The sequence below is a fragment of the Stigmatopora argus genome, chromosome 9, assembly GCF_051989625.1.
Source record: "Stigmatopora argus isolate UIUO_Sarg chromosome 9, RoL_Sarg_1.0, whole genome shotgun sequence".
Lineage (NCBI taxonomy): Eukaryota > Metazoa > Chordata > Actinopteri > Syngnathiformes > Syngnathidae > Stigmatopora > Stigmatopora argus.
This window is the reverse complement of record NC_135395.1, coordinates 14,908,190-15,052,368: the sequence shown is the minus strand read 5'-3', so window position 1 is coordinate 15,052,368 and position 144,179 is coordinate 14,908,190. Positions and strand designations below refer to the sequence as shown.

The 144,179-nt window shown below is 37.4% G+C and overlaps 6 protein-coding genes across 10 annotated transcripts; 3 read left to right on the top strand and 3 right to left on the bottom strand.

The window, feature by feature from the left end:
- Window positions 1–96,534: 96,534 nt before the first annotated feature.
- LOC144082298 (insulin-like) lies at window positions 96,535–99,872 on the top strand. The gene is made up of 3 exons (XM_077609345.1): window positions 96,535–96,846; window positions 98,777–98,977; window positions 99,628–99,872. The coding sequence occupies exons 2-3, from the start codon at window positions 98,788–98,790 to the stop codon at window positions 99,771–99,773; spliced, it is 336 nt and encodes a 111-aa protein (XP_077465471.1). The 5' UTR covers window positions 96,535–96,846; window positions 98,777–98,787; the 3' UTR covers window positions 99,774–99,872.
- A 181-nt stretch (window positions 99,873–100,053) lies between these two features.
- LOC144082297 (uncharacterized) lies at window positions 100,054–108,517 on the bottom strand. The gene is made up of 20 exons (XM_077609344.1): window positions 108,454–108,517; window positions 107,843–107,941; window positions 107,670–107,752; window positions 107,243–107,320; window positions 106,892–107,080; window positions 106,702–106,788; window positions 106,254–106,365; window positions 106,098–106,163; window positions 105,595–105,668; window positions 105,450–105,520; window positions 104,997–105,364; window positions 104,769–104,917; window positions 104,417–104,631; window positions 103,079–103,195; window positions 102,866–103,009; window positions 102,072–102,785; window positions 101,917–101,989; window positions 101,510–101,686; window positions 100,806–100,968; window positions 100,054–100,711 (listed from the first exon to the last, which is right to left on the bottom strand). Exons 1-20 carry the CDS (start codon window positions 108,497–108,499, stop codon window positions 100,683–100,685), a joined length of 3,054 nt encoding a protein of 1,017 aa, XP_077465470.1. The 5' UTR covers window positions 108,500–108,517; the 3' UTR covers window positions 100,054–100,682.
- Window positions 108,518–109,246: 729 nt separating this feature from the next.
- Window positions 109,247–123,179, bottom strand: LOC144082627 (cytoplasmic FMR1-interacting protein 2). Its single transcript, XM_077609900.1, has 30 exons — window positions 123,035–123,179; window positions 120,231–120,380; window positions 120,053–120,142; window positions 119,329–119,406; window positions 119,157–119,258; window positions 118,824–119,005; window positions 118,147–118,243; window positions 117,902–118,030; window positions 117,709–117,813; window positions 117,541–117,629; window positions 117,208–117,445; window positions 116,864–117,016; window positions 116,552–116,691; window positions 116,343–116,490; window positions 115,771–115,924; window positions 115,365–115,521; window positions 115,191–115,287; window positions 115,025–115,101; window positions 114,838–114,946; window positions 114,642–114,761; window positions 114,356–114,555; window positions 114,192–114,279; window positions 113,937–114,080; window positions 113,744–113,834; window positions 112,621–112,751; window positions 111,611–111,683; window positions 111,447–111,541; window positions 111,118–111,356; window positions 110,635–110,782; window positions 109,247–110,535 (listed from the first exon to the last, which is right to left on the bottom strand). Exons 2-30 carry the CDS (start codon window positions 120,345–120,347, stop codon window positions 110,368–110,370), a joined length of 3,759 nt encoding a protein of 1,252 aa, XP_077466026.1. The 5' UTR covers window positions 120,348–120,380; window positions 123,035–123,179; the 3' UTR covers window positions 109,247–110,367.
- Window positions 123,180–124,040: 861 nt separating this feature from the next.
- LOC144082362 (tyrosine-protein kinase ITK/TSK-like) lies at window positions 124,041–128,964 on the bottom strand. Its single transcript, XM_077609484.1, has 17 exons — window positions 128,826–128,964; window positions 128,623–128,727; window positions 128,447–128,528; window positions 128,253–128,378; window positions 127,941–127,978; window positions 127,356–127,510; window positions 127,213–127,278; window positions 126,976–127,030; window positions 126,434–126,513; window positions 126,183–126,328; window positions 125,934–126,008; window positions 125,281–125,449; window positions 124,992–125,208; window positions 124,840–124,904; window positions 124,644–124,762; window positions 124,233–124,390; window positions 124,041–124,153 (listed from the first exon to the last, which is right to left on the bottom strand). The coding sequence occupies exons 1-17, from the start codon at window positions 128,961–128,963 to the stop codon at window positions 124,088–124,090; spliced, it is 1,860 nt and encodes a 619-aa protein (XP_077465610.1). The 5' UTR covers window position 128,964; the 3' UTR covers window positions 124,041–124,087.
- A 945-nt stretch (window positions 128,965–129,909) lies between these two features.
- LOC144082431 (mediator of RNA polymerase II transcription subunit 7-like) lies at window positions 129,910–132,241 on the top strand. Of its 5 annotated transcripts, none has more exons than XM_077609596.1 (3): window positions 129,910–129,927; window positions 130,202–130,297; window positions 130,783–132,241. In XM_077609596.1, the coding sequence occupies exon 3, from the start codon at window positions 130,792–130,794 to the stop codon at window positions 131,551–131,553; it is 762 nt and encodes a 253-aa protein (XP_077465722.1). In that variant the 5' UTR covers window positions 129,910–129,927; window positions 130,202–130,297; window positions 130,783–130,791; the 3' UTR covers window positions 131,554–132,241. The 5 variants fall into 5 exon arrangements, with proteins under 5 accessions (XP_077465722.1, XP_077465721.1, XP_077465724.1 ...); XM_077609595.1 differs by having other exon boundaries at window positions 129,912–129,999; window positions 130,202–130,686; XM_077609598.1 differs by lacking the exon at window positions 130,202–130,297 and having other exon boundaries at window positions 129,915–129,927.
- A 458-nt stretch (window positions 132,242–132,699) lies between these two features.
- Window positions 132,700–139,682, top strand: LOC144082971 (LON peptidase N-terminal domain and RING finger protein 1-like). Its single transcript, XM_077610484.1, has 12 exons — window positions 132,700–133,483; window positions 134,720–134,838; window positions 135,496–135,618; window positions 136,815–137,015; window positions 137,082–137,196; window positions 137,752–137,815; window positions 137,910–138,024; window positions 138,148–138,269; window positions 138,373–138,531; window positions 138,625–138,787; window positions 138,858–139,007; window positions 139,296–139,682. The coding sequence occupies exons 1-12, from the start codon at window positions 133,123–133,125 to the stop codon at window positions 139,443–139,445; spliced, it is 1,842 nt and encodes a 613-aa protein (XP_077466610.1). The 5' UTR covers window positions 132,700–133,122; the 3' UTR covers window positions 139,446–139,682.
- The last annotated feature ends 4,497 nt before the right edge of the window (window positions 139,683–144,179 follow it).

Sequence of the window (144,179 nt, the reverse complement as noted above, 5' to 3'; positions counted from 1 at the left end):
GGGATAGGCTCCAAAACCCCCGCGACTCTAGTGAGGATAATGCGGTTCAGAAAATGAATGAATGCATGAATGTTACATAAATTTGGAAAACAAAGGTAAAGAAGTAGAAAGAACTTGAGAACAAACAAAAAACTGCAGTTTGTGCTTTTATAAACTGCTACTAGCGTAGATTAAAATCAGTTTGTAACTGTGTGTGAGGGTGTGTGTGTACACAGTTTCTAGTCTGTTTTGTCGTCCCCAAATCGGGCCAGTGTGAAGTAATGTGTAACTACAACAAAAGAAAGGTAAGCTTTTCATCTTCAGAATACTTGTGCTGGCAATCCTTCACACAATGTAGGGCAGGGATCTTCAAACAAAATTTGGAGGGGTCTTTTTGCCAAGGATTTCTGGGGATGTGTTAAACATAAACCTACCTTAAAGTTGAGTGCCATGGTAACCTCTTCATATGTATTTTATCATCTATTTGAACAGCGCAGCATTCACTTTTCCCTAGCAAGTAAGAAATCTGACTTTTACCCCACAGAACAACATAAACATATCAATCCAGCACATTTCACTATCCACTGTTATATGCAATACTGACTTTTAAAATTAACAAGAACAAAAATCGGTGTGGTGTTCAGATTGTGTGCCGGGGAATCACAATCGTCTCTGCATCTGTAAAGTTCAGAAACATGATTGTGTTGATTATATATTCGATTTCAATTTGGTCCACCTTAAAACATGGAGCTTAAAGTAGACACGGGAATTGATGTTAAGGTAGTGAAGGGGGGTGTTTTCGTACAATGTGTACATGAAACCTACTTTAAGGTGGAATTCAAATTGACGCCCCTCTCAAACGAGTGAGTCACATCTGCCCCATATTCTGTCTCCATCAGTGTGTCCAATGAATTAGTGACAACCAAGAGTTCAAGAGCCTGCCAGATGGGTCTTAATTGAGATTACCTCAGGATCAACATGTCACCTAACTCTTTTGTGATTCTTTTTTCTCATCTCTTCTTGTATCTTGGCTAATCAGGTCAAAGAGATTGTAACATCTTAAACCAATCTATACTAGGTTAAGAATTACCATATTTTATTGCATTTACGCCGTATTTGTAGCTAAAAAAATTATAACTGAATCAAGGATACGTCTTGCATGCGCACAAATTAGACTTGACATGCATGAAACTGCAAGGTGACAAAGATGAAACGCCATAATGTAAGACAATGCGGCTGATACGGTCATTTATATTAAAATAGGGAAAAGATAAACAGATACAACGGTAAACAAATATTATTTTGATGTCTATGAATGAAATTCAAGAAAGAAAGAAAAACATATCTTGCATTAAACCTGAAAAAAACTCACTTACTTGTGCCTGCCATTGCTAAATTAATGGAGGCTTTAGGATTTTTAGATAGAGTACTTAGTACTTAATGTCATAGTGACAGCCCATAGCCTCCTCTAAACCAGATCTGGAACGAAATTAATGTCACAAATCTCACTTTACCCTTCCAAAGATAGATATGCTGCAGCCTCAGCGAGTGAGATGCACCTCAATGACTCCGCCAACCTTTTACACCAAACCAACCATGTATTCGCATTGACACAGTGCTTATCTGATCAAATATTGAAGAGCTGATCACAAGGTCTCGCATAACCTATTTGTATGCCACAGAGGATGCCAAATCTGTCGAGGATATATTTGGAGCACAACCCATGCAAGGAATATAATTTACATTGTGCGTGATGTGACAGTGATGACAAATACTGCAAGCCCAAGTTGAAATTTAACATCAATTTGGAACCTGTTATTTACTGTGTACATAAGCAAGGCTGAGTTACTCTTCTGGGAAATTCAACATAACCAATAGCCAGCAAAATAACCAAGGCTGCAATCAGCACTGTTCAGTTGGTTAATCCTTGTTCAGAGTTTGTTTGTCTTTTTTATATTACACACATACACACACATACACACACACACCACACATACACAAGACATACACAACACACAAACTAAAAACATCCAGATGTCAGGCCAGAGACCTTTACAAGAAATTTCTGAATTATTCGCTAAGATTTTAATATCTCAAATTATATGCTGTTCATAAAAATCTTTTATTTTCCTGCCAAATCATAATTTTAATATAAACTCACTCTCTCTTTTTGTGACATTTCCAAACCATCTTTGTCCTCAAAACATCTTAACCTTGACTGTCTATTTAAAGAGCTAATTTCTTATCACATCCAATCTGCTCAGTGCTAAAGATCACCTCAACCTTTTCATTGGTGCCAAATCTAGCTCTGCTTCTTGTTGTTTCTTCAATCCCAGTGTCTCTAATTCTTATATATGGAGTCATATCCTGCCTCATAAATTTTATATATATAAAGTTTCCACTTAATTCTAACCTAATCTAACACGTTCAATCATACTTGACATTTTTTCGCACTCACCTCAAATTCTAACATCTCTACTGTATATTTTGAATGATCCCACATTGTAAAATAGATATGCAGTACTGTCATAGATGTTTAGCTCATGATAGTGGTGAGAGACATTACAGCGGGTCCAGGGAATAGAACTGATAGACTCTAGGCTCAAAATCCAATCTCTGAGAAAAACACCTAAGTCTATCCTTTTGAGAATTTCTACTGGGGATAGACCCTGCAGGGCCAAACACATTTTAAATGGAAAACTCTTATTTGATGACAAACTCCCTCCCTTACAGCTTACTAATATGTTGCATATGTGTACCACCGTCGACATATGATTTCATGTTTAATGCCATACAACATGCATGGATGGGAAAAAAAGTAGTTGGAAAATGTGATTCAGACAAAAAAAATGGTGCTGATTTTTTGATTATGCCTTTCACTCAGACTGTACACAAATGAGTCTTTCGGGCAGGTAATTGGTTGGGGACTGCTATAGCAAGTTCCCACTGAGGAAAGAATGCACAACGGAACCCAAAGGAGACTGTCAGTGAAGGACATTTAGCCTTCAAGTTGCCCCCTGTGGTAACTCTATCTCAGGGTTAGTGGGGGGCCCACAGCTGGGGCTAAGTGAAGGTGTGTAACTGATAGTTACACCCCTCTGGCTATACTGTACCTCCCCCCAAAGCTTGAAATGGAATAGGTGACTGATGGTTTTAGTTTTGCTCTAGGATTCAATACTTATTGTTATATTAAAAAATATATATTCAGCAAAAATTACACATTGATCACTATCCTTTTCTCAATGTTGTGTATTTGAGTGCAAAAACAAAGCAGTCATAAATGTGTTAAGTGTTAAAGCCAAAGCACTATTATTGGATAAATGAATAGTCGGCGACCAAAAAGACCGGCGACCGATCGACCGTGTACAATGAATAGTAGAATCTTTCAAAAATGGAACTAATTTCTACCCATACAGGAGAGTAAGACGACATGTCACAGTAACACAGTGAATCATCAATACTGCACTTTGTTAACCAGAAGGTGGATTTGGTGAATTTCTATTAATGCTATTGTATAATATAGGCTAGAAATAGGAAATCAAGGACAGCTTGTTGAAGAGTTGATCATTTGATTCAGGTGTGGAAGAGGAGTTAGATATGGAAAACAGACCGGATAGGGGGCTTCGAGGACAGGAGTTTTTCACCCCTGCACTAAATTGTCCCTAGATAAGAATGTGAGCATGAATGGTTGTTTGTCTCAGTGTGCCCTGCCATTAGCTGGCAATCAATTTGGGGTGCTGATGATCCTGTAAAATGATGATTAATAGTATGTGTTTTAAAAGCCGTCTCACTAAAGATAATAGTATTGGGAAATGGATGAAAAAAATATTGCAAAGTATATTAAAATGGAGCTCACCATCTTATTGTATTACTGTGTGTTAATCACATACATGCCTTGACCTCTACTGCTGCTTGTGAGCAAGCTCGCCAATTCAGCAATTGTTCTCAGTCTATGCATATAGTTAGCCCTTGTCATCAAACATATTTCATGTTTATAAAAAAATAATGAACATGGTGTGAAAATGGAAACAATTTCTTTGCCATTGACGGTGATAGGTGTTCATTTGTGTGGCTTTTTTCTTGCTTTACGTGGCCAATTTCTATATCGCTAAATCGTAAGCTGCCAGCTATTCATAATGTTGAATGTTGATTCACATTTAATCAATATTGAGCATTAGTGTGTTCTTGTAGATTGCATTGTAAGCTTTGATTTAGCTTTTTCTGGCTATGACCTTTTTGTTACCTTATTTGTCTGAAATCTATCACTTTGAAATAGCAATTTTGAAGCCTGCATATTACATAAATGAGGGGTTTGAGGGAAAAAAAGCAATTGTAATGAGAACTAAAAGATGTCAAATGTAAACGTTCTGCCTTTTAGTCACCACGTAATTACTAGCTGCCATTTTGGTAAAATTTTATTCAATAAAAGCTTGGAATGTGAAATCCCTCGGAATCCTCCATGATAGTACATTAAAAAATATAGAAAATGAACCATACTTCTCCCCTCATTGCCCTTCTCAATAACACAGTTCAAATTGGTCTTGTTGCATGTGTGTAAATCAAGATTTTAGGCTAAGTGGCGCAATTTAAAATGAAACGGAAATTTTAAGTAAGGACTTTTTGTTTCATATGTTAAAACTGGTGCACAGCAATTGCCTGTAAACCACCTCAGAGTGTACCCTGTTTGCTGCCAATAGTCAGCTGGGATAGACTCCAGCAACCCTGTCAGCTTTGTGAGGAACAACAGTGCAGTTAATGAATGGATGTTAAAACTGTCTGTATGACCTGACCTTGTCTTTTGTTCATCCTCTCTGGCTTCTTTCATGCATCTAATTTTATTTCATTTTATTATTTATAATATTCAAATGGAGTGCCGAAATTGCCTATTTAGAGAATATATAGACAGTGTTTAGCATTTGCTGCGAATGCACAGACTCTCAATCAAGCAGTAGCAATGTATGGGAAAAATAGTGAAGTAAGAGGATGTCCGAAATACTCAACCTCTTTTGCCAGCTAATCAAAGAAAGAAGAAAGGTTGAAGGAGTTGTTGTGATTTAAGGGACTTTATATGGACAAAGCACAATTCCTAAGTGGCATTTAAGTGTACAGTAATATGAATCTAAAGTATGTAACACTATATACAACTGATAATTTGCAGTCCATAATTTCAAGTATTTACATGTATTATTTCCTTAAAAACCAAGTGCCAGCTGGCACCAAAAGTCATACCTTTACTTCAAAGGAAAGTAGCAATTGGTGCCAAATAAGTTTATCAAAGTTCTGCATCTCAACTGAGAGAAAAAATATTTTTCTATATTAGGGTAGTTAGAAGACGTTATGCAGAGTCTGAAAGTAGAGTCTGAAAGTTGAAAGAATATTTGGTGTTAAAATGTTCATCTACAAAATTCAAGGTATACCAGACTACTGTAAGTTCCAAACATACTAAATTTTTTGGGCATGTAGTAAAAAAGATCCCATATCCTCCCACTGATCTTCACCTTGTATTCTGATGAAACCCTCATGATGAGTTTTTTTTGTGCATACTTTTGAATTCATCCTTTTATAACCTGCACAAGGGACTATGCTTAAAATAAAGTTCCTTTTATAAAATACTAAAACATGCTGTAGTCTTGATCTGTGCATGCTGGGCTGTATTAAACATGGGGCTTAGGAGAGGTCACCACTGTGTAAAAGCATCAGCAGTGATGACTATTGAAACCAACATAGGATATTCTCCCTTTTATATCTCGCTGTGCCCTACTCACTATCACAAGTACACACCTACACACAAGGAAACCACCCCCAACCTCAAAGGAGACTGGAGATTGGAAATAAAGTCCATTCTCTGTCTGAGAAATGTGAATGGGAGCAGTAATGTTTTCAATTTGAGCCCAGAGAGTAATAATGGGCCTCATTCTACACCACCTAGACACTGTTGCACTGTTCGCCTTAAAGCTTTAGGATTCTATCATCTTTCACCCTCTCAATTCCTTTCGCTTCTGCCCTCTGTGGGCTTTTCATGAAGAGATTAATTTGCTGGATAATATGACAGGCTCTTGCAAAGAAATATAAATAAATAAAAAGATGTGGAAAGGAAGAGATGAATGAAAAAATGTGAAAAGCGGTTGACTTAACATTTTCTGGATTGCAAGTGTTAATTCGAATTCCGTTCTTAGCTTGAACTTTGTTTCTTTTATTAAAAACATTTGAAAAACTTAAAACCATAGTAGGTCATTTGTGTCGTGTCAAGAGCAAGAGTGACAATTTTCATGCCCATGTCTATATACTGTTAATAATTATCTAAAAAAACCACCTAGTAGACCACATTACACTGTTGGTGATGAAAGTGTGACAAACAATGCATGCACTACAATATTGGGGCAGATCAACAATTGTTAATAATATACTAAATCTTTCGAAATGAAAAGACTACACATTTTATGGGTAGCTCATTGTGGCTTTTTTGTGTTGCATTGTTTGATAAATATGACCTGTAAAAGGTTCCTTTTTATTGTTGGATTTGCTTTAGCATCAACAACAAGCACCAGACAATACGGCGGAAATTGATTTATTTCTAATGGAAAAGTTGTATACAAACTGTAAATGAATATGTTTTTCTTTCTGTTGTATCAGTACAACAGCTTTTGCATGGTAAGGTTAAATGGTCTTGTTTAACAGCAGATCAATCTCATGCATTATGTCACCCCTAATTCCGCCTCATATAGTACCATGGGGCTATTAAAATGAAAAACAGTGGGTGCATCTTGCTGACACATTCCTGACACCTTCACCATTTCGTCTTCTGCTTCAACACAGTCCTGCTTGATTCTACAAACAGAAGCTGAGCAGAGAGTATGGAAAACAAGCAAGGGCCCTTAGAACAGTAAAATACTTTTGACATGCATTTGCAAAAAATAGGCAGACTGACTTGGTTGATTAATTTCCCACTTGATCGGTGGGCAGACACTCCACAGACGAATCTTTGCCGCAGTCTCTTAAATAATGGCTGTGTACACAGTCCGTGCCTGACAAATTTATGAGAAAAAACAATAGGCTTGAGACAATGTGGGGCCTGCCATAGGTATCTATAATATAGGATTTGTGGCTGTTGAAAAAACAAATTCTGGACTAGGTCAGCCTGATGAAACCCATTGGATCAATTTTCTCAATTTATATCCCCACCCTGTTTTTAATGTTCTTTTGTAAATGCTAGGTTTGTGGCATACACAATTTTATGTCTTTTGGTGCAAACATAGTAAAAAAATCATGGTGGAGATCAACAGTTTATAGACCAAAGAGGCTTAGGTATGAACAAATGCCATTTTCTTTTTGATAATTGCAGTTTATAGTCAGGTATGACACATAACTAAAAAAACACTGCATTTTGTAAACCAACTGGTAATTTTTTAATAAAAACCATCAAGAAATTGAATAATACAGTTGCTGTCCTTGTGTGGGTCCTTGCACATTTATTGCACTCCATCTTCACATTGAACCATGTGCCAATATTTGAAAAATATTTGGGCATTCATTTTCAAAAGATGGCTGCTCTTAAGCAGCAATCTTTCACTAGACTGACTGACACATAAGGTGCAGTTTGATTGGACCACAAGGACATAGGAAAAAAGGAAACCACATTCTCTGAACAGTTACGTTTTTGTGTGATGACAGTGGCAGTACAATAACTTTACTGTGTTAATTTAAAGCATTTAGTGCCCATGTTAAATTTCATGTAATCTTTTGCCATTCAAATAACAATACATCAAACTTAATAATAGGCTGGAATAGTACGCCCCTCTTCACCCCACGCGCGACCCTAATGAGGATAAATCGGTTCAGAAAATGAATGAATGAATGCTACAATTGGATGAGTGATATTTTTTATTTTTCGCATTTCCTAACTTGGAATTTCTTCCGTATCGAGAGAAAAAAATGTCCTTTTGAGGCTTTTTGTAACCTGAATATTATTCTATGTAGAGATGTTCGTAAGTAGAGGCACCACTGTATTTGTTTAATTGATGTTACTGTTAAAATGTTTCTACATTGCAATTATAAACTGTTCTATGCTTCGATTACATTTATATACATCACTTTGTTGTAGCTGCAGTTGCCATATTTGAAAATAACACGTTTTAATGACACAATGTCATCTACATTGCAATACATACAATATACAAAGGATGGAAGCTTCACAGACAAATTTTGTCACTTTGTTTAATTGCACAAATCAACTGATGTTTTTTTTCAGATTCCAGTCCTTTCCCAAAGAACAAAAAGAGTGGATGGCTTCATCAGACAGAAAATGTGTGCCAAAGCTATGATGGCCAGCAGGTTTATCTGAGCTGACAAAGACGAATCTCCCAGCAGAGAGTTGGCTCTGTTCAGCTCTCCTGCTGAGAGGATCCCATACTAGGGCTGACATTAAATTATTTCAGGAGGTAATTAGTCTTCTGTTTTTCACCCCTGCCCAACCATTGCCATCGCATGCTTGTATGCACACATCAGTGTCACCAGTGAGACAGGGCTGGAGCTTGAGAGGGAGGTAAAGAAAGCCACACAGTGGCCACTTGCAAATACTTAACATGTTGGTAGTGAGCTCAGAGGGGTAGTGGATTGCATTAGCTGGGGCAGTCTTATTAGTGCTTAAATTATCCTACTACACCTCTGGAGGTTAAATCCTAGTATTTGCAATATCAGAATTTGGCATTGGCATTGTCGGTTTGAAATATTTTTCAAACATTCAAATACTCATACACAATTGTTTTTGTTTTATGCATATAATGAGTCACAGAACAAAAGTTCATTTCACCCTCTTGTGAATCTTTTTGCTGCTGCTTCAATGGTATTACATTTAAATAATAATACATGCTGACTTGATGGAATCTAAAAAGATTGTTGATAAAGAAAAATATCTCTATTTTTATATTTATTATTATTCTCTCTTTTGAAAAGTGTGATTTTTTTACCTGGCTTCTGAGTTAAAATTAATGTTGATGCCCTATCAAGGCAATATGATTTCGCAGTGACATTATGAATACTGCATTTATGAACTCTATTATGCAAATTAGATACAAAACTATCAAAGAAAACAACCCTTAAATTTGTCCTTTTGCTTTTCTTCCATTTAGCGTGTAATCTGGTTATGTGTGCTTCCAGCAAATGAGAAGTCACTTTCATGGCAAATTATTTTCTCACCTTGCTTATCAAGTGTGACATCTTTTTACCACCAACTCACTACACCCAGACAAACTTTATGGTGTATTGAACAATGTGCAAAAAATATTAATCATTACATACAAAAACTATATGAATAACAATAATATTCAATCAGTGTCTTTCACTTCTTTGATTTACAATAAAACAAAACAACATGGGTTATGCATCATTTCTTGAATGGATCTACATTGGTCTCAGTTCATTTAACAAAAACAAAATCATATTATGTTTGTCCAATTTCCTTCTTTATACAATTGACAATAGACTTATGGTCTTAAAATGCTTATAATGAGGCTGTTCTATCTATAGTAGTAAAATACATTAATAAACAGAAATCCTATGTAATTTATTAGACAAAACTCACTTGTTGCATTACAGGAATCATCAGATTGTGGTTTAAAATTAAGGTTTTAAAAGTTCACACATCCTTCAGATATGGAAATATTAAACCAATATCATTTAATGGCCAAATGAAATAGTGAACAATTAAAATTCGCAAAGTCTTTGAGAAAATGTTTTTAAAAAAAACATTAGAGGAATTTTCAGATTAATTTCCTTTTGTTGTGTCAATCTCATTTCAAATAAGTGCCAAATAAAATTGCCTGTCATAGTCCACCTAGCAATATGTCATTCAAATACTTTATTTAATTCTTTTTCAATGACATGGGGTAATTTATTGGACTTCAGTCTGTCAAGTTAGAAAATGTTCAACACGATAAGGCTAAAAATACGCTCTTATCTATTGTGTAGTGATACTCAGATTTAAAAAAAATGTTATTTTATCTCAAATGTGTAATAAAGCCCATCTGTGACATTCAGGGTTTCATTGTTTTTCTCAACAAAACCACAGCTGTGGGTCTGGACGATTCTTTGCTACATCCCCCCAAGCTTTGTCAAGATGACATTTTCTGTTTGTCCACAGTGACTTGTGCGTGCCTACAACAATATCATGGGGAATGATCTTAACCAATTATCCATGGCTGAAACATGCTGTGTTTTTATTTTTTTTCTTACCGTTATTAATTTCTGGACTAAAGAAAAGCTTCTCCACAACCATTAATCCAGTAGATTTTGTAACCTGATGGTGGAGCAAGCTTTAAGTGTTTGTTTCTAGAATATCATTAAAAATAGGGAAGAGTCAAATGGGTTGAATTGACCCACAGTAAGAGACATTCTGGCGCCACGTGCCTAACATGCTGACTCTATGTTGCCCCACGCTCCCGGAGGAGAATGTCAGGCTAGAAGTTGTTCCCTGTTACTCCAGGCCTGACCATTTGACACGTGATGTCAAGAAGTCACATGGCAGCCTGACTTTTCATCGGATGTGAAAGGAACTGCAGGAAAGGTGAGAAAACGGCAAGCTGTGTCACCCTCTCCTTTTGCATGACCAAATCACACTTGCTGTACCACTAATTTGGATAATTATGGTCCAAGGGACAATTTAATTATTTAGCTAACAATCATTTAGTTCTCATTCATTTTTTCACAGGTCCCTAAAGGGAATGAGTATAGATAAACAAGGCACTTTAAAATATTACTGTGGCATCATTTTCCAGATCAAGTTCTCCCTAAGGGATTATATTGACTTAAATTAGAAAACATGAATGAATATATAGGGTGTATTCAGGGTGTATACATTTGCCAAACACAATACAACAGTCAAATTGTGACCCATTATACTATCTTTCTGTTCAAATAACTTGATTTACCACACCAAATGGATTGCTGCAGATTTTTTTCATCTAAAAATCATTTTTAGAGCTAATTCAACAGGTGGCGCTTAATTAAAATGATTAACTTCACTATGCTCCCTCTTCTCTAGCTTTCATGTTTCTTCTTAATCACCACTGGGAACAATAGCATTTTTCTGTGGTAGAAACATCTCTTATACAGGAAAAAAAAATAAAAGGAATAAATAAATGGAAAATTGAATTCTCTAAGCCTTTGCAAAGGTTCCCACCAATCAATCCTCAGAATAAATTCTCTCCAGAGATAAACAAACATGTTATTTCAGATGGACACAAATTCTCGTGAAGTTTATATATATATATATATATATATATATATATATATATATATATATATATATATATATATATATATATATATATATATAAGAAGAGAAGAAAGAAAAATTATATTAAAGAATGAAGAGGGTTACAGCAAGACATCTGTGGCTTGTTGTGCTTCAGAGATGATAACAAGGCCATGCTGACAGGCAGAGTCAACATTTATATTGTTGAATCTAAAGGTCAAAGTCTAGTGGATGTTCCCTCACCTTTTTCACGCTTTCAAGTAGAAGCACAGCTCAAAGCAGAAGCAAGTAAATCATGTGTAGAAAGAATTTAAAAGGGAATATGAAAGGAAGTTGCATTCACCGCTCCTTTTAGTACAGTGTTCGTGGTAAGGTCCTCACCCAAATTTATAAAATGTACACCAAACATGTTTCAGTGGCGATAAATGTCTATTTACATTTATTTTATTTACTATTTACTTTTACTTCAACACCTGTAACAGCACACACCCAAAAAAGGAGAAATTCGGTAGATGAATGACAACATCTGAAAACAATACAAGAAATACTTTAATATAATTTAAAAAGAAGAAGAAAATAAATGAAGAATAAAGATATTTTGGTAGGAAAAGCTGAGCCTCCACCTATCTAGTCCAATTTTACATGAACATCTTCACAATTGTTGCCAGTTTGGATTGGGTTGTCTTGATAGCTGAATAAATAGATGATCAAAAATTGGCTAGTTTGAGATATTCCAAACAATATTCCATTGTTATATTTGACAAATAATATAGTTTGTGCACCACACCACTACTATGACCACCCTTAGTATTCACATTCCTTTGCATATGGGCCAAAAGATTAAAACCACATTCCACACGAGCATCTCGCTCAAAATCAATGAGAACAACCAATACTGTGAATGACTGAGCTATCATCCTTCACTATTTATACCGTCTGATGGGCTATGAACCATGAAATTAATAAATAGCATGCTCAGTAATTGCCTGGAAAGCAAGCGTGTGGCAAAGTGAGGTATAAAATCAGCTGCATCAGATGGGGTTTCTAATAAGTTGTCACATTATTGTCAGTGACCTTCAAGCAATTAAGAGCAGATGAGTGTAAGTGAGATTGAGATAAGTAGTGTAATGAAAGAAGAGGAGCACCGATTACGACGAGTTAGATTTATGGCAGAACAGGACATTACAATAGAGTGGTCTTCACTAAAAGGTACTGACACAAAGAGGGTGTTAACTTAAAATATTTTTGTTTCGTCAGATGGAAGTGACACTGAGGAACGCCTTTAAAAAGATATGGATTTATAACGTGGATGTACACGTCTTGTATACTGAACAGTCAGAGTCATTGTTTGGCTGTTTTATTTAAAGGGTTGTTGGGGGAAAATATGGAAATTCTTATAGAATGTTTAAGATTTCTGAATGAATATATAAATATGATATCAAATGTAGTCGTATCGAAAACACACAAAATGAAAATGTTGTTTAAAGTAACACAATGCAAAGCAATTACTACATATTTTTTTATTTAAAAAAAACAAAAAAACTCGTGTCAGGGAACAAAGAGGGGTTTCACCCTTGAATTTAACTACTAGGGAGGGTCAACCTTATTAAAAAGCAACATCATGAAACAAGTCTTTGCTGTCGTTTTGGATTAGACATCAGCAATCAAGAATGCTGGGCCATTCCTTTAACAAATATGTTACAGCAAAATTCCTGCACTATTTTTTCTTAATTGAATCAGTGAGGTCATGCCTTGAGATCACAGCTGAATAGAAAACATATTAAAAGATTAAACGTTTACAAAAGTATTAGTAATCATAGAGTTTAATCAGTTCATGATAAGACAAATAGTCTAAATTATGCACAGTTGTTTCTCTTCCAAATAGTGGTCGTCCGGTCACAACGACAGTCCAGAATGCTCAATGAGACTGAAATAGAAAAAAAAATCCAAAACAAAAAACGTAATGAGTTCCATTTACAGTTGTGTGGGATGGTAGCATACTTAGGTAAAGCCCTTCATGCTAAAGTACATGCCGGTATCGTCCATACTTTATGATACAATTGATGATGGTGACAACAAGGACCAGGTCAACTGAACAATGGTACGCTGGTGAAAAATTGGTAGGCCAGAAAACATTTTATGGATGGAGTGCTGAAAGTGGATAATGCAGAGAATGTGAGAAGAATGGATTATTCGAAACATTGGGAAAGAAATGACCACTGTGTCCGTGAGCAAATACAATAGTGCCCATACTGTACTGTGTCTTGCCATTTAAGTAGACTATCCTTGACTGGTCAAGGATGTAAGAAATGCAGTACCTGGAATTTATTTCTGCTATTTGGAGCTGTTCGAGTACAACATAAAAAATAAATAAAATAAAAAACACTATGAAATATTTTGTTTCGGCCGCTCAGGATTCGTTCAAAAAGAATTAATCTTTTCGACCTTATTCTGTGATTTGTTCTGGAGGAAGTTGGGACTTGGGTGGCAGAGCGTATTGAAATTAGACGCAAGATGTAGTGTTTTACATAGTGGACGACCAGTCAAACGCCAGTTGTATTGCAGGCAACGCAGTGCAGTCGGTGACAACTTAACTAATTCAATAACAGTCATATTATCTTTAATGTCAATGATAATTAGCAGAAATTAATATTCAATAGTATAAATACTGTGTAATATTTGTATTTGATGATTATTATGCTACTCATATTAATGAGTACCATAAAAAGAAAGACACTAAACAATGTAATGTTGATGTCTTGTGTTGGTACATGCATATTTAAAGCGTGACTACTGAATATTTGATCAAGATCATGTCAGAGGAATAAAAAAGGTTTTTTTTAACTGTTTCCTAAATCAAAATGCAAGCACGAACCATCACCTTGATCCCATAGAAATATGATGTATGACGGTACAGTTCTCTTTCAGTATGCAAGTGTTGCACCAAGCGGTAGATGGAGCAAAGAGAGAATCTGGTGACTCGATCTGTAATGTCATTTCGTCTCCATGCATGTTAATTACTTATTTAGGGGAAGAGTTAGAGTTAGGGATGGATCTTTTTGAGGAATTGATTCGAAAGGATTCCCTAACTTATTTGAACTATTTTTCTTATCCCTACTATTACAATTTTTTTTTAGGATATAACACATAAGTAGCACATGAGCATTTACCTGAGTAAGTCTACAAGTAGTGGAAAGGTCCACTGCAATGACTGGCTTGCAAGTCATGAAAACGTTTGTTTAGCCAACATCCTTTATTACAATGATTGATGGAACGAGGAGAAATTATAAGACTATGCTTACTGATAAGAAAAATTAAATGGCAATTGCCTAATGGGTTTAATCAGATGAGTAAGTTTGTAACTCATGAGTGTTGAGGTTATTATGTTACAGCAAAAGATGTTGACAGAAAATGAAGTGTATCTCAGGGGCTATTGTAGGTGAAAGGACAGAGAAACAGAAAGCGGCACACACAAAATGAGTGCAAGGGAGGAATAAGAAAGATGAGGGTGGATATCACCCAGTGCTTTTTAATAAGAAAGACAGTGCAGGTTCAGGAACCAGACATGAAAAATCCACTAGACACTAGAAAAAGGGCAATGGGGTCATTTGGCATGAAGGGAAGACACACAAAATCTCATGGAGAAGATTGATGTGTTTCTGAGCAATCTACAGACCTAAACAAGGTATGTCTGTGGAAGAATTTCAAATGCAACAAACCAATTGATGTTCTAAAGTTCATCTGGAACAATCAGAAAATTGCTGAAAAACCATAAAACTTTATAATGAATAAAAAGGCCATTTAAGGAAGACTCCCTTTTTATCAAGTAAGGGTGGGGAGAGATTAACCACTTCATGAACAGCTGTGTGAGGAAAAAAGTCTAAATGTTTAGAAGTAACCTTTTATCAAATTCCCTTTTTTTCTATTGCCTCATGCTAAATAAAAGTGTCTGTCTAAAAGGTTTGTCACTTTGCAAATCACTTTTATACGTCAAACCTCTCTGCAAACAAGCACATTTCAAATTGATGATATTTAAAAAAAAACGTATTATGCAATATATAATACTGTTACTGATGTTGCAAAGGTTAAGGTACAATACACAATTTCACAGACCAATGATGATGATGTGAAAAAAATTGAAAACCTTTGTCTTTGGTCTCTGTGTGGGCGAAAAGAAAAAAAATAATTCTAAATTTTAGGCTTTATCACATGACATTTTTAATTGCATCTTTTTGTTTTTGTTGTTGTTGTTTTTTAGGTCCAAAGATGGAGATTATGTATGTAGGCGTCAAAAGAAATGGAACAAAGAATTGGAGCTTAAAGGTAGAATCAGAATTGATTGCTTTGGGGACATTTTATTCTTCTAACACTGAATATTGATCATGCTCTATCAACTGTTCCCACCATCACTGAGTTCATTTTTAGGCACCATGTGATAAAGCAGGTCTTCCAACATTGCTTTATCCCTAGTACAACGTGGTCATGGTCAGTAAATTTGTAGTCCAATAGTGCCACTAGTGGACAGATTATGTAAAGTAAAAGCTTATGGCACCCGCAAAAGTCTACAGCAGATGCTGCATTGAGGAAAAATGCTCATCACATATTGCTTGCACCCTTGTGGATGACCATGCTGAACTGCGCTCATACAGTAGAGTTCAACTCTTATCTGGGTAATGTGGCTAATGAATTGTCCTCCTCCCCTGAGGGTATTCACATTAACTTGAGTATAGGTTTTCACTTAGAGTGGATCAGTGATCTCTACAGTGGCTTCCCCCTCCAGACTTCTTTCATTATCTAAAATGAGAACATATTGAAGGGGGCACTGAGGTGGAGTAGGTTGGCAGTTTGTTTCTAAGATTTGTACGAGTGGGTCAGATTCACGTCTCTTGACATATTCTGGCACCAGCTCACAGGTCAGTTGAACCATATTATCCATCACCATCATTTCCTGGAAGATAGGAAGAAATATTAGGAGCAGTTTTCAAATGATATATGAATGATGAGGACAAAGAAAGATTGGATTTACAAGATATAAATGAAGTGATGATGTAAACTTAGCCTCACACATTTCTCTTAGTGTTATGTTTCCTTTGCCTAGCTATAATTTCTCCTTAGACAAACATTATATTATTGTTTCCTCTACTGTTTCTTTCTCTGATCCCTGTCACACAGCATTTTATTCAAAACCAAATTCTTTGTTTCCCAACCACAGATAAAACAAGGGTTCCCCTATAAGGATGTGCATGGGTTTGGGGGGAAAACGGATAAAGCTCATTAATCTTGTTTACGCTCAGGAGGTGTGAAGTTAATGTAGCTTGCTTCAAGTTTCAGCAAAAAAAAGGTAACCCACTGGATTGCCTTTTTGTAGGGCGCAGAACTGAAGAAATACTGAAAGCTTTGAATTGAATTCATGGGTATGTTACATTTGTATGTAGGCGTGATGAAGTAGACTTGATGAGGTTGTCTTCACAAAGAACGTATCCAAAACAGGTAGGTTTATGTTGGTTTGTTTTTGTTGTTGTCAAGCGTTAATAAATTATTGAAAAATGAAAACATGATTGGTGTCCGAATCCCCTTTGCAGTCTGAATACTGTCTGTCTCACAGCCTTTGACTACTTTTCTAGCATTGCACCAATCTGTTCTCCATACTGCACTCCATCAAAGCTCTAAGAAGCCCTGGAGATTCATCCATGGTTGGAAGTGATGTAGTGGCCAATGCCAACAGCCCCTCCTGGCCATGATTATTAACAGGTTCAACCCTTTATTTCCCAAGGTCTCCTGAAAGACATACACAAGAGTACAAATAAATAAATAACAATGAAAATCATTAAAATCCTCAATACAACTGAGAGAACAATGCATGTTACCTTGAGACCGGCTTAACGTAGTAACAATTACCTTTTGGTTTAACTTCTCTTTTGTTGTAGAATTAATGGATCTGCAACACTGATGCCATGATTATTTTCCTTCAGACCCACAACTTAGCTGTTTAACGATAAAAAGCTTTATTGTTAAGACATTCTGCAGAATTCAAACATGTGATATGTCACCTAATGAAAAGCATTACATTTGAAGATGCATGTATAATTCATTGCCATCACACTTAATCCAGTATTCAGCGCTACGTACACGGACTGCAAATGAGCAGAAACACACCATGCGTTACCTCAAACCAATGAACTACTATATCATTTTGAAATGCATTTCTATGAGCTCTTTAAAATAATGTATTGCATTTGTTGGATTGTGCTTCCATTCTGTATTTATTCTGTGGTGCGCAATCATTTAATTTGTTTCTACATGGATTATGTTGACCGTATGTTCATGCTTGGTTGGGCAGGTATTCATCATTACTCTCGTTCTGTTAGTAAAGCTGCCATTCTAACATGAAATAACCTTAGCCCTCCTCTGGTATGTATCGAATTCCTTTAACCTCCAAATATAGGATGTGCTGTAAGCTAGGAAACTAAAGCAAAGATAGGCCTAACCGCTGCCTCTCAAGCCCACCAAGGCATTGATCTACACTAGGCCGACAGCAACAAATCTAAGGGCAAGTCGGCTTATTCATAGAACAAAAATAAAGCTACCCCCCTACACACATCTCCGAGGATTTGATTCAGTATATATGAGTGCTGTCAGATCAATGTGAAGCAGCAGACACCTGCAAGACTACATGTCTGACTCATGATGCCTTTGGAGTGTTTCCAGTGAAAAGCAGCTGATCTGCAGAGTTACAGTGCATATTTGTATTTTATGAGGGTTGATTCCCTGTAAAATGGTCATGCAAATTTGTGTTCTAGTAAAACTGTACACAGCACGAGACCCACCACCTTTTCGTGTGGGTAAACATGGGATAAAACAAGAGCATATTGCTTATAAAGATGGAGACAGATGGAAGACTGTAATGGCACTCAGTAGAGGGGGCAAAAAAGAGCAGATCTAAAGGTGGGAAGTGAATGTCGCTAAGTGAGTGTCACTCTAAGTACGAACCAATAGCTGCACTGACTCAACACATCCTCATTCACCGCTCCAGTACAGGCTACCAATTTTTTTTTACTCGTATTATTTTTTAACAATTTTTGGTTATACTGCTCAATTTTTTGTGGGAAAAATGTTTCAGACTGAAAACCCCCCAAATTTTTAGATACATTTCAGACGAAAATTTTCAGACACCACATTTTATGAAGCCTCTAATCTTTAGTTTTAAATATTCCAAATTTGGCTCTCTAACAAACAAATGTGCACAACGAAGGCCCATATTAGAACTATCTTGCTGTGAAGATTTTTGAGAGAGTCAATGTATGTAATGTTTGGCACAGCATAAGTCCCTGTGATCAAGCAACGGGGTGTGTGGGTTTACACCCACTCACTTTCTTCTCTCTTTGACAGCCTGAAGGCCCAAGCGCCTGACTGACTAACTGGAAGCTGAATGGTGAGAACAAGAGATTGCAAGAAAAAAGAGGATCCCTACTGTGTCCCCACACTCTAATGTGAAGAAGAAACGAGCAATTAAAAGTACTGCCGGCTAAAATTGGCTCTTCCCGGGGGTTAGAGATGCAAAAGTCGATGGTTCCAAAGACGAGTTCTCTTTTAGTCTCTTGGTATCTGTCACACAAGCACAAACATGCAAAAATAACAAACACACACACACACACAACTACACAAACACGCTAATAATAAATCATGCCCGTCGTGTTCCTTGCCCTTCAGGTCACAATCCTTTTGCCCGTATAGAATTCCTAATTGATGTGACAAAGTGCCGAGCAGTGTCCCGTTTCCCTTGTGTGGTTTTCTAAAATGTTCTGACCTCATTCTTCCTTTTCCCAGACCTCTTCCTACACTGCCAACTGTGGTTTTAATGGAGTAAAACACTCAGACAACCACTCATCAGATGTTGCTTTATAATGATCAAAGACTAATGACCGTGGCTACGAGATGAGCAGGGATATGGGGACAAATCAAACATCAAAAAGCAAAGCCATCAAGTGATTGTCTTTGCAGGAATTAAAAGAAGTGCATCAGCTTTCATCATGTAAAATGGAAGTCATTAATTGATTTTAGAGTGTGAGTTTTGCTTTTTAAACTTTAAAGTGAGAGTGTGACTTTTTAAACCTATTAGAGCTACCACTGCAGAAATCATGAGAGCTTCGCTAAATATAAAGCCTGTTACCTCAATTTCAACCCACGTCAGGCATCTGCTTGACAGCCGTTATTTAAAAATGAAAATACAATCCCTGCACATTTTGCAGTCAACAAGCACCAAATTTCTCATAACACAAACAAGCTTATTCTTTATTTGCTTTACTCCAGTGAGTGCCATTCAATGTTTTGTTTCCAATAATTAAGTGTGGCAGTGTCCATGTATTTTTTTGCAAGTGAAGAGCATCTTTATTTTATTTTTATTTTTGCTAGTATTCTTCTAATAGACCTCCCTATTTTCTCTCTAATTGGCGCTGTGGGTGCGGGTTTTTGTTCCAGCCAATCCAGCACAGACACTTTGACCAATGAGATTTCTGCAGAAAACAAGAAGCAGCTGACTGCAATCCACTGATTGCACTTGTAGGACAAGAGATTGGTGAAAAGGTGTCAACTTTATGGGTTGGAATGAAAACCCGGACCCACTGCGGCCCATTGTGGAATAGTTTGCCCACCCCTGGTCTAGGGTGGAGTCTGCCTTTCACACCTTTCACCCGAGGTCAGCTGGGATAGGCTCAAGCAACCCCCTCAACCTTTACGAGGATGCGCATTACGGAAGACGAATGAATGAATGTATGTATATTTAAAGTGTGTTTAACAAGTAAGGGTGGGGAGAGCGTGATTATTTTGGGTCAGAGCTTACTTAAAGTAAGTTTTCTCCTCTGTTTAAGTGACAGCAAATGGCAGAGCCTGATGTATACTACTGAAGTATCTTCACAACATACAGACTGCACTTGTCAGTGAAGAGAATGTCAATCCCTCCTGTTAAGAGCAACAGCCGCAGTTGCTATGGGGTCAGGGAAACGAGTGCAAATGAATGTCAATGATGAAGACAAGATCTTACCCAAGGAACTAACAAGATCTGCATTTGCATATCCTTGTACAAACTATAGTTGGACAATATACATATGGATATTTCATATCTGACCACATTTTATGTATTGACTAGGGATGTTAGAATTCATTCCAGAGATGGAATATCAAATTAATCAAACCCAAAGGTTATGGTGAATCCAAATGTAGGATGGATACACATATTTTAACTTCTAAATGTTGCTGACAACTCATTAAAAATGCCACCATAAAAGCAAAAAAAATGTCACTAGAATCGTTTTAATCTATTTTATTCTAAGCAGTCTTCTGGTCAAATAGTATAAATCAAATTTTAACTACTTCTAAAGTCCACAAACATGACATTTTCAATATTATTACAGCAAGACTGACCTAATCTTTGGACATATAATAGTAAATTATGAACTAGATTTAAACAGCTTCACCCACTGTAGGATTTGACAGGAGTTATCATGTGGAAACAATAAATACAGTCTTCATGAAGCTGGCCATTATTTTGCTGCAACTATAGGTATTCATAACTCAATGAGAACATGGTTGATTTATACAGCACACCATGGCAGCCTGTACATAAATTACCAGAGGCTCACCTATTGCTTTCACTTATTCATGCACGCAATTATTTATACCGCTTGGCCGTGTGTGATCAATATCTTTAATTCCAATTACAACTCAAGTACTTGCCACTTTCTGTGTTGGAACAACACACATTTGCATCGAAAATTTTAATCAGTGAGGTCAGCATGTGGCACAGGAAAGAATAAAAATAACTGAATGAGGAAACAGGGTAGAGCAAGAAGGACTGTGATTAAGACCAATGGCAGAGATGAAAATACGCTATGTATTGGTACAGGCTATTAACCACAGTGTTTAGATGGCGTGGACTAGAAATCAAGGCAACATCAAATCTTATGTTTTGAATTGAGCAGATGGGTAAAGGAAGCTACTGAATCAAACATGTAAAGAAAACCTTTTGGACCTCCATCAAATACTTGCAGTAAGCTTCCTGTCTGCTAAAGGATTATTATTCAAGTCAAAAATCAAATTAAATAAATGAATGAAATTAAATTGTTAATATACTGTCCCCCCCATCGCTGTTGTACCTCACCAGCCATGAACTTTGCTATACTTTGAATTGAATCGAATGCTTTTATTGCCATCATACAAGTGATGAGATTTAAAGCTTTCACCATGAAGTACACAAATGACTCTATGGACTCAACAACAAACAAACTTCACTCAGGTACAGCTATAGTACTGCACATATGTGTTATATCCTATTCTATTTTATCTTGTTGTTCATGATTTTACTGTATGAAACTTTTCCCATTTGTTTGCAGCATTTCCCTTTCACAGATAATTGCCTCACCCATCCCACGGTGAATTAAAGGGCAAACACATTATTTTAAATGGGGATGTTAAATTATATCACAATATCTATAGGGTGAAGTCATTGGGACAATATTGTATGAAAGATCTTTACAATATACTGCAAACTGCTAATTTCGTAAGACAAAAATGAAAAATATGTATACAAAATAGCTACTTATCCTATACAATCAGCCTAAACTAGCTTGAGCACGTGTGAGAAAATGAATTATGACGCTTTGATTTGAAGTTGATTTGTCCATACAGACGTGCATATGTGACAGGAATCACCCTAATCTGCTGTTTGCCTAAAAAGCATTACTCACACTAATAGATAGATTGTCTGTGGCAGCATCTGTGTGTGTGTGTGTGTGTGTGTGTGTGTGTGTGTGTGTGTGTGTGTGTGTGTGTGTGTGCTGTTTACCGTTAGGATGAGACCTGCTATAATCCAGAGTGCTGTTGTGGCAACACGGATGGATGGGTTGAGGTATGCTAATCACATGGAAAATACCAAAAAAGGTGAAAAAATGAGGTCACCCTCAAGAAAGGAAAGGGGTGAAGGATGGCAGACAGAAATGATCCAAAGTCGAAAATATTATTTAGGAATCTCCCTGGGGACAGAAAGTCTGCAGGGGGCCAGCAACAGTGCTACCACTTTTTTTTCTTTTTTTCTCATGAAAGCAAAATAATTATGATTGTGATTTTAGGAGGCATTTAGGAGTCATTTTATTTGAATCGAATAATTGGGTTTTGATGTTATAACACATGTTTAATTTTGCCATCTTCCATTTATATTTTAATAATTCAGTTTTGGATTAGCCATAGCTCAGAGCAGAAAGACATTAAATTTGTTGTCTAATTTGATATTGTCCCATGTGAGGGGAATGCGTGTGTGTTGTTTGCACAGGCCAGTCTTCCCATTACTCTCTGAGCACGAGTTTTTAACCAGTGTAGCAATACACGGGTGGCAGCACTTCTCCCGTTACGGGGGCAGTACTGCCCTTAACTATATTTATTAATTTATTTATTTTACAAGACGCTTACCCTCACCTAGGTTTACTGGAACCCACCTAGTCTTTTTATTATGGACTTTTTAAACATTCTATGGTAAAATGGAAGAATCTTTTTGAAGGTTTGTCACATGGAGATAATTTGACATTGCTTTTGTTGGACTTCAACACTACTTTGCAAAAACACGTTACCTAAAAAAAAGAAATCATGTCTTGAGTGCGAGTGAGTAAAAAAGATACCTTCATGGCTTTCATAGCATTTAAACAATCCAAATATCAGGCAGCCACTTCACACTAATAATGAGAGTATTTAATGATATACGAGATTACCAAGACCATAATATTGATAATGAAAGGATGTCATCCATTGATTGACTCTTTCACTCTTTGTACTAGCTTTGATGAGTGAGGCTTAGTATTGAAGAACTGCCAAAAGAGGTATAGAAAGAGAAGGATAGTGAGTTTGATGTCAAAATCGAATACACAAAGTCGTAGCCTATCCAGGCAAATATGGGCACCAGACAGGGGACACCCTGAATTGGCGGCCAGCCAATTGCAGCGGAATGAAATAATACAAGAAAAGAGAAAATATCAAACAATGTGAAAAAATATAATAATATTTGCATTTGTTATCTTTCATTCAGTTTACAATGAGTTCTGGCCATTCTGAAATATCATGACTGTAACAATAGATGAAAGCCCTAATAAAAACAGAAATAGGGCGACATTACCATGCCCAAAGAACAGTGTGGTCTTCCTAATTTTACCTTTTGTGTGTGCATGCGTGATGACATTGTGTATTTGCGCCATTTTACATTTTCACCACCACAAACACACAACAAAAAAGGGAACGTTAATGACAAGAGCTGTACGGCGGAACAAAAGACAACGAAAAAAAGCCATCAAGGCAACCGCCTCAACAGGCCCCCACTGTGATTAATGAAAACAAATATTAGGAGAGAGGGTAGCAGAGGCGCAGAGAAACAGGACAAACAATGGAGCAGACAGCAGAAGGCATTCAGGGCTCGCTGACGGCCCTCTAGTGCAGAGTAAGAATAATGGGAAGAGAGAGAAAGTCAGATCGGAGAGAGGGGAGGAAGAAGGAAAGAAGAGGAAATGAGGGCACTAATGCAAAATCTATTCTTCCTTAAAACATCCACATGCAGTCCCACACTCTGAAACCATCACAGCTGCTGGATTGCAGAAGTGGTGCTGTCAGTGAGCCTGTTCATGCTGTGACGTTCGCTCGAAGATTAATGCAAGACATTCGAATACATGCGCATTTACAGTATAACATTATGTTAAGTGGTCTTCCAAAACACATTACTTTGTGTTTTCTTGTAATACTTCAATTTTTAATTTTACTCTGATGAAAAACATCATGATCCACAACCCATCAGTCATTGGCTCATAACTGGCTGTTAATGATGCTTTATTTTTTGCTATGGCTTGAGTTGAACTTGTTAAAAAAGGGAGAAAAAAAAACTGGTGTTTAGATTTTGTTTTAAATATGACACCAACAAATATTATGCATTATAGTAATAAGACAAAAATGGAGAGCAACAGGCTAAATGGCCATCTGTTAACATGATATGTTGTATTGCATAGGATATGGTTATCCTAAGAAATATTTTAATAACCTTCGTTCTCACTCCGAAACACTACCAAATTTACTCCTCTTCATATTCAGTATCTTCTTAACAGCTACGTTAACTCCTAAAAAAACAGTGCATGCCTTCTCGTGGCCATTAGTGTCAAGAAAAATAAAATAGTTGTACTGGAATATGTTTTCCGCGAAGGTGAACTCTGAAAAACTAATATAAAGTCAATAAAGCTTGTTTTTTTTGTCTGTCACATAAAAATGAATTATGCTGGTATTAGTTGATTTGAATGTCTCATCTCATCTCATTTACTGAACCACTTTATCCTTACTAGGGTTGCGGGGGTTGCTGGAGCCTATCCCAGCTGACTTCGGGCCAAAGGCTAGGGACACGCTAAATTGGTGGCCAGCCAATCGCAGGGCACAAGAAAACAAACAAACATTCACGCTCACACTCATACCTAAGGGCAATTTAGAGGGTCCAATCAGCCTACCATGCATGTCTTTGGAATGTTGGAGGAAACTGGATTACCCGCAGATCTAGGGAGAACATGCAAACTCCACACAGGTGGACCGACCTAGATTTGAACCCAGGTCCCACTCTGTGAGGCCTACCCGCTAACCACTCATCCACCAGGCCACCCCGATTTTAATGTATTATATCTATTAAAAATACCATAGCCTCTGCCTAATTGGACAGTGTTAATTGTACCTGTGATGATTACATCTTATACCATGGCATTGGGTGCCAGAGAATAACTACTAGGGTTATTCTTGTCCAGTTATGTGAGTCCACATTTTGTAGCTTTACTCCTTGAGCCTCTCTCCTGGTTGCAGTCTGTGCATGAGATAAGACAAATACAAGGCTTCAAGTGAGTCACTGGAACTTCCTTTGCGACAGTGCCCAAACAAACAAAGCCAGCCGGACATGGCTCACATAGCAAATTTAGTCATGGGGGAATGTGGAGATGTTGGAGGAGACAAAGAACCAACAGTATGATCTAAAGGCTGCATTTGTTGGTCTGCATTTTCCCCATTCTGCATCATTGCAGTCTAATCTCTATACTGGGAAGTTCTGGACCTACACAGCACCTGCCACCTCAGATGGAATACATATAATTAAACTATATTTCATGATCAACTTTGTGGTGTTTATCAACAACACACACTTTCTCTTATCTGTTTGTTTATGAGCCCTAAGCCTCCAATTCATTCACGCCATTCTCTCTCATTACCTTCTGCCCTTCTTGACAGGTGTGTGACAATGGGACGGTAAATTAAGACCATCCCATTTCCCACCTATCATCCTTTCAGCATTTGATGTGACTTTTTACCTACAAGGTCAAAGGGTAATCGCCAGTAAAGCAGTCAACGCTCTGGTGAGAATAATCAATCACTGCATGATGGAATATAACAAGCACACACAAAAATGATGCTAAATCTGACTCTAATTTCATGTATTAAACCACATCTTATGACCGACTGTTTAACATGTAAAATAACTATAATTAACATTTCTAGTTCACTTGACACATTTAAATACACATTACATCTGCTGAATAGAAAGTAGGGGTGTTGAATTCCAATTGTTAGACTTCCAGTGAGCATTATGTTTTTGGACACCACACTTCAACACCACATGCTTGTTATAATGTCTCTCTTATTACCAACAGTGAATCAAGGTGATTGGTTATTTTTCTAATACGTGTTTAAAAGAGTACCCTTATAATGTAGTAAATGTTTTTTGGCAATGTAGCTTAGTACTTTAATATGGTAACAAATCATTGAAGACCAGTGCCAATACATAGGTCAGCACCCGAAAGAGAAGAAAAGTGTTAAAAGAAATATGTGTAACACTATCAATCAGTGTTATTATCTCTGCAGAATCAGAATTTGTAGACGGTGAAATATTTGCTAATTACTATGAATATGTTTTTGTCGTCTTTGTTTTATCTTCTGTGGGAAATACACCGAATCTAACAGGTTTGACTTAATCCATTTTGCAAATATAGATATTGTAGAACACAGCCTTCACATTTCTAAGCGATTATTAGAATGACAGAGACAGAGAGGCCTCGGAGGGAGCTAAAAATTACAGGTAGAGCGATCCTTTCTAAAATTATCTAACTCCTTTATATTTTGTCTCTGAAGAATTCATGTTCATGTTTAATTCCCAAGCTCGGATAACGGATGTCTGATCCAAGCACGTGAAGATTAAGAGAACATTACCAGGTGCTCTCTCCCTTTTTATAAAACACTCCAGCTATTTAAACACTAGACTGTCTGGCTGTCATTTTGCCAGATTAGGTCGTGGAGAGGAATTTTTATTCATGGATTTGCATGACATGTTTGGCAAATGTCCTGACGCAAATTAAAATATCTTGTCCATCTTTAAATTGTAGATCCCCAAAAATTTGAAATAACAATGTTTAAGATAACATTGCCTTTTTTGAGCCAAATATTTTGATGCGTTCAGACAGGTCAAGTTTTTGAGTGATGAAAAGGCATATTCAAATTTCACACTCCAATAGCAACAAGTAATCAAGGCCAGCGGGGGAGCTGCGCATCAGACCGAGACTGAGTGATGCCGCCTCGGCCCGCAATTTCGCTCTTAACACCTGTCTTTGAATGGCTACATCAATCCTTGTTTCAACCACCTGCCTGACCTCTAACACTGGCATTTCTAAACGTGAACACATTCGATATGTACACGAATACAGCAGGCATGCATTTACATGTCTGTTGACAAGCATCAAGTGGATAGAGACTCCAATTCTAGACAACAGAAGGAAAAGCACGGGAATATGAAGTGGCTCTGGCTGTATAACTTAATAATAAATAATGAAGCATACCATAATGACAATCTTCCCAGAATGGTGTAAAAACACATGATAAATGGTCTTGGATAAAAAAAACTACTCAGCTGGCAGAAAAAGCACTTAGCACCTCTTCTAAAAACACACATGCACGAGCACTTGTCCTATTGAAGTACACACTACTAGTCAGCGTTTTCTTTGGCAGTCTGCAAGTGCGTAGCTGGTTTCATTGAAGCAGTGGCGCCCCCCATGGTCCCAAAGAGTCTTCTATGTTGGCCTATAACGAGTAAGTGCTTTATTTTCCGGTGTGTTATTAATATTTTATAAAATGACTCTGCTTCCCACCACCACATGTTTTTGTTCAATTTGATTTCAATTTCTTTGTGTTGCTATGTGACTGTAATCGGCCCAGTGTCTTCAGAATACCAAGTGCTAGACTCACGGGCAGACCCAGGCACAAACGCAAACAAGTGCAAATTACAGACCGTTATAATTAAGGTTTCTTTTTTTATTAGTCAGATTTTAGACAAGCCACTCTGCTTTTCTAAATGTACGTTTTATTTTGTGATTGGCGTGTTAAATAGTCTTTGATTGGGCCAAACAACAGAGACTGATTTCCAAGGACAATGTCACATATAAAAAATATTTTTTTCAAGACATGTTTAACAAGAAAAAATAGATATGACTCAGTATGTCCAACATAAATTGAGATGAAAAGTGCTTGGTAAAGGCATGCATACAAAACGCTTTTCAGTTTTGAAAACACAGAAACACAAAGACATGCAAATACTTCACCTCTACAGTACCTCCATAGAAAAAGTGTTTGCCGCAAAAACATTCTAAAAAGAATTTTAAGGATGAAGGTTTTTTCATTGACTGGTATTGATGCTTTAAAAGTTCAGTGAATAAAAATAATCATAACCAAAAAGACGAAATGTGGATCAGGATTCTTCTGTAAAGACAAAACCACAAGGGTTTTTATTATTCAGCCATTTTCCATACTGCATATCCTCACAAGGGTCTAGGGGGTGCTGGAGCCTATCCCAGGCAACTGTTGTTAGCAAGTGGGGGACACCAGAAATTGGTTGACAACCATTCATGCTCACAGCCTACCATGCATTTTTTGGGATGTGGAGAAAACCCATTAAGGCATGGGGGAAAAATGCAAAGGCCACACAGAATTTTCTAAACCCAACGGGGCTTGAATACTCGATCTCAGACCTGTGAGGTGGACGGGCTAACCCCTCTGCACAGTGCCATTGGGGATGTTTTTATTATTGTATAAATTGACCACAGCTGGCAATACTTCAGCTGGACCATAAAGTAATCTATCATGCACCTCAGTAGAAAGTTTCAACGTGACAAATGTACAAGATAGTCATTTTTTTCTGTTTGACCATGATAATGTGATAGCATGCTGTCTGACTGAGAGAGTATGAACACTGGTGATCCTGAGAGCTGAAGATAATCACAGGAGATACCAGTCTGATGGTCCAGCAGCTCGGATTTAGCAAAGAGACCGTGACAATGATGCTGTGATGGACAATAATGCCGCAGCCACTTCAGACGGTAATCCTGGTGGCTTAGGCTGGATTCACAATGGCAAAATTGACATTTTGGGGAGAAATTCTACTAAAGGTGTATGTACAATATTTTCAGTTGATGTGCATGAGAAAAACTATTCAAACTGAAAGCCTGAAAGTGCTCATGCCCCAACCCATTAAGGCCGAAGGTGAAGACATTGCATTTAATGATTGAAAATGGTGAATAATAAACTGTTGATCAATGGCACTTAACAATCCTCCTACACAAATTATATCTTTCCCCATGTCAGTCTTCAGAAAACATCATATGTCAGTTTGAAGCCTGAGTTTTTTTGCAGTGATCCATGAAAAAAATGGAGTCATTATGGTGACAAACACATCGTCTTCAGTCTGACTCCCATTAGCATGACAATTTCATTAAACAAACAATGTACAAAACCATTTCCTCGACTTGGCTGGTTCGAAGAAATTAACAGCAACATGGAAGTCATGCATAATGAATGTGAACATTTGCCATCTACAAGTCTCCCAGAGCCAAACATTAATTCAGCCCCACTCAGGGGGGACAAATGAACCAAACAAAAGAAGAAAAACTTGATGTGAAGGTAAACCAAAAGCATTGGCGGTGGTCTGATTGAAAAAATTCTGAATTTACACAGACACACACACACACACTAAAGAAAAACAAATTTTTAGTAGTTTTAACATTCCTCCAGAAATATATTAACAGATCATTTGCACGACATGCATTTCTATAAGCACAGGCAAATTTAATTGGCTTTTAAGTTTGCAATCAGGACTAGATAGACCAATGATTAACAGAGGGAATTTCGAGTGACATGTCATAAACACTTGGTTTCATCAAATTCTTTCAGCATGAATCTCTTAATCATTATTTCAACACAACAAAATGCTAATGATAACATTTTAACGGAGTGTAGCATCCTTCACAGAGAGTGATTTATTACCCTGTACAACAGGGTCATACATTAATTTTGCACTTTGTAAAAATGGGCATTTATTTCTGCATGCATAAATAAAACACACACACACACACACACCTCCACACTTTGCCCGTGCTAGGGAAAATGTCACAGTGTCCGGAGGTTGTTTATCTGGCATAGACAGATTTGAAGGTTTGACAGCCCACTGCCACTGCATCCCATTTTCTCTGATGCAAAGGATTCATGTGAGGCTGCATGTGTGTATTTTTGATAATAATGTGTGTTGTTTTTGATGATGCGGAACTATGGCAGATGCCATTGTGCCGCATGGGGCTCAATCAGACACACATTGGATATGGCACTGGTGACCGAGCTGTGTGACAGGCATAGGACAGGGCAGAGCTGGTCCTAAATGACGTCTTAGGCTCCATTACCCTGCCAAAACACTTGACATGCCACTTCCTATTTCCCCTTCATGCTTGCAGAAGCCTTTTCCGATTTACAAATGATGCACTTATTGTCCAGTCCCTTTTGCTCAGCATGCATTAATCAGATATTGGTGCAAGCTAGGATGAACACAGACAAATCAAAGAAAAATGCTGAAGGTTTGCTTCGAGATGGCCAGTGGCTGTGGTAGAGCTGTGCATAAGACTGAGCCTCTAAAGAGCATTCATCCAGATGTAAGGGGGTTCTGTTTTGGAGGTGACCTAAGCTAAATGTGGCTGTAGCTCATATCAGGATGAACAAGAGCGCTCAGTCAGACTTCAGTCAAGGTGTACAACACAATAAAAAACTGTCAGGGCTTACCATACCATTTTTGACTGGGTTATATGATGTTTTAATGTGTAAAATACACAAACAATAAAAAATAACTTTTGACTTAGTTTTTTATTGTTTCTGTACCTGTCGATTGATGGTGGGTGGTGCATTGCACATGATCACAATCAGTGGCTCGTTAAGGACACTGTCATTTTATTCATTCATCCATCTTACATACCGCGTATCCTCATATGGGGTTCCTGGAGCCTATCCCAGCTGACTTTGGGCTAAAGGCAGACTACACCCTTAAAATGTTGTGGTCAAGGTACATAATAGTTAAAAATTACAGTTCTTTGGGGTCATTCCCTGGAGTTTGGATCAAAATCAATAATAATAATAATAGGTTTAATTTGACTTTAAAATATATTTCCCATGTGTAATTGAGTCATTTGAAATATATATAATGTGAATATTGTATCCAAAATGTTTAAAATAATGCAGAATAATTCAGCATTTTCTCTTTTTTTTTTGTCTAATTGTCAAGATTATAAATCACCTAATAGAAGATGTTTAGACAGTTCAGAGTGGCTTTTTGTTGTTTTTTGAAATGTAAAAATGTTTTTGAAGTGAAATTGTTTTTTTTTAAATGTGTAACTGCAATATGTGTTTTGACATGTACAAATGTTTTTGGAAATGTAAAAAATGTTTCGCACTTCAGGACCTCAGTAAAACAAAATGGACCATTAAAGAGATTGACAGCTAAAGGACACCAGTGGGAGAGCAAAGGGGTGGCAGTAATGGCAACAGTAATTTTCTAAACTGAGTTAGGGTTGATTGTTAATTGTGGCAGCGCCTGTTGTGTAGGTGTTTTGAATGGGCTCTGCCTGAATGAAAATGAAATTACTTTGTAATTCTGTCCACCCAACACAGTGTGTGTCTCTGTAAACACAGGCTCTTGTCAATTTATGCTTCCCAATGTGTAGTAACCTCAATATCATTGCAAGCAATAACAACATTTCTTCGCCACGACACTTGTTTAATTTAGTACCTTCTGGGTATGTTAAACATGACTGTGCTGGGATTTTTTTAGTGAAGGTGTATGGGGCCCAAGATGCTTACATGCATGCAGAGGAAGAGGAAAGGAGGGCAGGATTGAGGCCAAATTAAACAAGACAAATTGCGCAACACAGAGCTGAGGGCACATACTGAATTTGGAAATCATAAGCCCATAAAAACAAAAAGTGAGTGTGTGTTTGTGTTAATGCCTGGAGCTCTCCAGCCGTGCAGCCGCCTCAAGGGAGACATTCTGATAACAAAAAAATCATGCCGAGCTCAAAATCCCTGCAGACAGACAAACAAAAGGCAAGGTTTTATCTGTTTTTATCTCGTTAAACACTTTATAACCTGCTTAATTGTTTACAAAGGGGTTTAGAAGAATACTCCACCCATGCATTATGAATTTGGTATGTGTTGTGTTTCCACTCATTTTCAAAGCATTCAAAAGTCATTGTTGTTGTTAATTACAATGGGTTTTTTTTTATCAGGATGTGTACAGGAGTGCATCCTAATAAGATGCATTTTAAGATTAAGACACAATGGGCTCCTTTTAACATTTTACCCAATCTGTCATTCTTATTTTAAACCATAGTAAACAGCACTGTGTTTGAGTGTCTCATTTTCTCATTTCATTTTCTGAACCGCTTTATCCCCACTAGGGGAGCAAGGGGTGCTGGAGCCTATCCCAGCAGAGGTGGGGGACACCATGAATTGGTGGTGATTTATTTAATAACTTGACCATACATATTATTGAACATATACATATTCAACAGCGCTATGTGTGCCCAGGTTGGTAATCCATGCTGGGCTTTGAAACAAGTTGATTTCCAAACTATTTCATAATTTAAAGATTAGATTTTTCCTTAGGAACCTTGAGCCTGCTAAATATTCAACCAAATGCACCCTCCTTGCCCCCAGAATGTTTTCAATCTGTCCATCGCAACACTCGGGCTTTGATCATTTTACCTAAACCCACTCATTCCCATCCCTGCAGCAGTCCTTGCTCCCCCACCATCATCCACTCCATCCCCACTCATACCTAACAACGACCATATCCATCTCCATTCCTCTTACCCCATTCGTGGATTCGTCCATCTCATCCTAATCCTTTTTCTCGGTGGCCAACTGATGTAACTCTTTGGCCGTACATGTGAAATACCTATTGCTCCCAAGGTACGAATTAGTGCAGCACTTTTAATTACTGTTTCCAGATCGATCAACTGCCGCAGTGTAGTTGGTCTCTTTTGTCCGGTTACCGTGGTGATGGATCACTTGAGGGGATCCACGTTGGTCATCGGCAGCACTTGCATGCAGATTGCTTGTGCCCCAGGCAGCGTGAGTCCATCCATGATCTTGACAGTACAACCATTAGATCATAATGAGCAGCATAGCGAGTGCATTAAAAACTCTGAGTGGTGAAGAAGTGAGCACAAAGAGAAGTGATTGAGAGGCAAAGAGGCACTCATTTTAATAAAGGCCAGGTTATTTGTAACAGTCTTCATTTTAATACAGATAATTACACTCTGACTGAACATATGCATATTTTTTATCCTTTTGTTATTTGGTTCCTCATGGTTCGTTTATGTATTAGAGGGTTATCAGATACGGAATATTTTTAGGTTACGAAAAGCATCGAAGGGAAAAGATACAAAAAATCCATGTAGCAAAACATTGTATGAAATCAAATATGACCCAAAACCTAAATAGTTTATCCGGTATTTTTTTAATTGTCGTGGTAGAGTTGCTTTCCCATTGGTTCCCTCCCACCACCTCGCCGGCCTTTAAAAAAAATGTCCCAGAGCAACGATTCCAAGGGGTAACTATGATACACAAGCGGCTTTAGTAAACCCAATAACTACAATTGACGAAATGATAAAAAAATATTTGTTTTATCCGGCAACAAACAGGTGAGCAGCACAAAGGGAAGATCAAAATGCCTTATGAAAAAGCAGTTTACATCAAAGTTCAAAAAAGACTATTTGAAGATTGTTAAGGGGTTAGATAATTCTCTAGAGGCCACAGAAAGGAGGACAGGGAAATGCTCAATTGGTTGTCATTGTAGCAAAACACCAAATAGCCATGGGGACAGGCCAAACTCATCTGGCAGAACTTGCGGTTGGCAGTTCAAGACCAAGGGAATTCCATGAAGAATGATAAGGGAGGATGGTCCAGGCCAAGCAGGGAATTGAAGCTTAGCACTGAAAACAAGTCAGAAGAGGATTAGAAGATGGGCGTGTCTAACAGGCAAAATGGAGTGGAAAGGACGGTAAAAGCCTACTGACCAATGACGCTGAAACAACTGACTATGTGAGGAGTTCACAGATACATTGAAATGGCAATTGAAATTTTACAAATATATTTTGTTAATTAAACCTGGAGTTAAAGTTTTTGCGACACTTCACTATTCTGTTAGGTGAGAAAGTGTCTCATAACTTTTGACCAGAGCCTCGCAAGAAAGGCTATGATAGTATAAACAGTATAGCTTCTAATGAAGGACACAGGTGGTTCTTTCAAATTGCATTCTCATTTTACAAGGAAAGATATGAGTTAATCAGGGGTCACCAACTCCAGTCCTCAAGCGCACCTATCCAGTCGGTTTTCCATGTCCCCTTGCTCTAATACACTTGAATAAAAAAATCAGGATCATTATCAGGCTTGTTGGCAACTTACTGATGAGTTGATCATTTGATTCAGCTGTGGCAGAGAAGGGTGATATGGAAAATGGACTGGATAGGGGTCCTCAAGGACTGGAGTTGATGACCCCAGAGTTAAAAACACTTCTTTATGTGTGATTGCAGCCATCAAACATGGAAATAAATGGATGAACGCAAATGTTTAAGAAAAATCATATGAATTTGTGCTTAAAAAAAGAATTTAAGGACTACCAGTATAGGTCTGACGTGTGACCATTATAATTTAACACAACAAAAGTATCAGTAGGTATTGTTGAAAATTTGTATCCATTTTGCCTCATTCAGCACTTTTTAGCACCCTTCATACAGCATACAAAGACAGACCGTTGAGGCTACAACCTTCCATCTTGGCGAACTCAACTGCATTCACTTGCTGTAGTTTGTGTGTAATCTCATTGCCTGTCCTGTTGTCTAACCTAGCCCCTAGTGCCGCGAGAGCCTGGCATTACTCTGATTAAACCATCGGGGAGAAGGAGACCTGAGTGGAGACAGAGGAAGACGGCAAATTGTGTAGACAGAGGTAACAAAAAATGTGTGTCAAAGAGGGCAAAAGCACTTATTGGTATTAAAGGGTAAACTTTCAAAGGCATCCATCTGAAGTGTAAAGAAAACTTTCTTTTCAAAGTTACTTCATAGTATTTGACTTTAGGTTTCAGGGACAATTGACTATCAAGGTGAATCCCTCTGGTATTCATTTTATTTTTTCATGACAAAATGAAAGATCTAAAAAGATTTCCTGGGTGCGGGTGTCATTAGGAGAAACTAAATTAAAACACAAAGTTGGCAGCAATTTCCCACTTTCAATTTTCTATTCGATGATATAACCAAAAACGAACGCAGCAAATTCACTCTTGTTTCATTGTGCCTTCACCTGGACATTAGTGGTTATGTTTTTGTCATGCATTTTGTTTGCAAAATTTAACTAAAATCCTAAACAGCTGTTTATGCATGCTTTCGGCAACAGGTGTAAATGATGTGGAAAACAGCCACAGACATCACTCTTACTTTGCCATTTGAGAGATGCGGCAAAAAAGACAGTGCGCTACAATGATAAACAGCCTCTCATGTCATGGCCACCTGGCTTGGTCGCATCTCGAAATAACGTATCGCTGGCGAATTATTCGATCGAAATTTTCGTCGTACCACGAGCATGTCGTACCACGAGCTGATCGTAGGTCGAGGTACCAATGTAGTGCTAATTGTCTTAACCAAGTACAATTTGGGAAGAATACAATATTGTTTCTTTAATTTATTTGATGTGAAAGATTTTCGATGCAAATGAAGGAAATTCCATCTACATTGCAACCACTCGTCACGGTGCTAATTGCAAGACAGTGGCTGAGAATACACTATAAAAGTATATCATCTGAGAAACTACAGTATGTTCATTCCAATATATACGGTCTATTAAATTATAGTACAGGAAGATGTATGGAAACAGTGCGTACACATACACACTGCAGTGATCTGTCCCATCCTGTTAAATCTTGGCTGGAGTTGTGGTGACGAACATTTTCTGACATGCATCACATCCAATTCATTTCTCTCCTTTGACAGCCTGCATTATAAATGAGTACACAGAGACACACATGCGCACACTCAATCTTTCACTCTCCATCATTCTAAAATCTCTTCATTGAATTAACCATTTAGGATCTGTACACAAGCATGGGGGATTACTAAAAGTCACGCAAAGAATATAATTCAAATCAAAGAAAATTCACTGTGTATTGCTATTAGCCGGAAGATCTCTAACACCCAGTATTTGACAATTTGACAGTATCAGCATTTACTCATCTATCTTTTGTATTAAATTTTAATAATTGCACTCAATTGCCCATTTAAATCCACTGTTTCTGATTTTAATGTAATGTTTCAGCTATATTTTACAAAGATGCCAAACCTTATAACCTGTGTGAAAAAAATAGATCTACTGAAGGTTGTTTCAAACTAGTACGTCTGAGTCTCTCTACTTTGAATCCTCTGCACCAAAAATTGTAAGATGAAGAAAACTGAATTAGGAATTGTTTTAAATGAGGTTTGTGAAGGTGAATTGAATAATCACTCGGTTTAGTTCACATTGACTGTGAAAGAATTTAAACAACATATGTTGACATTTATCTCATGGTTGATAGAGTGAGAGAGAATTCTAAATTAGTTCAATGTGAGTAAAGAGGTTCATGTTTTTTTTTAAATCAGGCATATGGATATATGACCATCTGTCAAACGCATGTGTGTGTGTTTTATGTGTGTGTCTGTGATTGAGAGGAACTCCATACCTTTGTCTCCCGCAGCTCACATGCATTTTCTTCTTAGGCTCACACACATATACAGTACATGCACACGCACACTCAAGACTGTACATGCACATTTTATATTCATATTTTCACTGGACCAATATATCACTGGACTCAGAGACCAAATGAGGCAATCACTCAAAATTATTTGCATATAAACTAATGAAATATTACTGGGTGAAACTCTGTTGATAGTTAATTACAAAGGTAATGCACTATTTGCTGATTAATGATTCGTCTCTAAGGTAGGAGACATTACAAGAAATTCTGGGGACGAAAAAACATGGTTCCTGTAAAGGAAGGAGAGCAGGTGGCTGAAGAGGACATTTATTTAGGCCTACTATCAAACATTTGAACTTGTTCATTCAACCGCAGGAGAGAAGACTGGAGGTGTGGATCAACCAATAACAAACTGTTATAATCTGAGTAGCCATGGTCATGCGCCACAAAGTTTTGTTTTATGGACGCGAGTGAAATGAAAATGTATTATTCATCCCAAAGTCATTAATTATGAATCCACAAAAGGCTAGATGGAAGGCCAAGGTGTAAAGTGTGCAAGTCAAAGAATTTTCGCCAAGGACACATTACGCAACATATCTTATATTGCTGCTTCACTCTAGAGTTTGGAGACAAGAGAAGGTTTGAACAAAGAATACTATAACCATGGGACTTATTACTAAGTGTCTATTCAATGACATTGGGACACTCTTGAGTAATAACACAGTTTCTGTAGAATCCTCCTGGTCTTTCTGGTGAATGTGTTTCTTTATGCTATACCACTGCTGCACTGCGGGTGCCTTTGTTAAAATAAATTGCTCAAGAATTTCCTTATCTGACTGTGTTTTTTTCTGTGACTGATAATCTTCAACAAAGCATTATACCTTTGGAACACGGGTACCTTTTCAACAATAGTAATTGCAATGAAATCAAACTTTTCAAGTCTATTCAGTGAATATTCACTGTTATAATCAATAAAGAGCCTTGTATCCTTCATGGTTGAGTGAAAAAAGTCCTATCCCACAATCCATGATGTTTATTTTAAAGTGTCAGGGTTTTTTTGCAGGCTAGGTGGTATGTTGTAAGCATCTTCTCATTGCTTTTTGTAATCGAGCAGTGCTGCAAGCTTGACGTCATGAGCAAGTTTAAGAAAAGTGCCCTATAATTTTGTTTTTAACGCATTTTTAAAAAGTGTCAATTATAGATTTGACTTTTCTCCATATGCCCAAACTGATACACGTTAAACTTGGATGTAGTAAAACTCGGTTTTAGTTCCAATTTGGCATGTTGTAAGATTAAAAAAGGTTTTTTGTTTTACACAAATTAACATGTCTCAAATTTGCTGTTTGTGTCCCCTTTGCAGACTAATGAGCAATGAATAATGCATGTGACAATGCCAACTTTGTCGCGAGTGACGAAAAGATTGATAGACGGACTGATTGATGATGACAGTTATGGTAGTTCATTAAAAAAGCTAAGATGCCAGTTCATATCTCTCATTTTGGGATCTTACTTGCCATGCCCTGCACACCAACTTAATAAAAATGTAGCGCTAAAGTAGAACTACATTTTTCATGCTAACCCAATATCACCTATTTGTTTCTTGAATCTGTCATCAATAAAGGAATACATCTTAATTGAAACAAAAACATGATTTAGGCAACAACAACAAAAATACCCCGGAAACAATGGTCAAGTACAAATAAACATTACATTATTATCCTTTGAAACAGTAAATTTGGAAATGTTGTGAACACTTTAGATATCAAAATGGATAAATATGTTTCAAAAATCATTCAAGCAGACGGTCAAAATAATATGACAAATATTATTAGAAAGTAAAAAGTGCATAGACATTCATGAAAGAGATCTCTGATATGTCTTTATCTCTGTGTGGTGCTAAAATATCACACTGGCACATTCTAACACATGCACACACCCCCAATACACACAAAGACAACTTTTTGTTCTTGGTTACAGGCAGATAACTAGCACATTTGCCAAAAAATCAAAGTGTTGGGTTGTCAGACATAAAGTCTTGACAAAAAAGGCGGTTCGCTACATAAAGAACTGCGAAGATCCCATGCTGTCAAAAGCAATATCTTGCGGTGCAATTGTTTATTTCACACATCAAAATGAAGCAGTGTGCTTCAATTAGTGAAGCTTGAAATCCATGATATTGTAGATGCATTGAAATAGGAATATTATTCAAAGTCAAAGCACAAAATGTGATGCTAAAAGGAAAATAATCTATTTTTAACTGAAAGGGTTGCAACAGCAAAACCATTACGCTATACTGCAGGGGTGGCCAACTCCAGTCCTCGAGAGCCACAATCCGGTCTGTTTTCCATATCTCCCTCCACCAACACACCTGAATCAAATAATCAACTCATCAGCAAGCTGTCCAGAAGCTTGATACCAATCCCGATGATTTGATTCAGGTGTGTTGGTGGAGGAAGATATGGAAAACAGAGCGGATAACGGCTCTCGAGGACCGGACTTGGCCACCCCTGCTATACTGGAATCGGATCGCCCAGCCAACCAACTCATGCAGAGCCTTTGGACCCACTTGATGTTTCAAAAACGGTGAGGCTAATTTGAACTAGGGTACACTACAAAGGTTTTCTGTCCAGAGTTGCACCACCAACTCTTTTAAGGCCCCCTATCTTTAACAAATTAGATAGATTGGCCTTTGCTGAGGCTCAAGCCATAGTCCTGTTTTATTTGTAAAATGAATGTTTTTTTCTTTTCAAAGTAATCCAATCATTTTATCTGAAAATGGTTCATATGTATTGTGGAGAAAATTAGAACAATATGTATGCTCTACTTTTTTCTGTCCGACCAAGTGGTAGACTGAGTGAATTAAACAGAAAGAATTGTTTTTTCTTAATCGAAATATTTTCCTCAATACTGCTTTGGCCAAGTGACATATTATGTGTGACCAATGAATGAGTTTGGTTTTGGGGCTCAAAATATAAGTGTCAGATGGTTAGCATGCAAACAAGCAACTAATAACTAGTCAATGGCATGGGAAACAAATCAACAATGTTGTTTTCTCAGCCGGCGATGCTGAGAATGCTCACACTAGACAAGACTGTCTGCTCCTATTCTCTTTTTGCCTTGATTTCAAATTATGATCACATTTCATTTTTGGTAAATACTGCAAGGTAAACTGTGAAGAAATTGAACAGTGATTAAAAATCCTCTTCTGTTACAACTCTACTGCTAGTTCCTCAGGGTTTGCTATTTGTGCCTGCAGCTCCTATTCATCAACTCTAACCTTATTTCCTTCTATCTGGACTCACCTTCTCCATGTCTCGTCATTTCCTACCCCATTCCTTCTCAAGCATAAATCTAATCTCTGCGTGTTATAATGGCTTTTTAATGAGCCTAATGTTTTCTGTTTTAATGAACTTCTTACATCAGCTTGAATAATTTTAGAAGAATGAAAAATGATTGAGAAATGACAGACATTAATTTAATTTACTGTTCAATCTGCTCAGTTCCTTTTTTTACTACCCTAAAGATGAGTGTAGTGTGTGAAAGACAAGAATGGGGCAATTGTAAATTCCACTTGGAAACCAGGCAGAATGCTACAAACGGTTAAAGGTACACTTATCGAACATTTCATATTTTGTCACACCTTGCAATTCACAGAAAAGCTGTGCCCTGTTTTATATTATAGAACAAAGCACAGCCGTAAAAGAAAACAACTAGGTCAAATAGTTAAATATTAATTGTTGATTTAATCGTTTTCTTTCACGCTAAATATATTAAATTTATCCTTTTACTTAACGAAAGTTTAGCAACAAAGAATAATACTATTGGCAGGATAATTATGGGGTGTAATGCAAAAAGTGTTTTGATGTTCTTTGTAACAATTATTGGCTAGTGTTACAAATTTTTCTCAACATCAAAACCAGGGACTTGTCATTCTCTGGTAAGTTGTCAACATAGAAAAGTAGAATGGGAATTGCATTTTATCACCCCAACCCCTTTTCTAAAGCGTAGGCTAAGGGCTTTCAGTATGGAAAAGCGTTATTTATTATACGTACAGCCATATGTGCAAGTTTCTAGGTCATTTTGACATACTACTCATAACAACCCAGCTAACATTTAAGGTCTCATAGTCTTGATGGTTGGAGACACTTTTCTTTGGTATTTCAGTTTACCCAAGGACATCTTACTTCGTGCTTCATGCTGTAAGAATCAAACCTGCATATCACTGTTGACAATAGAGAGTTGTGAAAATGCCAAGGCCGACTGCCAAGATTACTTTCCACTACCTGGATCGGTTTTACGGTTTGTGTGTGTGAGCAAGCTTGGTGTATGATGTTTTTTTTTTTGTCCTCAAGGCTGGAGCCATTATGCGCCACTGATTAGATGAAAAATCACAGCTGTGGCCGCTTACTATTACTGCTGATGTGTTTAATGGCCCAGCGCTGAATTTGAATGAGGGTGTGCTCAGGTTGTAGAAAGTGTTGATATTGAAATGCTAACAAATGCATCGAACAATGCCCAATAAAATCAATAACAAAAAGTTCTCATTCTGTGACTTTAATAAAGATGACAAAACCAAAAAATAATTATTTCTTATAATTTTTTTAAATGGCGGCCAGCAGGTGAAGGTAATTCCTTATTGGTCTTTAATGATTCATGCCTGATTTGAAAGACTTCTTCAGTTGGGTCACATAAAGGCATTTCACGTTTAATGTGAAAAACACCTCCCAGTATAATTGAAATTCATATAAAAGCTGAAAGTATTTGGAGGTGCAAATCTGAGAAAAAATGTCACACCTTAAGAACAAACTCGTTTTGTGATGTCTGTTACCCTTACACACTTACATAATGTTTCAGAATACAGGTCAAATGATTTGGAAAATCCCAAACTGAATTGTTTGAAAATGTCATTACTTTCTGCTTTTGGGGCCCCATCAAACACATCACTTTTTTTCTACACAATTTTAGTAGTATGAACAGCAAAATATTTTTCTAGGAGACCTGCCTGTATCTCATAAACACTGACAATAGCCAATTTACAGCCCAAGACATCCTGTACTGTGTTAAATGCCCAGATAGGAGTAAGCTTTTATAAATCTTTTATAAGTCAAACTGCATCTTCTACAACATGATAGTCATTTGCTATAAACATGTTTTTCCATGTTCTATTTTCTAACTCCTGCCTTGTCATATTCATCCCATATGCCCTCTAAACTGACCAGTTAGGTAATCCTGATGCTTAAAACTGCCTTATGTAACAGGTCCACATAGCCAGGCAGGCTTGACATGTCACAGTCCATCAAATCCCCCCCAGGTGATCACAAGTTAAAATGGATGGACAGGTCATTTTAGACACGAAATTCCACTTCTACCCAATTCAAAGCAGCACTGGCCTAAGAATTCCGTGTGCTAAGCGAATGTCCCTGTGTCTATTCAAGTGCACGTTGCATACATGCAAGCGCAGTAAAAAAAAAATCCTCCCAGGGGCGAGGACACTTACATAAGACTGTCAAAGCAGGTGATGAGATGATGGAAAGGCCTGAAAAACAGGGTGAAAGACCTAAAGTATGTCAGTGTCTCTTAGACCATCTGCTTGTCTGTCTAGCTATTTCAGGTTGGTGGATTGCTGGCGGGTAATTAAATGTATTTTTGGCTACTAACCGTCTTTGGGTTTTTATCAGACACGGGAAACCACAGAAGTCGAATGAAACCAGATGGGTCAGTGCCATCAGGAATGTTTGTGTGTGTGTGTGTGTGTGTGTGTGTATGTGTCCGTGTGCATTGGGCTGCAGGTGGGTGGGTGTGAGGTAAAGAAACAGCTTTAATTTTCAGAAACCCATTTGGAGTTGCAGGTGGAATTGAAAATATCCTGTAAGGGTGACTTTGAAAGTTTAAATGGAAAAGATATACAGTATTAGGAAAGGAATAATACTAATGCTGACACCTCTAACATAACACTGCTTTGTTCTGAGTTCAGTGTAATACATCTATAGCAATTGAAATTGGCAGAAAATTGGTGGTTTTGTTCGTGCCTACAACTGCATAAACTTCCTTTTGGAACAGCAACAAACAGCCTTAACGTGAAACCTTGTCAGTCATGGAAATAGAACTGTATATTTCTGCAATTCAGTGATAAAATGTTCTTGGTGTTCATTAGTTTTAATTATCCTTGATGCAAGGCATGCTGTGTGGAAAGGCCGTGACCCCCCCCCCCCCCCCCCCCACACACACACACCCACTTATTCACACACCCACATGCAATTTGCCTGCCTGTCCATTTATTTCCTCAAAGATTATTCCATTTATTTGGGGGTTGTTTGTCTCTTTTTAAATTTTACAAATTTAATACTGTTTCAATATAATTTTAGGTGAATGCGATATAGAAGTAGCAAAATCGTATAATCCTGAAATGTATCTTCCGAGGAAATAAAATCCAAATTGTGCATGTCTTGAGAAGAAATGCAGTGATTTTATACTTAAATGTGACATAATAAACAAAGAGACAAATAAACCTAAGCAGGACATTTTATGTAGAGAACATCATAGCGTAAAAAAAATCATGACACAATGTTTAGTGATTAAAACATATTTAAAATTGTAGTTGCTCAGACTTAAATGGACTGTGGATAATATATTTTATACATACACAACATGACATTTTTTTCATTGATTTTCTAGTGGCTGTGTAAAATGCTTCTTTGTCTCTAACCTAAATATTGTTTTTTAATGGGTTTGTAAAGACACTTGAGTAACAAATATCATGAATTTTATTTTCTAAAACAAGTTCTAAAACACAAATGAATGGTCCAGCATCCTCCTCTCTACAAATTCACAGATATCATCTTGTCACTTTCACATTCCAAATACTTCATCAGTCTGTAATTTTGGCCTTTGCTCATTGTTTTGCAGCATAACATGTTGAAACCCTCAAAGGCTGTCCCCAACATAAGTTGTTGCTTTTTTGCCAATTAGTGTCCTGTTGCCTGGTTTTTGAATTGTTTCTGGGTGGCAAAAAGACCACAGATGGATTCACTGTGGGGCTCTGCTAGTGATTCATATTAATGGGCCTGACCCCAATTCCTTCTTTCATTGTTCTTCTGCCAATCTTTCTCCCCTCACTGTACCCCCTACTGCTCACGGTCTCTCATGCCTTCCATACACAAGGGAGACAGATGGACCAACACTCAAATTCACACCATTTAGCTTTTCAAGGTTGCTCAAGAAGTGTGTATGAAGAGATGGAGTGAGTCAGTCGGGGAATCAGCATTGCCTGTGTGTTATGTGCATTTTTGTGTGTTTGGATGCACATGAGGGTATTGGTGTAAGGCTGTCAGGCATCAGAATGTGGAGAGTGGACTTAGTGCTTGCTACGAATGACTGGTCAACTCTATGAGTTTACCTTGAGCTCCTGGTTTTTGAATTTGCAGAAATAAAGAGTGAGTGTTGTTTCCAACACCAAACCTCAGCATAATCCCAATGCCTCCAAGATGTGTAAAGAAAATGGTGAATTTTCTGTGTATTAGGAGATCAATACAATCATTGACATCATACTGCATATATGTATGAATAATTCTGTAAAATCCAAAGAGTCTTGATAGGCCTTAAAATGTTAATGAAGACAAAAGTAAATAATTTCCTGTGTTGTCATATTTTTAATATTGGCCCTTCCTTACAATGTCTGCCCTGCAATTGGCCGGCCACCGTTTAAGGGTGTGCCCCACCTGGTGCCTGGAGTTTGCTGGGATATGCTCCAGCACTAATGGTGTATAGTTCAAAGCATACTGTTCCTTGGTCCGCTTTGATACTTTAATTTTCTAGTGCGCTCGAATACTTCAGTCCTATTTTGGCATCACCCCATCTTAGTATGAAGGTGAGATAAAGATCAATCTATGTTTCAAGCCAAACATCACTCAAATGGAAAGTAATCCGCAGTTATGTTAGAGTCTTTTATGAATTTCATCATTGGCATGTATGCTGATATTTATCATTATCTTCCTTTTGAAAAAAAATTCTTAAGTGTAATTTTGGTGCAAGCACTTCAAGCATTTTGGATTTTTCATCAGCCCGTGCTGAAAAGGGACCAGTGCCTAGTTTTCCACTCAGTTCTTTCCCATGACCTTAACCTTTTGTCACAAGTTTTGGAGAGGAACAAAAAATAGGATCCCAGGCTCACGTATCTGAAATTAGTTTTCTCCACATGGGAATTGGTGTCACCCTCCATGACAGCTAGAGGATATGAGGGGGTCTTAAGGTCAAGTTACAACTCCATCGAGGCGAGGTGGATCACGAACCTTTTAAAGAAGCCTCCCGTGACTACTGCTTTAGGAGGACACCTCCTGGCGAGAACTGAGTTAAAGGATGATGACCTCCATTTGCTTTCAGGGTGTGTTGACTCTCAGGAAGCTACTTACAGTAAATGTGTTGCCGTTGTTGGCTCAACATCAATTACAACACATGATTAAATAGATGTTTACAATAGTGGCGAAGACTGGGCCTACCTTCTACATTTACAATAGAACATTGCAGTGGAAGCTCTGAACACTAATGCTTTCAGGTTCATATTTACGATTGGAACAAAGATTTAGGAAAAGTAACATAATTGTGCCATATTTTCTTTGATAGATATTTAGTCCAAAAGCATACACTCACCAAAACATTAACCCTAATTTTTATTGAAGAAGACTGAAATTACTTAAAGCAGCTTTAGGTTCCATAGCCTGTTTGCTTCCCCCGTCTTCAAAATCTGCATTTATATCTGCTGACAGCCTTCATCAAGCATCATAGCGGTCTACACACATACACTAGATTCTAACAATCATTTGATTAAACCAACACTACAATCCCCACTTCTCCAATCATGGGACAATGAATATAAATAAGAGTCCAATACTCATACTAAAGTGTGTGTCTGTATCTGGATATGTCTGTTTTTCCCCATTGTAAAACTTCAATTGAATTGCTATATTTTGCACTGTAAAGCTAATTATTCAAATGTCCTATCTTTTTTCCTCACATCATATTTCTCAATGACATCTGGATTTTTTTTTTTAATTGTTCGCAGTCCATAGATCACTTATTAGGCCAAGTAACGAGGAAGTCATGCATAATTTCATATGCTCTCAAGCTACCTAGGGACATTTCCTTACTTCACTAAAATCTATGATAGTTTCTTTTCGAAAGGCTATAACTCTCCTTTAGTAGCAGGTATTGGGGTCACAGATGCTAAACGAGCCATTTATATATTCCTGGTTGAAAAAGTATATTGTGGAGAGCCATTTCACACTTCTTATTTGACCAGATGTGTCATTTTTTTAAACGATCCTTTCAAAACATTATTGTCGATGTTTGATTTTTCGATACAAGCAGAGAAATTACACTTTTTGATTTCCTAAAGAAAACTTCCATACTATAGTCAAAATAAGCACAAACCACCAAGCCACATTGTTTATATTTTTACTGCATTTTCTATTTTTCGATTGTTTCAGTGGACATATTGACAGTTTTTATTGACATTTCATTCATTCATTTTTAACTATGGGTAGTAGGCGGGAGACACCTGGAATCACAGAACATGGATTTACGTTTTTTTTTCTTTCAATTTCTGTTTTGATTTACTCAATAGAATGTCCTGGTACTAAATTGCTCCATTAACAACAGTGGCTCCATTTACATGCAGTCAATATTTTGGTTAACGACAACATACCTTTATTTTAGACATGGAATTATCTGTTTACATGCACACAACTGTACAGCGCTTGGTGTAAATTGGTTTATTTTGTATTCCTTTTACACAGCAACGTCAACATGCACAGAGATTTGATTACGTCATCTTTGCCCTCAGACAAATCCCTAGAACCTTTAATTCTGCAGGATGCACACTAAAGGGCTGTAATCTGAATAGTTGCTTCATCATGATGAGTAACAATCCCAAATCTGCCCAGAAATGATTGACTCTTTAAAGAACTATCATTTCCATTTTGAATGTCCAGGGTTTACATCACAAATAAACTGTTTTCTGTTGCAACTAAATGGATTGGCTTCAACTAACAGGTTTGTCTTCAGTAAAAGGTTGAGTACCCCACCTTCAGGCTGTAGGTTGGATACAAGAGTTCAATAACAGTCTTGCTTGTAAAAACAGCTGGAGTAAGCACAATTTTTGATTCTGATAATGGACAACATGGCCATCACCGAATTATCTACGTCACTCTACAATTGAAGTGAGTGAATTAGTCAATGTCAAAAAATAGCTGTTTCCCGCTCACTCTCCAATTAATGAGTGTGGCTGCTTGTGTGTATATATTTGTGTGTGTGTGTGTGTGGGGGGGGGGTTCTGTATATACGTATAGTAATGAGTTTTTCACGGCTATGCATGCCTAGAAGACTCATTTCACTTTACATTTGCCATATTGAATTCATAATTGCTTGTTGGCCATGTGATTTCCTGTATAATGAAATGCTTTCATGTAATCAATAAAGGAAATAGACCAGGTCCATTTAAATGTTGTGGCAATAGGAGAAACCCATCAGACTGAACTGTTTCGCTCAGTTCATCGGTGTCTTACCACATCCGGGAGTGTCTAGCATGTACAAGAGGAAGAGAGTAGATTCCATTTCAAAATCCTCTACTCCTGTCCTGCTATGTTTATCCTGAGTGATGAAAAAAGGGAGGGGAAGGAGCGATGGATGGCTTTCTGCGGTTTCTGGACCAATCCTGGCCCTTGAGTGCCCCTTGCCCAATCTCTCAAACTGGTTTACAGTAGATTGTGCTTACTCTCATTTAGTCTAACCTATTTGTCTTCCTTCTGCTGCACAATCCACTGCAAAGATGTAATTCCATAAATGCATTCAATCAATACACCTAACGTGTAGACTCATCTATCATTTTTTATAATAAGAAAAATTATAAAATATATAAGATGGGAACTTGCCTCTCAGAGTGGACAGTATATGTTTGAATGGGTCTCAAGTTGAAAGACATGCAACTAATAATCAGTAGAAGTGCACGATAAAGATGCAAGCTAAGTTATGAATGTGAGAAAAATGCACAATGCTATGCCAACCAATGAATGACACTGCACTAAATCGTTTCTTACTTATTTTTTTAAGCAGTCATCAAACCAAAGGGTGCTTGATGTCAATGGAGATATAATATTCATTTCTTTGCTCCTGGAAACTTGAACATTTCCAGGAAGATATAAATACAATATCCAAACAGACACATACAGCCATCCTCAGAGACCTCATTAATCTCTTGTAACAGGACTCTATCCCCCAGCTTCAATATTACAGTAAATGTTGATGCTTATCTGTAAGCCCTGCCCTTGAAATGGGTGCTATTCCATTCCAGGTTAATTCTACAACCATTAACAGGAGTGCACATTTTTCACGGGTATATACTGTACAGTAAATTGCTTTAAGCTGCTGCTTGCTTCCATGCACTTAAATACAAACAAGCCTAGTCTGGCCATTTTATCTTACTCTGTGTTTGTCATTAATATGACCCCCATGTTATATCCTCACACCTTCTTTCTGCCATATCTCCATTATCTTAAGACATGAAATGTGCATCGATGGACTTAAAGCTTTCAGCAAGGTAGAGGTAATAGCTTATTAGCACTTAATAAACATCAGGCATTTCTATTTACGCTAACATTTCAAACGTGTTCATATTCACAAGGGCATTGAGATGACTTCCCTGGCCTTCAATCTACAATGCTTGCTCTAGTACCTGATAAAGTAGGCAATAACCTGGATAAAAAGTTCCTCATTTTGGTGATTTGTCATAATGGTGATTAGGCATGTAATGGACCCAATCCCTGGTAGAAAGGCAATCAAGGGAATTTCTACTACAAATTAAATGATATAATCGAAAACTACAATCAAATAATGTAATATCAATTGTAACAAATAGCCATACCGACATGCCCCACATGTGACAGGACATATTAATGGAAAATTATCAGAGGAAATGGGCAAGTAAAACTGGGTACTAAATGCAAATATCCAGATGGGGAGAAGAGGCACATCTGGATAGATAACAGGGGCTGGAGAGCCTTACTCCCCCATTCTTTATTTCAAATTTTTGGGGGCCCTCTAACTTAAACGGCAGCACCAAGTGAGCAAACTATCGTTGACTCAAAAGCCGAAATTTGTAAATGTGACAGCTGCGTCCTTTCTATTTATACATGCTCTGAATGTAAACACAGCGCCTCCACAGGAGTGGATCATTTACCATTAGCTGCCACAGTAGAGGTCATTGGCTGCACCCCAGAAAATTATACATGTAGCTGCCTCCTTATGCATTTTAATATGGTCCACTTGGGTTAACTTATTGCATTTACACTTCAATGCTATAAACGGATGTGCAGTCACTGGGGAAGATGAACAAATTTGCACAATGAGTGGTAGTAATTTTGCAAAGCTTAGCAGAGCTTAATGTCAGAAAACAGCAATCAATCATTATTCCACCTGTGTGGCCAAATGAACTCATTCCTCTTTCAAAACCCCAGAGCTATCAAAATGATCATCCCAATATTTTGAATGATATCCTAAAATAGCACTCAATTTCCCCTAAAATAGTGCACACATCTACTCGTGTACAGTTCAAATTTTTAAAATGCTAAATAGCCTATGTGGAAGCAACTCTACCATGACAATTTAATTAAAAGAAATCATAAAAATACCAGATGCAGTAATTGTATTTATGTATCGGGGGATGTTTGATTTTGTTGGGCATTTTGTATTTTTTTTCCATATCTTGGATCAAAGGGTTTGTATCAAGGCTCTTCGTAACTTGAATATTTTGTATGTGGAAGCATTCCTAAATAGAGGTATCACTGTATATGAATGATGGCCCTCACATTGTGGCTGATATGGACGTTTTAAGATTTTAATCTTATGATCATCAATCCCAGATTGAACAGTGAAGTATTTCATGGATTGCGTTAAAAGGAGCGCTACTTGTAAAAACTTGACTTCAATTGTCATCTGATTGAAAAAATAACATCTGAACATGAATTAATCAAGACACCAAAAACAATGATATCTAAATCTTCATTCTAAGTGATTGTATGTAATTTCAATTTAGTCTTATTCAGTTGATTCTAAAGCTCTGATGTCAGACCTTAAAAGAAGAAAACACTTGAAGTCCATCTCCGCAAAGAAGGACACTGAAGATCAGAGCGACCCGTTACACCTTTCCCCACCAAGAACTGACAACAGGACAGCTGCAGTTTCTCTGATGAGGGGAGGAAATACGCCTCCCTGCTGTGTTTGCACATCTTCCCATCTATCTCTTTTAAATTCCTTTCTGCACCCACGGCCATTGAGCAGGTGGCTACTTATTTGTGGCCTGCCAGTCGGCGAGTGTAACAAGGTTTCAGTGCAATTAAAAACACATTTCCCAAGTAGCCACACAACAAATCAGGAGCATTAAATTTTGGCTTTTCACCCACGTGAACCGATTCTTAAATGGGAAAGAAAAAAAAACATTTAAAGTAATTATAGCAATGTGACGTATGTAAGATCAGGAAAAAAAGGTCATTAATAAACAAAATACATAATGAACATGGAAAAAAGTTGTCATTTTTTAAAATCAAAATAACAAAAGCAAAATCTAAATGTTTTATCACAGTAAATTGTATTTTATATAGTACATTTTCCATTTTCACATTTGCATTCTCCCACAACCATTCTGAGGATATGTATGTAAGAGAAATGAATGAACTTTTTTTTCCTATTATGTTATTTTAGTGATAATATTAATTAGGCTTACAAAGACTGCCATGAAAATCAATGCTATTTCGAGCTCTAAATTTACCAAGGATCCTTCAAAATCCTTTAATCTTTACTTCCCTACTGTAAGTGGCATTGAATAAACAAAAATCCCATGTGTTTGTATCCGTCTATTTCAATGTGTGTGTATGAGTTCACCTCTCTCACATTCCTGATTTGGCAAGATACAAAAGGGTGCAAGTTCAACATTCGCAAATTGAATTCTGCCCAAACCTGACAGTGATGAAGTGTTGTTCCTAGCAGCCGTGATTGTCTTTATCTTCACTCTTGTCCAGAAGTATTACAGCGGACCTGCCAGGCATCATCCTCACAGCCAGCAGACTCATCCATAAATGACAGTGCTAGAAAAATCAAATTACATCATACATGTTTTATCTGCTGAAGATTTTGGCAAGCCTTGTGTTTGTCTGTCTCCATTTTTCTCACAGCATGCTTTCCACCTATTCTCTTGTAAGGACTATGTTCCCTTAGCCCTCAGGGCAGATTTTAAAAACAGGATGCCGTGCAGGAAACTGATCCAGGTTCATGGGTATAAACTTTTACAAATGTCAGTTATAAAACAGAATTTGGCCTCGCAATACATCCCTTCAGGCATGTGGAGAATTCAATTTTTGCAATATGACTGTGCAGCTTTCACGTTTTGAAAAAAATAAAACAGAAAGGTTTAAGAAAAACACAAAAAAGAGGGTGAAAGATACAATCGGCTCAGATACTTGAATTGAGGCACAAATATCTCAGGAGAGCGACAGTTCTTAAACAAAACAACAACAAAAAACATGGACAAATTAATTCAGTTATTGAATTAACAGCGTATTGTAGTTGAAAATTACATTATATATATATAATTTCGTTGTCAGAGTAGCAAGGGGGTGAGGATGCATATATATATATATATATATATATATATATATATATATATATATATATATATATATATATATATATATATATATATATATATATATATTTATATATATATATGCATTTATCAGACAACATATTACTATTGTTATTGAATGTTTCCATGTCAAAAACACTCAGCTCCACTGGTAGGAGGATATCATACTGTTTGCTGAGCAGATGCAGCGGTTGGTATGATGAAGTTTGCATGTTAACGCCCCTCCCTTCATGTATACTTTTTCACAGTCCCACATGGGTTTTCTCAGACTATTGCCTTTCTCCTGCAACCTAAAAACATTACATGAATTGGATATTGAGTAGTGATTCCAAGGTGTTCGCCACCTGTAGCTTTCTTCACAACAACACAAACACAGACCTTTCTTTGCAATGGCTATTCATTGCTGGAACATTTTCCTTGCATGTCCTTGACCACGCTGCGAGAAAAAATATTTGTAAAGCAACAAATGAAGTACGATGAAACCCACCGAACCAACATGAATAAATCAGGTCAAAACAAAAAATATCCAATTCTGCTTGGCTGCCTGCCAAAATAAAATGTTCCTTCAAAGCTTGTTCATTTACTTTGCACAAAGTCTATCCTACAGCACGGGTGATAGCATTAGCAAGAGGGCTTGTTGAATTATTTTCTGTATTTAAATTAGGGGAAATATTATATCATGCAACAAATATACTCTATTAATTGTCAGAAACATGAGATTTACACAGCCACATTTACACGAGCTACAGAATAGCATAAAATTAACTACTCCATGTTGAAATACATTTTTTTAAACTTCAAGGAAACAATTAGTGCCAGAGCAACAAGCACTATGCGTAATTGTGGGTGAGAGCAGTTGCCATGGTGACATCTAGCAACACGTACGTAGACTATGTTTGGCATTAACACTTGAAGCTTTTGAGGATCCATCGCATGTCTGCATAACACAAAAGGGCTTCGAATTAAATTTATTAAAGCAGCGTTATTTTTTGGGCCGATTTTATCTGAATGTAATTTCCATTTTTGCATGGATTCTATTGTTCGCCAAAATCCAGCAAAATACAGTAGTATTTCAGTACAGTTTTGTGAAAACCTTAAGTAAAGTAATGTAGAAAAACTAGGAAAAAAATAAATGTAGAACATTGTCTTGGAGAAAAACAAGGAAAAAAAATTAAGTGTAAAACACCCCACCGTCAATATTCCCCTTTGGAACTTTGCAAGCGATCTGTTTAGCAAACAGACACACACGCACCTACCACTAATACAAGGGCATTTCCACTCACACAGAGACTAGGACATGGTGAAAGCTTTTACGCTATGCCCCCTCTGGACTGCAGTAAAGCCACTGAAGGAGTTGGAGATTGACCTTTTCAGACTGAATAAATACCAAATTGTGAGTGAAGGAAAGAAAAAATAGAGAGTGGGAGAGAGAAAAAATAGAAAAATACCACCACTTCACCACTGGGTTCCTATCAACTCCAGTATATATCAAGAGCAAGGTATCTGAGTCTTGATGTCACGAATGACCTTCAACATCTTCATGCTGCCTTTACCCTGGAGGCAAAGTGAACCTCACGTTACTTTTATTGGGAGATACACACTGAGCATTATTTGCTTCACTGATGCCACATTTATGTCTTTACTGGTAATGCATTATACCGGTAGCCAATATTCCCTTTAATTTTTTGTTTGTCTGGGCAGAAAGACAACCTCCCTGAGCACACTGAGTACCGGTGTGAGCAACATCATCATTGCTCGCTATGGGCACATACCAGAATTACATCTGCCATAACCAGGTGTATGTCTACTACACATAAATGATTTAGTAATAATAAAATGTAATGATTAATATCTATGAATGGGCGGCCCAGCGGATGAGCGGTTCGCGCGTCGGCCTCACAGCTAAAAAAAAAGTGATTTTATTTTGTGCGCTCCATATGATTTGCTGTGCGCAGAGAAGACGAGAGTAGTCCGGTTTGGTTAAAACATTGGCTAATTGTTATCTTGGTTCACAGTAGAGTTTAACTATAAACTAGTAAACTAAACATAATGATGTGCTTGCAGTCATGTCTGTCTCCCTAGACCCTAACACACACCTAATTTTTATAAAAACATTTCCTTTTTTTTAATAACAATTGGCACTTTTCAGTTCTTGTTTCACATTACATAACAGGAAGGGAAAACTGTCAAATATGAGATGAATTTGCAGACTGCATTTGTCATAAACAGTCCCTTTTATCCAACGGAACCTCACAACAGCTGAGGGGCTGCTGAAGCAAAGCACTTAGAAGTTCCTTCCGGCAAACTCTTTATGATCCTCTGAGGACTTACATGTTGGGTCTGTTGAGTTGAGCATCGAGTATGGTATAGGTGCAACACTTCAAAACCTAAAGGGGATGGGGGAAGGAAGATAAAAAGATGTGAAAATCATAAAGGGAACAAACACAACTTTCCTCATCCTGAAAATAGCTTGTGTAGAGGGCGTTATGTACTGAGCAAAAGGTACATCCCCATGGGAGTTAGAGCAGGAGGGAAGAAGGATCAGACAGACAAGGCTTTAGTTGCACTCCGCTTGTTGACAGGTCAATGCCTTTGCAAGCTCAGACGTGTACGTTGTTTCATTCCAATTTGAGTCTGATCGCAAATTTACGACAGCTGATTTTCATTCTATCTATTCGGAAAGTAGTGCAAGGTATAAAAAGTTTGATTTGTAGTGCATCTGTCCTGTTTTCTTGTCCTACTATCTCAGACCGGTAAACTTTTTAGTGAGCCTTTATCTCAGCAACACCATACCTGTGGAACGGTCACCCAGCTGAAGGCTGAATGAGACTTGGAAACTTTTATAACCGGGCACTGTTCAGGGTAGGCATTCGCCCAATCACACATTGCTGAAAATACAGCTCAGAAGTAGAAAGCATTCATAATGTGACATGTATGACCAATGACACCACTGCCAATATGGTAAAATAACCTCAAGCTTAGACAACACATTTGTGTTCACACAAATTGAATCTGAGTGTGGAGAACATTCGCAATTATTTGGGTAATTGTGTTTTTCACCGCATAAAATTGATCACAAATTGACTGTTTAAATTAGAAAACATCACCCATCTCATCAGTTTATCACATGCTGCTCAAAGGATGGCATTAGTTTATTATGGTGAAGAACATACTCCCAACAACCAGTGCTCTAGTATCCAAGCCAACACAGAGACACCAGTTGACTAGTCGAGAATATTCACGACAGTAAATGTGTGATTTTTCACACATGCACCCACACACATTTTTAATTATAATAAAGAAATGTCTGTGTACCTCCTGTAGTGATTCAATTACTTACACCCTATATCTGGATTTTTTAAAGAAGCTTGCACAACTCCAGCTTCTCCAGTGGTTTGTAAAAAAAAAGAGCTACTGCAACAAATGAAGAGATGCGTTGAATAAATATGACAAAATATTTGCTCTTACAAATTACTGTGGCACAACAAGCACCAGCATCAGAGTTAGCTGATCTAAAACACGCCATTAGCTTTTCAACATCAGATTATCTCATATTGTTGGAGTTTTTTTGTGTGGGATGTGGAGAGTCCACTACAGCCATTGTATAGTAGCTATAAGCAGAGGAAAAGACATCGACCTCCAATTTGTCCCATCATTAAAATGCAAGGGCCAAGCCAGCACCTGCAGTGCATCAGTAAGCTCCGGACAAAGCTGTATATATTGCAATCGATGAGCATCCTGTCAATTTGTGTACTCTCCTAGAACTTCAATCAAAAGCAGTGAGACTTTTCAGCCTAACACAAGCCACAGCAATGTATGCATAGAACTAATGCATTTTTGTATTTCAGCAGGCATCTTTTTGTATGCTTCTGTTTGTACGCAATATGTGAGAAATTCATGCATTTGTCTGCTTAATGAGACTTTTGACCTTGATGACTTTAGGTCTTTCCAATGTTGTTCCAATACTGTAGGCAGAAAGACCATTTAATTATGTGCAGATGGGGCATCATTACACCAACCTACAGATTGAAGGAAGCTAAGATTCACAAATATCCCAAGGCACAACTGCATCTGGCCTCACGACATGGTTCCTATGCCATTGTAAAGCTTCTGTTCCAAAAATATATGACTCAGGTGCACTGTGCTCACAGCTAAAGTTAGTGCCATAATGTTGGTTTCAAAGGTGAGAGTGAAAGGTATCTGTTTGTCTGTGTGCGTGTGTGTTGTCCGTCTCCCAACCCAAAACAATCACAAATTCAAATACTTTTTAAAAAAAATCAAGCACCAAAGACAGCAGTACTCAAAGTGTTGTATGGGATAGCCTCAAAATGTGCACAAGAACTGGCTTGAAATTTTTTTTCTCACATTATATTTGTAGTTTACTTTGGCGTGCAATACATTTTCATTTCAATATTATATTCCGAGTGGTTAGAGTGTCAACCTCACACCTTTGTGATCGGGGGTTTATTCCCAGGTTTGGACTTTTCTGTGTGAAGTTTGAATGTGCGTGGGTTTTCTCCGGGTATTCCAGATTCCTCCAATATTCCCAAAACATGCATGATAGGCTGGTTTGGGTTTGAATGGTTGTTCGTCTCCTTGTTGCCACCAATTCAGGGTTTCTCTCACCAAGGGTAGTTGGTTGGGTTAGGCTCCAGCACTCCCGAGGATAAACGGTACGAAAAATGAATTAATGAATGTTTGCATTAATGCATTTACCTAGAATTTGTATTTTAATTTTGCGTAACATATTTTAAGTGAATCATTAGGTACATTATTTTTTCAAATTTAAACAGTGTTAATGTAACAACATACAGGGGACATGTCCCTCGTATCCTCCGTAAATTATGCCAATGGCTCTAGCGTTAATTCATTCATAGTGTTTTTACAAATTGCCCTGAGAATGTTGTTGCTAAAGGTACATTTGTTAACTTATGTTTACCTGTCTTCCTAATTGTGCAATTATTGTATTTCTTTACAAGGCATTTTTCATAACGTGATCTCTGTATACTGTATATACTTAGTAATGATATATATGATTGGTAGTATTAAAGCATGTATTACTGCAAGCCTGCTTGTGTGTCAATGCATGTGGCCAGAGAGGCCAAGGAGAAGGCTTGGGAACAGGTAATTATTGTGCTGTGGTGAAACATCATTATTCACTCATGTGCCCACTATCACCATCTGTCCTGTTTAGCACCAACTCACACACCACCAGCATCACACCAAGGACAACCCAACCTACACACATGCATGCCATCTATCTTCACAAGTGCTTGAGCACTGGACATCATTTCTCTTCCCTAATCCATCCTTCACTACTCTCTTGTTGCTTAATATTTTGTGGCTTCTTTTACAACTTTTTTTATGAGAGAGGATAGTTATTCTGTTGCTAATTAACTATTTGCCTTCTGTAGTTTTGTGTGTATGTATATATATATATATATATATATATATATATATATATATATATATATATATATATATATATATATATATATATATATATATATATATATATATATATATATATATATACAGACACATAACTACATTTGGCTTCTTTGGCATGCACAAAATATATCCAGGATGCTATTAAAAACAAAGAGATGATGTGATCTCTCTTAATGGCTCGCCTTATTATAAGTAGCTATCAGTCCCCACTTGCTCCCCTTGCTCAGGAGAAAAAGTAAGAACTTTAATAGCAATTTGCAGTAATGCACCATGCCATAATTCTGACTCTGTCTGCTGGCTGCATCCACGCCTGACTGTAATTGCCATTTTACTCATCGCTGATGGATAAGAACATAAAGTAAGAAGAGGAACAATCATGTCAAGGTGATGGATGATTGGATGAACTTATACGAGTGAGTGTTTATGGGAAAGTGGAGAGAGGTGACGGCAAGGAGTGGTTTGATAAAAGCTGAACGCTTGGAGTACTTTGTTGAATGTATCCTATTTCCTAGTCTTCTGTACCTGGGAAAGTATACACAGATCAACACTATGATGCACTATGATGAACCTAAATTACTGTGTTTATATTTATATGATGGAGGGTTATTCATCCATGGGGCCTTTGACATTGTTTGCAAAAAAAATCATTGAGGGATTATTGTCACTCACACTGAACAAATCCAATTTCACAGATAGGACCTTCCCTCCCATGTCCAAACACTGGCTGTGCCACTGGTTATGAGTCTAAGATTCTTAACTGAGCAACAGCAATCCGCATTTCTACTCCCAGCCATCTTGCCACTGAATATAAATCACCTTACAGTAGAAACAAATCCCTTGTTAAAGTGATCCCCTTCAGTACGTTCACTTCTATGATTTGTTCATTTGAACACATCCTCATGGTTGAAGCAGCACTAAAATATGGATTTTACTTGAGTTCTGAGCTCCTAGTAAGTGTATTTTTTCACCAAGGGTTTTTTTTCTTTAATCTTGCAGCCATCATAAAACTGTAGCCATTGAAAAATCGTTTTTGCCATTTCTTAGTGAAAGCAATGTATGGAAAACACACCTCATTCATTTGTACTGGAACAGTAAAGACCCTGCCAGTGACCATTTTACCTCTTTTTTTTAAATTTTCTTTACATTAAGCAACACTCTTAAGTTGTGTTTGGGTGATTTTGTATTGTGAAGTCAAAGTCTGACAAACAGGTTGTCACAGACCTCTAGTAAGTAAGGTAGGGACAGAACAGATGTCAGATATGTTCCTCACTTTGCCCTGACACAAGCAAACAATTAATGCTGCTTGACAATCAACTGCTGGGTAAATAAATTAGGGACTAGGATAAATGAAAACTCTGATGCAATTACACCACCACTTCCAGTTAACCCCTTTGCATTTAACAACATGTCAGCTGGGATGGATAGGAATGTGCACAGCAGCAGAGCAGTGTGTGTGCTTCTGAGTCCGTGTACAGATCTAGCCGGCCATAAAACACCTCGATGCTGATGCAAACTCAATACGTTTAATTAAACTGCACAAGAGCTATCAGCATGTAGAGAAGGAGCAGCAGGGTGCAGCAACAAGTGAAATGTGGTCTCCCCAGAAAGATCATACATTAACTAAAGTAAGGGCTGGTTTGGCTTAGCCTCTTAAATCTTGGCTCCAACTGTCATGTGTGGAGTCCACCTGTTCCCCTTGTACTTAGGTGTGTGTATTCACATAGGCTTGTCCTTTTTATGTACGGCTATCTGTCTAGGTGTGTGTGAATGCACCATGCGAAGGGTTGACAACCCTGTCATCCGTGATCTTAATGAGGACAGTTAGTATAGAACATGTAAGAAATTTAAACCAAAGATTTCTAATTAAATATAATGCTTGGTTCTCTGTAAAATCAGTCTTGTGCAGCTGGAGTAGCTTTACTTTGTGATGTATTAAATCGTGACCTGCTTTTCCAAGAATACAGAATATAGAAGAAACGACAGGGAAACCAATAGGTGTCACAAGAACAAAATCTTTGGATAAGTTAAGATACCCTTGCTTTCTTTACCAACGTGGGTGTGTGGTTACTCATCCCGAGGGCTTAGCTTTAAGGAGCCATTAAAAGCAAGATACGAGCCAAGCTGACCTTCTTGCACTCCAAACGATTTTTGATGACAGCAGAAAAAAACAAAAACAGATCACTCCCTCTCAAAGGTCGGCACCTGTGATGCTATCATTGCGCTTTAATGAAAACAATTGCAAGGCAATGTCTCAGGGGTCTTAGACAGTTAGAAAGGTTAGAGTGTAGAATCTACAGAAAACAAATGGGTGGGACAAAACTCCAAAATATGGATGATGACATAAAACAACACTATGCTTCCTGCGAGAAGTCAGAGACAATATTTGACCTCGTCCAGGCATTATTTGACACTGCAAAGCAGCAATGTCATTTGCCTTACAAGCATGATGTACACTGAGCGTGAGTACACATCCTTTCACCCGATCAATCTTGTTTAGCCATCGAGGGAGCGGGGGATCAATTGTGAAACAAGAGTAAACATGCGATATTTGCAAAGTGCCCCAAACCAAAGGTAGGCAAACACGTAAAGTTCTGTGATGTGCAGGCGAATGTGCAAAGCTGAGAAAGCACACACACATATGAGCCCCACCCCTACACACATTCTTTGAGTGCAGTCCAATCAAAGCAAAGCTAATTACAGTCTTGCGGTGGTGTTATTCCAGCGTGGAAGGAGCTGGCCCATTGATGGCGTCAAAGCTTAAATTACTGCTTTAATTACTGATGCTAATGCTTTCTGTGCTATTAAACATTTATGCAAAGTGGCATCCGGAGATGTTCAAATCCTTATCAACACGGATCCCTAGAGGCTATGGAGCTGAGAGGGTGTGTTGGGGGGGACAGGGACTGATGACGGAAAAGTGCCATAGCTGAACTTCTCTTCAATGTCTGTTAATAACCCAAAACACCTGCTGTGGCCTTTGGTCTAAAGTCTAGGGAGAGTTACCCAGCCTAACTGCTGCCAAAGTATTCGGCCGTCGCAGTTCATTTATATGCTCTCAATTGTATCGAGGGTGTTGGGAGAAACTCCATCTATTAGAAAAGGGAGCCTTCGAAGCATGATGATTCAGAACAGTGAGACTAAAAGTAAAGAAAATAATATATTTGTTTGGGAGTGGAATGTCACCATTAAGCTGGCAACTTTGGGAAGATGTGTGTTAAATAATAACACAGACCATTATGTGGGGAAGAAAAATAGAAATGCATTTTGACTGCTATTACCATAGTAAATGCAAATATGAGTTTTTGACAACTTTTCTTCCTTCTATCTCCCTCAGTAATAAACTGCTTGGACTGAATCAATTATTCTGGACTTCAGTTATACTTTCTTCTGCTGTTCAGCACTTGTTTCCTCATTCTCTCTGCATAATAAGACCTTAAATTGGTTTCAGGTAAGGGGAAATGTTACTTCATATTTGGCAAATGTGAAAATAGAGGCTTTATTTTTCTGAGATTTTGCTTCTTCTTTTTTTTGCTTCGTTGTTATGAATCGTTTGGAGACCACTGCTATACGGTATTAGTAATAGGCAGCATTTACATATATATATATATATATATATATATATATATATATATATATATATATATATATATATATATATATATATATATATATATATATATATATATATATGTATATAAAGCTAAGACCTTTTTTCTCCTCATATTATACAATTTACTGCTTGGATTAGAGCAAATCAAGGACTCAAAGTGCCCCCTGAGCAGACGAAACTTAAAGAGAATGTGAAAGTGACTGTGCATTGGCTGCAAATGAGTCGCTGAAAGTTGAATCTTTTTTTTAATTTGCAAATGTATCTGTGATCAAACACCAGGCTCTTTGCTAAATTCATCAAAACTAATGTAATCTAAATTAATAATAAATAATAAAATTAAAAAATGCATTCATTCATTCATTGCTTATTTCCACACCTGGCCTCATTAACACCACCCAAATTCCTTTGAGTCAGCCAATCACCCTGCAGGCAGTCATTCTATTTGTGTGCAATTTCTGGAATGAGACTTCCACTTGGTATGTGTCGCATCTTTACTCATGATTTTCATAACATTTGTGAAAACAGTAACATTAAACAGTTTACTGTGTGCTTTTTTATCCTTTATCCCTTTTTTAAATGTTTTTTGCAGCGTCTACTCTGCAAAATACCCCTAAAAAACTATCAGGGAGGCAGACACATTTGGTGCCAAATGTTAGCTCTGATTCCACTACCAGCAGTAAATAAAAGTTAAATCCAAAACCCCTCCACACTGTGTATGAGGATGGGTTATTTTCAGACCTGGCAAAATAGACAAATGTGCTGACAGAAAGGATTTTGCTTTTGTTTTGGACTAGAACAAAGTTTTTGCATGAGGCTTGGGAAATGCTGAGTAGTGAAGACTGAGGAAGCTTCCCTACACAGCCTCAAGCATGCATTAGCTTGCATTCCACCTGCCTGCACTCATTTCTTATCCAAAGCAACACATTTAGAGTCACAGGGATGAAACACGGGGTAATATAGTCCAGTATAATCCAGTTTTGTCTTGTAAAGTAGGATGAGGATCCACACAATACATACTGGCACTAGAAAATAGAACGTCACAGATTCCCCCCTAATGCTTATCCTACAATGGAAATTACCCTTGAATAATGTTTTTTATTTTTTTTAGTGGAGGGGTAGAATATATAAAATATGTATATTCTTCAACGAACAGTGGAATTCTGAACTATTGTATCTGACCTGAAAAAAAAAAAAAACAATAAAACAAAGGATTAAAGGTTTCAGGATTTTAAACAGAGTGGCTATGACATGGGGATTTTTCACAACTAGCAGCTATATATATTTTTTCTTTAACATTTTAAATATATTTGAATAAAGGCAACATAACTGACATCATTTATTGACTAACACTTAATGTGATCTGTCAAACGCATACGTACATTCATATTCATGACAGTTGTCATGTCAAGATAATGACAGTCTTGACATTGTTATGACGAACATTTCCAATAACGTGTAAGCGAATGCATTATATTCTCTTTTGAAAAACTTTAAAATGAATATCTATTTTGACACATAATAGACAAGAGTGTTGTCAACAGAAATCCAGTTAGGCGTTAAGATTGTTTTTGGCTGAAGTGAGTACAAAATCAGCAAGCAGGGGCAGATAAGAGCTGGGAGGAAAGTGTGAGAATAAGTGGATTCAAGTCAAAATGTTTGTATTTGGAGCTGTGTGAAAAGTCATTATAAACACGCATCTTAGAATAAAACTTTGACTTTTAAGTTAATTTTACTTGTTAGTCTCTTTGTGTGACTATTCCACAGAAATAATCTATTCTGTAAAAGCACAGCAGTGTCATCGAATGGCTTGGGACATTCCCACTTGAGGTGGATTTTAGTATAGATCATGAATGAGAAATATGCTATTGGTGCATGACTTGGATATTTCTATCCTTATACAGCTAATTTCTAATGAGATATTATGCATTCCTGGGCTGAATAGTTGGGGTTTCTCTTGTTCATACATTTCCAATTTACTATGCTTCATGTTAACAAGATGTCCCCAGCCAGGGGGATATTGTGTGTTGATGTATTGGGATTTTGGTGTGAAAAGAGTAAAGAGAGTGAAATAAGAATTAAGTGCTTTTTCTGTCCACGAGGACTATAAGATATTAATATGCAAACTAGAAGGTGAGAGCCCTCTATATAGCAGCCCGCTTTAAATCCCCCCTAAGTGTTACCACTCACTAAAACTCTGCTGTCCAGAGGAATAATACAACCATATACAGAGTGTCCTTGAGTGTATTTTCCAATTGCAAAGCGAGCGGTTTGAGCTCGCCCATTATTCTAGAGTGTTACTATTTAAAAGAAAGTAGCCAGCCTCTCAGGGGATCTTAAAAGTTCACCAAAGCACCCCCAAAATAAAGCAGTTCAAGATTAAGTGCAAACAAGATAACAATGGTACCATGGGTGCAAGTAAACAAAAATCCAATACTTAAATAGCAGTGCTGTCACAGCTCAATTAGAGGATATTAGTGCTGTGTGTAGGGATATTTATTTCACCCAGAGTTTGTCAAGTAACTTCTATACAAATTTTCAATCAATTTACTCACATCACTGTCCATCCAACAAAGCCACGTTGCATTTTGCCAATTGTATAGCGAGTCACGGCAATTGCTCATCCAGAGGTCATGAAACTGACCATAGCTAACCATTTCTGATGACCCCAGCTTAGTCTCACCAGGGAGATGGACTTCCCTCTGCAGCAACAGAATCTATATTCGAGTCAAATGTCAGGAAAGGTAAAATCTTGCACTTGTGAGTCTGTGTGAGTGTGTGATATGTGTGCACTATGTCCGAAAATGACCTTCCACAACCCTCGGATGAAAGTGCTTCCTCAGCAAAGGTAAAAGAGCAGCAGAGGAGGCCACATGCTTGCCGACATGAGCAATACTGCATTGTGTTTTACCTATTTCTGCAATAGCTCAGGGTATAAAAGTGCCTGGGCAAATAAATGACTGCACCCAACAAAAGGAAAATTCCGTGTCCACAGAATTTAAAAACCCCCAAAATAATAGAAGTCCTCCTTTACAAAGAGATTTTTCACTACCATTCTATGTGTAGCCTGCCAGCATGGCTATGCAAAATGCATACAAATGGGAAATGTTATAGTAGGCTCTTAAAACAAAGTGTTAATTGAGTATTAACACCAGACAACTGTTGTTGACTCATCATTTCAACAACTAATTATGGCCAAATCTAATGGCACCTTTGGAATTACTGCAGTGTCATCACATATGTAGAATTACAACAATTATGGCTGAACATAATGTGCCATTAAAATCAGCCCAATAGCTCAAATTAACTCTCTCTGATTTTTTGTCTTTCAAAAAGGCTGTTTGACTACTTTTGCATTTTTATGTCTGTGTAACCAACTAACATTTGTGTGGACACTACCACCTGCGTTCTAATTGTCAGGTTTTAGATTTGTTACCTAAAACTTACTATGTTTGACTCTTCCAGCATGTCAAATGTATCATGTTAAATGATCGCAAAGCAAATCAGCTCAGTAAGTGTCTCTCCAACAGGTCTTCTATAAAGTTGTGTTGAATAGTTGGAAGTAACCTTCCATCCAGAAAATAAAAGACCTGCTAAGATACACAAAGAGTCAAAGAGTCAGTCAACCAATGCATGAACTAACCTGAAGAGAATACACATGTCAAGTTAGTTTTGAATTCAAAATGTTAACTTATTAATGGTGTGTTTATATGTTTTGTCATTGGCCAAACGTTTCCCTCCTCCTCTCTCAACTATGCCCTTGCCCTTCAACGATAATAGAAAATGCTTTTTGCACGTGTTTGTTATTCAATTTAATTGCTTCATAAATAATGTTCTTTTATATATTTGTGTTTTGCACATATTTCATACAAAATGCGTATCCTTTTGTAATCTTTAAAGGGTTTAGTTGGTTGTATTGGAATATATCAAAGAGTTTATATGTAAAATGTGTCTTTACTTACGAAAAATTCAAGTTAGGAAACCTTCTACAAACCATATCAACACGTTTCAGTTAGTTTCCCGCAGACAGTGGGGAAAAATAATAAATGAGTATAAAAATGAGCACTGAATATATTGTTTGCTTAGACCACAATACATAATTGGTTTTCCTTAAATTAACTCAGCATCAGTTTTTAATTTCACTCAGATGAAACAAGTATAAATGGCATCCGTCTGACATTGATTAAATGTTAGACAGTGATGGATTTGAACAGGTCACAGCAGCTATTATAGAGAGTGACATTTTAACAAATCAAAATATACAGATTAAATATCATATTATGAGCAAGTAACATCAGAGACTTTAGAATTTATACAAGTACAATGTTTTTTGTCAATGTACAATCACGTGCATTTAATAAAAGTGTTGATTATCATTCTGTTTAGATTACATTTTTTAAGATGTAACAATTCAGAATCCTAAGGAACCACTTCATGAGGACTGTAATCTAAGTTTGCAGAAGTATTGTGTCATTTTGACTTTTTATCCGTAACAATTGGTGTCAAAGTTTGTCATTAAACTCCAGATTAAAAGCAAAAAGACCTTGTTTCACTTTGGGAAAACTGCCATTAAAACATTCAATTATCAAACCATAAATGTTTAATGTATCTCTTTATTCTGATCTGAAAATACCCGCCACACCTCATAAACTGATATATACTCAGGCAGGAGGAATCCATCTTCAGTAGAATATGGCCTCGTATTATTTAATTTATCTGTCACACTTATTGTCCGCCAAGACAGCCTGGACGAAGCACAATGAATCAATGTTTTTCTCCACCATATCTCAGGTTATCTAAGTTATCAACTACTTATGTGGACAGTGTTTTATCAACAGACCTTCAACATAAAAAATACTTTGAATTATTGTATGTCCCATTTATTCTTTTCAGATAAAAAAATGCATGACTAAAGTGAGAAAAAGCGTATTCCATTTAAACGCTATATATAATGAAAAGTTCCATTATTTTTTTCACAAAAATGTCTGGATTTTGTGTCTTTCAGTTGATTGCTAAACCACCCGGCTTCAAAGTGTGGCATTGGAATCTTCATTGTTCAAATACACATGCAGAGGAAACACTCACACATACAAATTGCACCCTGAAAATGACATCACTTCCCTATCGTTCTCTGAAAATTACATCTGCCCCCCACTATTTCCCCAATCACTTCAGAGGCTGGCTTTTTCTCCTTCTCTCCCCTTTTTGCCTCATGTCCCAATTTCAGCCTTTTCCTTTTACTTTAATTCAACCCTAAATTGCTGGGCCTAAATTGCCACAAACAGTGTGGGGTGGACAGGTCGGCAGGAGGTGAATGTGAACATGTGAGTCTCCATGATATCACCATTGCTTTTCATTTTCTTCTCCAAGTGCTGCTGTTAGAATCCAAACAAGATATCACTCTCTGGTCGCTCCCAACAGGGTATCCGTGAAGAACATAAAGAAAATGGAATGACATAGTAAAGAAGAAAAACAAAATGGTTTACTTCACGACACTAGCCCATTTACCTCACTACTAATCCTATGATTTACTTTGTTCCTTAATCCCACCAGCCAGTGGGACCCAGCGTCGCTCTTTAGGTACAGAAAATGGCACCTTGGAGTGTGTCCTGATGATGTTATGTTTCTTTGAAACATCTAACACCCTGTTATTTGTAGGTTACATTTACTCTTGAAACATTCTTAAGATCCAGGTAGATGGATAGCGTCTGGTTCGTGACCGGACGTTTCGTCGAAAGACGTTTATTCCCCGGACGTTTGGTCCCGGACGTTTGGTCCCCGGACGTTTGGTCCCCGGACGTTTGGTCGACCGGACGTTTGGTCGACCGGATGTTTGGTAGAACGGACGTTTGGTAGAACAGACGTTTGGTAGAACGGACGTTTGGTCGCCGGGTTCGCTCGCTGTCAAATTATGACGGAGAGTTTACTGTTGATATTTTGATATTAGATATTTAGATATTAAATTCACTCTCTCTCTCACGATTATAATTTTGAGAGCTGGTTTCAACAGTAATAACCCGGCCCCAAACATCCGTTCTACCAAACGTCCGGTCGACCAAACGTCCGGGGACCAAACGTCCGGGGAACAAACGTCTTTCGACGAAACATCCGAGTACCGTGTGGTTCATTGAGCTTCCAAATTTAAGATCCGTAATGGTCCCAAATGTCTATTAGAAGGCATGTATTCAACGAGACACAGCTCTACCTTGCACATTCCAAATCTGCTTCCAACATAAATACTAGAATCGTTACTTTAATTGAAGTAGAGAGGTGTGACCATTGCAGTGTAGTGAAACTAGGATTTATACATTATTATAGGGTTGTAACAGACGCCCCACGTGGAAGGCCAGTAACTTCTTTGTCAATTGATTCATCAAATATAAATCTGGAACCAGTCACTGTTCAACATTTTTCATAAAGGCACTACTCACTCCTTCATAGTTGATAAAACACTATTTTATACAGTTTTATGTTTGGGTGTGCTGCCAGGTCATAAAACCTCATTCAAATAGGCTTCCCATGGCTGTTAATGTTGTGATAATGAAGCATGAGGGTAACAAAGAAGCGGCACACAATGATGCAAAAAAATAAGTAATCTAATAAAATTCACACTTCTAAAATTACCATCATGAGAATGTTGAATAAATTATTGTGTTCCCCTAATATTCATTATAAGATGATTATATGGCAATTTCACTTTTTATGCATAATTTCTTTGTGTACCTGAAGATAAAAACTAATTTCTCATGGATACTTAATTTTAATGTTGATTCAAATTACTTGCTCCGACAAGGTTTTTCAACTACAGTGGTACCTATACGTATGAATGTCTCTGTATACAAAATATTCAGGTTACGAAACGCCTCAATGAAATTTCTTTTGGTGTCTAGATGCAAAAGAAATTCAAGTTACAAAACACTAACCCCATAAAATTCAAATATTCCCTGAAACGTAAGTATACTTGTACCTTCCTGAATTTTATTTTTAAATGGGGCATTTACTTATAAAATGTGACTGTACTTGTGAAAAATTCTAATTATGAAACCATTGCTGCACAAACTAATTTTGTGAGTAGAGGTACCAGTGTAGTTAGTGAAAAGTATACTTAATGTATTGTAATTATTTTCATGATTTAAAGATTTGCTTGTGAAATTGGGGTCGAACATTTGGCAAGCATATCCGTTTCCCACTCAAGGGTTCTGGTTTTGTTCCTAAAGTGATCCTTCCCGTGTTTTCCCTGTGGTTCATCTTGCTACTCTGCTTTCTTTTTACACTCTGCAATATTAATATTAAATTGATTGGCAAATCTAAATTGCCACATGGAGTTAATGTCATGAATGATCATTCCGTTCATATTTTATTTGCCCTGTGATTTGCTGGTGCCCAATCGAGTTTGTACTCCACCTCTCCCCATAAATCCTCTTGAAGAGGCTCAACAGAATAAGTGCTGTAAAAATTGATTTTCAATTTACTGTAAATATTTCAAATATTGCCTAATTATCATACAAAGTACAACAATGTGACCTTGGTGTTGGAAAAAATATTTTCAGACTAAACCAAATGTTCAATAAAAAAATCATTTTCTGTTAGACTCAGTAAAGCATTGACGGCTGTCCTGTTTCATAAACGTCTAAAAAAATGTGTATTTTTCTAGTGCATTATTTTTGGAGCCCTTTAAGTGCTACTAAGAGGTAACCTATGCAGAAGCTTTCTTGTTTGGCAAAAAGCTTGAGTGATGTAATTTCTTGTTCAGTGTAAATAAAACATGTGTGACATTGACAACACCAACTGCTAATGTTTCTGACTCGGCACCTCAGTTGCCATTTGCGGATAAGCAAATACTCTCCACACAACACCATGAGGATGGTAAGAAAAGGTGAACAATCACTATGTACATAGTTCTCTGTATAAAATTATTGTGGCGTTGGAAAGAAGTCATAAAGTGCAAGAATCACCAAATTTTGCTCATCGTTGTACTCATACACATAAGTATGACATCCTTAAATCCTCCACTTTAGCCCAAACCAAACACAGCTGCATATGGTATGTACACGCCATGATGTGTCACTATACATACATACGCTTCCCTGCAACATCCACCTCCCTAACTCATCACGTTACTGAGGTTATTTCAGGGCCAACTTGGTCATTACTCCAAGTGTTTTTAGCCAACACATGAGAGGATTAATCAACGCATTTATCAGAGCCATTCACTATAGGTGGTCAATATAAATGGTACATGGTATAAATTTGAATTTTCATTATCCTGAGCTATTGTAGTAGAGAATGACATTACCCAAGTCTGTACGTTCATGTCCTGAAATATGGCTGATTGCAGTGAGTGCAGTTTGGTCGCCCGGACGTTTGGTCGCCCGGACGTTTGGTCGCCTGGGTGAATATAATTTTGAGAGCTGGTTTCAACAGTAGATATTTAGATATCAAACTCTCTCTCTCATGAATATAATTTTGAGAGCTGGTTTCAACAGTAAACTCTCTGTCATGTTGTCAAACGTCCGGCGACCAAACGTCCGGGCGACCAAACGTCCGGGCGACCAAACGTCCGGGCGACCAAACGTCCGGGCGACCAAACGTCCGGGCGACCAAACGTCCGGGCGACCAAACGTCCGGCGACCAAACGTCCGAGTACCATTAATAACATGGACATTGTTTGGATTGAAGCTGTAGGATATCAAGCCAAAAAAAAACAAACTGTCAAATCTGACATCTGAGCGCAATTGCGGCACAAGGCTCTCCCTCATCCCATCATTGTTCTTCTCTGTCGATAATGTGGACAATTTTGTCCTCAGCGAAGTGGTCCTTCTATTTAAGGTAGAAGTATAAACCTGAATCTTGAACTGAGGGGTTAGCTCATCTGTGGTGTGCCATGTGCCTTCACAGGAATTGTTCCCCAAAAATCAGCCTTTGAGATGTACCAGCCTTAGTCTTGATGCATTTCCAGGTTTGAAGAGCACTTGAATGATGTGTTTGTTGAAAATCGGTTGTTCTTCAGGCAAACCAGTTGAATCCGGAATAGCAGCACTCTTGCATCATCTCTTCATCTTTCTCACCTTCCTTGCACCTGTTAATTATGGATTTATTTCTACTTTTCACAAGGTGGTAGGAAGTCATTGTTTTTCAAGTCATTATTATAACATCTCAAATCTTTGGCCTTAAGTCAAGACGCGCAAGTTTTATGCAAAACCTGAACTGAATTTCTAATCTTTTCAAGTCATTTGAACAAGAGTGGAAATACATTATAATTACCCAGGCCAGGAATACTTTCAAAATGTGCCTTTATTTAAGTAAATTGAAAATAAGTCCCATTGAACTTTACAAGAAAATTGACTGACTTTGCACTTTTAACCAGCAAGTACCATATACCTCATTTTTGCCTCATAAAATGGTGACTTTAGAAGCCCCTGTGCCTTGGATACAATTTTATTTACCCATTAATTGACCCGGAAGAACAATGCTTTCCCTCTTTATATTTGTTGTGAAGGAAAGTTGTTGTTCTTTCTTTTCTTCTATATCACCTTAGGGGCTCCACAGCAATCTGCCGTTTGAACCCACCATAATTGTGTCTGTCTCTGGCTATTTTCCAACGCCCACCATTTCTTGTAGCAGACAATGTGCATACGTGCATGCGCAGACTGTTTAATCCTTTGTTTCATTGGCTTGGGAATGCAGAGCATATCCTTTATTGGGCTGATTAGAAAGAAGATGGAAGGTAGTGGATAGTGAGAGAGAAAAAAGGAGGGCAGTAAGGGGTGTAGCTCCTCACAGGTAAACATACCCCAGGCACTATTGGATCCAAACATTAAAACAAAGACACCCTCAAAGCCACAGACCAATTATTCAGTGTAAGCAGCAACCTTGTTTACATTCTGCTTTGGATGTTACAACACAAAGATTCATTGTTTTCAATTATTGTGAAAGAAATAAAGAGTATTGCAAAAGCCTAAAGCCCACGTGTGGTTCCCATCTAGAATGCACTTTGCTGATCGGTTTTGTTACAAGCATACTTGAGTTTGAAGTTTTTATCCATCATGTTTTCCTGGATGAAAGACATTATGGCAGAATGTATGACGTCAAACACTACACACGATGGAGGAGGCCTTCGTTGCCGCAGTAACCTGTCAGGTGGGTCAATAACGTGGCCAAACCTGAACAGGCCCAGTTCTGATTTGGACTTTTTGCTAAAATAAAATGTGAACTGCCGGTCATAAAAATTGGGAATGAGAACGAAACAGATTGGAATAAAATATTCCAGGAGTTTGAACGCAGACTATCACATCTGAATCAAATTATCAACACATCAGGAATCTCTCCAGAAGCCTGATAACAATCTTTATTTATTTTTTATAAAGATGTGCTGGAAGTGGGAGTCATGGAAAACTAAACAGTTGCCCTCGAGGCCCGGAGTTTGTAACCCCTGCCGTAAACAAAGGAAGAGAAATTTCAAACTTGGAAAGTTTTCCCCAAAGGAATTCATAACACAAAGAATGATTTTTTTTGATTCACTGGATGTGTCATTATGGATTACTACAGATACTGCTCAGAAAAGAGACGATAAACAGAACTTGTTGTTGTTGTCGTTATTTTTCTTGTTTCTTGTGATGACACATTTTATAAGCGAGCATAGCTTCAAAGTATGATGATCCTTTTGAAGATTTACCGTTACGTACCATTTGATTCTGGGGCCTTAAGCTTGTTCAATCAAGTTACGCTCATTACGAATGTGACTAATAATGTTTTTTGACTAACCACATTAAATTTATTTTTAATTTAATGAACGTCTGCTAAAACTGTAACCATAAGAACAGCAAGGCTCCTTTCAGTATGCAGTGCTTCACAACTTATGCTATTTGCTTTACATTTCATATCTGCACAACATTTTTTGTGGAAATAATGATAAAATATTTATTGATCACAGCATTGCTGGTCAAAATCCTTCCTGATAACAAGCTTGTTTGAATCTGAAGGCAAAGGTCAGTCAAGACCTTGTCATTAGGTTATGGGATCAGTGCTAACTTCAAAGCTTCCTTGTTGAGGTGCACGGGGTCAAAAAATTAATGCTTGTCAGAGGTGACATGAAATATGTATCACTCATGCTGCGGGATATTGATGGCTTTGAAATATGTAGATTGTGGCATGAATCTGTGAATCCTCATTATGGTCTGAGACTGTCCGAAGACAGCATTATTAACATAGAGAGACACTCGTGTGCCCCCATGAATACTTAAATCCTGTTTGCCTTCAGCTGAGGATTTGCACCCCAATCGATTAGGAAAATATGTACTCTGCATCAGTATGAGTTTGAGAACTCAGTGCTATTGAAGTCAAGTAAGTCTTTATCCCCTGCTCAGCACATTGGGAAAAACACGCTACTCAAGGTTAACATATTCATTTTGGTCATCCTTTTTGTTAGTCAATCATTTATAATCAGACATTTCGTGTCAGTCTTTCTTGATCTTGAGGTTGTCAAAGATCATGATGTGCTACAGCAAATGATGATTCAAGACTCTGACCTCCAGTTTTAGGTCAGCAAAGTTTTACTCATCAATGCCTAATTGACAGCCATACTATTATGTATGCATACACTGAGACTAGCAAGTTCCTCGTTTGGCTTAGTCTTACTTCTCCAACTGTTTGCAAACACAGCTGCCCTGGAAGCCTCTATGTGCCCTCTCTGCAGCCAATCACAGCTCCTATATTGCTCTTTCTCAAGTACAAACTCATGAGCCCAATTTTGAAATATGCACATACAGTGTGCACAAAATAGTTTTTTTTTAATCCTGGTAAGCAATATTAAAGTTGTTTCTTTATCTGGAAATACAAAATTGGGATCAGCCTGAAAATAAGCTCTAACGAATTGTCTTGGCAAGGCGCACACCGTTCTGAAGAAATGTGTTTCCCTGCCGTTATGAAAGCAGGAGTGTGAAACGAGTGGGAGGTAGGTGAGTGTCTGGGCGGCGTTTGGGAGGATTCTAAAATAGATGCCTGGGCACCCTTCACTTCCTTAAGGTGGTGGAAGAGGGTGCGTTCCAATTGTGACCTGAGGAACTATGTTGGAGGCAGTTGATGCCTTTTCAAAATAGATAGATTTCGTTTCAGGTCGGTAACAAGACAAAAAGCAATTTATTTATGCTTCCATGGGCTCATGATCCATCTATATCAAGCCATATAGTCGTAGAGTGTAAAAATGATACATTTAAATTTGCATTAAAAATGTCGCATCATCCTTATTTGGATCATGAACTTATTACATTGAACTACAAATGCCCTGCTCCAACTACTGGATAACTCATACCTAAAGGCAACAATAAGACCATAATTAATCAGCCTTGAGACAAAGAGAAATAGAAAATAGGACTCAAAGACTGTTGCTCAGACATGCTTAGAACATATACGTATGTCAATATATCTGCGTAGAATATACGTACTGAATTTTTATTTGATACAACCACAAATATTTTCATTTTGCAAATATTGTAATTCATTAGGCCTTATAGAGTAAAAACAATAATAGGCCCTGAAGATTGATAAACATACATATATAGAATATTCCTACCACATTTTCTTCTCATTCAGTGTCAACTTAAAGAAGAACATGAAGATGCAGAACTATGTGAGTGACATTTTGAGATGGGCGGTGTAAAAAGTAATGTTAGCTAACATAGTAAAATGTTATTAGTTTTTACAAGAAGACACAGTGTATAAAATAAGTTGGTATCTCAATTCACGTTCACACATTGTTATTTCTTGCTTCCTCAAAGACATAATATTCCTTTGTGAATCTGAGGGATTCAGTGAGCATGCTCTCGCCGTGATGTCTTGCCCTCTTGGCTGTAATTAATTAAAGTTGCAGCAAGACCTGATTCCAATTCCTCGGTGACTCTCAACCTCGGAACCTTTCAATCCAGCCAAGAGAAACGATCTCATCCGATAAAAAAAAAAGAAACTAGGGAGAATCTGCTATTTGCCAAACATGTTCTCAAAAAAAAAAGTAATTTTCCACACAAGATGCATATTTACCTCACAATAAGGAAAATATTACACCCCCTATTACTCCATAAATCACAGTTTAGTTTTTTTTATATTAGTCCAAATGAAAATAATTAAGCTGTTACTGTTTAACATCCTCCAGTTTCTTGGCCAAAGCCCCCTCAGGATTAACAGCCCCAAAAAATAAAGGATTCTCTGATCTCTAATTTTGTAATTAGGATTAAAATTCACACAATGAACGTTGAATCCCACTGAGGAATTAAAAATATCACTTGATGTGATTACAGCCACAATCACTAGTTTTTATTTCTTTGTTTATTTTTGCATATTGAATACAATATATAGTACAAATATATATATATATATATATATATATATATATATATATATATATATATATATATATATATATATATATATATATATATATATATATATATATATATATATATATATATATATATATATATATATATATATATACACAAACAACATGCCTAATTTTATTTGACAAAAGAAAATATTTGAGATTGCCTTTGAATCTCTGCAGATACTTTAATCTGCATTTTTGGTACGTTTAAATGAATACAATTAAGGGTGATATATGAAGTATGAAAAGACCTACATGATTAAAGCATTATTCTTTGATTTGAGAAAGAAAACTTTGTCACCTCGAGTTATAATCACTTACCCAGATCCTTTAATACAGGCTTTAACTACTCCCAATTGTTTCCACTAATTAATGAATGTTTCATTGAATTTTCCATTTACATTCCAACCCTGCAAAATTACCAAGAGTATTACTTATTTGTCTTTTTTAATAAGACCAATTAAGGTATGTAATTAATTTTGTTAACTGGAAACGCAATTAATTCATTAAGAAAAGGAGATTTTTCTCGTCCATTTCCCAATAGGAATGCATTGATAATTTGGTGCTGTATTTTAAGCATGAAAATTATTCATTCGAGTCCAGTCTCACTTTCCACATGTTTTAAATTTATGGTGGTGAGTTTAGTAGGTATTAAAAGTTAGTTAACCTAAGCAAATTTGATTTTTTTCCTTATAATTTATATTCATTTGAATTTATAAAAGGGTTAGGTTTGGCCATTGACCCTTTTAAAGGGCTCAACATTTTGCTAATTGATATTGAAACAGTTTTGATTGGCAGTATGTGCTAAAATGCTTTTCTTTTTTCCTTTTTTTGCAAAAAGTGTGCTTTAGCCTGGTAAAGGTCAGAAAACACTTTCACATAAAGAGCTGCGAATAGAGGACGGCGATGTCATTGAGGTATATCAAGAACGGATGGGTGGACTTTGGATTATTTAAACCTCTTGTTGTTGTATTTTGTATTTATTTATTTTTTTGCCAAGCACCATTTATGAAGGAACTATTCAATGCTCTATTGAAAAAGCTTTGTAAAATCTCATCACATGTGAAAGCCAAATTACATCACCCATTAGCAATTATTGAGCAGAAAAACATTTGAATTCTGTAAAAAAATTCTTTACCACAAAATTTCGGTGAACTTTAACTCTTCAACTCTATAGTGTTCTTCATTTTTTCCCCTCGTAAAACAAACCCCGTGGAGAACAAATACTAATGTATACATCCTGCATTTCTAAACAGCTGACTGTATCAAAAGTAAAAACTGATTCATTTTTACACACCATTTCCACACCTTTACCAAGCACCGCATGATTAGTTTGCATAATCCTCTCTTCATCAAAAGCAATTATGCTTTTGAAAAATCCATTTTTATTCAGCGGTTAATTTCTCTTTGCTCTTCGGTTATTTATTTTCCAAAGAATATTTTTATTTGACTCTTTGGGACTTAAATCCTTGCAATGAATAAGAAAAGAAGCATCCCCTAATACAATTACTTGGCAAGATGTATCGATTTCCACTGTCCCACATGTTAATATAGACAATGGTTATCCATTTATCCAGTAATCTGTCTGAACAAAGGGTGGCGAGCCGAAGCGGACAAGGGCTGACACACTGTAGTGTGCACATTTTCTCAACTAGTGAATCAATGGCGGATGGAACTGGGGGGTTAGCAAAAAAAAAATGCCCAAGACCTCTAGAAGAGCAGCAGCGCCACCTACTGCTGCTGTCCTCTGACCTGTTGACAGACTTTGACATCACATCACAGCATCCAATTTTAGCAGGAGGCAACTGGCCTTGCTAAACACTGTCATATTGTGTTTTCCGGTTAAGAGAGACACCCACAAATTCAGCTGTTGCGTTGCTCAGGGAAATGAGCATATGTTGACGGTAACCAGGATTTTTGGGCAAGCTGGTGTTGCATCCTGCATTTTCGCTTGAAACACGGAGAAATAATCATAATAGTGATTCGTTGTTGCTTCCTTAATCCAACTTGTATGATATCTTTATCAACACAAAAACCCATAATATACAATTACACCCATATATATATATATATATATATATATATATATATATATATATATATATATATATATATATATAGTAAGGCTTTTTTCTTTAAAAAATCGACATAGTATAGTAAGGCTAAGAAAGTCGCAGAATAAATCTGACTTCTGATACTTCTCCTAGTTATTGCTGTGGTCCAGTGGCAAAAATGTTGGTTCAGAACTTGAGGTGGGAATCAGGAGTGAGTTCAATTCCACTCTTTGCAATTCACAAATTGTTTATTGAGGTAATGAAAAGGATAAATATAACTTCCAGTCACTCCATTTCAGAAGTCACTGTGGTCCAGTTGCAAAGACAAACGGTCAGAACATCTGGTGGACTGAAGTTCAAATCAGGAGTGAGTTCAATTCCACTCTTTGCAATTCTCAAATTGTTTATTGAGGTAATGAAAAGGATAAATATAACTTCCAAACACTTCATTTCAGAAGTCACTGTGGTACAGTTGCAAAGAAAAAACTGTCAGAACTTCTGGTGGACTCAAGTTCAAATCAGGAGTGAGTTCAATTCCACTCTTTGCAATTCACAAATTGTTTATTGAGGTAATGAAAAGGATAAATATAACTTCCAATCACTTCATTTCAGAAGTCACTGTGGTCCAGTTGCAAAGACAAACGGTCAGAACTTCTGGTGGACTCAATTTCAAATCAGGAGTGAGTTCAATTCCACTCTTTGCAATTCTCAAATTGTTTATTGAGGTAATGAAAAGGATAAATATAACTTCCAATCACTCCATTTCAGAAGTCACTGTGGTCCAGTTGCAAAGACAAATGGTCAGAACTTCTGGTGGACTCAAGTTCAAATCAGGAGTGAGTTCAATTCCACTCTTTGCAGTTCTCAAATTGTTTATTGAGGTAATGAAAAGGATAGATATAACTTCCAATCACATTATTTCAGAAGTCACTGTGGTCCAGTGGCAAAGACAATGGGTCAGAACTCCAGGTGGACTCAAGTTCAAATCAGGAGTGAGTTCAATTCCACTCTTTGCAATTCTCAAATTGTTTATTGAGGTAATGAAAAGGATAAATATAACTTCCAATCACATCATTTCTGAAGTCACTGTGGTCCAGTGGCAAAGACAATGGGTCAGAACTCCAGGTGGACTCAAGTTCAAATCAGGAGTGAGTTCAATTCCACTCTTTGCAATTCTCAAATTGTTTATTGAGGTAATGAAAAGGATAGATATAACTTCCAATCACATTATTTCAGAAGTCACTGTGGTCCAGTGGCAAAGACAATGGGTCAGAACTTCAGGTGGACTCAAGTTCAAATGAGGAGTGAGTTCAATTCCACTCTTTGCAATTCTCAAATTGTTTATTGAGGTAATGAAAAGGATAGATATAACTTCCAATCACATTATTTCAGAAGTCACTGTGGTCCAGTGGCAAAGACAATGGGTCAGAACTCCAGGTGGACTCAAGTTCAAATCAGGAGTGAGTTCAATTCCACTCTTTGCAATTCTCAAATTGTTTATTGAGGTAATGAAAAGGATAGATATAACTTCCAATCACATTATTTCAGAAGTCACTGTGGTCCAGTGGCAAAGACAATGGGTCAGAACTTCAGGTGGACTCAAGTTCAAATGAGGAGTGAGTTCAATTCCACTCTTTGCAATTCTCAAATTGTTTATTGAGGTAATGAAAAGGATAGATATAACTTCCAATCACATTATTTCAGAAGTCACTGTGGTCCAGTGGCAAAGACAATGGGTCAGAACTCCAGGTGGACTCAAGTTCAAATCAGGAGTGAGTTCAATTCCACTCTTTGCAATTCTCAAATTGTTTATTGAGGTAATGAAAAGGATAGATATAACTTCCAATCACATTATTTCAGAAGTCACTGTGGTCCAGTGGCAAAGACAATGGGTCAGAACTTCAGGTGGACTCAAGTTCAAATCAGGAGTGAGTTCAATTCCACTCTTTGCAATTCTCAAATTGTTTATTGAGGTAATGAAAAGGATAGATATAACTTCCAATCACATTATTTCAGAAGTCACTGTGGTCCAGTGGCAAAGACAATGGGTCAGAACTCCAGGTGGACTCAAGTTCAAATCAGGAGTGAGTTCAATTCCACTCTTTGCAATTCTCAAATTGTTTATTGAGGTAATGAAAAGGATAGATATAACTTCCAATCACATTATTTCAGAAGTCACTGTGGTCCAGTGGCAAAGACAATGGGTCAGAACTCCAGGTGGACTGAAGTTCAAATCAGGAGTGAGTTCAATTCCACTCTTTGCAATTCTCAAATTGTTTATTGAGGTAATGAAAAGGATAGATATAACTTCCAATCACATTATTTCAGAAGTCACTGTGGTCCAGTGGCAAAGACAATGGGTCAGAACTCCAGGTGGACTCAAGTTCAAATCAGGAGTGAGTTCAATTCCACTCTTTGCAATTCTCAAATTGTTTATTTAGGTAATGAAAAGGATAAATATAACTTCCAATCATGTATAGGCGGGCCGCCTCGTGGTGTAGTGGGTAAGTCACCTGCCTGCGACGTGGGTGTCGAGGGTTCACGTCCCGGTGTCGCCAGTCAACGACTGTATGGTGTCGGCAGTCGGCCGAAGGCCGACTGTCGAACACCACCAGGAACCCCCCCCTCCCAACTGTCTTCCGGTCAGCCGAAGGCTGACCGGAAATATTGTTTTGCTGAAAAAAATGACTAAGTGTTTATTTGAATGAAAAAAGGATTACCCATTTACTGAACTACTAGTGTAGTGATTAGTCAAACGAGAGCAGGATTCGAACCCCATCTCCCACATGGCAGTCAAATCCACTAACTTGAGGTCTGTCTGACCCATTGTCTTTGCCACTGGACCACAGTGACTTCTGAAATAATGTGATTGGAAGTTATATCTATCCTTTTCATTACCTCAATAAACAATTTGAGAATTGCAAAGAGTGGAATTGAACTCACTCCTGATTTGAACTTGAGTCCACCTGAAGTTCTGACCCATTGTCTTTGCCACTGGACCACAGTGACTTCTGAAATAATGTGATTGGAAGTTATATCTATCCTTTTCATTACCTCAATAAACAATTTGAGAATTGCAAAGAGTGGAATTGAACTCACTCCTGATTTGAACTTGAGTCCACCTGGAGTTCTGACCCATTGTCTTTGCCACTGGACCACAGTGACTTCTGAAATAATGTGATTGGAAGTTATATCTATCCTTTTCATTACCTCAATAAACAATTTGAGAATTGCAAAGAGTGGAATTGAACTCACTCCTGATTTGAACTTGAGTCCACCTGGAGTTCTGACCCATTGTCTTTGCCACTGGACCACAGTGACTTCTGAAATAATGTGATTGGAAGTTATATCTATCCTTTTCATTACCTCAATAAACAATTTGAGAATTGCAAAGAGTGGAATTGAACTCACTCCTGATTTGAACTTGAGTCCACCTGAAGTTCTGACCCATTGTCTTTGCCACTGGACCACAGTGACTTCTGAAATAATGTGATTGGAAGTTATATCTATCCTTTTCATTACCTCAATAAACAATTTGAGAATTGCAAAGAGTGGAATTGAACTCACTCCTGATTTGAACTTGAGTCCACCTGGAGTTCTGACTCATTGTCTTTGCCACTGGACCACAGTGACTTCTGAAATAATGTGATTGGAAGTTATATCTATCCTTTTCATTACCTCAATAAACAATTTGAGAATTGCAAAGAGTGGAATTGAACTCACTCCTGATTTGAACTTGAGTCCACCTGAAGTTCTGACCCATTGTCTTTGCCACTGGACCACAGTGACTTCTGAAATAATGTGATTGGAAGTTATATCTATCCTTTTCATTACCTCAATAAACAATTTGAGAATTGCAAAGAGTGGAATTGAACTCACTCCTGATTTGAACTTGAGTACACCTGGAGTTCTGACCCATTGTGTTTGCCACTGGACCACAGTGACTTCTGAAATAATGTGATTGGAAGTTATATCTATCCTTTTCATTACCTCAATAAACAATTTGAGAATTGCAAAGAGTGGACTTGAACTCCCTCCAGATTTGAACTTGTGTCCAACTTCAATTTCAACCCATTGTTCTTGCCACTGGACCACAGTGACTTCTGAAATCAGGTGATTGGAAGTTATATTTATCATTTTCATCACCTCAATAAACAATTTGAGATTTGCAAAGAGTGGACTTGAACTCACTCCAGATTTGAACTTGTGTCCAACTTCAATTTCAACCCATTGTTCTCGCCACTGGACCACAGTGACTTCTGAAACGAGCTGATTGGAAGTTATATTTATCATTTTCATCACCTCAATAAACAATTTGAGATTTGCAAAGAGTGGACTTGAACTCACTCCAGATTTGAACTTGTGTCCAACTTCAATTTCAACCCATTGTTCTTGCCACTGGACCACAGTGACTTCTGAAATGAGGTGATTGGAAGTTATATTTATCATTTTCATCACCTCAATAAACAATTTGAGATTTGCAAAGAATGAACTTGAACTCACTCCAGATTTGAACTTGTGTCCAACTTCAACCCATTGTTCTTGCCACTGGACCACAGTGACTTCTGAAATCACGCGATTGGAAGTTATATTTATCATTTTCATCACCTCAACAAACAATTTGAGATTTGCAAAGAGTGGACTTGAACTCACTCCAGATTTGAACTTGTGTCCAACTTCAATCTCAACCCATTGTTCTTGCCACTGGACCACAGTGACTTCTGAAATGAGCTGATTGGAAGTTATATTTATCATTTTCATCACCTCAAAAAAAATTTTTAGATTTGCAAAGAGTGGACTTGAACTCACTCCAGATTTGAACTTGTGTCCAACTACAACCCATTGTTCTTGCCACTGGACCACAGTGACTTCTGAAATGAAGAGATTGGAAGTTATATTTATCATTTTCATCACCTCAATAAACAATTTGAGATTTGCAATGAGTGGACTTGAACTCACTCCAGATTTGAACTTGCGTCCAACTTCAACCCATTGTTCATGCCACTGGACCACAGTGACTTCTGAAATGAGGTGATTGGAAGTTATATTTATCAGTTCATCATCTCAATAAACAATTTTAGATTTGCAAAGAGTGGACTTGAATTCACTCCAGATTTGAACTTGCGTCCAACTTCAACCCATTGTTCTTGCCACTGGACCACAGTGACTTCTGAAATGAGGTGATTGGAAGTTATATTTATCATTTTCATCACCTCAATAAACAATTTGAGATTTGCAAAGAGTGGACTTGAACTCACTCCAGATTTGAACTTGTGTCCAACTTCAATTTCAACCCATTGTTCTTTCCACTGGACCACAGTGTCTTCTGAATTGATGTGATGTGATGTGATTGGAAGTTATATTTATCCTTTTCATTACCTCAATAAACAATTTGAGAATTGCAAAGAGTGGAATCAAACTCACTTCTGATTTGAACTTGAGTCCACCTGAAATTCTGACCCATTGTCTTTGCCACTGCACCACAGTAAAGTTGGAAGTTGTATTTATCCTTTTCATTACCTCATTAACAATTTGAGAATTGCAACGAGTGGAATTGAACTCACTCCTGATTCCCGCCACATGTTCTGACCCAATGATTTTGCCAGTGGACCACAGCAACAACTAGAAGGTGAAGAATCAGAAGTCAGATTTATTCTCCGACTCTCTTAGCCTTACTTGCTATGTCATTTTTTAAAGAAAAAAAGCCTTACTATACTATGTTGTTTTTTAAGAAAAGAAGCCTTACTATACAATATCGTTTTTTAAGAAAAAAAGGCTTCCTCTACTATGTCGTTTTTTAAAGGAAAAAAGCCATACTATACTATGTCGTTTTTTAAAGGAAAAAAGCCATACTATACTATGTCGTTTTTTAGGGGGAAAAGCCATACTATACTATGTCGTTTTTTAGGGAAAAAGCCTTCCTCTACTATGTCGTTTTTCAAGAAAAAAAGCCACGCTATACTATGTCGTTTTTTTAGGGGAAAAAGCCTTACTATACTATGTCGTTTTTTAAGAAAAGAAGCCTTACTATACAATATCGTTTTTTAAGAAAAAAAGGCTTCCTCTACTATGTCGTTTTTCAAGAAAAAAAGCCATGCTATACTATGTCGTTCTTTAGGGGGGGAAAGCCATACTATACTATGTCGTTTTTTAAGAAAAAAAGCCTTACTATACTATGTCGTTTTTTAAGAAAAAAAGCCATACTATACTATGTCGTTTTTTAAAGGAAAAAAGCCATACTATACTATGTCGTTTTTTAAAGGAATAAAGCCATACTATACTATGTCGTTTTTTAGGGGGAAAAGCCATACTATACTATGTCGTTTTTTTAGGGAAAAAGCCTTCCTCTACTATGTCGTTTTTCTAGAAAAAAAGCCAGGCTATACTATGTCGTTTTTTTAGGGGAAAAAGCCATACTATACTATGTCGTTTTTTTAGGAAAAAAAGCCTTACTATACTATGTCGTTTTTTAAGAAAAAAAGCCTTACTATACATGGTCTTTTTTAAACAAAAAAGCCTTACTATACATGGTCATTTTTTAAGAAAAAAGCCTTACTATACATGGTCTTTTTTGTAAATAAAAAGCCTTACTATACTATGTCGTTTTTAAAGACAAAAAAGCCTTACTATACTGTGTCGTTTTTAAAGAAAATAAGCCTTACTATACTATGTCGTCTTTAAAGAAAAAAGCCTATACTACGTTGTTTTTTAAGTAAAAAGCCCTACAATACTATGTCATTTTTTAAGAAAAAAAGCCTTACTATACTATGTCGTCTTTTAAGAAAAACGCTTTACTGTACATGGTCGTTTTTTTAAAATAAAAAAGCCTTACTATACATGGTCATTTTTTAATAAAAACCCTTAATATACATGGTCATTTTTAAAGAAAAAAGCCTGACTATATATACATAGTATTTATTTTTTAAACAAATAAAAGCTTTACTTTACATAGACCACTTTTTTTTAATGAAAAAGCCTTACGATGTCCAGCCATTCAAGTCATTTTGCATGCCAGCTTTACGTTTGTACCAAATCTCGGGGTATTCTTTGCTCAGTTATGAAGCACGTCTAATAAGATGAATAAATATTTGACATTATCGTCGACAAGGAAAAAGAGTGTCGCCAAACTTTCGTCAAAACATATAGTATATATATATATATATATATATATATATATATATATACATATATATATACATAATGTACAATGTACTTGTTTTATCTTTTCTTTTTACAACTTTGGGAAGTCCTTCTCAACTATTCAACAGGGAAAACAATGAAAGATCAGTAACATAAATTCCTTGCTATGACCGTCATCAACACTCTACACGGTAATGGCGGCCGAAGGTAGCGTACTGAATGTTACATACATGTGCATGACCCGGGACTTGCACATTCATGCTCATACTTCAAAAGTAAATAAACATTACTAAACATTATCTTCTCTCTCACACGCTAAACAGTCAATTCAACTTTTATGATATGAAGAAGATCTCCCGTGCTGTGGTCAAAGTACACGCATCAAGGCCTCAATAATCGAATACCGATATACATCCAATCCAAACTAGTGGTATGGGCATCAAGGCATCAATAATCGATCGTAAATAAATTAATAAACACTTTAGCATGTCACACAGGCAATGATAAGTAGAACTCAGAGATTTGATAAAGATTTTTTTTCCCCTTAACCAGCTCTCAAGGTGAATGTGTGTGAGCTATAAAAGCAATCTGCAGGCAGATTGAGGAGAATATTTCTCATAACTCAGTTACATATTTTCGAGTTAACCTTTACATAACGCTGCTCCTATTTTCACTGCCTTGACAAAATATAATTAGTAATATTCAATTCTGTCTCTGCCTGACTGCTTGTATACAAATGGCATTAGTTTTGCCTTGTTAAGAATGCCTTTTCTTCACCAGTAAACTCCGTTGTTCTCTAAAACAATGTCATCATATTGATTATTCAATTATATCTGGCTCTTGGAAGTAGTCGTTGTAGTTAGTCTGCTAAAATCTTATTAACAAAATGAAATTACAAAAGGAATTGCACAAATGAAGAATATATTTATTGAACCATAGAATAAATGTTGCCTGAAAGGAGACAATAGCAGTTCATGTCCTGCCTATCGTGTCTTTGGCACATCTGGTTAATTAAGTTCAGAACAGGAAACAGGACCCATGTCCAAGTAGAGGAGTAGATCCAATACATCAACTCTTTGTCAAAAAACAAAAACTGAGCAATCAGAAGAAGAGTGATGATGGCAACTTTAGATTTTAAAATGGCAGTGAATTGATTTCCATGCTCAAAATGTCCATCCACCCATTTAATTTACCACTTGTGCCCGTTGGTGTGCAATCAAGCTACCATGCATTATCATAAAATTATTATGAATTCTTACTTACATGATTATACTAATGTCCTGCATCTAAAACTACATTTCAGTACTTCCATGCCTAATTTTATACTGTGGGACTCAGTGTTATAGGTCTTTGTACATTTTCTTTTTGGAAGTTAATCATGTATTCCTGCCTTAGTTCATCCAATGGGATACGTACATTTTTCTCTTCAAAGCTTGTGGACAAAACAATCAAATATTCTTTGAAAATTAGATGAACAAAATTATGTGTGCAGCGCTGATTCCATCATCCAATTTTTTTCATTTACAAAGCAAATATGTCTTATTTTGAATGGCTTTTGTGGAATAAGTGATGAAATGCAGACCAACCTCTGCAGGTTTGATTTGTATGGTAAGTTGATTTTAAAATGGCCAAAGTCTATTTCCTTGATGTTAGCTTAGGTAAATGTCGACAACACGTCATACATCTTAATCAACAACAATAATGCGATTACCTCCAAATCCTCGAAGCCTTTTGGATGTTTACATGGGTGTGTCATCATAATACACTCAAACCAGTAAGATATATTGAGCTTATCTCCAGTCTTGGCATCTGTTCATTCTGCCCTAACCGAGTAATACTTAATGGAAGCAATTGACGTTGCAAACAGTGATTTAACTGCAAAGATGCTCATCCTACTTAAATGTTTTACTACACAGCACATGTTAAGTAGAGGCTGTATTATTATATAAGTGTATTGCACAAACTAGACTTGTTCCCGAAATGTTCTTTTCTGCTTACTTATTTTTCAGCCAAAACATTGAGTAGCCTTTCGGGTGTTTTAGTGATACCTAATATCCCAAAACACCAGTGAGGGTTATTATTATTGTGAGCCACATCTCTGCCTCTTTCATCTTATGCTTCACTTCTATAAATCTGACAAGGCTTCGCATAGAACAGCAAGGTACTAACATCCTTATTCACTGTATGCATTTTTATAAGAAACTCAGATATTCACTTTAAGTCAGTTAGAACACTACACCACAAGTGTCAAAGTGGCGGCCCGGGGGCCAAATCTGGCCCGCCGCATCATTTTGTGCAGCCCGAGAAAGTAAATCATGAGTGCTGACTTTCTGTTTTAGGATCAAATTAAAATGAAGAGTATAGATGTATATTAAATTTCCTGATTTTACCCCTTTTAAATCAATAATTGTAATTTTTTAATCATTTTTTTCTTTGTTTTTAGTTCAAAAATCGTTTTGTAAAATCTAAAAATATATTTTAACAAAGCTAAAATAAACATTGTTTTAGATCTATAAAAACTGACTATTAAGGGCTTTTAATCCAGTTCTTTTAATCCATTTATAAAAAAAATCTAAATATTATATCTAAAATGTTCCGGCCCACATAAAATCGAGTTGACGTTAATGCGGCCCGCGAACCAACCCGAGTCTGACACCCTTGCACTACACCGTCATTGACATCTCCAGACTCCAAAGAGATAATTATTGCACGTCAAGGTGATTGTACTTTTCCGGGCATATGCTTGTCGCTGTAGAAATTTTCTATGTACAGCCAGATGAAAGTGTTAACTCCCAAAGTCAAGGACTCACCAGCTGTCAATGACTTTTCAATTCTGCTTGCTGTGCAAATAGATAAACTTGGAGCACCTTCTTCTTGTCGTTAACTTATAGTAATAATCATCTCACTTCCCTGTGGGGAGACACAACCTTCTGCACATGAATGATGGCAAGTGCGTACCCTCCATTTTCTCTGACTGGAGGCTCTGGTAAGTAAGGGATGTATAAATGTCCTGTCTCATATCATTGCCTAAAGGTGACCAAAGTACTCATTGCGGCCTCCCACTCTCCCTCAGCTTTGCCATATAGTTATCACGAAAGACCTTTGAGATTCTCACATTTACTTTAGTGGTTGAGATCTAGTCATTAAAACCAGGGACATCATCAACAAGCTTACTATCGGAGGGTTGAACACCAACTAAAAACACCTTAAAGGGGAAACTGGAATGTGGTGTATTTACAGACACAGATCAAAACATGTCAGTCTGAGTTATGTCAAATTTGGGTATTAAAAAAAATAAATAGGTACTTTTTTCCGCCCATTTCAGGCTGAGATGTGGCAGTGCCACTCCCTGCTGTCAATCAGAATTAAAATCACAACGGCTCAATCAAAATTAAACACATGCAAGAGTATGTATCGGTCCTAAGCGGCTAACAGCACCATGGTTTCCATAGTAATATTTAATTACGAAGATAGTGATGGAATATCATGTTGTGTCTTTGTTGATGTGGGAGCACAATGGTGTGAGTGTCACATGACGTGAGCTCCAATCTGAATAGATTTCAGTTAAAATCCTCTTGGCTGACATGTTGTAATTGATATGTCAATGGATTCGACTTTTTACAAGAACATTTTAAGGAAAAATGTCAAGTCATCAATGTCTGACGTTATGAAGCGTGCATGTGTTCTGATGCAGGAAAATACAGAATACATCAACAGTAAATCAAATAAATGTCTGCCCTTGCCAAGTAAGATTTTTAGAACACTAATCACATCTTGACTGTTTTATTCCAAATCAAAATGCTGATAACGTTATAGACTAAATCATAATGAAACTGTACATCACTCTCTCAATATTTAAGATGATTTACAGCTTGTCCAAAGCAATTCTATAAGCTTTTAAAATTTGCAGCTTTTCCACCTGCTGAGGATGGCCTTCCAGCAATTCTTTACTATTTTCTGACAACACAGCATGGCAGTCACCATCATTCATGCCTTTTGTTGTTTCAATCGACTATTATGTTCACTATATATTGTGTAGACAGTCTTGTTCTCATTGTCAAGTGCACAGTGTGCCACTGTGTTCAACCAGATGAGTCACATCCTGCACAAAAGCTCTATAAGGCACTGTTTCTTTTCAGCATCTGACACTATATCTAGACTCCATAACTCAACTTGATTGCTTGGGGGAAGGCAAAGGGTTGTTCTTGCACGCGCACCTGTCTCCACAAAGCATTGTTAGATAGAGACATACTGTACTGTAATATTCTTGCTAGTGATGACTGTGCATAGTTCTCATAACTAATTTGTACTCTGCTTAATACAGAAGGGTAATCCAAGTCAGGAATTGAACTTATAAATTTAAATCCACTCAGTCTTTTTGGCGTAAACAATCGTTGAACTCACATCATTTGCCGGAATCTCTTCTCCTCGATTCAAGAATGTTGAAATCTCTTCTCCAGCCTTGTTGTCGAAGTCACCCAAAGTTCATCGTCCTCGCAAAGAGTTCATAGCAAGCAAAAGGATACTTTATGCGTACTTCAATGCTATTAAAACATCCATATATGTTAGCAAATTTAGGATAACACTGATAAATGATAAATATAATGATAATAAACTCAACAGTAGCCTGGTGGAACACTAAATTGTCTCTGGTTATGAGTGTGATCACAAATGTTTGTTCATCTCCTTATGCCATGTGATTGGCTGGTAACCAATTCATGGTGTCCCCTGCCTATTGCTCATAGTTGGCTGAGATAGGCTCCAGCTCGCCTGCGACCTTGTTAGGATAAGTGGACCGGAAAATGAATGAATGAGTAAATTAACTTAGAACAAACAGTGTTCATAAGACTAAACTGCTCTCAATTTGAAATTTTAATTGAAAAGATGGCACACTATAAATAAAAGTATGACTGTGACTTGCAGTATCTAAATGAATCCCATTGTTGTTGCGGTCTTGTAAATGGCATGTAATGTCACAACCATTATTGCATGGATTTTTAACAAATTAGAGAAAATCTTCCAATCATGTGTTTTGTCAACACGTGGACATATGAAATGACTTTGCTATTTTGTTCACTCGCTCTGTCTCATGCCTGACAATTTCAGGGTAAGACAAGTGATTAGAACATTCTGTATATTTTGTGCCATATTCCGCCCAAGACACACCTCAGACAATCTTATTTCCATTGGGAGGGTTGAAAACTCTTTTAAGAAATGTCCGAACTGGGTTCTGTATACATTCTTTGAAGTTCACTGGAGAAAATGGCTTTAATGGATCCCGAGGGCCTCACTGAGCTTGTGTCTAGCATCACCGTCATCCAGAGTCGCTCTGGACATCAAACATCAGCATCTTCTTCAAATGTAGTTTTGATATTTTATTTAACATTCAGCACCATATTCAAGCATCTTGGGCTGAGCAACAACAAAAAAAGCAAATGTTAAAAAGGACACGAATTAAAATGTTACTCAACAGACTTGTGCACAAGGCAAACAGTCCTAATTTGGATAAGCACTGACCTAACAGTTTTCATCCTTTATGTTTCTGGATGTTGGGATTCGGATTCATGTTTTAATCACACTGAAATAAGAGAATTAAAAAAAATCAACATGTAAATTTCCCTCCACTTCCATTGAACCCTGAAGTGCGCATTGCAGGACCATGGAGAGCGTCCCAGCTCAAACTTTTCAGGACGTTGGAGAGTGCTATATGCATTCTTAATGTAAGAATGAAAACAGTTTTTAACAGGAGCGGAATGGAAGTTTAATATGTATTTCTTTTGAGAAAAAAAAGGTGCTGCTAAACAGATCAAGCTCTATCTCAACAAAGCATGTAAGGATTCCTGCTTTCCATGTCCTTAAAAAAACACTGGTTATCATCTGTATCCATTCAAATATTCAAAAAATATCATACTAAATTTTGATTGATTCTATGAGTAAGTATAATGTAACAAAATGTATATTGTTGTGGTTATAGCTATATCATGCTAGTGTTTGTAATACTTATGCGAGTCTCGATCAAAACACTTCTATATGTGGGCACAGCTCTTGTGAAGTCCACAGAACAAATGTGTTCAATATGTACTGTACGTATATAAAATTTAAGAGCATATTTGTCGATTTTCTTGTCATTCACACCTTATGTGGTACATAATATTATCAAGAGATGAAGTGGTACACATACTGCATTAAAAAGTGACTGTTACAGTGCTGGAAAAAGATGCTTTACTCTTCCTCCTTCCATTTTCTTTGACATCTTTTTCGACCTCATATTGACAGTTTCCATTAGCAGCTACCGAATGCAAGAAAGAGCGAAGTGGCTTGCAAAAAAAGTCCAAGAGTAAGACGACATAATGGCTACTGACATTGACAGAAATCTTAACAATGGCCGTGTTTCGGCATTGGGTCCATGGGGTCATAGACTCGCCTGTTTGTCTGTCACCATTTTATTTTTTTATCTCATATCCTTATCCAGCTTTTTCTTCTCTCCTTCAATCATGCTATGAGATTTAGCTCGAATAAAGTAGTATCTACACATCTGCACTTCAAACCTTGGCTATGTTTACATCGACTCTCTGGCGTGCTTTATTTCCTGACAAGACAGACTTTCAGTCACACTTTCACTTTTTTTAGTGTACTTTACTCGGTACAGTTGTACATTTGTAAAAGAAAATAGACATTGAGACAAAAATGAACAGCAAAACGATACAAAAAGTGTCAATAATATTATTGGCTTTAAAGACAGATGTATCTGCTCGCTGTTGTCTGCCTGGCTATGTTGCCATAACTGTTTGTGTTCAAATATCTGTTGCTCAAAGGCTCTAACACCGCAACTATGTAAGTCATTTTGCACCGCGCGCTATAATATAAGAACAAAGCAACTTTTTCGGTTAATATTTGTCCACTTGACATCAATGACATGCTGATACCTTTAAACAGATTTAGATTATACCATGAAAAATTTGAATTTCGTTGTGGACTGGATAAACTGTCATGGGTCTAACAATGCAATATATCAGCCCAAATTAGATATAAAAAATGCTCTTGGCAAACCCAGTGCCAACATTTCTCATGGTCTCACACATCAAAACCACTGAAGAACATCTTTTGTAGTTTTAGCTATCAATGCCCTAAGCAATAATTTAACCAGAGACTTTATTTTATTGACATTAACATTTTCAAAATGCCAACTGCTTTGTGTAACACTTGTTGATTTACACTGACACCCACGGTGCTGATTAAACTTACTGTTTTGGAATAAAATACAGCCCTTATGAAAGGAAAGTGAGGAAGTCAGGGAGGCCAGGCTCACACTGCATGTGTATGACACCTTAATTGCATCAATGATTATCTCTCCACATTATGCTTTTCCTTCTCATATTTATCGTTGTGTCCAATTTTCATTATGCCCTTCATTAAGGTGCATAAATAACTTGCATAAATGTGCCGGCACACCGTGACACACCCAATAACGCTGCCAAGTGATATTCATCTTGCTCCCAGTGAGACGACATTACCTTGCTGAATTATATCTATTAGTTGCCAGTGGACCCTCCCACTCAATCAAGACAGCAGTCCTCATATGGCAGCTTTAGCTTTCTAAGCTTTATTGCATCTTCTTTACCCAACACGTAACATTAATCGCCTTAATGGCCATCATGACCTCTTTCACCATGTTTCATAAAATAAAAATATGAATAAAGCCCATTACAGTCTCTATTGTGGATAGTCAAAGTGATAAATGTGTTAGCTCTATCAGAAGGATTGGCTGTGTGAACCCTCAGCTTGATGGCGTTAAATTGTTCTCAGTTTTCATTCATTATCCATACCGCTTATCCTCACAAGGGTTGCAGGGGTTTTGCTGGACCCTATCCCAGATAACTATGTCGCCGGCCAATTTCATTTGCATAAAGACATTAAGACGAAACACATACATATGTGCTCAATTGGTAGAGCAGGCTGTTCAGTGGCCAAAGGGTCGGTGGCTTTATTAAATTCTCATTCACCCTTTCTGTTATCGTGCTAAGTCATAGAAAAAAAAGAAACCTGTCCAGGGTATACCCAGGTAGGCTTAAACTCACCATAGATCCTGGTAAGGATACGCAGCATGGAAAATGGATAGATGTGTGCATCTTGAAATTACACAATCAAACAAATTGCACATTCTGAGCAAATTATCATCTAGCCTTCTCGTTACGTTCTTCCATTATCAATGAATAACATCATTTAGTTCTGTATCGAATTAAATTAATTAAGAGATCAAGGCCGATTTCAATAAACAAATGTCTTATTTTTTTCCCCATCAACATTTAGTCCTTGGTTTTATTCAACACTTTCTTCATTCTTTTCATGTGGCAACTTAAAAGTAAAGTCATGCAAAGAATTGATGTCTCCTTTCATTTGCTTCAACAGTGCACAAAATACATCTACATGCATTAACGGTTAATATCGCTTCTAAATGAGCGTCAAAAACATTTTCTTGTTCAGGGGAGTACAAATACAAAGTGTTTTGTGCTGAGGCGCAGCAATGGTAAATTGGATTATGCTTAATGAAAAACACCATCACTTTATACAATTTAAAGTATTCTCTTTAAATTTGTAATTTGGTATCCTGCATTGCCCTTGAAATGTTTAAACTAGAATTGTTGAAGGAATCAACGAACAACGGGGCACAGAGTTCCCCAGACACAGGTCCTTAATTCTAAAATGAACAAGCTTTTACAAGCTCAGATTTCAAAATTGGAGTAGGGAGGACCATGAAAAGAGCCTTGGTAGACCTCTAGCAATGCTTAAACGTGTTTCTCCTTTAATAGCAAAAAAAGAGGTAGAATTAAAGATACAAAGATTTCTTCTAAACTCAATTAAATCCAATGTTATCATAACATATAGAATTGAATGCAGTGCATGAGGAAAATCTTACCCCATCATGTTTTCAAAAGATTTAGCTTATCTGCTATCCAAGTGTTATTAGCTCAGCAGTCAGAATGCTGGGCTTCTATAGTAAAAGACATGTTCAATCAGGTGGTGGAGTAAAAACAAAAGGAGCACAGTGATAGTACCATCACTATCAAACCTGCTAACCTACAATATATATATTCATTTAATGTACTAAATCATAAGAATAACATTCATTTAAATTTGATCAGAGAAAACAATAACACCATTCTAAACATTTATTAAGCAACATTCAGTAATTTAAAAAATAGAGGCAGGAACAAATTAAAATTTCACCCTATAAGATGTTATACTATATAATATGCAATACTTTGGATAGCAGCTACAAATTGGGCAAAACCGTTTTCCAGCGAAGTTGCACCATGCATCTTCTTTGCTTTTTTTAGGATTAGGCCACTACACCAAGTCACTATGCAATTTAAGCTTAGTTGATTGATTCTGACCTTTCTTTGACTGTAGCTGCTCTGCACAATCTCCATGTAACAGCCTCCCTTCTCCTCTTTAACAAGCACCTCCGGTTAATCTTACTCATATGTCTGCCTGTCAATCTACTTTCTCGATACTCAATCATTAGGCGGAAGAGGCAGACTCGCCACCCCATCGATTGATTAAAAAAAAGCACAAATACACACAAGTGGGCAGAATGTGGAAAGACAAATCTTCTTTCCCCAGAAGTCCACTCGTACCAAATTGTTCAACAACATTCAAGTTCTTTACACAGCTTTTTACTGAAGAATAAATAAATAAAATGTATAACAGGGGAGCCCTCAAGTCTGATTAGTTAACTTTTGAGAATATGAATGAGTCCCAGTCATTATTCTATCCATGCTTCCAACACTGTATTCTATTGAAAATCTAAATGATGCCAAGAAGTGAGGTAGCTCCTCTTACTGATGAGCTGTCAATCTCAAAGAAGTAAGACACAAACTCAAAGAGAAACTTTGAAACAGGGCTCAAAGCCAGCAATTAAGTTTTTTGTGGTGATGCAGCAGATCTACTTCTAGTTTTACAGTATTTTCAAGCTTATTAAAATCCAACTTGCCTCTGTCATTCGGTACACGGTCGATTGGTCGCTGGTCTTTTGGTCGCCGGTCTTTTGGTCGCCCGGAAAGTAAGTGATAATTACCATTTAAATTGTTGCTCATTTGTAGCATGTAGTCATGTTCTCAGCTGTCAAGATGTGCTCTTTCCGAGCTCTGCTCTTTGACCTAACCTGTCAAATTCCTATCTGTTCGCACGTCGTTCTGTGATTCCATTTAATTTAAAATGTTCATTACCGATAGTTCCATGTGTGTACGTATTGTATTTGTGCATGTGCTCTGCAAGGGTCCTGTCTGTGGGTCATGGCAGAGGTTAGTACTGCGTTAGTGACTGTCACTGCCGGGACGAGAGAGCAAAGAACCTTGGCAATGCTCCCCCACTCATTCACAATCACACACAGGTGCTTTGTGGAATTGGTGACGTTCCGTCATGGATAGAAGCCAGCAGGCCATGACTCACATAAAGGGCAATGTCTGGAACAGACAGAAGCGTCCAAGCTGTCTTTTGCTTGTTCGCTCCCACATGCATGGGACAACGTTTGCATAAATCAGGACACTTGACCTGGCAGATTCCAAAACTCTTTGCCCTTCTCTTTTAACACAAGTTCATCATTTTTGTTCAATTTTTGATTAAGTTCTTTTAATAGCACTGATTGAGAATGAATCTTTATGGAGCAATCCAGTTCTTGGAGCGGAAAACTCTAATTACTTTTCCCCTCTCATGGTTCAGTCATTCCAATAAAAAAGTAGTGATCCAAGCTGTTGGGTGCCACGTCACTCAGTGATTCATTTTTTTTTCTTTCTTTTTTTTTTCTCATGTTCAAAGTCTTTTCAGTTTTCTCCCTCCGAGTGTCGTGGATAATTACGGCAAAAATAAAGAGGCTGTAAAAGCTGATTAACAACCTATCCGGAAGCTGAACTCTTCATTCCCTTTAAATGCACAAGAAGAGAAGGCAAGTTATGTAACTTCCACCTCGGGGACCCAGCCGACTTTCTGCCCAACTTTGCCTCTGCCTCGTGTCTGGGCCGTCTGAGGCTAGAAAATGTGGCTTTTTGATGTGCGTGTTTGAAGCCGACGCTACGGCAGGGGCAAGGAGGAAGCGGCTGTTGTTCACAGCTCGCAGTGCTCAGCTGCTCTCCCTCGAGGAAGGAGCTTCAAAGCATGGCAAAGTTCGACCTTTCCTGGATTCGCATTTAACACCTTTTTAAAGCGCAGTGCCAAAGTGACGGATAGCTTCCAAGCTTTTACTTTTACCAATGCCCAAAGGACCCAACATTTATTTGTGATAATTTGACATACCTGCCCTCTCTTTACTGTTATTCATCACCCAGTCTCAAAGAATGCCTAATTACAATAATATGTACAGTATGCTTTTCTTTATTAGTTCAAGTGGTAATCATATCAATTATTTCCGAGTATTGTATAAATTCCACCCGTCCATAACTCACGAGCATTCTCAATCTCTTTTAGATGCAAACATAAGAATAAAAAGAATATATAAACAGTCTATTTATACATGTTCTCTTTGTAGTATTAGTAGATTAAATTAAATCACTGTGCATTTACTGAAGAGAAGGAGATATAAGTGTCTCAATAGCAATATATTGTGCGTGTAAATTAATTCAGGTGCTCATTTTGAAGGAAAATAGAGTATGTTTGCCCCAGGCATCTGTGAGTTTTCCTCCGGCTTGTGTACACAGCAAAAATCTTCCATCACCCAAATGCAGACATGGCATATGGGATATTTAGTTTTAAATGTTGCTATTATTTTCTGTGCCTGTGATGGGTAAAGATCAATTATTAGCCTAAAATTATGATCTTCAGCAACAATGGGCAATTGTCATATGAAGATAGTGTGGATTTTGACATCAGTGATTCACAATGCAAGTTAATTCAGTGCTTCTGCAGAATCTTGGCTACTTGAGAAAAATATAGAAGTTTAAATGTATTGCACATATTTACATGATTTCCATATGCAAATTGCCCTTTATGCTTTTTTGTTGGCCAAAAAAATGGCAATTGTCAGTTTAGCTGAGCTCCAAAATAAATCATTTTGTTGTTGTTGTAATGTAGAAGTAAAAAGAAATTCAACTATTCAAAGAACTGATGTTAACTTCTCAAGGTGAATGTACAGCTGGTGAATACATATAACCTTCATCTGTTATAAAGAGCTAAAGGGAGTGAAGCACATTTATAGAAGCTACATTATTCCATCTGATCTGGGACAGTTGAGCCAATGCTCAACATGCAAATCTATTTCCTGAAGCAAAACACTAGGAAAAAGACTAACGGGAACCCAGGATGGAACTTGAAAGATAAAACCTTTTTTTTTTCTTTTAAATAATCAATAGTGAGTTCTCCACTTCGTTGTGGCGACAAAATCAATTAAAAAATATAATTACAGGATCCCACATGAGGGATTTACTGTATCACCAAAAATATTTCAAGTGGCATTTGCAAACTTGCAACATCTGGTTAAGTACTATAAAGTGGAAACATAGTGGTCATGAAATAAACATATTTTTATAAGAAATGCAGTGTCTACTATATACTTCAATACAATTGCATCATTTGTGGTGACTAGAAATGTTAGGTGATATTTTGCAGATGTTTATAAATGTATCCAAGGAGTTTTTTTTTTTTTTTTTTTTTGTATGTCTGGAATCAGGCCATCTCTAACTGAAGATTGGCCATACTGCATAACAAAAATTTCATTTAGAATTTCACATTCCACAATAGATCAAATTAATGAGAACTTGAAGTAATTATATTCCATTGTCTATTAATCATTGATATTGTCCACTTGTTTTAATGACCTGTATCTTATCTAATTCAATTGCAGATGTTGTTTTACAAGGCATATTTCTAGCAACCAAGGTAAAAATGCTCATATAAAAAGATGGAAAGAAGTGATTGTAAGCAGTAATGTATCCAACTACTGAGTCATCCTCTGATATAAAATTATATTATGTGTGACCTCTCGTTTAAATCTGGCCAACCCTCAGAAAAGCACTCTGAAATTAAAGAAAACAGCTGCTACACATGACAAGAGACAGATTCTAAGTCATTAATAACTTTTTATAGAAGAGACGTTTAATATATCTGATCATGGCTATTCAGCACAGATCAGATATACCACGTATTTTTATTATCTCCAGTTGGTTTAAGAGACTACCAATGTTAAGAATCGCTCATTACTGATACTATATTGTCACCATATGTGGTTGAAACTAGACTTAAAAGCCATTTTGGACAATGTTTATGAGGATTTGTACCTTACAATAAAAGGGGCACCAGCTAAAAGGTTGAAGGAAAGACAAAAATGATATTGTAATATTGTTGTGATTGGCCAAGCCATAAAAATCGAGACATTTAGGGATGTTTTGTGGAAATAGTCTTTTCGATTGCCTCATGATTTGTCTTGATGACAGTGACACAAGGGAACACCAAATGTATGACAAATTCCCGGTCATCATAGCAACCACACATTGGACTTGATGCCTGGTAGCGCATTAAATATATTCAAATGGCAACAGAGTTTTCGCTGTCAGTATCTTACAGGCTACAAAAGGTTATCTCTGACAAATAACATCTGCAAATAAATATGTGATCAACTGGTTTTGTGAGGTATAGTATATCTACCATACTACCATAATAATTTGAGATTAACTAACAGATGCAAACTTTTGGTTTTAATTCTCATTATCATGATGTTTTTTTTTCTCCATACATAGACAAACTATCTATACCACTAGTGGTCACTACTCATCCAGGAAATCCTTTAATCTACTACCCAACGTCATCAGCGAACGTGACATATGGTGTTTGTCTGTCACCCAGTGAACTCTAGCTATCAGACTATCACGCAGCAGGTGTGCAGATTCTCTCTCAGGATGTCTTCAACTTTGTCTGACTGCTGTGGTATGGTCATATAGAGTAAATGACTTAGTGTTACTCAAAGATAGATCAGGATATTTAAAGGTCAAGTTGTTAATGAGAGAGCTGGAGTATCACACCCATGATGACAAAGGCCAGGTGCACGTGTTGATACTGTATGTCTTGGAAATGTAGCCAAGTAGAGATGTTCTCTGTACTTGTATAACCCAATAGCTCTACTCCCATTTCATCTGCAACGACCAGCTGCTCTGCAACAACTGAGGCCTCAAACAGAGGTAAGCATTTTTTTTGTGCTCCCTAAATACTTTAACTTAGAAAATAACCATGTAAAAAATAATCAGAATGAAATTAATGAGCAGCGCAGGCAGATCTATTATTCGGGCCGTCCACTGTGCCAAGACCCTGGCATACAGCCAGCCGTGGATAGAGAACTGGTAGGCCAGATAGAGCTAAATGTCGTAATGCCTGGCACTGGTGCATTGTTAAAGATTACTGTTATAATGATTCATGTCCAAGCCAATAATCTGCAGTACAGTATAAAACGGCCACAAAAGCCTTGCATAGTTTTCAAATAACTGCTAAATGTGTTCACCTTGAAAGAGAAGCTGCTACTTGAAAAGTGTAATATTCATTACAAAAATGGTTTAATTAATGACACTGATAACAATTCTGCATCAATGGGAATCTCAGCAATGTACCAAGGTAAGGATTGACCTTGAGAATATACTGACACAATCTTCAATGATTTTGGAACACGGGCCTTCCCTTCATTTATCATCAGTCCAACTTAAAATTTAAGATACAGCCCATTTAATCAATACCACAGTTAATTTCCTGTTTACAGACATAACTAATTAAACGTCCATCAGAAATCTTGGGTCGTCAAAATAATTATTGTACCTTTTTGTTTTTATCTAATGTTCATCGCTCATGCACAGTACTCAGTCATATGTTAGAAAGCTTTTTATCAGTCAAATTTTAATTTCCTTTGTGGATTCCAAGAATGACCTAATTTAATATACATGTTGTCAAACATTTGGAGAGAAGTGATATATACGTGAAAGATATTGACAAAATGTGATTTAAAATGGATTGTAGTCTCCATTGTTTGAATGTGTAATGACCTTTTCCACCTGAAAGCAGGTTCAATATGCTAAATTCAACTCTGATAAGAGCCAGTAATCCTGAACCGGTCGACCTGTCTCCAGGGTTCATACCAAGGTAGAGAAATGTTAAGCATGTTGGATCATTCCCAAGTATTATCCTGAAACAAGGTAGTAGCCAGTTGGAGCTGACGTTTTAGGCGTTTTCTTTCTCATTTCGTTTGGCAGGAGCCTCGCGTTCTCGTAAATTACAATTTGCATCTTTGACTATGTTCACGCTGCAGGGTCTAATGCCCAAACTAGATTTTATGTCAAATGTAATCATTTTCATATACTTTAGTTATCCCTACCGTAAGACAAATGAACCCCTGACGGCTCTGTTTATTAATTTATCAGTTTGAAAACATCTTATTGTTACCACTGATTGTTTTTAGCTTGTTTCTTTACCATTCCTTTCCACCCATATATTTTGTCAATTGTAAAAGTTGCCTTTTAAAGACATATATAGGTCAGATGAGCATGTGATCTTACAGCAGTTATTTAAATGCACATCCCTGCAAGGCTTGGGTCGTATATTATAATAATCGTTGATCATTAACATTCCATTTAAAAAAATTAGTTTCATGTCATATTGAGCAAAATAAATCTGAATTGACCTGCAGTGTCAATGTAGACAGGCTCTAAAATAGACTGTTTAACAGAGTACCACTGTAATCCAGTCAGGTTGAGTCTGTCTGGATCATGTTTTGACATATTTTGTCTCATTCGTGAAAGGTTTGAGGTCAGAGGTATTTTAAACGTTTGAAATACACTTTAGTCAAAAAAGTTTACTTCTTAAAAATAAGAGGCCAATGACTAGACTATCAATTCAAATGAGATTTTTTTTCTTTACGAATGAAGGAACAAGGTCAACAAACTGGGTGTAAAAAGTTATTTTAGCTGAATAAGTTATTTTAACATTTCCTTTCAGTATCCATCTATATGATAGTGTCTCAATTTTAAAATTAATGGATACATTATTAAACCATAACTGACCAGTTAAGCAGAATTCCCCAGAAGCATCTAACAGAGAAGTTCTCACATGCAGTGTTTTCTTCATCAGGTCCCCATTCTATGGCCAATGCATCATGGGTGTTGTCCATCCTGTTTCTTCTGGTGTTCCCTGTTCCATGGGTCTCCCCTGTACCCACCCAACACCTCTGTGGCTCGCACCTTGTGGACGCTCTGTACTTTGTATGTGGAGAGAGGGGGTTTTTCCACAGCCCGAAACGAATTCACAAGCGGGATCTGGAAAACTTGCTCCGTAAGGCTATTCAAAAATCATCTTTTGTGGAAGTCTTGGATATATGTGTGGATTTTTCACCTTTAATGTTTTAGTTAGAGATAAAAAGTAGCATCTCAGACTACTACTTTGGCATTTCTTCAGTCTTATTAGACTCTGTGGGAGAGGAGGAGTTGATCTCAGGTGACTTTAAGAGATAGAATACACACTGGGCTGGTTGGCAGCCAATCATAAGGCACACTCACTCAGCCAATTCAATTATTTGTGCTCAGTGTATCTCCTCGCAAAAAATCTTTATAAGGTCACTTCGAAATATACTCACAAGTCTGCCAAATTATGTGAGCTGTAATATGAGCATTCACAGTCACATCAGTTGCCAGGAGGACTTGAATATAAACATATGAAATTATAGTCCCAGCAATTGAAATAACTTTTTAAGTATTGTAAGTGCTTGGTGGCAGGTTCCATTGGAAAGAAATAGCCATGTTAGAAGCTATTGGAGGGCAACCATACCCCACCTCTCCATGAGAGAGGGCCTACAATGACTAAAAGGATTGAAGCGATCAGATTACCTAGCCAACCATTGAAGTGTGATGAGCCTTAATGCTCATATAAGAAGTTTGCACAGCAGGCAGAGACTTAACTTGGCTTTGTAAACTTTCACCTCTAAGGGTTCCTGTCTACAAGGGTCAAAAAGGAGCAGCAGATGTGGAGACATTTTTCTGGAGGCAAGGATTCCAAGGTGAAGAGAGGCATTGTGGAGCAGTGCTGTCATAAGCCATGCGGTATTTACCACCTAGAAGCCTACTGCAACTGACACACTAACTCAACATTCAGAACCACTTGTGGAAAAAGATATTGAATTCCATGTTTGGCTATGTTGGAAAGATGGGAAATAAAGCTTCATGAACCATAAACTAAGGCTCTTCTTTACAAAGATGTAATTTTGTTAGAATATAATGCAACAACATGAATTTCTTGCAGCATTTCTACCAAAGCCCAAAATCCAACAGTGCTCTCTGCTGGCGAGAAACTGTAATATACAGTAGGACGAAAAATTATTTGACAGCCACATAAGAGTTGAAAGACTCCTTTATTTAAAATACATAAAGATGTGCACCCAAATATATTAGACCAAAAATTCTGTCTTTCAGACACAGACAGTACTATAACTAGAGATAAAAGGTGACAACACAACAGTAGGCCTCTCAGAAAATGAACTTTACCAAATTTGTCAAAATATTTTGTTCAGTTTTGAATGTGTATGTATGCTGTGTATTGATTTAGTATTGTTTACTCAAATTTAGTATTTGTCCCACACTCAAATGTTGAATGCATTCATACATCTACCTGTGCGAGGAAGCAGCCATATTTAAACATTTCCTCATTCAGTCACTCAAATGTGACGGGCATAATCTATTTTTGAATAGATTCATTAAAAAAAATAAAGAAGAAAAGTTGATCGTTATTTTCTTAAAGAAAAAAACCTTGTGGGACACTTATATCCAAAGAGGCCGAGACACAGTATTACAATGCAGACTATACTGGCTAATCCTAAAAAGTAATGCGTCAATTCTACACAAAATGTATTCTTTAAGATTTAGGCGCTGTCCACATGCTGCAGGGTATTTCTTAAAAAATCAACTTTTTCTATGGTTTGGGCTTGGATATCTAAAACATCAAACCTACTGTAAAAGACAAGAATCTCCACCATTGATGTTGTGGTCTAAAATAATCTCTTTGCTGTGGGATTTTCTGCAAAATAAAAGGTTCCCAACTAAATCATTAAATATACTACTTGAATTTAATCTTTAGAAAAGTAGTAGAAAACAAGATATTGACCCCTCACCTTGTTTCAGAGGTGTTGCTGACTCAGTGTGTCTGTTCTCCTTATTATGTTGGAACGCTTTACTGGGATCAAATCTGCGCTGAGAATCATCCTTAAAGTTTGATTTCAGGGTATTTCGATCAGTCTTCTGACCGCTTAACTGGGAGCGAAGCTTCATCACCTCCTACACAGAGTGAAGAAAAGTGGAGAAAAAAAAGTGTGTTGAAATGGTAATTTTTTGAACATTTATATTGGTCAATGTTGCAAGTTAACATTTGTGCCATTAGGGGAAACCGATCTGTCACGCTCCTGTTTAGAGCTCAAGGCTTCAAATGCGTGACAGCTTGCTTATTTACCAGGCAGGCCTTTACAGTTCCTGGAGTATTTAAAGCCCAAATATTCAATAGAGCACTGCTCGTTATGCAATGGAATCCTGCCGATTAACGTAGGTTGATCATTTATCCAGGAAATCACATTTTCATATTTAGCTTCAATAGCTTTTGTCTGCTTTAACTGTGAATTTTTTTTTTTTATGTAAACATATTGCCTGAAAGGTATTTTATCATTTTAATACTGTCCATTGTTGTGACTGCTGCTATTTAGGAATGTTTCAAATTTCATAAAATGGATTTGAACTGTGAAGTATAAATTAGCCATAGTTAAAAATAATAATAATTCAGGACTACGTTTTATCGCCATTCATTTGATGTGGTGTGGTGTGTTACCTGTTTCAGGTTAAAATTTTCATCTTTCAGCTTTATCACGTGTTTAATCTTCTGCTTCTGGTTTTGATGCCCCAGGAGATGGGCGTAAGCATCTGACAGTTTATTTAGCTCCTCCTGGTTCGCTCCATTTAGATTAAGGAGTGCATTTCGCTCAGCAGCAAAGTTATTCAACTGCTCCTGGAGGTAGAAGAAAAAAGGTCAATTTAAAAGTGCACCATTGAGAGTGAAATTATTAGGTAGATGGATATGCAACTTTTAGCTATCAATTCTCAGTAATATAACAATAATATCTAATTATCTTAAATAATCATTAAAATGCAAAATACCTCTTGCAAGCGACAGTTCATTTGTTGTGTATCAATTAAAAAAAAACTGTTTGGTTTTTAACTTGTTCAGAAAGGACTGACCTCAAAAGGTTTTATTTTAGCAAGTAGCTCCTCATACAGTGCCCTCCAGTGTTCTGTCTCGGAACTTGGGGAACTTTAAAGAAAGAACATTTTTTTTACTGTGGAAATATGTTTGGCAGCAGCGCTTTTCATAAATGGTATAATAAGTGTCTCACCTCTTATCCTGTGTTTCAATTTGTTTCTGGAGTTTCTTTTGCTGCTCGTCCATCTCCCACTGAAGTGTGACTTTCTCTTGAGTCAGTGTGTCGACATGGTGCTGCAGAGAGCACCGCTCTTGTTCTTGGTCTTCTATTTGGTTCAGCAGACCCTCCACCTTCTCCTCCATGAGGGCCGTATGTGCCTGAAGGTTAACATACTTGGACTGAAGTTCATCGAGATGAGACTTAAACTGTTTCTTCTCTGTTTGTGCCACCTCCACTTGATGCTGATATGCCAGGTCTGATTGGTGTGAGAGTTCAACTTGAGACTGGAGCTGACTTCTTTCCTCAGTCAATCTATTGAGCTCAGTCTTTAGTCTGAGAACCTCTGACCTAAGCTTTTGAATGTCCTGAGTTTCAGCCTGCAGGGCAGCTCTTTCTACTTCAAGTGCTGTTTGATATTTAATTTTCTCCTTTTTTTCTTGCAGCAATTGTTCCATTACATTTTCCTTTTCTTGGCCAACTTCCTCGAGCTGTTTCTGGGCCATTTGTTCCCTATAGTGAAGCTGAGCCTCCTTCTCCTCTTTGACTTGCCTCAGTGCATTTTCATTGTCTTTTGCCTCTCTCTGTAGCTCCTGCTCCAACAAAGAGATTTTCATAGCATGGCTCTCTTCCATAATCTGCATCTGCTGATTCTTTTGAACGAGGCAAGCCTGTGTCTCCTGCAACACTCTAAAGTCAGACATAATACAAAAAAAATTACACAAAAGGCGAGGGGAAAAAATGTTTTGTGACCAAGGTAAGGAGCAAACCTTGCATTCTCCGAGGTCATTTGTTCCTCCTGATTTTTTTGTTGAATCACTTTGTCCCTCTCCTCTATCTGCTGGGTCAATTTTTGCAGCTCTTCTTTCATTTTCTTCTGGCTTTTGTCTGCTTCCTTCACAGCCTCTTTAGTACTTCACAGGACAACAGAATCTTAAACTAACAGAACACTGCAAAATAAGCCATATGATAGATAAACCAACCTTTCTAGTTCTATAGACATCTCTTCATTTTTTTCCAGGGAGCTTGCGTATGCTTCTTGGAGTTCTTTCAAGGCCGACAGATGCTCCTCTTTCAACAATGAAAGTTCTTTGGTCTTACTGCAAAGGACATGCTTTGGTACTATTGGTAGATTGCACACAACATACCTGTCAACCTCTGCCGATAACTGCCCTTATAAATGATTATGATTCCCCTTATAAACCCCCAAAAAACCTTACAAACATCGTACGACTCGTACGGTGTTTGTAAGGTAAAATAATATAACAATTATGTGGGTTTCCTATTATGTTAGTAATTGTTTCAATGACCCAATATAGACGTAAGCATTATCAGAATTATCCACGCTAAAAAAACAACTATACATTCAAATGTTTTAGTGAGAATAATTTTTACTTACTTTAGATATACTAGTCTTGTCATTGATGAAACTATGCATTCACTTTCAAATCAGTTTTCTACAGCGTGTGCAGCTACAAGGTGTCAAGAATATTTCCTGAACATTTGTCTTCATTAAGGAGATTAGGAGAGAGAAAGGATGAACCAGCCTGTGGGACGCTAATGTTGTTATTTATCCTGTATAACAGATGTGCTACTCAGCTGGAAGCAGCGGTGTCTGCGGCAGCGGATGTCAAAAATGCTGCATTCCAGGAATTTAAACCCATGCTGAGATGAAAAATGCAGTTTATTTACTGACATGAATTGTAATAGAGTGCTAGTCACTTGAAACTATGTGAAGCAGGTGATTTGTATTTTTAGCAAAATGTTACTGCAGATCAAAATGAGTAAGCCATCACATTTTTGTCAATAGATGAAATTATTTAACGAACAACTAATGGATTATCAAATTAATCAACTGTATTGACAAACTAGTAATTTAGAAACCTTAGCTTTTAATGGTCCCAAATCTCAAAATTTAAAGATTTTAAGAGGAAATATTCTATGTTTCTGTTGCAAGCAAAGTGATTTTATGTTTCACAAAAGTAAAGCATTTGAAAGCATGTTTTTACTTTTTCAAAGCAACATTTTTCCCTATTTTTATATACTATAAGGCCAAGATAAATGCTTTTGCGAGTTAATTTCATAAAACGAAAATGCACGTACCATTTGTTTTTATTTAAAAGGATATTGAATAAATTCAATGGGCGATTTAGCTTGTATCTATACCTATATAATCTTGCAATTATGCGGGAAGCTGCAGGTTGTATTATCATTATGTAATTCAGTGTACTTTAAAATGTTCATTCAAATAAAACTAAAATGTACAGAATGACACCATCTGCTAAATTGAGAAGCTGATTAGAACTTTGATTACTACTCACCGCTCAAATAGTTCCCTGGTTTCACCCAGTTGTCTCTCCAGCGCAATAATTTCCTGCTGATACTGATCTTTCACTTCATCTTGTCTTCGCTCCTGTTCCTCCATGAGAGCGAGTTCTCCCAACATCTCCTCCAGCTCCTCATTTAATTTATTTCGACACTCCTCCGACTCTTGTCTCCGTTGCTCTACCAGTACAGTCAGAGAATTTACCAGAGCCTGAGAAGTAAAAATCAAAGGGGGGCAAAATTAGCTTCTGGAAAGGCATGTGCCACATCACAAATAAAGGTAATCAAATCAAAAGGGGAAAATATGTCATACAAGTAAAGCAAGGGAAAAATAATAATAATAATGACCCTTTCTTTCATCAGTTCCTCAATGACTGAAGCATGTTCTTTCTGGAACCGAATCAGTCTCTCAGCATCATCTCGATTGGCATCTTTCAGCAATTTGAGCTCAGTTGTCAATTCATCTATTGTCTTGGAGCTCTCCTCTTGAATTTTGGCTAATAAATAATAATAAAAATACATAGAAATGTATTAATTTGTTTTGTTATTTTTACTGATATCGGTGGGTCGGCATACTTTTCTCCTCTGTTGAAATCATAAACCTGTGTTCAAGATTCACAACTTTTTCATCCATCTCTCTCTCCATGTTTTGGAGGGCTTCCTGTAGCAGAGCCAACTCAGTCAACTGCTGACTAACTGTTGCTTGGGAGTCTTGGACTTCTTGGTTCGTAAATTTTATTTGCATCTCCAATTCACTCACTGATTTTTGCGAAGCCTTAAGCTCTAACTCTTGGCTTTTCAAGTTTTTCTCTGCTTCTAAATAATTATCTTTTGAGGACTGCATCTCGTGCTGATATTTCAGCACTTCCTCCTCTTTTTGCCTAAGAGCAACCTCTGTACATTCAAGCTTTATGCTGCATTGGTCTAGCTTGTCTTCTAGGTGTCTGTAAAACAAGAAAAAGAGATTTTGTTACAGTGTGGTTTTAAATTACAAAAATCTATCAATAAAGGGAACAATTGCTCATTTACTTTGTGTTCTGCTGCTCAATATTACAGAGAATGTCCTGCTGTGCTTTCTCTTGCAACTTTAAGCGGAGATCCTTAAAAAATAAAACATGTTAGTTAAATTATGTCTACAATGGATCAACATACTAATTTTTCATTTAATGCCTACTTGAATCTGGTCATTCGCTGAATCCAGATATCCCTGCACCACCTTGACTTCCGCTTTGAGTTCCATTATCTCACCTGGAACAATATTGCAAGGGAAGCAAAGGGAGACGTTTGTTCAATTCAATGTAATCCAATATGTTGATCAAAAATGGATGAACTAAAGGAGTAAAGTGTAAGACTGGTGTCCTAATATGGCACTGCAACCAGGATCCAAATGTTAAAACAGAAAACAACTCTTCTACCTTTGGTTGCCAGATAAGCTCTTTGCAATGGAGAATGATACCAATGTTACATTTCAATCGTAAGAGACAGAAGTTACCAGAGTACACATCATTAGCAATGATCCTGTGAACCTATAAATTGTGTAGTTTACAAACTGTGCATTATGCTATAGTCTGTAAACGTAACGTTAAGTGCACCGGGGTGGTGCAGAAATAAAAAAAAAAACTAAATCAACTTCAGTGAAGAAGAGAAGTTTGGTGCCTGCGTGAGGGGTTACCTCACCGAGTAATCTTTCAATCTGCTGCTCCAACTCCTCATTTTGGGCTTTCATCATTTGATGGAGGCCCTCTGCATGACACATAAATATGAAATACAATTAACAAAAATCTTACATTTGATGAAAAGATACTTAGGTGATCTGTTGCTGTAATTGCTTACCATAGTCATTGTTTCTGTCTGTTAGAGATTTGACAGTATCCTTGTTAGCAGTTAGATCCATTTCTAACACCTTGAGGTGAGCATCAGCATTGAGCTGCAGAATATTCAGCTCCTGCACTCATACAGTACATTTTCATACACAACTGAATATTTGGCAAATGAATGTTTGCTCATCACAAATGATCTAACATTATGTTGCTATCCATCTATTTTCAACCGTGCATATCGTGGCCGGGGTCCAAAGGCTTACTATATCTTAAATTAATCACCAGTTAGTCACAGAGCTCATACAAACACAGACAACCATTTGCGTTCACATTCACATCAAAACGAGTGAGAATGGATCAGACAAATGAATCATGTCAGTGGCTTACATTCAGTTGTTTTTCAAATAAGGATGGTTATGAAAACTTTTGTAATGAGGGGAGTGGCTATAGCAAATTGATACCTTATTTTTGCAGTCCAATTTGTTCTTGGCGTCCATTAACTCCATTGTCAGTGAATTGATCTTCTTTTTTGTCGTGTCAGCTGAAACCTGGGAAGAAACATACTTAGTAACAATGTCGAGGCAGCACAAATAACCTCCATGACATATCTTCTCGTGACAATTTGGAAACGAACCGCTATGTTAAACACACCTTATTTTTTAAGAGCTCATTGACTTTCTTTAGTTCCGCCTTCTGTCTTTCAAGGGAGGTGATGTTGGCAGATAGGCTGGTCTTTTCCCTAACTGCCACCAAAAGTTTGGCTTCCATCTTTTTTAGGTCCTCTTCAAGAGAGAACAACCGACGATCCTGCTCCCCTCGCTGCTGCACGAGTAGGCGGATCTGCAAAGGGGAAATCTATTTTATTATAAAATATATACTCAATAAATACCAGCTACCAGGAGTTGCAACACTTGCAGTGTAGCATTCTTTTGAAACATTTATCATATCCAAGTCATTTTGAATTCTGGATTTCCTTTTCCAAATTTACTTATGTGGGTGCACCTCTTTTTCCAATAGTTGATGTTGTTTCATTTTCAAGGTCATGGAAGGTTCTTTCTTTCTTGTAGTTGACCCCTCAACCTATAACATACATAGTTGGGTAAATATCAGTACAGTTGGAGACACAATTGGACCCGAATTAGATTCACCTGATTTTGAGGACCTGCCGATGCAGTCCCAATACGATACAGTATCAAGTAATAAAATAATAATATCATATTTATAATAGAGAATGGAGTTTTTTTCCTTGTACATTTGGAATATTTTGTTGCTATTTAGCAGAAAATTTAAACAAATCAATAAATACATTGTCAAACTTTTTCAGCCGATTCCAATCCTTAGAAATGTGCTATTATGTGATCAGATCGAGGACATCACTGTTATATACGATATATTATTAAACTGTATTCTAATGTAAACTGCAACTTACCAGACCATCAAATGACATTGTTCTTCTGACTGGAGACATTAGAGGGACCCCGCAGGGGGATGATGGAGGCATTAAACATACACCTGATTTAAAAATATATATAAATATGTTACATGTGCGCCATTATATTAGTTCGGGAGAAATGTGCCCATCAGTGAAATAATGTTACCAACCTGCTTTAGAATCTTTAAACCGATCAGATCTCTCAAAGGATGCAAGTCCTTTCGGTTCTTCAGCTTTGATGTTATAGACGCCCGGTGCAGGAGTACAACCTTTGGTAAAAATGTTCATAATCCAAAACCAATCATTCTACAAGTGGAAGGAATTTTCGCACCGAACTGCAGAGTTTGGCAAGGCCTGCCTGCGTCAGTATGATGTGCCAAAAACTTTCAAAGAAAAAAGGATATCGCTTCCTATTAACAGACAGTTTAAATATTATTTAATTTACCATCTGTGAAATAACTTGAAATGAACGCCCTTTAGTGTCACGTTTAAAGCAACGCAACCCCGTGACACACTATCGAGTATTTAGCACAACAACTAAGAGATCAAAACAATACTTTTAGGGGGCAGAAGTTGTAGATTTATAACATTCACATTCATGTTTACACGGCCGTTTTGTCATTTATGAATTCAAAGTTTTGTTGGGTTTTTCATCATCCGTCTGTGTATCAACCATGACACTTTCTGCTGGGTCAGGTAAACACATAACATATTTGTTTCTTTTAATTAACAAACATCAACATCTTTCCATCTTTTCAAACAGGCAGTTTTATTGACTTACCGACCGCTTCGTTGAACCTTTTTAAAGGTGCTCTTGAAAAAGACATCTCAAAACACTTAGTGTTTCCCTCTTGCCTGTTGTCGTTCAGCCTTAAAATTCAATAGTACAGCGAGACAACTAGAACAGGCGTTCCAGCGGGGAAATTTCAAATATATGTCATGCACTCACTTCCGTATGTTGGACCATTCAGCGTCATTTGTTTCTTGACGTCACTCTGACAAGTCGGGGTAATGGCATTGGAATTTCATAATGGAATTATTCATCCCATACACACAACAATCAAGTAAAAATAAACTCCAATCAACTATGATAACTCTTTTCAGTTAAACATGTTTTATTTCATGGAAATACAACATCATTTCAAATCCAATGCAGGACCATTGTTGTACATTTTATAATCATTACTCCATTTTTTTAGTACTTAAAAACATGGCCACTTATACAATTACATAAACATAGCCTCATGTCACAAATGGAGCCAATGATGACAATAAGTTACACTTCCATGCTAAGGTTTCGCACTGATACATTTGTGCCTTTTTGTTTTTACTAGATAAACTTGGAAATGAATAGGTCAAAGCGGAATAAAAAACAAAAAAAACATAGTAGTTACAAAATAACACTACATACATAAAAATGATACTGTAAAAGATCACTGGTAGAAGTTGTAAGTCTTTTTTTCCTTGTTAAAAAATAGGGGCTAATTTAGTATGTCTTTGTAACACTGTTAAAGCAAAAGTCCATCAATAATTAATACTGATTAAATCCAAGAAAACACTCATTTAAACATACGTGGCTTTTAGTATCATGGTTTTATTTTCCACATCTACTGGACATAATCATCCACACACTCAAAACAGGTTCATCTAGAACAAAACACTGTCACCATACACCCAGAGGTATTGTCTCACCTTGTTGATGTTAGTTTAAACTTCAAAATCAAAACACATTCATTCATTCATCTTCCACACCGCTTATGCTCATGAGGGCGGTGGGGTGCTGAAGCCTATCCCAGTCAACTCTGGGCAATCACAACATATCTGTTTTTTTGTTCTAAATTAAAAATACCATTATTGTGTTCCTGGACATGATATAAAAATCTTTCTATGAGACAGAATTTCAAAAAAAGACATTTCCAGTTAGTGGCAGACAATTATACCAATGATGGGCAAATAAAAATATCCATAATAAAACAAGAACAATTACGACATCGACCACTTCATTTAGTTTAAAAATTTACATTGAAACTTGCGTTGAATAAAAATGCGTCAAGAAAATCCAAAAGCAATTCAGACCAGCCGAGTAACCTATTTAGCTTGAAAGTAAGCCGATTGAGAAAAAAATGTATTATGATAGACTGAAGTCCTATCATAGGCACACCAGATAATTGCGCAAAAAAGAAAAAAAAAAGACTTATGGCAATGAGATTATGTGCTCAAAGTTTTGTTGCTCAAATGTTTTAACATAATATGATTAGGATTTATTTAACCAGTAAGAAAATTCATTAACCTTCTTATTGTTCCTTACTCTTAGTCTTTGATGACATGACATGGACTCAAACATTTGAAATATCAATATTCATCTTTTTAGAAATATGTATGATTAACTCAATCTGGTGTGCTGTTGAAGGAATGAGAGAGGGCATGCATGATTTGAATCGCAAGTCATGTGTATTTACTAAAACAAAAAAAGTGAAGATGTGAAAGTATACTTCCACTTCTGGTCTCTCCGATTCCAGTATTGCAAGCATTCACAAAAATTCCAAGAGAAGTAACACTTTAAGACTATTTGTCTTTTAAAAACATGAGTATAAGGAGGAATTACAGAAAGAAACTCACAGCTGTGAGACCAGAAATGAGCGTGCATAGAATCACATCTCTGGGCAATGGTTGTGTTCAGTGTGTGTATTTATTTTCAACAAGTGGTAGCCAGCGACTGGTGTATAGGAGGCTGGAAACAGCGAACATGCTCCACAGTGGAACTGTCTGTCTCCACAGCCTTCATGTACTTGTTTAGGATAGCAAAGATTTCATTATTAAGGATCTGGTACTTCCTGATGCGGTCTGCCATCTTCTTTAGTGGCTGTCAAAAAGTCAATTGTGAAATTGTCAATTGCGGTTATTATTTCAATAATAAAAATGTGTTTGATACTTAGTTTTTGGTGCAGTAAATAATACTCACCACATTTTTTATGATCTCATCCTTGCCATCTTGTCTTTGGACTTTGAGCAGGTGGTAGCAGAAGTCAAAGAGATCGAAACGACGCTGCTGTCCCAAAAGCACAATAACAGCACAGCCGGCCCAGTTCAGACCATCCCCAAAGCATTGCCTACAGGTGAAAGCACACATCATGCTACACTTTTTCTGTATTTTTGATTTATTTTGATTTGAAACAATATATCACACCACCACCGATTTCTAATCTGCGCATTTGCCGATAGGTTTGGTGTGCAAAAGCAATTGTTAATCACTCCAAGTCACACACTCATCTTATTATATAACATTCATTCATTTTCTGTACCGCTTATCCTCACAATCCTCATGCTTAGGGGCAATTCAGTGTTCAATCAGCCTACCCTGCATGTTTTTTGCATGTGGGAGGAAACTAGAGTACCCAAAGAAAACCCAGGTAAGTCCGGGAAGAGCGTACAAACTCATACTCACTCTGCTGTGAACTCATGAGTGCCCACCGGGATGCAATACACAAATTGCATTGCACTCCAGAGACGGTGGAACTCCATGCACTCATCCACATGCATGACACCATTGGTGGGAGGAGGTCCACGCCACACCCCATCTTGCAGGAAGCTGCGGATGCGTGTCAGAATGACCTCAAACATCGAAAGGCCGCAACAGAGACGCTCTTTGGTCAGCAAGTCTCCCTCACGTGCAATGGCAATTTGCTACCAGGAAGAAGAAAAAAACAGTAAAATGTTAATACCTTTAACTTGAATGTATACAATAAAACTGTGGTCATGTTGGTGCAAACATACTTGAGGCGTTCCCAACCTCTCAATCAGAGGCACAAGGTGGAGAGGGGCATATTTAGCTTCGAGCCTTTTCATCCTCACCTCTAGGCGCTCTCCCTCTATATTTAAAATTAACAATATTTCAAATAAACATCTCCTTATTTTGAATTATTTCCAATCGAATATACCTTTGATGTACACTCTTGGCAAAATGTTTTGAAAAGGGGCAGCATGAAGAAGGTCACACACTTCCTCCTGGGACTAAAAAATAAAAAAATAAAAAAATGAAAATAATAAAAAAACAACAACAAGGTAAATCAATTGTAATTCTCCGTGTTTCCTACAGAATCCTTTCTACAGCATGCAGGTAGTCATGAAGTGAAGTTAATTTGTTATCCACACACCATACTTCCCTTGAATTCTAAAGTCTGTGTCAACTAATTAACTAAATTCAAGGAAAACAGTTCCATTGTCATGTCCAATTATGATAATAAGAACACTTCGAAGGACTAAATACAAGGTTTTTGAGAGGAGCCATGCAATAATAGAAGCAGGACACGTGCATCTATGAAAGTTGAAACTAAAATGTGCACAGTCATATATATAAATAAAAGGTTAATGCTTGAAGGAAAGGGATGTGGTTACAAACAGGAAACATGCACCAAAAATTTGAATAAATGTATTCAAGTTCACAACTGCAAAAGCACCTCTAAAGAAAATGTGATAGGCTTTCCTCAGATGGATAAAACTACATTGTTGTTCAGTAACCTATTACTTTTTGATTTTGCTGTTCACATCACACAAAGTTTTTCTCAGGCTGATGCATTACAAAACTGTGTCATGCAATGCAAGTAGAGAAAAAGGTAAAGAAAAGAAGCACAAACAAAACCAAAATGAGGGAACCCGAAAGAAAGAAAGCATCTCAGTGTTATTTTGATAGCAATGAACAAAACCCATATCCTTACCACCTGTGGTTGATGCCAGCGTGTAATGGAAACATAGAATCATAGTTTCATGATTAAACTCGTTGTGGTACTCAGACTGGGGCCCTGAAATATTCTGTAATAGCTAATTTAGGGGATATCAGCATCTTGAATCAAGCAGAAAACATCAGACTCGAACAAGAACCTCACAACACATTTGCAATGCAGGGGTGGGGGCGTGATTCTTCATGTAAGAAGCAGACTAGTGGTCTTACCAGAGCTTGCTCGATGAGTAGGCAGAAGAGGATTGCGTTCCCCACCTCCCTTAAACTCTGGAAGACATCTGTCTTGAGTTCAGCATACTCAATAATATCCTTTAGCTGATGGTGGAAGAACTCTAAGATCCCTGCAATGAAAGGAGTACAGGAGTCTTGGCGTATACTTTCTACAGTGGATATGATAAAGTGGAGAATAACAGAAAATAACATTTTGGTCCTAATACCACTAATAAAGGGAGATTAGTGAAACGAGTGAGCAATTTAAACTTATGTCAGATGGCCTGTTGACCCGCATTGAGCAACACACCCTTGTAGGATTGAATGGGATGATAATTTAGGGGTGCTTTAACTTTTTCGTTCAAAGATCTACTTTTCAAGGAGCCAATTTTCCCGGGCCACCAACAAAGCTTAGCTTGTGAGCACCAATGGGCTGTTTTCTTCATGCACAGAGCATTGATAGGAAGTCCGTTAGACAGTTTGCTGCCAACTTGAATAAATATGAAGAGAAAAAAATTGTCATTTCAAATGGGAGCAAAAGGGCACACGCAGAGAAATGGAGGCACCGTGGTGGTGTCAGTGAGTGCATCGCTTGCATCACATCTGAGCTCCCTCACCGAGAGCTTCCTCTGAAAACACGCTGGTTCTTATCACCATGACAACAACCCAGTCATTATTGTTAAAAAAAAGAAGAAAAGCACTATGCTTTGGAGTGCGCCTTAAAAAGATTCATTGTTGACTATGTCATTAAAACGTAAGAAAGATTTGTTTCTCAAAGAGACGCACACCGACATGCAGGTCATTATTTTGTTCCATATCTAATTAGATCAGTACATATTTTATTGGATTGATCGAGGAAGTTTTTCAAAACTTTCAAAACTTTTGACCAATGGTGTATTGTGCCCAAACATGCACTGTCGCGAAATAAATAAATGGAAAAATGATTCCCGAGTTTGGCGTGTAGCCGAGTAGGTTTTGCCCAAAGTCACCTGGGATAGGCAAGAGTAAGTAATAGGTGTTGAAAAAAATCTGGAGGGAAAAAATGATTACACAACTCTGCACAAACTTGAAATCAAACTCTCCAGACAAATAAATTATGTGCACGGAGTGGCCAAATGTTTACCTGGGGAGCCATATTCATGACGGGGTAGGCGGCAGATTTTGGGCATGACCTCAATAAGGGTTTTTACATACTGCAGAATCGTGCCTTGTAACTGAGAAGGCACAAAGATGAACCATAAATTAATGTTAAGAGGACCTAAAACAAATAGAAGAGACCTGTTCCGGAATGCTAAAGGGAGAATAAAGATGAATACCAAGCTCTTGACTATCTTAAGCAGTTCCTCCATCACAACAGCAATGCCTTGGTAACCAAGGAGACGGCAAATAGTCTTGAAGTGAGGCGGGCCAACAAAGTTCCTGTAGGAGCTGTATATGTGAGAGTAAGCGATGTTCAAAGGCTGGGAAGAAAAGAAGAGACAGTTCTTCAGGCTCAACTCATAGAAGAAACCAGTTGTAGTTGTAGTTGAACAAGTTTTCTTAAAAACAATTATTCAAAGAATGTGGCACACCTTGGACCCATAAAGGTAGTAAGGCTGCACGTTGGCTGGCTTGTCTCTCTGAGGCTCCTGGGTAAAGGGAATGGCTGTACGTACAAATCTGTAAACAACAAACATTTATAACAGTAAAATGAATTATGAATTTTGAAAATGTGTATATGCATGCTCAGACAGACCGGTTCGTGGAGCCGTTGTAGCAATAATTAGGGAGGAAATCAAAATTCAGTTCCCAAAAGACATGAAGTGTAATTCGGCCATAGGGAGCTGAGACGTTGTGATTGGCCTCACGGAACATGGCATCAAAACTATCCAAGGTCATGTGCTTGGACAAAAGCCGGTGGGTGAGTCTATTTATTTCCAAAAGCCACTCCAACTCCTAAAAAAATGTGAAACAAAGTTTTGTGTTTAGAATCAGTATTGGAAATTTAGCTAATTCATTGGACCGAGGTATGTGATCTTTACCACGATAGAAGTCAGATCTTCGCTTTCAAAGCGGCTGATGGCATGGTCGAGAGACTTATACATTGCAGCAGAGATCCTCTGGGTGATAAGACGGTTCAAATCAATTGAGCGACCCAGAAGCTGTAGAACAAAACAGAAGAAAAAATCGCGAAAAATAAGTGAACTGCACAGTGATAAACGAGTTATTTTTCAGTACCTGCACATGCCGCTGCTTAAGTAATGTCTCATAGCGGTTTGAGGGGGGATACGGTATGATTACCCCATAGTTTTTACACTCAGCACGGAAGCGCTTATCGAGCAAGACACTGTGGAACATATAATAGATAGGTTCAAAATAGTGTGGCAAGAAAAAAACAATTAGAAGACAAATTTAGCCCTCCTACCTTCCAGACATTGCTTTATAGTAAGCAAATATTTGATCAGCCAACTTGTATACAAATTGATCAAAGCATAGGTTAACCTGTGAACAAAGAGCAAAACTTTGGTTTCAAGGCAGAGACATAAAAAAAACGTCAGGGTATCTGAAATTAACCACGAAATAAAGAGTACCTCAGCTTCGATTTCATCATAAAGGAACTGTTTCTTGAACTTAGTGAGAGCATAGTAGCCACTGTCATTGTACAAATCTAGTGGATACAGCACATACCTAGGTGAATGAGGAAAATATTAAATACAAAGCATTTCACCTGGAGCAAATTTGAATTTTAAGGACGTCTGGCTCACTCCATCATTGAAGGTTCCTTAGTCTCTAGGATGTGGTCAGTGAGGATCCACGGCATTGACATCTCAATAGGGAACTGGATTCTGCGACCCATGGTCAGCTCGAGGAAGAATTCCCTAAACCAGAGCTGGGACAGGTCACAACACTGCTGCAGAGCCTCTGGATAATGAAATAATATAATAAATGGAGGTTGTCATTCAAATACATATTCATAAGGCAAATTTTCACATAACGCTCCTTTTAAGTATCTACAAAGCATATATGCTTAGATATATGAATAATTGAGATTCAGAGAACACAAGGAAGTATTGGAAACTCCGCATTGACTGATCAATTAATCAAGACTAAGTCACGAACTGCCTAAGTCAATGAGGTGAGTCATTATCAGTGCAAAAAATGTCTCCTCACCACTAAAATTGAGCAGGTGTGTGAAGAAGAAAGATTGCTTGTGGAAGTCTTCTATGGCCACCACAATCGGTCCATCCAGACTGCTACGCAGAGTCTTTTTGGAACCACTCTTGTCTGCAATCAATGACTCCAGCATAGTGCGCACCATGTACAGCTGCAGGGAGTACAAAAAAGGGACCGTGAAGAATAAAGAGACTATACACCCACACTAGGAACTTTAAGATAGAATACAAGATGACTCTATAGTAAATACTGCATGTAGACTTGTAAACTTTAGCTCTATACAAGTCCAATGGGTACCATCTTATCTTATCTTATTACACATTAGTGTAATCATCTCTGTCCTGTGTGTTGCTAGTAAGTTAAATGAACCCTATACGGCCAAACATATCATATTTGATTCATGAATTTTGAGCAATGTAATATTTTCCCCCCGATAAAAACTGATGTATCATATAAATATGATTAAAAAATATTTAGAATTTGTAGTCTTATTGTTCAGAGGGACCATTAAGGAATTTCAATTTGCCATCAATTATTTAGTGGTTCAAGCTTTAAAGAGTAAAACATACTTGTGTGCTAGAAGGTCCAACAGCTCTCCGGGGCACCTTGATATCAAAACCTCCTTTAGGATCCTTTTCCCCCCTCAAACACGGATCATTTGGAGGTTCCCTCGCCCCCTCCCAATCGCAAACAGTCTTTCGAATGGCTTGAAGCACACTGGAATAATAGAAACAGAGTCACACAAGACAATAATTTCAATGACACAGTGTGTGGTTACCTGATGAGGACATTCTTCTTCTTGCGCACAGCCTGGCGAAGAGGCTCCCTGAGGGTCATCTGGGCAAAGTCCTGAAGTGCTGCGTAGATGGTATTCCGAATGGCCTGATTAAATACAGACTCCATTCTTCCCATAAGGACCTGAATGACACAACATTGAAACAAGTAATGAATGCTGAGAATCACACTAGTATTAAAACATTTTTGAACATACAGTGCTTTATCAAAAGACAAAAAAAATCATTCTGTGAGAATCTAGGTGAGACATACATAAAAACATAGATGACCCCAAAGCCTTGAGGTGTTTCTGTACCTGAAGTCCTTTGATCATGGCAATCACTTCCACCAGAGCAAATTTCTCCTCACTAGTGTAATTATAACGTGTGGCTCGCTCATACTCCTCTGCTGTGCCTGGACAATCCTTATTACAAAATTTATCTGTAGGATGGACCAACTTCCACGAGTACTGAAAGAGTTAGAAAAATTAAATGAATTTTGATGGTGCCTTTCAGAACACATGCGCTCACCAGCAGCTTTTAACACATCATGTACACAACTATCCAATCTGATGAGCTACTATAAAACCAGTTTATTAAGATTACGCTTTTATTGTGCACTCAATAAGCTTTTCATAAACATTCTACGATTAATACTCACAACTTCCATGACATGTGTACTCCACTTGGATAACAACTGCAGACCCCTCAGTGAGAGGTCAAAAAGCTCTCTGTATTCCTCATCTGACTTTTGACTGTCGAGGCCAGAGCCCGTTACCACTTCACTGTTGCTATAGCGTGCTAACTCTGAGATGAATCGAATGTGGTCTTCCCTGATCTGCACCATCTGCTCACACAGGTTGTATTGTGGTGAAACGCTGCTCTGCATGCACGTCCACCTGTGTTGAAAAAAAGAGAAGATGGAGGGGATTCATATGTGACAAAAAGAATAGGGAATTGTATAACTGCAAAAGTGTAACAATGGGTTTCTTACTTGGACTTGTTTTCCTCATAGTGAGCACTTGTTTCAATGTAGCGGGATAATTCTATCTGCATATCTCCAAACAGTGGCACAACTTGAAGCTTCCAAGCACAGGAAAAAAGTATGTTCTTATTCATTTCATTTTTGGACAAAGAGTTACTGAAAAGGATAAAGCCTTACTTTAAAGAACTTGTCAATCTTGCTGAGGTTAATTCTCTTTTTGGCATCTAGTTTGTAGATATTACTCACATTACCATCCATCAAGTACAGCCCAAACCCCATCACCTGACACATGGACATAGATGTAATTTTAATAAGAACAGCTTAAGTACATGTTTACAGAATAAAAGTAAATAAGAAAACAAATGTTTACCTTAAGTAGCATGTGTTTCTCACTTGGAGTCAAATACATTTTGTTCTCATAATAATCTACGCAGATGTTGACAATATCTGCCAAAAGCTCCTCGTAACCTGGAATCACTTCCAGCTGTTGGTGCAGGCACTTTGGAAATAAATCACAAACAAGATAAGAAACAGGATTCAAGGATAGGTAATGGTTGTTTTGCAGGTACAGTATATTCTGAAAAGGCAAAAGTGAAACGGTAACAGTAAACAAACCTGTGTGATCCTGTTATGGTTGGCAAGGAACATTGAAAGATTCTGAGACTCCTGAATGGACTGAGGGTCAGCCATCTTCCTCAGAAACTGAGCAGCCCTAAAGACAAAGACAGACTGGCGTGTTTAGCATTTTGTCATTTGGAAAAACCTTATGAAGTAAGGAGTAAAGTTGTAAAGTGGTACCTCTACTTAAGAATATATGTACATACAAAATATTCAGATTACGAAAAGCCGCATTGGAAAATTTTGTCTCTAGATATGGAAGAAATTCCAAGTTACGAAACGCAGATTCTAAAAAACTCAAAAATGATCTTATCATCCTGTTTTTTATTGCCGTGATAGTGTTGCCCTGACCAAATGTTTGGTTTGTCCTCCACCGTCACTCATCCACCCCAATGGAAAATGTCTTTCCATGCCTTATTATAATTTTAATGGTTCAATAAATTATTTAATTAAAAAAAAATCTGTTTTTATATTCTGCACATATTTGGTACAAATTGGTATGCTTTTAACCATTTTAAAGGGTTTCAGGGAGAGTATTGCAAATCTTAGAAGAGGATGGAACGAATTACCGCGTTTCAATGTAAAATATCTTTCTACTTATGAGAAATCCAAATTAGAAACCACTTCTAGAACGAATTTCATAAGTAGAGGTACCACTGTATTATCAACAATACCTTTTGTAAGCTGAATGATCGTTCTTTACGCTACACTTCATGTTTTTTAATTCGTCCAGTACAGCAAACATGTTGATAAATTTGCCCAGAGTAAGCAGATAGGCTTCGGAAACAAAATCTTTCCTCCTCTCAGCATGGCAGAGACGCTTCACTTCGCTACAAAAACGTTCTATGGCCTTCCTCTATAGAAGAAAAATACATTTTAACTCATTACGTAATTATTTGTTTTTATGAAGACCACTAAATACACTTTTTTATATATTGTACCCTGAGTACACACTTTATACCAACACATGATCTCAAATTAATAAATTAAAATAAAGTATGTCTTACTTGGAAGTACATAAACTTCATGAGCTTGGTGACCTCAGGCTCCAACACCTCCACTGTTTTTTCGTAGATCTCAACTCTGTTGGGTTGCTCATTGCATTTTACCTATTAAACACAGGAGGACACCATTACATATCATGCCATCATAACGTTGATGTGCATATCTGTATATTACCTGCGGAATAGCTCTAGAGCAGCTTCTCCAAGTATAAAGCATCACAGCATACTCATGTCCTTCCTCTAACATTTCATTCTAAAGAAAGTGAAAAAGACGCATTAGGTCAACAATATGTACAGAGTTCATATAATAAAAATGGCAGTCACACTAATATCAATTAAGGTAACAGTAATAAAAAATGTAAACTTTAAAATTGGTAAGGACCCTTGCAGTATCAAACATGCTTACTTTCTAAACACACTAGTACTACAAAGTACAAATATTGAGTTTAAATAACAGTGTGTAATATACTGCACTGGATAAACCAAACATTTTTTGGGGGGAATGAGAGGATATTTACGTTCAGTTTGTTTTACAGTTAGGGTATCTTCCAGGCATAGCACATTCATTCCTCTCAGATAGGTAACATGGTCCATAATGAATGGGTCCATTATTAATATTTCAGGAGAGAAATGTTTCCCCATTCAGAAATAGGTGAGAGACATTTTCCCATCCCCTTACATATAGTATCCTCAAATAGACCAAGTGGGACTTCCTAGTAAAATAGGCATGAATAAGCACAGCTATTTGTAATTCAAGTCACACTGGTCACCTCACGGCATACATGGAAAAGGAGGTGGAGTGGAACTTTGGCTGGTTGAATCACGTGTGGTGTGAACATGCAACTTGAATTTTGAGCACTTTTTGCTGCACATCTTTTAAAAAGAAAAATAGGCCTCACCATGCTGGAGTGGACTGTAGCTTGCTCAATATAACGAGCTATACCAGTAACAAAGGCATTCCTATCTTCAAAGTTGGTGTCAAAATTGGCCTACATAAGACGGGAAAGGTTAGTGAGCAGATTAAGATAATGTACACTGACACTGGCTAGGCAGGTGACAAAGTGATTGAGTTTGTACCTGGTACATAATGGAGGAGGGAGGGGGTTCAATGCATGGCTGCTGGTCTGGGAGGGGCAGCTCTTCCAGCAAGTCCACGTTGGACAGGGCATCCTCGAGGGTCACATGTGTAGTCATGGTTACAAAGCCTTACTCACACCTCACCAAAGTCTGAAAGAAAATGTAGGTAAGATAAACAGTCATAATAGAAGAAGCAGATTCATGATGGCAGAGGACATCTTATCTTATTTTATAAACCGCTTTATCCTCATTAGGGGTGCGGGGGGTGCTGGAGCCTATCCCAGCTGACAGAGGCAGGGGACACCCTGAATCGGTGGCCAGCCCATTGCAGGGCAGAAGGAGACAGACAACAATGCACACTCACACCCATACATGGGGCAATTTAGAGATTCGAATCAGCCTACCATGCATGTTTTTGGAATGTGGGAGGAAAACAGAGTACCCGGAGGAAACCCATGCAGGTCCGGGGAGAACAAATGTGTGTTTACATTTGACAGAGCAGACAAAGTTGACAGGGCCAATAATTGGTTTAATATGCATGGTCAGAAATGAGAAGATGAATGTAAAAAAATTAATGAGCCAGAATAAACCATTAGGTGTGACTCACCTCTGACTGCAAGTTTCTAAATGTGCAACGGTACTTTACAGCACTTCACTTGTTCCATATTTCGTGTTACAATGTATGAGACATTTTGCAAACACTAATAAAAATTGAGTTGAATAAATACCTTTGCTGACAATGTGACCCAAAGCAGTATTTTAATGATGACAAATGTTTTTTAAATTATTATTCTGTTGTGGAAAACGGTGGCCAATGTCTGTTATTAGATGCTTGTCACATAGGAAACACACACTGAGTGAAACTGTGTCAAGTCCACAGTCGCACTGCTGAATGGAATCCCCTGCCCCAGGGTTTCTTTGTTACATTAATTCATACTCACCAAACACAACCAATCGAGACTTTCCAAACACATGTTCCAGCAGTGTCTGTGCAGTGTACAGTATATGACATTGGCTAGTATCACCTAGCCCAATCATTGATTTGTCAGTGAAAATAGACACCACAAGCTCATGCATAAACAACACTAGATCATATGACCAAGCTTGACAAGTAGGGAAGGGGTAAGGGCAAAACAAATCAAATTTCTAGCGGTATACTTGACAGTAAATTATATCAAACATTGACCATAAAACTGGGAACGTGTCTGTTTTTGCCTTTATATGCTCAAACAGCTAACCCTTACCCTTTTGCGGTTTTGGAGAACTGTTTTTGGGATACTTGTGATTCTTTCCATTTGCTATACAGGAGGAGCTAAATAATACAAATGGTTCCACATGTGATACAATAATGATTTTTTCTTTTCAACCAATTTTCAGTTGTGAATTTCTAGTAAGGCAATTTTATATGGCATGAATACATGTATTTAATAATAATAATAATAATAACAATTATAATAATAATAATAATGATGATGATGATGATGATGATGATGATGATGATGATGATGATGATGATGATGATGATGATGATGATGATGATGATGATAATGGTGATAATATTAATAATAATGATGATAATAATAATAATAATAATAATAATAATAATAAATATAAAAAAATACTACTACTACTACTACTACTAATAATAATAATAATACCATGTCTGGTTAAAGGTGTCACAAAAATTTAAGATATTCCATTTGAATGTGTCAAAAACTGCAGTATGCCATTTAATTTGAAACTTACATGTTGATAAATAAACAGACTGAGGGTTTCTGATTATCCATCTCGTTTGGTCATTGCAAGAAATTGCAATAGTAGAAACATCAGATGATGTTCTGTTATCCAAATCTATTACAGTCTACCACACCCATCACAATAATAATGTTTATCTAATTTTGTATGTCTAATCCACTGACTCTCTTAGAGTATCAAAAAAACGATTACTATATTATATTTTGCAGACGTCGCCAATGATGTGCTTTGGCGGTATACAATTAATAATGCACTGTTAATAATGAAATGAATTCAATTGGGGAAAATTCTCAGTCTTGAAGAAAATTGGGTGTAGCGTGTGATCATCTACAAAGGGTGTCATCATGGCTTTGGGTGAGGAGCTGCATTATTACACATTTACAACACAGTAAGCGTGCAGATGGCACGGAAGATCCAATGTTGAGCGCTTGCAATGCGTGAGTTCATTGAAAATGGTACATTTGGACGTGAATAGAAAGTAGGCAAATACTGTGTCATTTATGCATCGGTCACAGACAGGCCTGCAGGCGCGTCACCATGAGATCGGTGTAGCCTCGACGTCGATGTTGACACCTCGCTCACACTCGTGTCTACACTAATAAACCTACGAGACGAATGGGAAGTCGTATATCAAACGATTTGTGTAGGAAACCACATTTTCATCTTTTCTTTCACTTGATGAAGCAAATCGTCTGGCCTCCATCACTGATCGCTGCACTTGCTACGCTCTCCTCACCCCACCCATCTCATCTCCGTGGGAGCTACGATGCCGCTGGAAGCTAACGGGATTCCCGTGTGTGGGGATAACATGGAGAACCGCTTCGCTCGGAACAGTCGCTCGGCAACACGGCCCAACGACCTTTGATGTACTAAATGTAAACATTAATGAATTCAGAAAATGATGCACATGCAAGGAAATGGGGCAGAAAAAAAGAGAACTCTCTCTCTCTCTCTCTCTCGCTCAAGCCATCTTCACTATACGGCTCACATCATCAATCCAGACCACGTTCATCCTCGAGGCTCCATCCGTCGCTATAACGGCCACGTACCTGCAAATCTCACGCCTGCCCGACGGTATGGGAGGCGTGCGGACAGTCGCGCCGTCTGCGAAGGCGTTCCGTTCTTTTCCGGCGTTGGTGCGTCTTGCGAGTGAACTGATGCTCTAGTTTTGCCCCAGCACCTACCCCGCTTTAATCCACCCCACACAAAGAGCAGAAAATGGCTGCAAGTGCAGTTTCTTAAAGGGACAGTCACACTGGTTGTCGACGTGATGTCCACAACCATTCATATTTTGGACCGTTTATCCTCACTTAGTTCATTTTACAATGTTTCAACATGATATACATATACAATAAATAAGTGTATAAATATTTATTTGTTCTTTTCAAATAACAGTACATGTCCACAGGCACAAAAAGTGAAAACTAACCTAATCCAAATTTATCCTCACTAGGGTCCGGGGGGTGCTGGGGCCTATCCCAGCTGATTTAGGCCAGGGGGGGTCTGACAGCAACGGTACTCGGACGTTTGTCCGGATGTCCGGTGGAAACATTTAATCCAAACATCCCCACTTTTATTTGCTTAATAAAATAATGATGTGTGTTAAATGAGTGCTCTTATTGATATTTTGATATTAGATATTTAGATATTAAACTCACTCTCCCTCATGATTACAATTTTGAGAACAGTAAACTCTCTGTCAACAGTAGATATTTAGATATTAAACTCACTCTCCCTCATGATTACAATTTTGAGAGCTGGTTTCAACAGTAAACTCTCATAATTTGAACCTGTTCTACCAAACGTCCGGCGACCAAACGTCCGGTCACGGACAGCAATAATTGGGCAACAATTCACTCTCACACTCATACCTAAGGGCAATTTAGAGTGTCCAATCAGCCTACCATGCAGATTGTTGGAATGTGGGAGGTAACTGGAGTACCCAGAGAAAACCCACACAGGCTAAGGGAGAACATGCAAACTCCACACAGGTGGACCGACATGGATTCGAACCCAGAACACAGGGAAAATAAATATCAAACTTGGAACAATAAATAAATACAGTTTAGTTTATTTTTGGCAGGACCGAGCATATATTTTGTTCAACATTTTGTAAGTTCAGAAAGCTCATGGAGCAACAATGCAAAGGATGGACGGTCCACTGGTCTCTGAGAATGAAAACATGGGTTAAGGGACAACACACGATCATTGTTTTTGTGTTTTCCTACACTAAATTAATTTGCCCACCTCTTTCCAGCACCAGTCCATCAGCAGATATACAGCATCTGGTGCCAGCCTTGGCTTAAGCAGTCTCATGCCAGCATTCAGAGACTCTACCACCTGTGCATTTGATTGGTTCTCATAAGGTCGCCGGCCTTCTGTATAGACTTCCCACATGAGAACACCTGGATAGATAAACATATTCCTGAGTAGGTGAGGATAAACTAGTGTCATGAAAACATTTGGGCATAAGCAGGGTCGTTCAATGGTTGCATGCCACTGGCCCTATGTTTGTCTCCCATTAAAGTATGCTGATAGCATGCACAGGTTTGGGAACCATTCGTTTAAAAAAAATACATATATACAAAAATATAAGTATAAAATACAATAAAAAAATAAAAAATAAAAAGAAAGAAACAATGGGAAACTGAATCATACCAAAGGACCAGACATCAGATTTGCTGCTGAATTTGCAATAGTTCACAACTTCTGGTGCCGACCACTTGATAGGAAACTTGGAGCACATGGAGCTTGTGTACTGATCATCAAGAACATATCTACAAGGCACAAATCAGGAATAATCTGTAACAAGAATGCACTGTTGCTGTAAAACGGAGATGGTGTGTATCAGTACCTGGTCATGCCAAAATCAGACAATTTAACCACATTGCTCTTTGAAACTAGGCAGTTCCTGGCAGCCTATGATTGAAAAGACAAACGGTGGGGAGACATCAATTCAAACCACTGAAAAACAAATACCTTTGTATGCTTTTCGATTATTTTTACCAGATCCCTGTGTATGAAGTTAGACGTCTCCAAGTAAGCCATCCCTTCAGTGACATCCAGACACATCCCCAACATTGTGTCCTGGGATAAATGCCCCATTTTTGCCCGCAGGTAATCGGATAGACAGCCGTTCTCCATAAACTCCAAAACCAAACACATGGGAGAACGCTGGGTGCATACACCATAGAGCTGAACAAGCTTCGAGTGGTTGAATTTTCTAAAACATACAGAATTGTGAATAACCTCATTTTATTGCAACCTAAAATGACAAATCAAGATGTTTACTTACATCATGATTTTTGCTTCTTCTTTCAAGTCTTCATTTGACATGCAGTCTTCTTTAATCAACTTCAATGCTACTTTCTTCTCCCTCCATTCCCCCCACAACACCCTCCCAAACTGTCCCCTGCCTAATTCTTGGCCAAAAGTGAGTTCATCAGGGTCCACCTCCCTCTCATCTGTTGAGAGACAGGTATTAATGATTTGTATCTGTAATTGTATAGTACCCTATCTAATATTACCTAGCCAGAACTGAGAAACAATTTCCTTATTGAGACAACTGTAAAATATAGACAACAAACTAGGCCAGACATTGCACAAGTGACATTTGTTTACAAACAAGAAGTCCCATCACTTTGCAGATACTGCAGTTTTATACTGTCAATGACCTCTTTGACAAGATGCAGTGGCATTGACCATAGTTCTGTTCAGCCTATTTACACAAGCTACAACTTTAGGGTACACTTGCCCGATTTCAAATATACAGTCTGAAGCAATAATAAACAATAATGTAATTAAAACACCCCACTCAATGGCAACAATATGAATAATTTCAAAGTTTATCCAGTGTAATACTACATTCATGCTCAAATAAAATGGGTGATCATGATGATAATTGCCCTGGAAATAATTATTCTCCACAGAAAAATAATGTAATATTACCTTTGGATCCATGAGCAATTATCTGGGAACAGCAATCTTTTTGAGTGACAGGGTGTCTGAGACGCGTAATCAGACCTGCCAGTTAACATATAAGCATGCACGCGCGCACACACACACACACACACACACACACACACACACACACACACACATGGAAATACCTCTTAGAAAAAAATTGATTCTTGTCAGAATATAAATAGAATAAACAGCATTCCATATTCTGCTTAACAGGTAAAAAAAAACAAATACCTGCAGCATTGTGTTGGTGGTAATGAATCAGTTCAGGAATGGTGCTAAACAGATACTTCTCTGCCAAGTAAAATGAAGACTCTCCTGTTTCTGTTCGCCTGATTTGGTAATGTTTTACACACGGTTGTTTCTCCCCAGTGGACCTACTGGTGGGTGATATGTAAAAAATATTTATTGAATTTAGGAGTACAATATTTTAGTGTAGTAATGTTGTAAAAATAATTATACAGTTACACAAACAGTGAAATTACCCAGATGCTTTGGTGAAGACTGACACTGTGTAGACCCCTGTCTGTCTTGAATTTCGAACCACAAATGCACCCTCCTTTCCCTTAATATGTACGACACACACAAAAACATAATCATGGTATGTGTAATTCAAGTGTATGCCATACTTATTTTCCAAACATTGTGAGTGGTATTGTTTTGTCACATAAAATACCAATGAGGAAGTTTCTAGCCAACATTTTGTTGGCAGAGACAGTCGCCTCTCCGCAAGGCATCTGAGCGAATAGTTTTCATTTCAAAAGATTGATAAAATTTTGTTTTTTGACAGTGTGCCTCTAACCTGAAGCATAAACATATCAGTTTCCACACAAAACCTTAGGCTAGTGCTGTCCTAACTTAACATTTGCCTGAACTGTTGTAGCCTCATCAGATGAAGGATGAGGAGAAACGAGACAACCAGAATAGTCCAGTTTGGATTGGTTCCATGTCAGGACAAAGAAATAACTTGAGTGGTTGAGAATATTCTCAGGCATTATCCAATAAAAGAAATTAATGATAACTTTACCTCTTTGAATAACACATTTTCTGCTTCCCCTCTGGAAATGTTCTTGCTGTACCATCTTTGAAAGTGGAAAAAGTTTCCATATGGAAATAATTAAATACATTAACATAGTCCAGTGAAAAATATGCAATACACAAAACAATTGATATGCTCACGCAAAAAAAAGAAAATAAATGCAAGATTAAAAATAAATAAAATTGATCAAATTTTCCTCTTTTATAGAATTTAATGCTAACTTACTCAAATCTCTCAAAGTTCTTCCCTGATATTTCTGATAGGTGTATCCTGGGCACAAACCCTGTGTTGCTGTGATGATAAGAATATTCTTTTAATAGGTGAAATCATTTGAAACAAACAAATACACCTATAGCTCTAATGCCTACCCCCTTTCATCTCGAACATAACACCAGTCAGGGTGGGAACTGTCTGTCAGGGTGTACTCCGCGTCTTTCCGAAGTGCCAGCTCTCTATCTCCAGATGGAGTGTAGTTCTGCAATGCAATAGCTATCCGATGCACTCCGTCACTTAAACGTTCAATCTAATGAAATAAATTAGGACACATTTCATTATGAGCTTCAGAGGGTACTATATAACTCACTGCATATTTGGAGGTCAACAGCAATTGCACAAAACACAATTGCAGTATATCTAGTGAGCAAGTTGTTTGCTCACATAAAAGTCTCTACAATTGATACAAAAGAAATAATGTTAAAATATAAGATATATATTTTATAAGAATATAAAATCAATGTTAAGGCAACATCTCTCCTCAATAGAAATAATATTACACATATTTACAAAGTAATGAATAATTATGCTCCACTGCTTTAAGTTGTTACAAAAACAAGTCAAAGACTTACAAAATATGCATAAATATATGAAAATTAATTAATAATGTTGAGGTGCTAATATTTTACCACCATTTGATATAATTATAACTGCATTTGCTTTGGTTAAAAGAATATTACCTCTAAATCTGGGATAGCGGGAAGTGTTTTTTTAGAACCTATGGGAAAAGAAAAACACAATATTTACAATATTTACTTGCTGTATTATCATGTGAAGGGTATTTTACCCAATTTTAATGCATATAGTTAAATTTTCAATTACTAGTAGGAAATGTTTAATCACTAAAACAAGGAGGGAAACGCATTGACCCAACTTTGCATTAATTGTATTGTTTAAACCTCAATGTATATTTTGATTAAATATTAGGTATAAGTATAGATGGCATATTAAGCCATAAATTTAGTATTGGTTCATAAAAGTGTCATACAAACCACAATCAACAGGATCATATACAACACAACCCTTTGCCAGTTTCTCTGACTGTTCGCAACATCTCCATTTTCCATTCATCCAGAGTTGTGGGTGATATTTTTCAACCAAATTGTTATTCTTTGTCTCTGCATGAATTACAAAGTAGATTTTAAATAGTGTATAGAGGATCTGTATTGCATAAGACCATGCTCACCTTCTTTAAGAGCATGGACCCATCTCAGACGACAATCTTTGTCTGGGGCAAAAATGTAAAGGAAATGTTTGCCATGAAAGACCTGTAGATGTTTGGTTTGAGAATAAAGTGGTTCATTTCAAAATTATTTTGCAGCTTTAAGTGATATTTTGAAGCTGTGATAAAGTGAAACTTACCTGGAAGGGGTATTTGAATTCACATGGACTGGGGAGATAAGTAAAGACCATATCTACACACTTAATGCTGCACAGCTTTATGCAACCTTTGAGTATTGGCTTTCTCTGGTTAAAGAGGGAAAAAGGAAATTCATTACAATAATAAAATATTTGCTCTATTCATGCTAGAAATATGAATAGGGATAGTCTGAATGAATACTTACTCCAGGACGACACTCAGAATACTTCAATTCCTGTGTGTCCAACACGAAAAATCTCTTCTTGTAGTTGCTTGGAGATATTCTTTTCTTTTGCTGAGACATTTTTATCATTATTCCATCCAGAATTACTGTTGAAGACATGGTAACATTAACACTCATAGACACAAAGTGAGACGGTAACAGAAAAAAATACACCAGGAGGTTTCCGGTTGCTGAGCTTATTCAACCACATCCTGAGCCCAAAAATTGGTAACTGAGTACACACAGGAAAACATAAATACATAGAAAGTCTCAGAATGTATTACTATGTAATTGTATTTAACAGTTACAATGACAATTTATTATAACTTTTAGGTAGAGGTTAGCCCTTTTTGTGTATTCACATGAGCTTCAATTGCATGAAATCATAACATAGTACATTTTAAGCACTTTTACTGAATGCAGTGTATAAGGAATTGTCAATATGTCCTTTGTGAAGTTTTCCATGAACACTTTCACCAAGAAAATGAACCCACATTTACTCACACTCAGTCCCCTACTTTGTGGCTGCTGTGTGGAAAATGTTTGAGTTGCCATGCGTTTTGGAGCCACTAAAATGGGATACTGATGGACGAATATTTATCAAACGAATTATCACGAGAACTATTTTGTAACATTTGCATCCAATAATGTTTCGAATGACTGTGCTTAAATGATTGCAGCCACTGTGCTATGGCAACCAAAAGCTTTTCCACTAGATGGCGATAGTTAGAGTACTTATAGCTTACAAGGAAAAAGTGATTTGGTGAGTAGAATTTATAATTACCCATTATACAATATTTGTTTGTTATTATCTTGTTAACTTTGTGGATAGAGATTTTTGTTGTTGTTGTTGTTGGAATGGTAATTACAGTCTGCCTTTTTAGCGAGATTGCAAAGAAGTGACGGAGCTTGTTACCATTGTCTTACAGCGCGTATTATACATCTAGGCTTAAATATGATACCCGTGGTACCAATGGGGACGTACGAACTTGACCAATCCGAACGACGAACGGAGGCACGAGTATGTTTAAACCAATAGAATCGGAAAACACTCGGTTCCCATGTCCGCGGTATCTTAAGGAAGGTACTGTCATATAATCATATCCTTCGTTTAATTATACCGTCATATTTATCGGCTCTAAAGGGCCACTTTAAGGTAATTATCACTGGCCAACCATTTTTATTGCATGAGCTTTACCATGAATTTTATGGTCAAAGTATGATTTTGAAGTCGAAGCATATCTAGCTGCTAAAGCTAAGTGCGTTTTCTTTGCCGGGTACCTTCAAATATTGTAGCTGTTAGGTAGGTCCGGTTGCTAAGTAGATTGAATAACCGATAACTTTCTTACATATTTCAGAGGAATTTAGTTGGCCTTATTACTAGGGCTGCCAACTCGCTGAAATAAGGGACACCTCATCGGGAGAGCTGGGCGACCGATTAACCGGTTTCCTATGTAAGAAGTGATCATTTTCATTTAAATTAATTGGATGCAATCTAATGTGTATTGATTAATTACTCACAGTGGGGGACCTGCGTTCAAATCCAGGTCGATCCACCTGTGTGGAGTTTGCATGTTCTCCCGGGGCCTGTGCAGGTTTTCTCTGGTTACTCTGGTTTCCTCCCACATTCCAAAGACATGCATGGTAGACTGATTAGACACTAAATTGATACAAATTCTGCAGGATAAAAAGTATAAAAGTCTAGAAAATTGCAATCAAGGGAGCTCAATTTATCTCTGGACTTTAAAAAAAAATATCTAAGTTTATCAATGAGAACCAAATTTTTAAATGTAATTTGTTCTTCAAATCCATGGGGGAGAAGTCTAAATAGTGAATTTAAAAGGTATGTTGTTGTTCTGTTTTATTTAGTTTTTACCAGACTTAATTATTCATATTTTTACTAAGTGAAAATGCCAATTATCTGATCTTATTTTTTCAGACCACCATCATGGGTGAACCACAGCAGGTTAGCGCCCTGCCTCCCCCACCTATGCAGTACATCAAAGAGTATACAGATGAAAATATCAGCCATGGTTTTGCTCCCAAACCACCACCACCCATCAGGGACAGCTACATGATGTTTGGTAATCATTTTCAATGTGATGACTTAATCATCCGGCCCCTGGAGACCCAAGGCATTGAGAGACTCCATCCTGTGCAGTTTGATCACAAACGTGAGCTCAAGAAGCTGAACATGTCTATCCTGGTGAATTTTCTGGATCTTCTAGACATCCTCATCAAGAGTCCTGGCAGTATAAAGCGAGAAGAAAAGCTAGAGGACTTGAAACTTCTGTTTGTTCACATGCACCACCTGATAAATGAATATCGGCCACATCAAGCTCGGGAGACTTTGCGAGTGATGATGGAGGTTCAGAAACGACAGAGACTAGATACAGCAGAGAGGTTCCAAAAGCACTTAGAACGAGTAGTTGAGATGATCCAGGGGTGTCTTGCATCCCTGCCTGATGACTTACCACAAATGGAGGGTCCTGACACTGCTAGTGAGGAATCAAGAACTGTGCTCGCAGGGAGCTGTGTGAGCTCTTCTGGACAGGCTCCCCGGCTGAAATCGGAACCTATGGATGTAGAGGAAGCAGGAGCAAGCTGTATGGCGGCAGCTCCACAAAACAAGAGCACATCTATAATAAAAAAGGACAAAATGTGGGACAAAGATGCTGCCATGTGCAGTATCATTGACAAAATTGCCTAGTATCTGCTTACTACCTACGGAATACTGCAGATGCTTTATTTTTTTTTGTGTAAAGAGATTGGTTTTGTTGCAATGTTAACAAAAGGCCAACGTGTTTGGATTAAGTTGATTTAAAAGGTTTGTTTTTTATGTTGTTGTTTTTTTACCTCAGGAAAGACATTTATCTATAGACCATTAAATAGAAAATAACAGGAATTGGGTAGTTAATTTTCCTTTTTTGTCATCTAATAAAGATATTTTCAGCCAAGAGAACATTTGTTTCTGAACCGTAAATGTCACATGGAATATGTTTGCTTTGGGAAGGCTAGGGGCATCTTTTGGTCTGCAAATAGTTCTCATAGGCAATGGAAAAGTCTGGCTATTGTCAGAATGATTCTACTGCTCTCAAATTTCGGTGCTTTTTGTGGGATTGCGGACACTTCACGTCAATGATCTACAGTTGAAAACAGTTGACTTCAGGATGCATTTAAAAAAAAAGAAATGTGAGAGAGAGTCCACAGAATCTCCTAAACTAATTAGGTGGGTTGCTAGATTGGCGATCCCAAATGACTTTGTTTTATGCAACTCGGTTACTACGATGAACCTTTCTAGACCCTAATGAGGTAAACAAGCATGTATTTAAACCCCTTTGGGTCTAATTAATGTTTTTTTTTTCTGCCATAAAAATAAAAAGGTGATTTGATAGATACTTTTTTGTTCATCTTTATGTTAAAGTGACATGGTGTTTGAAATAAAAGGAATCTGATCTATCAATATTATTTAATAAAACAAAACATGTAATCTGCTTATCGTGACCTAAACAAGCTTGTCCAAAAAATCAATTTTCGTCGAACATGTTTTTGATATTTCCAAACATGAAATTGCTTTAGATGCGTTATTTAAACTCAAAGGAGACTGTTATTGCGCAGCCAAACCTATTCCGTAATCAAGTTTTCCCGTGGCTTCAATCTATCACTTGTCCCCTCGTTTATATCCATTTGGGAATCCCCTCTATTGTGTCGTACGTACAATATGATGAGTGGCAAATGGATTAGCTTTCACCAGCACTTGGAAAAAAAAGCATGCGCATGTAATATAATTTGTTTTGAACACTTTCGTTTCATTATTATTTTTAAATCATCCCATAAATTGTGTTATGAAACTCAGAAGCTCCGGGTTTCACAACAGGGCTGACGGCGAGCTTCCCAGCCAATCAGCACGTTGGGTGCTGTCACGTGGTTTTTATTTATGTAACGTAATGTTGTAACACAGTAACCTGGAATCGTGCCCGTGTGCGGAGTTCCTAGCAAAAGGGGATTATCGGCACCCACGAGAAATTTCAACATATTCCGTCTGAGTTCATGGACGTGACGGCTGCGTTTTGGATTTTGGGAGAAGCGACGCGCTCAACCAGTTTCGTCTTTCCCTGATGGAAAGGAAAACGCGTCACGGTTGCCAAAGACTCTCATATTAGTATATGTAATGTCGGTCGGTAGGGCGGCTCGGATCAACTGCGTTAAATAAGCGAAGACAATGTGTTCAGTGGGCGTTAACAGTGGCTAAATTGAGCAAAGTTGAGCAAATGCGTTCATGTCAGAACGTGTTCTTCAAAGAGCAATAATTGTCGCCGAATACTGCAAGAAGACCACATCCATGGAGCTGCTGGAGTGCCGACTTTGCCTCTTTCCCATTTGGGAACCGGTGACCATACCTTGCGGTCACACCTTCTGCAGAAGGTGTGCAGTGGCCTACATCCCCTCTAAATGTCCGATCTGCAAAGAGAGGTTAAAACAGAGGGATATGAGGAACGCGAAGAACAATGTTTTACTTATCCGTGTCATTGAGAAGTGCTGCCCCCAGGATGCAAAGATCAAGCGGCAATTGCAGGAGAAGCTACGAGCCAAACAGTACCAAGAGGCTTTACTTGTTGCCAACGACGGGATACATCAAGGTAAGGTTTACTATGCAAGAAGGACAGATGGTTGACACATTAAAATAGAGGAAAAGTTTAAGTTAGTTGATAAGTCAAAACATAGTCAAGTCAAAGTCAGATCATAACATCCCACAAACATGGGAATGGTGCAAAAGTCCTAAATTGACATCTTTCAGACATTATTTTGTGTTCAAGGAAATCTTTCTACTTCCTGTTTTCATTTAGTTAAAAGATGGGGACATATTCTATTCTCTCATCATTTCACCTTTCACTCTTAAATTGCCAATCAGTAAATAGGTTTTCTCTTCTCATCTCATTTTCTGAACTGCGTTATCCTCATTAGGGCTGCGGGGGGTGCTGTAGCATATCCCAGCTGAGGCAGGGCACACCCTGAATTGGTGGCCAGCTGATCGCAGGGGACAAGTTGACAGACAGCCATGCACGCTGACACCCATACCTAGGGGCAATTTAGAGTGTCCAATCAGCCTACCTTTCTTGTTTTTGGAATGTGGGAGGAAACCCACACAGGCCCGGGGAGAACATGCAAACTCCACACAGGTGGACCGACCCTGGGATTTGAACCCAGGACCCCAGAGCTGTGAGGCAGATGCGCTAACCACCCTTATACCAGGCCGCCTAAATAGGTTTTGTAAGTCTATTTAAATCATGTTAATGAGTACTTGTCATCAAAACAATCTTGGTTCAGGCACAGTACAGTCATGTAATCTGTTGAATATGTAATACTTTTTTTTTCTCTTTTGTAATTCTGAATTCAATTTCATAAGGACGTTGTCTCTGATGTAAATGTTAAAGCATGGGCAGTCCTACAACAGTCAGTATTCTGAAGAACATTGAGTAATACCCACATGACTGGAATGACGGCCCTTAAGTTACAGCTATAATACTCTGCAATGAGACTCATTATGTTGGCGTAGATCTTCTGGAATTTTCCCTTTCTATGAAATAACCCTTTATTGTTTTGTAAATGTTTTGGATTAGAGGAGATTGCTTGTTTGGCACAATAAAGCTAACCTGTTATATCAACATATTACACCAGAATTATTGTGTTCATATGTAAAATGTTGGGAAACAAGTTTCATGTTTAAAAATGTATTAGTGTTTTTCAGATAAGAATAAAACAATATTACATGGGGTTACCTATTTGACACGTGTAACTGCAGGGTCAAACCATGTCATGATTCCATGTTTACACATTCTAATATGTGATTTTATTTGTCACTTTTTCATATTTAGTTCCTGAAGATCCCAGTCTAAAGCTATACAGAGCTGAAGCATGCTGTGGCCTGCTGCTTTTCTCTGATGCTCTGGCAGACCTTGATTACCTCTGTTCTCTTAGGCCATTATGGACTGAGGTGAGATACATTAGGGAAAATAATCATACAAAAATTTCATACAAAGCCATGTGTGTGACCAGCACCTGCAAAATTTAGAGTTGAAATATATTTTTAAAAATGTGCCATAATAAATATGATATTGCTCTGTTTTTATTCAAAAAGGTCAGAATGGTTCATCATTAGTTTGAAGGTTAAGTTTTATTATCTTACCTGCTATTTACAGCGTCGATGTGCGTCAACACTAGATATACACCTCTCACGTAGCTAGTTGAGGTAGCTAGAGTAAAAAAAATGTCTCTCATATGAGGCCGTACGGCCACCATAAATGTCACAATGATAAAAGGTTTAATGATGCTTGTAGAGGCATCCAAATTATAAAGATATGTTTTGGGCATTTGTGACGTTTTGAGGACATTGGGCTCTCTTATATATTTAATTTTAAGTTTCTCAGGCCATTGTTTCTTTGTGTTACCGGCATGCCAAAAATATTCCTACAGAACGTCATGTCATAAACTTGGCAGTGTGGTTAGATGATTTGTATAATCTGTATTTTTGTTTCTGTTCTATATAATATTTAATTATCTTATGGCCACATCCCAAACTAGTTATCAACTACTGACAGTGAGAAAACCTGTCATACAGTACACCACTGATTATTATCTTCCGTGTACACAGGGCTTTTTTCGTAAAGGGAACATACTGCTAGAAATGGCTCAGAAGACAGAATCCCTCATCCAGTTTCATCATTGCCTCAAACTTCAAGCTGACTTTGTTCCTGCTAAGAATCACATCAAGAAGGTTTATTACTCACCTTTTATTGTGTAATCTTGAATATATAAATATATATATATATATATATATATATATATATATATATATATATATATATATATATATATATATATATATATATATATATATATCAGCCGTCAGGGCCTTCAAGGCCTTCTCTGCTGGCCTAAGAAATATCTGAATCAATACGTACTTATTATTCCAAATGGTCTGTTAGCTTCCTTTCATTGCTTTTCCCCCTGGTTGCACTGCTTCCAGATGTGTGTTTTCATATTGAAGCATTTAACCAATCACATTTCAGCCATTATTTGTTGCCAGGATCAGAAATCTGCCCCAAAGCCTTCACAATCAATTCTGCGGGCTCTGCTGCATTAAACAAGACTGTTGCATTTAACCAATCAGATTTCGAGTTGGCAACCCCACAATGCTTTTTCGGAGGCATTGCCATTTTGCTGGCTGGGATACGTCATTGCTTTCACCAGCTATAGAGAGTAGGCGAGCCAAAGCCATAGTGAGGCAGCCAGAGATCGCAAACTCCACCCACAATGGCCGACAGAGGCAAAAACAAATGGATTTGGTTGCAGATTTGCTCACAAAGCTATTTTCCAGATGGACTTTTCCAGAAAAAAATGGACATCATTAAGAAAGGGCGGTCAACTCCGAACCTAGCAAGCCTGTTACAGCCGGGAAAAGGGTGTGTGTGCCAGTTTCAGTGCGCTAACTACAAAGAGCTACCAAACTGTATTTGGAGCAAGCTGCACAAGCAAATATATTGTTGTGTTGATTTAAAGCCATTTTCAAGATGGACTATGTCAGAAACACGACAGGACAGGCTCGACTTTCAGCATTAGCTTCGATGCCGATAGAAAAGAAGGAGGAAAGAAAGGAGGATGGATATTGTGTACAGTTAAAAAGGATTTTTGGTGAGTAAAATATGGCTATATTCCTAAATAATATTTCAATTGTAAGAGGTTATTATTGATGTTTTTTATGTGTAGCTGCTGTAGAGGTTTTATAGCCATAAAATAGTTTTTGAGGGTTGGATTGATTCCGATAGCAGAAGGCGCTACCTCAAAATGCACGGACCGCCACTGAAATATATATATATATATATATATATATATAACACTTTTTATCACTCATTTTTATAATAGAAATAGGTTATTTATTAATTTCTAAAAGTATATGGCGTTAATTGGCAGATTCTAGAAGCAGAGGGAATCTCAGTGCCCGAGGAAGCGGCTTGCATTATCCAGCTTTTAGGTGAATACTTGAAAGCTTCCTACCCGATTACAAGCCTAAGTGGCACCCTGGTAACCCATCCTGATGACCTCAAACATCCACATGGAAATGTAGTGAGCAACAATAAGAGAGACGCATACCAGTTGCGTGCTGCAGACGCGGTGAGTAGATGAATGTTTGCATAGTAGGAGGTGTTCTTCTGAAATCTCAAAATTCTGTTTCTTTAGAGCTCAAACCCGAAGCTCGACAATAGCACAGAATGTTGCTTGAGCCTTTGCCAAGCTGTCTCCTTCCTGCCAGCTAGTGAAGATGATGAGGAGACGATGACAAGAAAGGAGGATGGTAATGGCAGCAGTACAGTGACAAACAAATTTGCCCAATACAATGAATCTTCCGTAGTTTACTACGCCAGTCTTCGCAAAATTACTAAATATGCATTTTGGATCAAAACTATGACAATTTTAAAAAAAAACAAGCAATGTTTTTTTCAGACATTTTTACATTTAAAAAAATTAAAATGTTGAGTTTTTGTTTTGTTTTTGTTTTTGGCTCGCCATTTTAACTTACCATGATGATTTATTTCGAAACGCAAAGTCATGTTCTAAATATGTTCTGCATTTTGTACCTTGTCAAAACATTCAAATATTTTGAAAGTTAAGAGGCGTGCTCACTTCCTTTTCAATGACGTTTGTTTAAAGCAACATGTGCTAGCTGACACTAACAAAAAGCCTCACAAAATCCGATAATTCTCTTTACCCACTACGAAATATGATATTTGATGTTTGGCAGTTCTGAAATGGCAATAAATATTTATAATTATTATAAATTGTATAAATATCATAAATGGTTTTCTTTTTGTTGGCATATTACATTTAGAAGAGTCTGATGTTATTTCAGGTCCCGGTGATAAAACTCTTCACGTACTCACTGCGTCAGACTTTGAATGCCCTCTCTGCATCAGGTTAGGATCATTTTCTCTCCATAGTTGTCATGCAGATGATTATGCAGTTTCTCCCTATAGACAGTCATTTGGGATGATTTTATGTAATTTACAGGTTGTTCCATGAGCCAGTTACCACTCCATGTGGCCACACTTTCTGTAAAAACTGCATAGAAAGGAGTCTAGACCACAACGTCCGCTGTCCACTGTGTAAGCAGCCCCTACAAGAGGTAACAATAGTGTTCCGTGTGTCCTCACATTTTATTTCATCTGTATTCCGGATGCTTTAAGAACAATAATGTGTAACTACTGGGTCAAAATAATTCTTGGGTCTTCTCTTTTTTTATTTGCAGTACTTGAAAAATAGAAAGTATAACATCACTGGTGTGATTCTGGATATCATGGACGGCCTTTTTCCTGCACAGTTGGCTGAAAGGAAAGAAATCCATGAAGCTGAAATGGCTGAACTTTCAAAGTAGGTGCAATTAAATAAAACCTTTACCATCATGGAATCTATTTTAAATCGATTCTGGATAGAAATTCAGTTCTTAAATTCAGTTATCTCTACCCCTCCACAGCCTCACAAAGGACATCCCGATTTTTGTTTGCACTGTGGCATACCCAGGTGTAGCGTGCCCCCTGCACATCTTTGAACCTCGATACCGACTGATGATGCGTCGCTGTATGGAGACAGGAACTAAGAAGTTTGGCATGTGCAGCTACGAACATAGCAAAGGGTTTGCACAACACTTATATTCACTATATATAATAAACATTTAACATCACTTTTATTCTAGTGTAGTCACAGTTTCTCCTTCACTTTTTCTAAGATTTGCAGATTATGGCTGCATGCTGGAGATCCATAGCCTGGAGCTGCTACCAGATGGCCGGTCTTATGTGGACAGTCTGGGTAGCAACAGGTTCAGAGTCTTAAAAAGAGGTCTAAGGGATGGCTACCACACAGCTGATATTGAATATCTGGAAGATATCAAGGTATGAAGTGGTGGAAGAGTGTCTGGTCTGTTAATTATTTTTGGATAAACTAAATTACTTCTACCTACAGGTTGAAGGAAGTGAATTAGAGCTACTGCAGCGTCTTCATGACAGTGTCTATCAACAAGCTCAGGACTGGTATCAGCGCCTTGGCAGCCGCATGAGAGACCAGATAAACAGGCAATATGGCATCATGCCTAGTATTGAGGAGAATATCCAGGTAGAGACATTTGACATTACTTGAATTTCACATTCACTCTGTAAAATACAATCAATCCAATACATTTGAACTACTTAAAATTGTTCATTCTCTTGTGAGTTAAACTATATTTTTTAAAATTGCTATAGTATTTGTAGTATATAGAAAGTGACAAAGGAATGAGATTTTCAATAATTTGACCAAAGGGTTGTATTCTAAAATAAGATAAGAATTGTTTACATTTTGACTTTTCTTCTTACTTCATTTCAGTTAATGCACAGTTTTTTATTATTATTATTTTTCTCCCAGGCGTCATCAAATGGTCCAGCTTGGTGCTGGTGGCTCCTCTCAGTCCTCCAGTTAGACCCTTCCTATCAAACCACGGTCCTTTCCCTCTCCTCACTTAAAGACCGTTTAGGTCACCTTCGCCTCATTCTTGAGTACTTCTCTCAAAGTTGAATGCAGCATAATGGTGGGATTACTGATCTAAAAGGCTGAAGGTTATTATGTACATAATGGAATTTTTGAATGAAGTAAAAACGTTCTGACTTCACATATACATCACATCTTTTGGGGCAAAACTACTCTGAAATACAAAAGGGACAGTTAAAGTCATATTTTCAAAAACGAAATATCATTTTATGGGTAATAAAACCTGAAGAAAGTGTGTAAAGCTTAATTTGGTGTCTTGCTAATTGTGTGTGTATATATATATATATATATATATATATATATATATATATATATATATATATGTATATGTATATGTATATATATATATATGTATATATATATATATATATATATATATATATATATATATATATATATATATATATATATATATATATATATATATATGTGTGTATGTGTGTGTATATGTATATATGTATATATGGATAATTTCCAGCTAAAACTTGCAAAGGAGCCACCTGGTAGTGTAGAGGTTCACTCACCAGACTTCGGTGTGGGCAGGTGCGTCTAGGGTGTGCCTTTCGCCCGAAATCATCCTTCCAAGGATGCGCTGTACAGAAGATGAATGAATGAATGAATGAATGGACTTACAAATGACAAACGAACAAACATTCGGGGGCTCAGACTCTGCACACTAGGAGTAGACAACACTATTAGTTGTCATTGTTTTCATATGGCTATTTACAAGTGGGTGTTCCAGTATCAGGAATTGCTTTTAAATTGCAACTGAAATAAGCATAGAAATCAGTGATACATGCAGAGGTGTAATTTCTCCGGGACTATGCAAATTGAGATTTCAAAGAAAAGTATATTCATTGCTTATTATTTTTTGATTTGTCAATTGTCATGTCATGGTTATCCCATGCTTATATTCTTTGGCAATGGGAGTCATTTGGTATGGCTCATTTTATTTTGTTTGTTTGTTTTTTCCTCTATTGTATGGCCACACCGCAGCTAGATTTAGGGGCATTCATACCGTGGCCGGATGATTCGCCTAAAGACGTTTCGCCGACGGACGTTTGACAGACGGACAGGTCGCCGAATGGACGTTCCACCGAACGGTCATTCGGCCGAATGACCGTTCGGTGGAACGTCCATTCGGCGACCTGTCCGTCTGTCAAACGTCCGTCGGCGAAACGTCTTTAGGCGAATCATCCGAGTACCCATTCATACTCAAAATCCATTGTCAATTGCTGGATTTGTAAAGTTGAGGGTAATTGTGTAAGTAGGATGAAATCCTCTTCCACTGTATCCGTGGCCCAGTATTGAAGCATGTTAGTAGGGACCTTCTGCCTGTCGTCAGTCATATTGCTTGGAGTGCCTTGGAGTGTGAAAAAAATTCAGCAGGTGTTACAGCAGCACAAGTTCTACGTCACAACGTAATTACAGCATACAGTGTCTTTCTGGCATCATTTGATAGGGATCAAGTGCTACATTCCATTGATTGCCAAATCTGCATGTTTGACATTGTTAATTCACAACATGCACTACTTGGTATAACTAGATAGCTCTTACTTGCTTTGTTTGATTTTTTTTATCTTGAAATGTGCCATGCATTGTGTGATTTGTAGAAATACTGGTTTTATGTGTGTTTTGTAAGATTAAGGTTTGAATTAAAATGACAATTTCAAATACTGCCTTTTGTATGCTGAATCACACTTGCAGATGCACTTAGTACACTGCAATAAATGGGCAAGTGTAACATGTTTATACCCACACTAAAAGAGTAAATCATGACTTGACCACTTACCCTTTTAAGTGATGAACCACTTTTACTTTTTTTCTTTTGCTGCACTGGCAAAATTTACCTTTTTTTATTGATGGGTCCAAATCCAGGTCGGTTCCCCTGTGTGTCGTTTGCATGTTCTCGCTGGACCTGCGTGGGTTTTCTCCAGGTACTCTGGCTTCCTCCCACATTCTAAAGACATGCATGGTAGGTTGATTGGACACTCTAAATTGCCCTTAGGTATGAGCGTGAACTGTTGTTTGTCTCCTTGTGCCCTGCGATTGGCTGGCCGCCAATTCAGGGTGTCCCTCGCCTCTGGCCCGAAGTCAGCTGGGATGGGAACCAGCACCCCCTGCGACCCTAGTGAGGATAAAGCGGTTCAGAAAATAAGATGAGAGACAGTACAATAGTTGTGGAATGGATGTTCAAACCTTTAAATCCAAAGACACATTTAGTGTACTTAAGCAAACAGTTCAAATTCAGAATTTATTGTTTATCAGTTATTTACTTATTTTGCTAACCAAAATCAACAGCTTCTTGCAATTTTTACTAAAATGTCTTTAAGCAATCCTGCCGCCAGGGTCTGCTCTGTAGCTTTGAATGAATGTTGAACGCCCAGTATATGTACATCAATCACGTGTAATACAGAGAAACCACCTATGTTCATATCAAGATACCAATTTTTCGAGCTATGTATTATTTTTTGAGTAGAAAATAATAGGCTTTAATTGACCTAAATGTAGAATATGTGACTTCGTTATTTCATTTATTTGTAATAGTATTATTAGTCACAATTGTCATCAAGTGCACAAAGGAAACGTGTAGAAGGTGTGCATTATCCACACTGAAACAAGGTAGTGCACAAGTGTTCCCAGCCAACATCCTTTGCATAGAAAGCAGGCAAATGACAAAGACATGTCACTGGTTCAATGAGGCTGCAAAGCAGCTTAGTGTCAACATCAAAGACCATTACATTCAAGGAAAGCCACCGCTTTGATCTATCGGCCTGTGCAGTCTCCCTGATTGTGTATGGTATGACTAAGGATGACAGGCGTTTTGCAGGAGTGATGGAAAAGTAAGGGGGACTGCCTGTGACTTATCTTTATGCATGTTTTTTGGACTATCCAAGTATGTGTAAGCCATCCCATGATGAAGTGGTGCTGATGTAAGCCACACCCACATCTGGTTTAGGCACCGCACCCTCCGAGTAAAGATACAGAGTTTAATGTCAGAATGAGGATCACAGGACGTTGTTTGTAATAGTGCTCCTGAAAAGCAAAGAGCTGGCAAATATTAGTGTTCCATTATTTTCGGCACAACTCACTGGGGTCTCTGTGTACAGAAATTGATGAGCATGCTTTTTGGTTAACAGCGTGAGAGCAAAACGGCACAAAGAGGAAAAAAATAATACTGTTGTCACAGGAACACACCCTAGGTCTAAATGCTGAATGTCAAGTGTGGTTTTATAATTCGCAAACTTTGAATTTTAAACTGAGGATTATTTTGCCCTTTCAGAGCAGAGAAGGCAGCTTGTTTAATTAGCTGTACAAGATGTTCATTATGAAAGAGGGAGAGTCTCAGCAGGTTTGTTTATAAGCTAAAAAACCCTGAATTTGTTAAAAAAATATCAAAAAATATCATGCCAACATGTTGGCAGGCAGCATATACTATATTGCCCCTTGTGCTTAGAATCCTAATCAATTTGGTGGGTCGGATAATAGTATACAAAGTAGCAAATACATCACATGTTTTTAGTGTAATAATACACAGCAATTCAGAATCCATTTTGTTTGTAACGTGGCTATTTTGTCATAAGATTGATATTTAATTTCCAGTATATAATTGCTGATAGTATACTGGGCAGCTTGTACAGTAGATCTCGTGAGCTGCCCAGTAAACAGTTTTATTATGAGAATTGATCATTTGACATCACACATGATTCATGATGATGGTTCAACTCTAGGTTTTCTGTGCAACATTTGAAGTTTTGTATGTTTCTATGGTAATGTGAACTGTGTAACTATTTGCCTATTTGATTTACAAAATAAATCACTGTGGAAACATTGACTCGGGTTAGGCAGGCTAAGGGGATTAAAAAAGTTTGTATTTATCCTGGTTTAAACACAAAATAAATGTGGTGATTGAAGACAGACTGTGGCGAGAGCAAGTGAAGGGGAACAGGAAGCAGTGGGGCACTGTCATGCATAATGTCATGCAACCGGTTTAGTGGCTAAAGGAGTATGCGCCTGCGGTGACACACACCTGGCTGTTGGAATTTGTATCGCCTGGAAATTGTCTAAAACAGAACCATAACAAATCCAATAAACAAACATACAACAACAGAAATGATTATAAATATAATTTGTACTAAGTAAAGGATACACTACACATTATCAGTTTAATTAAAATGCGCAATTTTCTCCTAAAAAAATCCAATCCAAAAAGATCGACCTTTCCCCCAGAAGGGTTACTAGATTGTTTGTAAAATTGACCTTTTGCCTGCTGTCAATTGGTGACAATATCAGACTGACAATATGCATTTACACTCTATGAAATAACAAAGTATAGCCTTCTCATTAATTTAAAAATCCATAAAGTGATTTTTAGGTAACTGTTTTGTGCGAACAAAATTGGTTTTAATTTAGGAACAAATTGTGGATCTATAACAAACTATATTGTCTAGATTTATCTGACATGGCTAAAACCAAGCCCAAGTTTGCATTTTTGGTATCAGGTCAGAAATCAGCCCTCATATGTACTGAGCACTGTCATTTCCTCAGTGGTTTACTACCAGAATTGTTCCCCCAAACTTATTTTCTAAAAAGCCAGCTTTTAAAGTGCCAGTAATTTTAGAATATTTTATTTTTCAAGGAACAGAACATTATCATAGAGTATATACAGCAAATACTGATAAAAGATCAGACATTTTGACACTTTGGCAGGTTATTTTTTATATTTGTTTCTTTATATACTACATAAGAACTCTTTAATGT

What these genes read in the sequence shown, in the direction of transcription:
- LOC144082627 (XM_077609900.1), bottom strand. Translation starts at nt 120,347, where the DNA reads ATGACTACACATGTGACCCTCGAGGATGCCCTGTCCAACGTGGACTTG. An exon ending in TTGGACCTTCTAGCACACAA is followed by an intron (nt 115,925 to 116,342) that starts GTATGTTTTACT and finishes TACTCCCTGCAG; the next exon opens with CTGTACATGGTGCGCACTAT. An exon ending in AAGGAACCTTCAATGATGGA is followed by an intron (nt 115,288 to 115,364) that starts GTGAGCCAGACG and finishes TCATTCACCTAG; the next exon opens with GTATGTGCTGTATCCACTAG.
- LOC144082971 (XM_077610484.1), top strand. Translation starts at nt 133,123, where the DNA reads ATGTCAGAACGTGTTCTTCAAAGAGCAATAATTGTCGCCGAATACTGC. An exon ending in GAATGCCCTCTCTGCATCAG is followed by an intron (nt 137,816 to 137,909) that starts GTTAGGATCATT and finishes TGTAATTTACAG; the next exon opens with GTTGTTCCATGAGCCAGTTA. An exon ending in GTATTGAGGAGAATATCCAG is followed by an intron (nt 139,008 to 139,295) that starts GTAGAGACATTT and finishes TTTTTCTCCCAG; the next exon opens with GCGTCATCAAATGGTCCAGC.
- LOC144082431 (XM_077609596.1), top strand. Translation starts at nt 130,792, where the DNA reads ATGGGTGAACCACAGCAGGTTAGCGCCCTGCCTCCCCCACCTATGCAG.
- LOC144082362 (XM_077609484.1), bottom strand. Translation starts at nt 128,963, where the DNA reads ATGTCTTCAACAGTAATTCTGGATGGAATAATGATAAAAATGTCTCAG. An exon ending in CCACCAACACAATGCTGCAG is followed by an intron (nt 126,009 to 126,182) that starts GTATTTGTTTTT and finishes GTTAACTGGCAG; the next exon opens with GTCTGATTACGCGTCTCAGA. An exon ending in TCTGATTTTGGCATGACCAG is followed by an intron (nt 124,763 to 124,839) that starts GTACTGATACAC and finishes TGTGCCTTGTAG; the next exon opens with ATATGTTCTTGATGATCAGT.
- LOC144082298 (XM_077609345.1), top strand. Translation starts at nt 98,788, where the DNA reads ATGGCCAATGCATCATGGGTGTTGTCCATCCTGTTTCTTCTGGTGTTC. An exon ending in GGATCTGGAAAACTTGCTCC is followed by an intron (nt 98,978 to 99,627) that starts GTAAGGCTATTC and finishes TTCACCTCTAAG; the next exon opens with GGTTCCTGTCTACAAGGGTC.
- LOC144082297 (XM_077609344.1), bottom strand. Translation starts at nt 108,499, where the DNA reads ATGTCTTTTTCAAGAGCACCTTTAAAAAGGTTCAACGAAGCGGTCG. An exon ending in AAGGTTCAACGAAGCGGTCG is followed by an intron (nt 107,942 to 108,453) that starts GTAAGTCAATAA and finishes TTTTTACCAAAG; the next exon opens with GTTGTACTCCTGCACCGGGC. An exon ending in ATTGAGCAGCAGAACACAAA is followed by an intron (nt 105,365 to 105,449) that starts GTAAATGAGCAA and finishes CTTGTTTTACAG; the next exon opens with ACACCTAGAAGACAAGCTAG.